The following is a 114,010-nucleotide window of genomic DNA, read 5'->3' on the forward strand; positions in this document are numbered from 1 at the left end:
ACATAACTGAGCAAACAGACAGACAATTCATCTGGCAAAACATAATAACTCGGTTCGGCATCCCCAAAGTCTTTGTATTCGACCATGGTAGGCAATTTGACAACCTACCTCTGCGGCGATACACGGATCAATTCGGAATCAAATTAGCCTACTCTGCAGTCTGTCATCCTCAGAGCAATGGCCAAGCCAAGGCCGCAAACAAGCAGATTCTCAATGCTCTTAGAAAAAGAGTGGAGGATCAAAAGTCCAAGTGGATAGAGGAGCTTCCTGGAACCCTCTGGTCACTTCGGACAACCAAAAAAGAAGCAACGGGCCATACACCCTTCCAACTAGTGTATGGATCCGAGGAAGTACTTCCAGTGGAAATAGGCTCAGAAAGTCTCCGAGTTAATCTCTTCTCAGCCGAGGAAAACGACCAAGTCAGGAAAGAATCCCTTGATTTCCTCGACGAGATCAGAGATTCAGCTCGAGAAAGAATGGTTGCTTACAAGCTCAGAATAAGCAAGTCCTACAACCGAAAAGTCTATCAACGACCTCTTAGAGTTGGGGATTTAGTTTTGAGAAATGTTGCAGCTGTACAAAAAAGCCGCATTCATGGAAAACTCTCAGCATCTTGGGAGGGACCCTACGAAATTTATCAAGAGCTTCAGCCCGGCACCTTCAGACTTAAACAACTGGATGGCACCGAGCTGAAAAACCATTGGAATGCCGATGTGCTCAAAAAATACCATGTATAAATCCTTCGGGACAGTACAATCTATGTAAGTGCACTTATCTTATTAATGAAAGGCCCTCGAGCCAATGTTTATTCAGATTCTGTGCATTTTTCAGTATTTTCGCTTTCTACGGTTTTTTCAAAAAAATCGGGGTTTCATTAGGTGTTGTCCGAGGTATTGCATAGTGATGCCTTGTACCTCGGAAAGCCGTAAAACCTGCCAAAAGGGGACAGGATACAAGCCCGAAACATTGCATAGTGATGCCTTGTGTTTCGGAGAACCTGTTCCTCTAGGCAAAAAGGTCATAGACTCGTTCGAAACATAGCCTAAAAAATAGGAGCTGATAAAGCCCCGGAGTATTTCATAGTGATGTCTTGTACTTCGGACGAATCAGTTCCGGGTGGTGGTTGCAATTCTGAAGTATGGCATAGTGATGCCTTGCACTTCGGATAGACCACTGCCCCGGTACGGTGTTTCGAATAGTTGTTCCCTTGGATGAATTTAAAAAGGTGTCACAAGAGTACCTATGAGTGAAAGCTCTTAAGTGGGAAATCAGTACCTTAAAAACAGATGTAGAAAGGAAAATCATAATCCTAAATCAAGAAAAATTTTCACCGAAATTTTCACAAGACAAGATCCTCAGCTCAGCTGAGGAAAATCATCTGCTAAGTCCAGAATTCAGAAGACTGCATCTTCAAAATTCTGGGGGGCAGGAGAGGATAAGAAAAAGTTGTGCTACTCAAAGTTTCTCAGCTCAGCCGAAGTTTAATACTTATGTCAGTTTTTCACAAGTTGAAAAAATCCGAGTAGAAACAAACAAAGGCAAATGAGAGAAGCAAAGTCAGCACATTATCTCAGTCAAGAGTGAAGTCTCAGCAAAGTTGTCCTCATCAGCTGAAGTTCTATACTTGGAAAAAATTGGAGTAAACATTCAATAAAGCAATAAAGTATTGAGAACAGAAAAAGCAAAGAAAGAGACAGAAGCTGAGAAAAGTGACTTCATTGAGATAAAATTGAGGATTATAATTCTGAGAAAATTCAGTTCAGATCCTAGGCTAATTCAGCAGCCGCCCACAAGCGGATAATACAGCCACCGAGAAATTGTACTTAACTAAAAAAGCAAAATGTACATTAAAAAGGTGCTGAAGCAAAAGAAGAGGCAAAAAGCAGACGCGGAATATTACAATTTAAGCAGATGATGAGCCGCATGATTCTGCAGACGACTGCCCGAGTTCCTATGCTTCAGCCGGAGGAGGATCCTTAGCATTTTCATCCTCATCTTCATCATCTTCCTCCTCGGCCCGAACTCGGGCAAGATAGGCCTTCTCAGCGGGATGCGCTTGGTGCATAAAAGGATGGTTCGGCACAGAATCCCACTCCTCAACCTGATGCCAGTTAATTTCTAGATCAACATGAAAAGCGAGACGCTGAGCTACGTTAAATCCATTGTCGTAGCCCTCCTCGTATTGCTCTTGGGTAAATACCCTTACCTTGAGCAAATCCTGCGCATCCTTGAGATCACGCTCCAGCTGAGCAATCTTGTCATCTTTTTCAGCTGCTTGTTGCTTCAGCACAGTGTTGGCATCTTCAGATGTTTGAAGTTTGGTATTCATCTCACCACACTGGAGAACCAACTGCTGATTGGAAGTTTTGACTTTGTCCAGCTCTTCGGCCGCAGTCTGCTGAGCTAATTTTTCAGCTTCAAGAGCCTCTCTTTCAGTACTGATGGTGCTCTGGATCCGGACTTGGAGATCCGCAACATCCTTAGCACCAAATTCATCAAGTAGAGCTTGGCCCTTCTCAACCCAAGGAAAGATTGTTTGCTCCATCACAGTGCAGAACTCCCTGAACCTTCCAGTCATGGAGATGTTGTGATTTCGCTCAGCTTTAAAATCTTCGGCTTTGGCAAATTTTAGCTCGTACAGATCAGCTCTGGCATTAGCTTCTTCAGATTTGTGCTTGAGCTCGCTAATAATGCCTTCGGCCAGACATTGTTGTGCACAGCCTAGCAGAAAGAAGAAAAGTTGTTAGCCGAGCAAACGCACTTGCATCAAAAGAACTTATGAAATGCATTGTATAAATCAGACAAGTTACCTTCATCAGCAGTCGTTTGTTCTCAGAAACAGGGTCATGGACCCTAGATGCATCTTCAGCAGCCGCAGCAGCAGCATATCTGGACCATCTTTCAACCCTTTCCAGATCAGATACTCTGGATAGGTCTCCGAATAGGCCAGCTGCTTCAGCTCGGCGCTCATTCAAAATTGCTCTGGTAGATTCAGGAACATCTACCAAAGGAGGGGCTTGATACCCCATTTGTTCGGATTGGAAGGTCCTGAATGACCCTCCAACAGATGAAGGTACATCCTGTACCTCCCTGGAAAGATCACCTTCCAAGTCTTTTTCAGCCCAGTTGTCAGGCCTTCCTGACAGCACTTCCAAATCTTCATCAACGGGCAGCTGAACAATAAAAGCATCAGCCTCCCGCTGAATTGCAATATAGAAACCCTCGGCCTCTTGCCGAGGGGATGAAGACTTTGCAGCAGCAGGAGGAGTCCTCTGCTGGACCTCCTCCTCTCTCAGTTGCGGCGGTGGCGAAACCTCTTTCCCAGCACAAGAAACCGGGCAAGGAACCGCAGGCGCATCATCTTCTACCCGAAACTCTCCCGGCTGAAGATATGTCCTTTTTAGCTTCTTCCTCTTCTGACCCATCTCGGCTGAGTCAGGTTCAGATTCAGAGGTGGAGGATTCTCTTTTTTCCTCTTCGCCGGACTGCAGCAGAGAAAAAAGGGGGGCAAGGGCATCAGCATGGCAAAAAAAAAAAAAAAACAACAACAACAACAAGAAGTAAAGCATGCAAAAGGCCTCAGCCGAAGAAGCGTACTTATCAGTTTCTTATAACAATACAGAGAAATTACAAGTACATAAAGACTAATGTATATCAGCCAAAAGGAGAGGTACTAAGCTAAAGTCTCAGCTGAGCAAGTGTACTTATCAGTTTTTGTATCAAAAAGCAAAAATTACAAGTACAAACAAGCATAATCAGATTTCAGCTGAACAAAAGCACTTAGCACATTTTCAAGCATGATATTCACAGAAAATACAAGTGCAGCATAAAAATAAGAAAAGCTCAGAAAAATAAAGACAAGGGACTTACAGAACTCTTCAGAAGTTCCTCGTCTGAAGTAGCAAGTGGACTCGGCTCGCGAGCAGGAGTTGCAGCCAAAGGTCCTGAATTGCTGACTCTCCAAGATTCAGCAACAACCAACGTCTGCTCTTCAGGGCGCAGCTGAAAGAAAGGGTCCCGCTTTCGGTACCACGGCTTCTGGGTCGAATAATCAGCCGGTGAAACAATGTTCAGCTGAGTATTTCTAAGAAATGGAGCTCGATCCGAAGGGGGGTGATTTCCGGAGCACGTCTATTCACCACCCTGGATGCATTAATTCCCAGTAGCTCGTAGTTCAGGCCGCAGTTACCTTCGTGCAGCACTGTTTCAGCCAAAAGGAAAGCAGATCAACACAAGGAAAACAAAGAAAGAAATAATTGTAAAAATAAGAAAAAATGACAAGTACAATTATTCGGCCCCAGCCGAGAGACTTACCATCCTGGTATTTTCGGCTGAGGCCTACAACAACAAGGAACCTCTCCTGGAATATGTAATGATAGCAGGGAAGCCAGACTTGGGGGAGCCCTGTTGATCGGCTAGCTCCCGTCGTCCTTGAATCCCTCTTGAAGAGTTTGATCTGTTCCTGTTCCTCAGCTGTAAATTCCTCGGGGCCGAGGTTGCTCATTTTCGCATCAGGCCATCTCAGATGCCTCGGCACCCCGCAAAAATAAGGGTGATCTTGTTCGGTGGGGGCCCTAACCCAAATCCACTGGCCTCTCCAATCTTTATCAGAGGTGTCATTCGGCCAAGTGGTTAAATACCCCCTATGGGTCTCAATTCGCCACCACCCAGGTCCATGGGCTTCGTTTGACTGCTGGTTCGGCACCAGCCTATGTATCTTCCTAAAGACCTGGAGACTCGGCTCATACCCATAGAACAGACATACCCACAAAAACGTCACTACCCTCCTAATGCTAACAGGAGTCAGTTGACAAAGGGCAATATCATAGGCGTTCAGCAGCTGCACAATAAATGGATGCAGCGGGAATCTAAGTCCGAACTGCATCTCCGAGTATATACCCCAAGATAGAAAGGGGGAGGTTTATGGATTCTGTCCTCGGCTCGGGGCATTTGACACCAATACCCGTCCTCCTCAAGAATCCCATAAAATAATTCAATTTGCTCAGCAAACCTATGAGCAGGATCCTCCTTAATCCACCAGTCATAAGGGGCGGCAGTGGCTATCCCACTGTTTTCGGCTAGGTTTTGCCATTCTCCAATACCCTCCCAAAGCCTCCTAAGGCCATGAGCAGCGCCACTATTCGAACTAGTGGGCTCCTCAAAGTCAAAATGAGGGACTGGCCTCAATGGTATTGCAGCTAAGGGGGTTCTAGGGTCATTGTCCATATTTTCGGATCTCCTTAACAAGGTGTTATATCGGCTCCGACTCAAACCGGGCATTCGCTGCAAAGGACAATCTCGGCGCTGTCCTAAAAGAGTCAAAGGCAGATTTAGGGCCTCATTTTCAGAATTCTCTCTCTCATCGCTCACATTCGACATGACTGAGTAGAAGAGTAGAAGTTCGAGAGGAAAAGAAGAAAGCTTGAAAGGAACTGAAAATCGAAAAAGATTCGTAAAGAATTACCTCAAAAAGCTCGCAATTCGTCAATCTCTAAGGAGTTGCAGCAATAAATGGTCTCGGCGCAGGGTGTTCAGAGAATTTAAGGAAAGAAGTTCAGAGAGAATTTGCAATAAGTGAGTTCGCAGTGGGAATTCAGAGAATGTTCTTGTGTTTAAAGCGTGAAGTAAATGAGAATTTGTGAAGAGGGGCGCATATATACTTCAAAATTTAGAAGATCAAACCGCCCAAAAACCCCACAAATTCCAGATTCAATTCAGTGCTTACACATGTTCCTCAAACCATTAAAACATCAAATTCTTTTAAACTTCCCCAATTATTCTCATCAAAGGCAATCTGTCATCAGTAATTGTCTCATCATTCCAAGTCTAGTCAAGGTCAGCAATCTGTTCTTCAGCTGCGCAAAAATCCGAAGCTAAGCTCAGTCAAGATCAGTCATTTGTCCTTCGGCTGCACCAGAATCCAAACCCAGCCCGTCTTTCATCCGAGCCGGGTCTTGGGGGCAAGTTGTTTGGGTCCAATTTCATTAATCAATTGGGCCTAGTCCAAATAACTCAAATTGCAAGCCCAAAGCAAAGGTCAACATCCTCCCAATCATGCTAAGGTCAGTCAACGGTCCAGTCCATTTGGCAAGCCCAAGTGACTTCCGGCCCAATCCATACTCCACAATGCCAAGGTATAAAAGCCATTCATTTGGTCCATTCTCTCTCATATGCACACAAAGCCTCAAGCATTAATATCTTGCATAGCTTTCTCTCTCTAAAATATACTGACTTTAGCATCGGAGGGGCCTTCCTCGGCTACACCCCCGGGGCTAGTTTACGTGTATTTGCTGTGCAGGTTATCCTCGGCTCCGCAACTAATTGGACCGAGACCGACTTTCCCCTCTAGTTTGGGCCTTCTCAAGGTCCTATTGATTTCGTACCGAAACATATATTATTGCAGATTTGTTAAAAAAAAAAAAAGTATAAGCCAATCACAATATGCCGCCTCATCCAAATAACTGGTTAAATCGGTTAAAACAGGTCACAAATCAACTCTAGAAGACACCCCCATAGTTTGGACTATTCTAAAATAATCCATAGTTGGGATTAATATGAGAAGACATCCAATAGTTAGAATTAATGATATGAATTTTTCCTAATCTTTTATCAAAACCTTAGTTTCAAATAATTTGGTGTCAGCTAACATAAAAGATAAAATATCCTTTTATTTCAAGTAGTACTTAAAAATTTCATATGGTTGAGACTTGAGAGGCATACACATACTCCGTGTTTACCAACCATAACTAAGAGTAAATTTTTAAATACAAATAGCTCGTTGGTAAATTTGACAGTAATGAGGCGGGCAGCAAGGAGTTCTGAAGCAATCTTCCAACACAGCGGCACATTTGAGTGCTCCATTTTCATTCGGCCTTTCAATCACCAAAATTTCTTCCTTAATTATGGTTGGTAACTTAGCATCTACCATCATCTCTTGCTTTCCTTCCCTATGTCCATCTGAGGTCACCATTTCAAGGGTCTTGCTTCCTGCTCGCGAACTTGCTATCGCTGAAGCGAAAACAAATGTATTTATAGTCGATTCATATCATATCATATTATATCATAGCATGTGTTATATTTTTTTAGAACTAAATATCATACCCGATTTCATAAGAAAGAAAAAGAGTTTGCATTTAGTGATATTTTCTGATAGATACTCCCGCGGTGTACCCAATTCGACAGGAAAGAAAAAGAGATCTTTGAAAATAAATATCATATCTGATTTGTTAAGAAAGAAATAGATTTGCATTTAGTGATATTTTCCTATAGATACTCCCGCGATATAAAATTTAAACACAAACAAGTTAAGCCTTTAATATTACTGTATGTTATTGTGTCCGACTAGACTTTTCACGAGGATATATAGTAAAAATTATTTTGATTTTATGTTTTATGAGAGGAGGGATTTTTTAAACAAAACAAACAAAATGAAAGAAATTCGTCACTTTCATGCTTATTTATGGATGATTTGTCATACTAGACGTTAGTTAGAGCTAATTAAGTTCAATTTTACAACTAAAAAAAGTTCTAATAATTTTTGACAAGTTCATATGGCATAAGATAAGTTTAGAGAAGAAAATATCAGGTGAATAGAATGCACTCTAACAATATAACATGTTAGATGTCTAAAGTACTTTTATACGAATAATTTAAATGGATAGAAAAATAGTGTGCAAATATACCTGAAGCAAAGAGGACGAGAATAGCAATTACTATAAATTTCACCATTTTTTTTTGGTAGGTTTTTATTTTGTAGAGGGGAGAACTTTTCCTTATTTGGTGCATTCCATTCATACCAAAGCTTGCCTATTTATAACCTGCTCATCAAGTGTTTAACTAACCTCATCTTATTATTAATAATGAAGAAACGTGATTCAGAAATGTCGACATTATTGAGGATACTAATTACTAAAGATTTGAATGCCCAATTATTGATCCTCCTTGTGCTACACTGCTACTAAATGATCTACTAGTAGATTTCTAGAGTGTTGATTGCCTATTGAGTATTGACACCTTGCCAACAACCCCGTTCAAAAATTATGAATTAGTCACTTACAATTATATATTTTATCATTTTGTGCATTCAGTATTTATAATAGATCACACACGCATTGCGTACATATATTATTAGTAATTACTAATATGAAACATGTAAAGGGAGAATCCGTTTCTAGCTTAGCTCTATATACACATATTTTGCTCACCAGAAAAAAATGTTGTAAAATGGCAGTATTCGGCTATGTGCTGGTAGTGGTGATCAAGTTTAATTTTAAAATTTGTTGCAGTTTGGTTATGTTCAATGTAAATCATTACGAAATTATCTTTGTGATCGCACAAAGCATCTCCAAGAGACCAAGATTGATTAATGTCACATAGGCCATTGCTGCATTGGGCCATTGATATCTGGGCTATGTTTTGCCAAAGCCCGCGCAATATATGAGTTGGGTTGGGTTAAAACTTAGAATGGTCTTGGATAATAAACTGCAACTCTTTGAAAATTAGAGTTATTGATATCAAGTTTGGTCTTGGACCACATAGATTACGCGAAGCATGCTTCACCTTAAAAATTGCCCTTGCACTTTTTTTTTTTTTTTTTTTTAACTAATTAGTGTTGTGTATTTATACACAATCACCATTACTACGTAGTTGGTACGGATTAGATTATCCGCGCAATAGATGTGCTGGTACGGATTTTTTCTCCCAAAGTTTTTAAGGTTTGACTGATCTTAATTTAATATAATAGTATTGTTGTCTTAAAAAAAAAACATTACTACGTATTTATTGTTAATAGAGATTCTTATTCGCTAATTTTTTAAAGATGTATATCTATTGAACCAAACTAGAGTAAGCTCATTACTTATTACTTATATAGTTGATTATTTGTCTTACATTTATATCCCATAAGAAGGAAAAAAAAAAGAAATACATATAATTAATGTTTTAATGTATTAATCACTTTGTCTTAAATTATTTCTCTTCCAACTTTGACCTTGTTTTATCTTTTCAACAAATGAATAAGGACATATAGAGACATGAGGAGTTCTTTTCACAAAACTTGCAAGACAATGGAATTAAACTTGAGATCGTTATCTACTAATCCATATTGAATAAGGTCTTGTTCCTTCTGACTTACTTTTGAGTCAGTTTTGCTCATATTATTATTCAATTTCAGTTTAATTTAGTTCAACTCATTTTAACTCAAAAGAACAGGATCTTTGACTTTGTAAGGAAAACCAGACAATTGATTCATTTTGATTGGAATCTTACAATAACTATTTAAGTAGTGGTGTTAAGTAATCAAACACTTTACCAACTAAATTGGATTGCAATTATAATTAGCATGATGTTAGTTATGTTAGTCAAAATACAAAGTTTCGAATGTGGTTGGCTACACCGTGTCGCTGGAATTACTTATTTACTCGATCGGTCAGAGGTTACTTGGTCATAAGTTATTCGGCCGGTCAAGGATTACTTGATCGGTCAAGGGTTATCCAATCAGTGTTTTGATGTGTGTCAGCTGGCCACACGATATGTTTAGCCACATAGAAAACTCGTTGTAGTAAAAAATATTGGAACTAAAGATGTACTTCATATTCCACAATACGAGTAAGATTAGTACAATTAGGATTAATTTTTGGCATGGAAATGATGGTGAATATTTGGAGTAGTGGATATAGGTGTTAATTCGGATGTTCGGATCGGGTCTGATGACTTCGGGTTGGATCAATTTTTAAAGCTGAATCATACCAAATTATTGTGTTCACGCGAGTCAGGATTAATTTTTGGCATGGAAATGATGGTGAATATTTGGAGTAGTGGATATAAGTGTCAATTCGGATGTTCGGATCGGGTCTGATGACGTCGAGTTGGATCAATTTTTAAAGTTGAATCATACCAAATTACTGTGTTCACGCGAGTTGAAATCAAAATCGAATATTTTTCAGACAGATTTCGAATCGGATCGAATTGAGTCGGGTGTGATTTTGACACCCTACTGATGGATGGTGGAGTGGAGGTAAGAGATTACGTTCACGTGTAGTGAAGTCTTGGGACTTACTTTGCCCCCAAAAATTGAATGCCTCGAGGTTTATGTGATTGATTAATCCTAGTCTCCTAGATGACTATTTTGTATTTGCCACGTGGACTACTATGTGTCGTACACGTGTAGAATATCTACCCCACAAAAATTATTGAGTGAAGAAAGAATATGCGCATTTCAAAAATGCTTCTTTGCCAATTGGCCCAATTGCCCTTTCTATGTTTCCCTTATTCCCTATCAATGTATTCCGGACGCCCATGTCCATGTATTAGGCACCTTATTATCATTATGATTATTTTTTTGAATAAACGAAGAACAAAGTATATTCATATCCTAACCCAAAAAAGGTATATTCATATTCTTTGTTTAGTTTCACCATAAAATTAAATAAATAAAATATATTTATAAATTTTCCTACACAATAAACAACATTGAATATGCTCATATTAAAAAGAAAACAACGTATCTGTTAAATGAAATAGTAGAAAAGATGATGATTTATACAATCTTTAGAGTTGTGAATATAGTGAAAAAATTGAAACATAATCAAGCATTAATAAATAAAATTGATTGTCAAGTAATTTATCACATACTCCTAAATTGATACGATATTGATATGTATAAAATGTCGATTACAACTCTAAGGATTTCATACCTTATTTAAATACAAAGTAACAACAAAGTTATTATTAGCATTACTCAACAAATGTAATTTCTCCACTGTGTCTGAGCAGCAGACTATGTTTCCTTGTTACTTGTTAGTTCATTTCATTCAAGCTCACCTAGATATAGATTATCATTTTATAAATAGTAAATTTTCTTTTTCATTTATTATAATAAGTTAGGTTATATATAGTCTTAAGATCTCGTAAAAAAAAAAAGTTTAAGAGAAAACTTTCCTAGTTTTGTGTATCTTTCTATTTAAAAAAATAAAATAAAATTTTTCATACATAGCTTACATGAAAAAAAAAGAACATATGGACCTCATCACAATCAAGCAGGACAAGCACCATCTTTCTTTCTCCTTCACTACCTCTCTTTCCTTTCCGTACAAAAAAAACCAATTAATATACATTGTCACATTTATCATCTTTCTTGAGCTCTAATATTTTCATCTTGAACTTTAACATGAGCATCCATTAGAAAGGTCTAAGTACTACATAATACTATGTAACTATGTAAAATGAATAACCGTGAATTATATGCATAATACTCTGTTAGACCATTATAAAGCCTCCATTTTTATTTTTCTTGTGTGAATATGTAAATTGAACGACCGTAACTGAATTTAAAAACCTCTCACAAGTCCCCCAATCCAATCTTTACCCAGTCAAGCTTGACCCTTTGAATATGTGTGGTTCATCAAGTGGTTTATTGGTTAACCTCTGAATCAAGACACAAAAATCTTACCATTACTAGTTAATTGGTTGACCAAGTACTTAATGTGTTTGGTAAACTATCCTAATAACGTAGAATATTGAAATAGTTATCATCATGAGGTGGGGCTTATGTGCCTTACTTGTATGATTAAAAATAAGCCTTTGTAAATATCCCATAAGGGTACCAATAAATCATATATGGACCCAAATTTTGGTGTCATTAGTCACGTTGATCATGATATTCATACATTCCTAAGTTGCAATCTTCAACTTTTTAAACAATTTGACCAGAGTCGGCGGTACCTAATCAACTTTGGTAGAACAATATAAGTCATAATAGGTACATTCGCCATGGATGTTACGCATCTTAGTCAGTTAAAATTTAATGTGATTTCATATTTCTATGTGATTAAATCTCGTTTATATTAATTTTTTGTTTGTGACTCGGTCTCTATATACCCAAAATAATGTCAACAATACGTAATAATTTAATTAGTAGTTAGGTACCACATATTAATTCTTAATATCATACTTTTTTTTTATTTTTTATTTTATGATGGACATTATTTTTTGTTTGTAAATGTCAATAATTTTTATATGAATAAAATTTAGAAAGTGATCTATTAATAGAGCAATAATAGTCTATTAAGAAAAACAAGGCGTAGCTAGTAAAAAAATTACATTCGAATATACGAAATATAAAGATTCCAAAAATGATTAACAAAAAGAAACAAAGGAATACATATCCTTATTAGTGTGCATGTTATCACGCTATTGTCAAGGGATGGAGAAATTGCATTGAGAATCGGAAATTTAAAGATTGGATTCGATTTTTTTGGTTAAAAACTTGTGCATGAACGATGAACACATCATACAAATAAGGTTTGACAACTTGCTATCATAATCAAACAAGTAATTTTCGCAGCAGCAATGCACCAAAAGTAACAACTTGGGTTGCAAAAAGGAAAAAGGTTTTGCGCAAGACCACAAAATAAGCAAGAAGTTGAAAAACAAATATCTCATGCTAGTAGCCCACAAAGGCACAAACGTCTTTGTACCATCTCAAGGGCATTTTAGTACACGGCCAAATGTCAAAATTAAATGGCTTTCTAGAAATAACTTAGAGGAAATTTATTTATTACTAGCAACCAAAATAATATGGTATTCCTAAATACATGTAATGTGGAAGTATATTTCAAATTGAAATTTCAATATATAATGGTATTCTAGAAATCACTTAAGAAGAAAATTAGTAGCAAGCTTTAAAAATAGCATTCTTAGATGCGTTTAAGTTGGAAGTGTATATTAAATTGAAAAAATTTGTTGCATGATTTAGAGCAATTTATATTGATTAATTTTATAAGAGAAATCAATAATAGGATTAGTGGTTAATGTCTTAGTGGGATAAGATATTGATAATGTCGCACCATTATATGAACGTGTAATACGTCATACAAAAGACAATTTATAAGTACGGAGTGATAGAATTAAACTAATTTACAAGTAATTGATTATTACATATTGTATAATATTAATATGAAAAATGCTATATATAGCCCTAGCATTAAAAACACACTTGAAAATTGTTTAAATTTAGAAAATCATGACAAAAACACACTAATTACACTGATCAATGCATGTTTTTGTCGTGGATTTCTAATTTTATACAATTTTCAAGAGTGTTTTTAATGCTTATATATAACCCTAAGAGTTATGTATAACATTACCCTATTAATAATGATACAGTGATACTCAATATTAAGTGTCAAATCTTATTTGACTTCTAAAAAATGAAAAAAAAAAAAAAAAAAACTCTGTAGTCTATACTAATTCCTAGGTCATACTTATATGATCTGATTAGGGACGAAAACCATATTAAAGTAATATTGCCAACACATTAACCACAATAAACATAAACGAGTCATGGTACTTATTAAGATAACACATTAATCACATTATTAGTAAAAGATTATCATAATCATCTAATCTTTTTCATTAATCCCTCTGACAAATCTGCAAGATTTTTCTTCTGCTGCCCTCTCACAGTCCTGTCATTATTTTGTCCAATGTTTTTTAATTTTCAATTTTCTCCTCCAAATTTCCTATTTTTGTAAAACCCCTTTATTTTTCTCAAGGGTTTTGGCTTGTCCATTTCTTTCCCATTATAAAGTTTGCTAATTTAATTCACCAAACCCCATATTCCTTCTGAGAAGCCTAAAAATCTTCTCAGCCACCTTATCACCACATCTCTTCTCATTTTCTCTCTCCTCAAAAACAAAATAAAGTTCATTTCTTGAAATCCCAATTTGGGTTTTCATCAATTTTTTCAATTTCTCTGTAATTTTTTGTATCTGGGTGTTTTTATTACCAATTTTTTCCTTCAATTTTCATTTGATTTTGTTGAAGAAAACAAGGGGGAGGGAGAGATATGGAGGCTGTTCTACAAACAAAGGGCCTTCTTTCTCTACCTTCAAACCCCAAATTAAGGGTATTCAAATCACCTCAAAGTAGTTTAATTAGGCAAAGAATTAGCACCCCAATTGCCCTAAAACCTAATCCTCTTCAAGGGTTTTCAATTTCTTCAAATGGGTTTCAAAAATTTCATGGGGTTGTGTCAAATTCAAAAGGGTTTGCCCAGAATTTGAGAAATTCTCCAATTTGTCGGGCTGAGGCGGCAGCTGCTGCTGCTGCGCCTGATGGTGGTAGTGGTGATGAAATTCAAGCACCAAAGTTTTTGGGGATTGAATTAATCACATATAAGAAGATTATACCACTTGGTTTAATGTTCTTTTGTATCCTATTTAATTACACAATTTTGAGGGATACAAAGGATGTGTTAGTTGTAACAGCAAAAGGGTCTAGTGCTGAAATTATTCCATTTCTAAAAACTTGGGTTAATTTGCCAATGGCTGTTGGTTTTATGGTGTTATACACTAAATTGGCCGATGTTTTGCCTAGGAAGACATTGTTTTATACTGTGATTCTTCCCTTCATTGCCTTCTTTGGTGCTTTCGGGTTTATCTTGTATCCTATGAGCAATTATTTCCACCCCACTGCTCTTGCTGATAAGCTTCTGACCGTGCTCGGACCGAGGTTTCTCGGTCCCCTTGCTATTCTGAGGATCTGGAGTTTCTGTTTGTTTTATGTCATGGCTGAGCTATGGGGGAGTGTTGTCATTTCTGTGCTCTTTTGGGGTTTTGCTAATCAGGTGATTATTCCATTGAATTATTAGTATGCCTATTATGTATATTCTAATTCAAATGTTTATGTTCTGCATCTTTGATTCTGGTATTTATTTTATTTTACTCTGTATTTTATTCTATCCTATTTTTGTGCATAAATGAATTTTGAATGGAATTTAGTAGATTTTGAGAATGAGATCTATTTGTTTGGTTGATATTATAATTTGGTGTTCCATCATTTGTTAATAAACAATGAGTTGTTTGGGATATGTATTCTTGATTTATTGTGAAAATCAACAATTTTAAAATTTTCCTCATCTTATGTGTTTGAGTTTTACAATTTAATTACATGCCTTGTTCCACTGTGTGACAACATGGCATATTTTTCTGAGTTATTGGTTGACTAATGTAGCTTAGTGGTGTACTTATCATGCCTGTTCTAGATTAATTTTTTTTTTTTGTAAAAAAAAATTTATTTTAATACTATTTGGTAGTAGATGTTTTAGTGATTGTGACTCATATTGTTGCTTCTGGGTCAAGTCTATTTGTGGATTCTTATGGTGTAAAGTATTGATCAAGTCTTTTGTGTGTGGCATCAAAAGTTACCCCTTATAGAAGTTAATTATTTGAGACCGTAAATCATTTCATACAAGATTTTGCTGTTAACTTTAACTACTCATGTCATGTAGAGGAATATTGTGCCGTAATTTTTTAAACTGTTACTGATAGAATGTGTAGCTGCATTTTTGTACTTGTGTTTGTCTTCATGATGCTAAGTTATGCTTGGTTGAAAAACCATATCTTCTTGAAATATTTTTACTAAAGATTAATCTAGTAGCTCTTTAAAACCAAACATCCTTGCTAAAAGGTAGTAATATTTTCTTATGATGTTGTATGGGATTTGGATTATCCACCTTTCAGATAAAGATTGTAGTATTTTGAGATTAATATGTTTCCTGGGGGAAGAGATCTTGTGAATGAGGGAAATTGACTTCTTTTTTCCATCGCGAGGAAGGCATCTAAACCTCCATTGAGTGTAGCTTATCTGCTCAAGGCTGTGATTGATTGGATGGTAGTTATTTGTAAGATGTGGGGGTTGGACACTTGGACCTGACTATCTATGTTGGGTATAATCCCAATTGGCTTACTATCTTTTCTCTTTCCACCTTTCTTATTTGTAAGTGCTTTAATTTAAGAGAATTGGGGTGTACTGTCTCTTTTAATGGGGGACAGTGCTTTTAATTTTGAAAGAAGGGCAGTTTAGTATCCAGTCATTCTTCATGTTGGTCTAAATCTCAAATTAAATAACTTGGTACTTGCACTCCTTTCAGAATGGGTTAATGTTTGAGAAATCTTTGTCTGTGACCCCAGCCGAAACACAATGCAAGAGAAACTTTGAGTTCAATGCAACATTTCAGATTTTCAAGTATTCTCAACTAGATTATTTATTCTGGTCCAAATAGACACTGCCTACACCCTCTTAGTTAGTGTTCATGGTAGTGTTGACATGTTTTGAACAAGCTGACTTCCTTCAAGCCAAATGGAGCCTTGAGTTTGCTGTTTCTTTTGCTCAAACGTGTGGAGATTTACAGTCTTGTTGTCACTTTTTTTTTTCACTGTGATTAGATCCTTTGAGGATCCACTAGGGTAATCTTTGTTGCTTTGCTATCAATCAAGTATGGGTATGGCTTCCTTTCTTATTTTTTCAAAAATATACCTTCATATTCTTACATGCTTTACTGTCACTTGCAGATCACTACGGTTGATGAAGCTAAGAGATTCTATCCTCTGTTTGGGCTAGGAGCTAATATTGCCCTCATTTTCTCTGGACGAACAGTAAAATATTTCTCCCAACTCAGGCAAAACTTAGGCCCTGGTGTAGATGGTTGGGCTGTCTCTCTTAAGGGAATGATGAGCATTGTGGTACTAATGGGCCTTGCTATCTGTGGTATTTACTGGTGGGTGAATACATTTGTACCACTTCCTACCCGCAGCCAGAAGAAAAAGGTAAGAAAATTGAATGAGTAAGCAGTAAAGCAAATACCTCCCAATATTAAATTAAAACTTGTTTCTGAAACATTATATTCAGTGCTTACCTTTTGTTTGATGCTGGAATGCTGGTTGTTTCACAATTTACAAAATCAGGATGATCACCTCTATATTAATTATTTGGCCTTTCTTTCTTAGCTGATGCACCTAATTTCTGTTCTGGAACTCCCGAGATTAGTTTTGTCAAGGTTTCAACTTGTTCCTCAGATTTTCATGCTGATTATTATCTGTTAAAAAGCTGTAGGATTGCTTTGGGGCTTTTCTATTAGAGCTCCTTCATAATTGTTGCATCTATTTCTCTGTACTTGGGTGTCCCCAAATAAAACTGTCAACATCTACAGAACAAGTGCCTTTTGATATCTTGTTGGCTCAGGAGGATGGAAAGAAATAATTGATTCTAATATAACTTTTATTGTGACATAACTTTACAGGAGAAGGTCAAAATGGGAACAATGGAGAGCTTAAAATTTTTGGTGTCGCAAAAGTACATTAGGGATCTTGCTACCGTTGTCGTTGCTTATGGTATCAGTATTAACCTTGTTGAGGTTACATGGAAGTCAAAGCTTAAAGCTCAGGTGTGGATTCATTTACAGTTGACATCTTTTATGCACTTTTACTTTGTTGTCTGTAGCTGACCTCTCATAACTAAATGATGCAGTTCCCTAGTCCAAACGAATATTCTGCTTTCATGGGTGATTTTTCAACGGCAACCGGGATAATGACCTTTACAATGATGCTTGCCAGTCAGTTCATATTTGACAAGTTTGGTTGGGGAGTTGCAGCTGCCATTACACCTACAGTTCTTCTCATTACCGGAGTTGGCTTCTTCTCATTGATTTTATTTGGTGCTCCACTTGCACCAATGATTGGATCCATTGGGTTGACTCCTCTTCTGGCAGCAGTTTATGTGGGTGCCTTGCAAAATATTTTCAGCAAGAGTGCAAAGTACAGTTTGTTTGATCCTTGCAAGGAAATGGCTTACATTCCATTGGACGAGGACACTAAGGTTTGTTCTGCTGAATTCTCTTAATATTGTCTTTCTCTTTTGGTTCTTCAAATTTCTTTTATCTTGGCGAAATGAGAGTCCAGAGAGATAGTTTCTTGTTCTGTACTCAGTCCAGAAATGAAGGAACAATATTTCATGCCTCTTTGGAAGAGGTGTTACTTGAAGGGGAATGTATAATGGGGTGGGTAAGAAAACAAACTTCCATATCTGGGTAATCAAGCAGAAAGGTAACCCCTACTTAAATTACTTGGAATATTAGAGGGTTGTAAGTTTGTGTTGCTCTTCACCCTTTACTCATCTAGTCATCTCTTCCTTTCTTTCCCTTCATTTCCCCCACCTTTCCATTATGTACTTATTTATTTAAAGTAATATTGAATAATTATTACCTGGACTTGCATATGCATGTTAAACTTGGGTATCATTGATTCAGTGGTTCCGACTTGGTTATTTTATGACAATATCTCCCATATTTCGGTGGACCCATGTTGATGCCTTAAGGATCTGACACACGTCATTGAGGTGAAATAAAGTGTCCTAGTAACAAACCCCCAATCTCCTAAAAGTAGAACAGAGCTCAATTACACTACATGTGAAAGCTGTATTCTTTTAATTCCTCGTCAAGGTCAATACTAGTCAGACAAAATTGATACAAGTTTGATTTAAGGGTAGAGAGGAGAGAGAGGGCGAAATGTAGATCATATTATCTTAATAACACAAAGATTTCCTTTTTATTTCAATAATTTACTTTGGAAAGATACCTTAACATTCTCTTCCCTCTTCTTTAATAACCCAACCTCACAGCGCGTAATATTCATTGAATTTTGAAAGCAAACACCCTTGTAACTTTCCAGCTAACCTTTTAAGATCTAGTATATGGAACATTATTTACTCTACATTGTTTTTTTCATGGTGGTTCTGCGTTATTAACATCATATACAATGCATCTGCAGGTTAAGGGGAAGGCAGCTATTGATGTTGTTTGCAACCCACTTGGAAAGTCAGGAGGTGCTCTAATCCAGCAGTTCATGATCTTGACCTTTGGTTCACTAGCCAACTCAACCCCATATCTTGGAGGAATTCTGTTGCTAATTGTAACCGCATGGTTAGCAGCAGCCAGGTCATTGGACAAACAGTTCACTGAGTTGCGTAAGGAGGAGGACCTCGAAAAAGAGATGGAGAGAGCTGCTGTTAAGATCCCAGTTGTGGCTGAGAACAGCAGCGAAAACGGTTCCCTCAGCAGTGGGTCCGATTTGAATCCAACAGTTGGTGACTTGCCAGGAAGTTCATCTGAGAGGCTCAAGTCCCAGTAAGATTATAGTTATTTATTAGCTCTATAATTTATCAATGCAAAAAACACAAGAAAGAAGAAAGAGTTTGTTTGGTTGTAGAATTTGTAATAGAAAGTGAATATCTGAAAATAATCCTACCAGCTGGAAATGCTGAGATTGCCTCAAGGAGGCGCTCATGTTTGTTGAATTATAGGTAGTTAGATAGATTGGCTGGATTAAGGTGGTTAAAATTGAAGCTCCTAAAATGCTGGCCTTCGCCGCAGTGTAGAAGATTTTGGTGTATTTGATAATTTGATGACTACATCCTATTTTGCCCTTTAAGGATGAATATCTGCTCATGCTTTTATAAATCTGGTCAGTTTTTGTGCACATCATTAGTTCATGATTCATTATTTTTTTTGACATTCATCTTTACATTGAAAGCAGAGCTCAACTTGGGTCAGTTTCTTGTGACATTTGTACATGAATATGTTTGCTTCATTAGAAGATCAAGGTGAAACTAAGTAGTCATAACATTTATAGCAACGGCGACAGAAACAGTCCGTGATGCATAATACTACCATTTGATGGCAACATCATCTTATTTAACGAACAACATTATCCGCTCCTTTTAGTTGAGACTAGTTTTGTTGCTTTCAATCTTTCATCAGGGAACAAGTTTTTTCGAACAAATCTTCTAGGGGGGTATAGAAATATTGAAGAACGATTAATGACAAAAAGTGCGTCTTAACATACATGAAGCGAACATGTTCATGTCATGTACAATCGTCACAAGACGCTGACCCAGTTGAGCTGTTCTAGTAACAGCTACACTACATTGTAGAGGGATCCTTGTTTTCATCAAAACAACACTGGTTTAGCTAGCCTGAGAGTTGACACGCGGTTGGGGCGGCTAAGGCAGATTGGTATCGTGGCTAGATTCTCACTTTCTTAGGTAGATTGGGGTGTTTCATGTTTGTTGTTAGCCGGAGAAGATGGTGTAGGAAGACAAGATTTTTTTTTTAATTTTTTTTTTTAATTTGCCTACGAAACCAACAGTGTAAGAAAAAGGATTTTAACAACTAAACAATGGAGAATTGGAAATTCATTTTCCTAGAAAATGTTTTCTATTAAAACAAATGGAGCCTAAATCTACTCTTTTTTTTTTCAATTCTGTAATTGCTATAGAGTAGTAAAAAATTAAAAATGTACATTGAATAGTTACTTTGATTAGCTAATTCTGAATGTTAATAGCTAGTAAAACTTTTGACAATATAAACAATCTATAGCTTGCACTCATAAATTAGATCCAAGTTTTGATGTTATTTTCAAGATTTTTGGGAACTTTTTCTTGCCTTTGTAATTTTGCAACTTTTTGATCCCTTGGATTTTAATCTGCTTGTCTTCAATTTTTGATACTAGTATATTTAGTTCATCTTGCGGTTTTAATTGTTTCCCCCGCCTCAATTTTTCCAGATGTTTCAATTATTATTGTCTTGTTTGATAGACAATGTTTTGTCAATTTTTATTTTGTTTTCTGACTTTAGTTTTGGACAACTTTATTTTGCTATCTTTGGCTTCTTGTCATTTGATTATGTTTGTTTTAATATACATTTTTATCAACTAGCTTATTTGTAGTTGGGGAGGGAGTTGGATTTTACTATTAATTTAATTTTAATTTGCATTTCCTAGCAATTTGTTGAAGATGAGAAGCCACATAGTGTGAATAACCGCCGTTTGTACCTTATTGTGCTCCGGCTTGCTCTACCTTCCTCGCCATTTCAAAGTCCCTAGTGTAGACATAGACAAGGGGCTTTGAAACGGCGAGAAAGGTAGAGCAAGCCATTCTTGATGCTTTGTGTCCTTAGCTTGGTGGTCTTCACCCACTTCGTCATTGGGGTGGTACCCTATGTCGACAACTTCATTTTCTTTTTATTTTTTGCAATCAACATTTTCCTTTTTCTTATACTTGTGACCTTTGGTTTTTTCCCTAATTAGATAGGAAACTCACTACTTAAATTTGGTTATTTTCTTGTAATAATGAGATCACTAGCAATTGCGTACTTTTCCTCATTTAAAAAAATAAAATTAAAGTGCTAATTTTTGATAAACTTGCTAAAGACCTTAGGGTGTTAACCACACTCTCCATGAGAGAATCTAGAGCATAAGCATGACCTAGGAACTACTATATGATCTTTATGCCTCTTTCCAAATCCCAAGTGAAAAACGAGCTTAATGAATAGTAAATTAGAATGTCATAAAAAAGATATCTAGTCCTTTCTATTGTATTATTAGTATACTAGTCAACTACAATAATACAAAAAAATACAAAATTTCTTTTGTCATACTTTATGTTTCCCTTCCAAAACAAAATAATACAACAAAATATAATAAAAAATGAATTCTATCATCATGAGCTTTGTTTTTAGGCATGATTATGAATTTATGATCCATTAATACCCTGGAGCATCATTAGGTACTAATCTTTGTTAAGTACATTATACTTCGTATTTCTTTTGTTTTTTTTTTTTAATCACAACATTAGCTTATCTCCTTTCTCTCTTAAAATAACGTGCATCCCTTCCACAATCCACATTGCAATTAAAAGAGAATGGAGAAAGCTTTCCATTTAATGAGTGATTAGATTATATTTGTCCAAAATGAAACCATACCATTGTACCTCATTATAGACCCAATAAAATCAAAAAGTCAACTACAATAATAGAATACTTTCACGAGACTTATTATTATTTCTTCACGGGGGATCCAAAGCCTAAATTTGCCAGATTATTAAAGATAGATAACTAGTCCTATCTATTTCCAGATTGATTAAGCATAAGTTACCTTGTAATTTGTCTTTATGTTATGTGAACATGGAAGATACAGTACTCTGTATTTGATCATTTGAGTTTAGGTTGAATTGACTAGTAAGTCCCACTAGCTTACATTGTTACATATATTTAGCTACCTGCTTTTTTTTTTTTCCATATACTATACAATCTTGTCATAGAGCGTTTTGTAAATCAACAAAGTAACTCTTATAATACTGATCGAGTAACCTTGTAACACTTAAGCCCTATAACACTAAAGAAGTAACCCCTGCAATATTGATCGATTAACCATTATAACACTAACGAAGTAACTCCCATAATGACTGGTTACACGATGTGGCCAGCTCCATATAAAAGTTGGTGATTAACCAAATGTCATTGGTGCAGTCAATTAAGGTTTCTCACTTTTGAGTATTGTGACCTTGACATTAGTAGTCTAAATCGTGTAATTTTTAAGCACTTAATTGGGGGTAGGAAATTTGGGATTTCCCTTACCTTTGCTTTCTACTCCCAAATACCTAGGCTCTAATCGGGTCGGGATCAAGTAGTTATTTTGTCAAACATTAACACAACCATAATTTAATGGATATCTCAATCATTTGTCAATTGCTTTATGGGATAATTATTTGTAGTCAAGTTAACTATACCAACAAAAGCCATGGAGTTGCCCATGGACTGTCAATTGATTGAATGAATGACCCCCATTTTATTTAGACCCATTTATGCTCTAATAATTAGGGCCCATTGTACCTAAGATTCAACATCGGTAATTGCACAACATGTACGAAGTTTTGGTCCTTATAACTTGGCCCCTTGGCTCTAAGACACAATAGATTAGGGGACCATAATAATGACCGCAATAACTTACAAGATATGCGATCAAATTTTATCTTCTACCTCCGTTAATGGTTATATGTAACTTTGGAATTTTTTATATCTCACAAATAATACCCCAAAGTTGCAAATAACCATTAACGGAGGAAGTATATATCACCGTTTTAGATAACTATACATAACAAAAATAACTTCCACCGTTAAAAAATTGGAATATTGATTTACATTGGAGTTCACGTGAATCCATAATTAGACAGCATAGAAATGTTGGCGTTATGTCAATCATCCCTAGTCCCCACTAAACGTTTCATTATCAAAGGGTTTGGAATTTTAGAGAAAAAACATCACTCACATTATCTTTTTGTGCAACAACTTTCTAATTTTCCCACACAAAGTGATGGGAAGGAAGAAAGATAAGAATATAATGAGGTAATTTCTTAATAAAGAGCCCAAAAATATGACAAATAACAATGAATGCAATATTCTCCATATCTATTTCTTACTTAGTATTACAAAGAACAAATTAAAAGCTCTAAACTCTATACAAAATAAACCCTTATTTGGATAATGACTTGAAGGCAGGGTAGGCATCTTACATTGTCTTTTCTTTCTTATCCTTGTTGAGCTCTCCTTTATCACCCATCCTCCTCACCTAATTCATTCCATGAATACCCATGTGGATTTTATACAATATGTGTACTTTTTGAGGGGTATAATCGTCTTTTCACTCCTTCGAAACTTGTAACCATTATGTGCTATATAGTAGTCTAGTTATTTCTTTCTTTTATGTTACATATTAGTAACACACACCATATAGTAGAGGCCAAACAATGAATAATAGGGTCACCTTGTTGAAAACCTCTGCAGGCAAGCCACCGCAGTTAGTGGGTGAGCAATGGCTAGATGATGCTTGCATTCTTGACATGGACTACTTTGTCAAGACACTTTCCGGTATAAAGTCTAAGGGGGTACGCCCTGACCTTGTTGGCTCGATCATTGCTCACTACGCGTCTAAGTGGGTTCCTGAACTATCTGAGAGTAGGGATGTCACGATACTTGAGGGGGACGACCCATCAGCCTCCCCTGAGTCCGTGACATCCGCTTGGAGGAAGAAGCGGTTCTTCGTGGAAACACTTGTAGGGATCCTCCCCCCAGAGAATGACACTGTCCCATGTAACTTCCTACTAAGGCTACTAAGGGTGGCTAACATGGTAGGAGTTGAGCTCACCTATAAAGAAGAGCTAGAAAAAAGGGTGTCATGGCAATTAGACCAAGCTACATTGAAGGAAATAATGATACCTTCTTTTAGTCACACTTGTAGTACATTGCTTGATGTGGAGTTAGTCATGAGGTTAGTAGAGAGGTTTGTGGGATTAGATGAAGGTTTTAAGAGTAGCGCGGCCTTAATTAAGGTGGCAAAGCTAATGGACTCGTACTTAGCTGAAGTCGCGATGGACTCAAATTTGAAGTTGGAGGAGTTCATTCAACTTGCTGGTGCTCTCCCTGCCCATGCTAGAGCCATAGATGATGGACTCTATCGCGCTGTTGATACTTATCTCAAGGTAACCTTTCATAGCTCCCGTTTTGTGTTTTTGTGTATTAGTACGGAATACTAGCCTTTGTTTTTGTCCTCTCATTTATGTTTTAATTATCTCATTTCTCCCTTCTTTGTTTACTTCAGTAAAATTTCCTGTCTTATTTACGAGTACATGTTTTTAATATAATGCAATCATTTTTCCATCAACAGATGTTAGCAGTTTCAGGCTGTACATAGTTTCTAATACATATTTCGACCCTTAGCTTTCTAATAAAAGTTTATACTAGTATAATCAATATAATGTCTCATATATGACAACCAGACGCGTACTTAGGCAAGTTATAAGCATGATTTAGTATATGGTTGTCGGTTGATGTATAGATATAGTGGTACGAAAGACAGCAAAATTAATCAGTAATCTTTATGGTGTGTCCTACAAGTGAAAACGCCATGACATAATTTTGTGGGGAGGGAATAGTAGAAGAGCCAAAACTATATTGCCTGTTAGTCTGTTACTACTGAAACAGAATCTTTTCTGATTAAAAAGACTCCAATTTTCGAATACTGTATTACAACTTTGCAAGTAGTGCTGTTTTTGGTCTCTTCTGAATGATATACATATTGTTTCAAAGTTATCAGACATTTTTTGTGGGTGTATAGGCACATTCTAAGGTGACAAAGCAAGAAAGGAAGCTTCTATGCAGATTGATTGATTGTCGAAAACTCTCTCCAGAAGCATGCCTACATGCTTCACAGAACGAAAGATTGCCTGTACGAGCAGTAGTGCAAGTCCTGTTTACAGAACAGAACAAGATTTCCCGGCAGCTGGATTGGAGTGGCCCTTTATCTATGGCTAGAAGCCCAAACTCTAATAGGCACGATGCACCAGGCCGATGCCAGTCAAAACGGGAGGTTTCAGTCCAGCATATGGAGATCAAGAGGTTAAAGGAGGATGTTGTCAGACTTCAGAACCAGATAAACAACCTGCAGAATCAGTTGGAAAAAGTGGTTGAAAAGAAGAAGGGGTTCTTTAGATGGAAGAAATTCATTTTAATTTCTGGTTCGACTAGTGTTACTGATGTCGGAAAGAGAGATTTTGAGGAAGTCGGGTTTGGAAGGCATACCCCTCTTACCAAGGGCAAAGCTTCACACAGATGGAGGAAGTCTCTATCGTGATTAATTCTCATTTCTTTACTCTATAATACGAAGTATGTTTTTTTAATTTACCAAAAGCTTAATAACACTGATTTATAATTTGGTTTTACTCGTTGATCTGTAATACATAAGTCGTTCTTGTGCAGTAGCCTACAAGTCTTCCTGTAGATGTGTAGAAGCAAATGTTAAAAGTTCGGATACATCTATCAAGTACTTAAAATGTATGCCATTAAGAAGCAAAGTCAAGTAATAAGTTCTTCTATGTTATTAACAACAAGCTGTTATTCTATATATCAGTCTGAAAAACAAACTGACAAAGAAATAAGTTCACACACAAATGAATTATCAACCTCAACAAACAAAAAGAATATGGAAATAATTTACATTCCGAAATTTACAACTTAAATTTTGACAGCCTTCTTGATGGATTTGATGGATGATTTGAGGAAGTTGTCACCAGCTGAATGATTCTCATCAATATGATTATAATCTTCATCATCGTCAACAACGAGTGGCTTCTTTCTTATGCAATCCACCCCCTTTCTCATATTTAATATCTTTGACGGAGAAGATGGGAGTTGCCTGAAGAACCTCGCGCTTTCAGTCCTAGCAATCCCTTTATCTTTCCCTCCTCCAAAACTCTTCTTTGCTTCACTCTCAGTCTCAGAAGAAATGGATCTCCTTGCTCCCAAACTCTTCCTTGCTTCACTTCCTTTGCTAGTAATATCGGTCTGATATGAAATGGATCTTCTTGGAGTGCTCATTGCCCTTGGCTTTTTTGCTTCAGCTGAAACAATTTCTTCCTTCTTTTTTACATTCTTTGTTTCATGGCTTCTTGGCTCAACTGAAATGGATCTCCTAGGAGTGCTCATTGATCTCGGCTTACTGGTTTCAACCTCTACACTCTTCTTCTTTTCATCAGAAACTGGAGGTTTCAGGACTTTTATCTCCTTCTGAGGGAATTTTTTCATTGAGCTTTTTGATGATTTCATCAGTATTGCTAGTCTCGGGTTCTTGAGCTACTTTTGGAGGGCTAAAATTCACATTATCTTCGCCTTCTGTATTTTCCAGCAGCAAATGCAACCACTTCTCTACATTGCCTTTCCCTCTCTCCTTCCTCGATTCCTCATCATCATCATCTACTTCTGCTTCTCGAGCAAATGGGAATTTGACACTTAACTCCTCTACATTATGACCTATTTCCTCCTCTTCTATCTCGGGGTCTAATGTAAGTTTTGGTGTCTCTTCTGTTTCTTCTTCTATTCTGTTTTCTTCAATCATCAAAAGGGCTTCTTCTGACAAGTTGTGTTCTTCTTCTAGGAACTTCCTGAGCTCCTTGTGTGAAGGTGTTTTAGACTTGATCCTCGGCAAGTAGATTAGAGTTCGGTCTTCTTTCTCCTCAGCAAAAGCATCATCAATATCTGTCCTTGATCTCTTCCTTGTTTGTTCCCACTCTGGCTTTATTTGTTTCTCAAGTTCATCCCTTTGCTTAAACTTTTTAGCAAGCTGTTTCTCAGCCGAGTTACATATTGCCATTTGCGCTTCAAGTCTTGCCATGAGTGTGTTCGTTGCAGCCTGGTTTAGCCTCACCTGTTCTTTGTAAACCACACTCCTACAAAAATTCATAAATAAAATGAATTAGAATTTAGGATTACAAGCAAAAAAGTTCCGAAAATTCCCAACAAATATGCAACAAACAAAAGAGGGAAAGGCCTTACTGATGCATTGCATTTCTGATCATTTTCTCCAGCATTGTTCTGTAAGAAGATTGAGCCTCGGCCACCCTACGACATTTTTCAGCTCGTCTTCTACGTTTAATCAATGCTAACTCAAGCTCTTGAATTGTCATCTTTTCTTTCTCATTCTTTAGCTTCAATTCAGTCACTTCATCATCCAACCTTTGAATTTCTGCCTTCATCTTATTAGTCTCTTCTCTTCGCTTCAACGAATCTCTTGCCATAACCAAGGCTTGGTAAGGGTTCGTAGCCATGTCAGGCATCTCATTCTCCTTCGACCCAGCATTTTTCAATTTCCTCGAAGGAGCTATCATTAGACATAAACAAGTTACACACAACAGATAAACAAGACCCAAAAAAAAAAAAGTTAGTTGATTTTGCGCCAAGTTTTTACCTATCATAGGAGTAGTAGGCCTATGCTGTCTATTGACCTCTAATGTTCTCAAAGTTGAATCAACAAATTCTTTTCGAGCAAGAACAACAACAGCAGCAGGCGCTAGGCCAAGCTGCTCTTTCGACACCATAAATGGTTGAGGAAAATTATGAGAGTCTACAGTTTGCAAATCATTCAGCTCTTCATTCTCACCTGCTGCAAACATCCATCTAAATGCCCTTTGCCTACCAAAACATATTACCACCATATAATAAGATTATAAACACTATTATCATATCCTAGTCCAAAAATCTGAAATTTAAATCACAGGAAAAAGGAATAAGCTAAAATCTATTCACCTAAAATCCGAATTCGATGCAGCAAAGATGGATAAAAACTGGTCAATAGATATGCCCAACTGCAAATCCCACCAAGGTACTAAAAATTCCAACTGATTGTGCTTCCTCTTGCGAACTTGCCATTGAAGTATCCTTAAATTGCTTGGTACAGTCAATCCTCCTCCTACATTTTTTAGCACAATATATCATACAATATATAGTATTTTTTGTTAATAAAATTGGAATGTACACATAAGTAGAAGATGTGTTCTGTACTTGAACAAGGGAACCAATGATCGATATCCCAAGCGAGTGGGGAGGCGGCATCAGCATGAAGGTAGATGACATTGCCATAAGGATCAACCCGAAACATGGCCGGATCAAAGCCGGCATTTCTAAGAACAATTACCACAAAAAAACAACATAAGCATTAGTTAAATATCTTGAAATTGTGGTTAATTTAGTTGAAGAAAGAGTAAAAGTTATTGGTAGAAGGGTTATTACCCTAGGTGGTTGAGTTGCTTCCATATAATACTAACAAAGATTCTGTAGTTGGCTGTTGGTTTCGCTTGTGGGTCGATTATAGGAAACAAATCATCTAATTCCTCTGCCCTTGATGCCTAAATAAACAGATTATATAGCCTTAATTAATTAAGCATCCAAAAAATCACCAATGTTCAGGAAGAAAAGAGCATACATTTACATCATATAATCATGAACCTCTACATAATTCTCATATTGCGAGTTCAAGTTACACTATTAGCGCGACTATTAAATACGGAAGAGAGTAACTTCTACAATAACCCAGAAAAATTTTAGATGGTCACTAAAATGTACTATTTAGCTAATGCTACACATTATTCGGTCAAATTTTCTAGAAATGCATGACAAAATCACGGCGGTTAATGTTTAATTTAGCTAATATTTCCACCTATAGAAGATGCAGCCCACATCAATTTCCTATTTTTTCAACCCATATTATCAATTAATCAAATCAATTTTGATAAACAAGAAGGAAAGGACAATGCAATTCACCAAAATCATAAAATTCAAAAACAACATACCAAAATTAGAAGCAAAATAAAATAACAATATGAAAAAACAAAGAAACCCATGTTACAAATCCAATCAAATCAATTATGCAATCACAACAAAACACACTAAAATCAAGAAAGAACAAGACAATAAAAAATTGCTAAACAAAATTATTTAATTTTTAGTTTATATTACCTCTTGGGAATGAAGAGTAAAGGGAGTGAAAGTAAGAGGAGGACCATGACAATAAGGACTAATACTTGTATCTTTACAAAGCTTAGCGTACGCTCTTGGGTATCCAAGGCTTTGATCCACTACCATATCTTCCTTACCAAACGCGTACGCCACCGACATTTTTGTCGAATCGAAACGACTCGAATCGAGAGCGGTGGATGAGGAGGAGGAGAAGGATGAGGGAATTAGCTAGAACAGAAAGTAAGACAGAAAGAGTTAGAAGTGAAGTAAAAAGATGCAGAGGAAGTCAAGTATTTTGAGGAGAGAGAGTAAAAGAGTAACGGTCAGATTGATGTTTCAAAAAGTGGTTGTGGGATGTAACGTGAAATTTGATAGATAGCGGTGGGATAGTGTAACGGCTAGATTTTGTGACCCGGCTCAGAGAATTTAATATTGGAATTATTACTCATTATTTTTGTTTTCTTTATATACTTCCTTTTAGTTTTTTTATTGGAATCTTTCTTTTATTTATTTAATTAATTAATGTGGGGTGGGGGGTTACATCAGAAGATTAGTGTGGACAAGCTGGTTGGTACTAGTATTAATTAGGCAGTTGTGTTTTTTGAAAATAATTAAATTAGCGTAAAATTATACAGTTTTTGAGATATTATACTCTACTAGTTTTTGAAAATTTTCATCTTTCCTAATATAAGTTACATAGACAAATAAAAATAATTACTTCCTCTGTTTTTAGCTAATAAATTTTCTCTATTCTCTTATATCATATGGGCTCTCCGCCTCACCTTATTTTATTCTCTATCTTTCTCTATTCTAAAAATTGCCTAGAAGCTCGTGATATCAAAATTGTTAGGAAATAAGGGTGTAATTGTGTTTGATTAATGCGGAACAAGTCAATGAAACACAAGAATTTATGTGTTCTGTCAAATTAGACCTACATCCACGGGTGGGGGATTCGAGAGCTTTTTCACCATAATGGAGAGAGAACGAGAGAATAATGCAAGGAGTCCTAAATCTAATGGCTCAAAAGGTATGATCTAATTGATCAGCTAAAGGGTCCTTTTATAACACAAGAAAACCCTAGTAAAAATCCTAAATTGTTCCCCAAATATACTCAAATAGCCGTCATAAAAAAGATATAGTTTTAGGTTATATCCCATAATTTATCCTAAAAGAATAGCTCGGTAGCCAGCTCAAGCCCGCCGCAAGTCTTCAAAGGGCCGAGCTATAGCTCACTCGCCTAGAGCTATAGCTCGCCTGCTCGTCGTAATTTTCCAGCTTCATCAGGTTTCCGTAAAACGGCCATAACTTTCTCATTCCTTAACGGAATTGGGCATATGACCTACTGTTGGAAAGATCTTGAACCAAGTTATCACCTCCAACATGAATCACCTCATAATCACTTGTAGTTTGAGAGATATATGCATTCAAAATCAGCCCCACTAGATTTTGAGTCACAATTTAACAAATCTCCACCTTGACTTGAAATCGACCAAACAAGGTAACTCCACCTAGAACCAAAAACAAGAAGTAATGCTCATAAGAAAACATAGAACCTCCACCTTAAACAAAATTCCATAAGCCTACTCACATTAGGCTATCAACAAAACGGACATCTTCATAACTTGTGAACCACTGCGTCTCCAAACACAAAATTCCGTACACAAAACCATCACATGGCCTAGATTGAGAGTATAATGTCCCGACGCCAAGCATGCTTATCAAAATTGACCAAACTCTCTTCAATCACTTCTTCATCTCAAAACCAAACTAAAAAACTTAAGGAATTCTAGAAAATAAAATTACATCAAGAATTTCTAAATTGCAATTGTACTTAACAAATCATAAAAGTACCAAAATTGAGATAAGAAATAGCATAACTAGATCAAAAATCTAATGCATAACCAAGAATCTAAAACAACCTTCTAGAAGATTAAGATAAATCCCGATGGTTTTAGAAATATAACGGACCCTCCACATGATCATTGGTTCCGCATATAAAGCTTGGTTTGGACCCAATTTAAAATTTTGGCCATAACTTCCTCGTTATAACTCGGATTTGGGCTTATAATATATCGTTGGAAAGCTCTTTTTCAAGCCCTATCCAACTACACAATTATTGGACCCAGATTATGGACCAAAATAAACTGGTTTGGACGTTTTTCATAAATAGGACACGAAATGAACAAATCTAAGGACACGAATGAATGATTTTAAATTAAAACATTTAAAAGAAAGGGAAATTCACGAGACTCTTCAACATTTCACCGAACTCGATAATCAAAGACATGAAAGATACTCATCACTGGGTTTGGTTTTTCGGGAGACACAATTAGGTGTCTACACTACGTAATTGATTTTACCTTGTTATTTGATCCGTTACCATTAGGCTTTAATTTTCTTATTTTAGTATCCATATAAGAGTTTTTCGGGTGCACATAGAGATTACTTAAGAATTTTCAAATAGAGATAGAACAAAAAATATATACCCTTAGTTGACCTGGAAATCCACAATTTAAAAAAAACCTAGATTAGTGCTACCTCCATTTTAAGTTATTGTTGGAAAAGTTACACACACAATACCCAGGCTAATCACAAGCTCAAGCGCCATGTGATCAATTAATATTTCCACCTATAGAATATGCAGCCCATATCAAATTCCTATTTTTAATTCCAACCTATCATCAATTAATCAAAACAATTTTAATACACAAAGGAAAGGACAATTCAATTCACCAAAATAATATAATGCATAAAAATACCAAAATTAGATGCAAAATTAAATAACAATTTGAAAAAACAAAGAAACCCCATGTTATAAATCTATTCAAATCAATTATGCAATCATGACAAATTTGGGTGAAAGAGAGAATATAATGACTTGATTATTATTCACTAATAGATAATTTATACAAAACCTATAAACATAAGATAGTAAACAATCTTCCTAAAAGACTATCTAACTTTATATCCTAAAGATATATTCACTAAATAATATCCTAATATAAATATCCTAAATATATTATTCTCCTAATTATATATACGAAAAATATATCACACATATATTAATGTGATTCGATCTATGTAGATTTTTACTCATAAAATCAAATCTAATGGTGTATTTGAGCGGCATAAAGCTCGTCTTGTAGGTGATGGAAAGACTTAAGAGGTTGGTGTTCGTTGATTGTGGTGAGACCTTTAGTCCGGTGGTGAAACCAGCTACAATTTGTACTGTTCTTAGTGTATCTATTTAGAAGGCATGACCAATTCATCAATTGGACGTTAAAAATGTTTTTCTTCATGGTGAGCTACAAGAAACTGTTTATATGCATCAACCTTTGGGTAACAGGGATCATGACCATCCAGATTATGTTTTTCTCTTGCGTAAGTCATTATATGGACTTAAGCAAGCCCCCCGAGCCTGGTATAAGCGTTTTGCTGATTATGTCTTAACTCTTGGGTTCACTTATAGCAAGTGTGATAATTCATTATTTATACATTGCAAGGGGTCTAATATGGCTTACATTTTATTATTTGTTGATGATATAATTCTCATTGCCTCTTCTGATGCTCTCCGTTTTTCTATTATGAATCTTTTTAGCTCTGAGTTTGCTATGAAGGATCTTGGCCCTCTGAATTATTTTCTTGGTATTGTTGTGACGCGAAATAAAGGGGGTAATGTTTTTGTCTCAACGCAAGTATGCTGAGGAGATAATTGAGTGTGTAAGGATGTTATCGTGTAAACCATCCTCTACTCCCTTTGATACGAAGTCAAAGGTTAGTGCTACATCTGGTACTAAATTTGATGATCCCACCCTCTATCGGAGTCTTGCAGGGGCCCTTCAGTATCTCACTTTTACCAGGCCGGATATCTCATATGCCGTTCAGTAAGTCTGCTTACATATGCATGATTTGAGAGTGGATCATATGTCTGCTCTGAAAAGGGTTATTCGGTATGTTTAGGGTACATTGGATCACGACCTTCATTTATACCCATCTTCCTTTTCCACTCCGGTCTCATATACAGATGCAGATTAGGGTGGGTGCCCTGACACACGGCGTTCTACCTCTGGTTATTGTGTATTTTTGGGTGACAATTTGGTGTCTTGGTCGTCAAAACGACAACCCACATTATCTCGTTCCAGTGTAGAGGCAGAGTATCGTGGGGTGGCTAATATTGTATCCGAATCTTGTTAGCTTTGAAATATGCTCTTAGAGTTACATTGTCCGATTTAAAAGGCTACTCTTGTTTATTACGACAATGTGAGTGCTATTTATTTATCAGGAAATCCAGTTCAGGATTAGCGGACAAAAGATATTGAGATGGATATCCATTTTGTTAGGGAGAAAGTCGCTCGTGGTCAAGTTCGAGTACTTCATGTGCCTTCGCGACATCAAATAGCTGACATCTTCACTAAAGGCCTTCCCCTAGTGTTATTTGAAGATTTTAGGGATAGTCTCAGTGTCGTAAACCTCCCGCTTCGACTGTGGGGGTATTAAATATATTGTTTATATATTTTATGATGTATATCTTGTAGTCAAAGGCCATCAATTAGTTTCCTTATTGTATGCCTACTGTTACGCCTAATTGGAGGCTCATCGCTTGTATATAGGCTGACTTTGGTTATGTGAATATTGAAAGAAAATATTCCCTCATCTTTCATTTTCTTCTCCTTATTATTAGACTTAAACTTATCTAAACTGAAATGAAATGAACTTTTGTAAGCTTATCCGAAAGTTTTGAAAAATTTGTCAATTACTACTCCTAAAAATTAACAATATTTTTTCTACGGGTGGTAATTAGCAAGACACCTATTTTTGGGGTAATTTAATAATTAACAAATTTTTAAAGGCCCTGTTCACTTCACCTTATTTTTGTTGAACTGAAATTAATTTTACTGAACTGAAATTATTTTTGTTGAACTTAAACTATTTTTACTGAACTGAAATTATTTTTGCTGAACTGAAATTATTTTTACTGAATTTCTTTTATTTTTCTTCTTTAAAGTTACTAATTTTTACTGAACTGGAATTATTTTTACTGAACTGAACTTATTATTACTAAACTGAACTTATTTTTGCTGAACTGAAATTATTTTTACTGAATATTTTTTTTTAAGGTGAAGTGAACAGGGCCTTATTAGTTTTTACTCCGTATTGAATTTATTGGAACTTATTAAACCTGATTGAATTTATTGGACCTAATTGAAACTTATTATTATTATTATTCAAAATTTCAAACCAATAATAATTTAGGCAAAATATTTTGTGTACACTCGGTTTAATTTAAAATAATATTAATGTACATCTATCAGTTTAAGGGTAACCATTATGGAATCTTGTAAACGGGTTCGGTAAAAAAAAAAAAAAAAAACTGTTCAAAACCCACAAAAACAAGTCGGGTCGGGTAAAAAATTGACAGGTCTAGCTTACCTGAACCTAAAGCTTTGGATTAGTAGGATTGAGCATTTCTTAACTCGTGACACAAAATGACCCGGCTCAAGACTCGTGACCGTACCCGACACGAACACAACCCCACTGATTTGATTGACTAGTCTAATTTTAGCCAATAAAAAAAGAGTGTACAAATCTTTTGGCTACATACACCAAGTTTTCCCCTAGTACAAGTAGCTTCTTGAAATTTACAATTGAGACTTGTATGATTTGTGAAATAGAGAGGAATAAGAAAATGAAAATTTTGAGTTTTGCTACCACCAAAAGTTACAAAATATAACTTTTGCTATCACTTAACAGAATCCGTTAGTATTCTGTTAAATAAGGTCCATTATCTCATTAAATAATAATTTAATTTATTAAAAAAAAATCTCAGCCAGTAGCCCGTCAGCCACCCCTCCCCGTACCGGCTGCCGTCGTCCAAATGATCCCCCGGAATCGGTGACCCCACCCCCTCCCCTTTCTAACCTCAAAATTGAAAAGAACAGGGTTAATTCAAAAACTTACATTGATTTTGGGATATACTCAAAATGAAATTCATCACCAATTTCATGATATTTATCAACAAAAAGAAAAATCCTGAGTCCATATTTTCTAAAACTCCGCGAAAAACAAAGCAGCGAGACGGCGGCAGCAGTAGCCTAAAAAAACAGCATCTCCAGCTCAAAACTTTTGACATGGTATTTCCGGCAAGCGGCGGCATCGGAAGATCCGCAGTAGAAGAAGATGATGACAAAAGGAGCGCCAACACCGAAAAATAGGAAAGATAGGGAGGAGAGAGAAAGTGAAAAGCGGGAATCATGGATGAAACCTAGAAATCAAAGGAAGAGTTCAAATCTATGTGTCAGAGAGAAAAGCGTAATAGAAGAGTTGGGGTTTCTTGTGTTGATTCTGGGTTGTACCATCGGTGTTGTAGATGAGAGTAGTATGATGTTGAAACTGCCATTGTTAGAAGCTTCAAGTGTTGAGAGAGAAAAAGGGCAGCCGGCACGGGGAGGGGGGAGGGGGGCTGGCAGTGAGGGTGGCTAAGGAGGGAAGGGTGTCTGGACGGTGGTTGCCTGGTTGGGCCCTACTAACAAAAATAGTAACCAATTCTGTTAAGTAAAGCAAAACATATGTTTTTTTTTTGCTTTTAGGTAGTTGGAAAATAAAATAAAATTTTAGATGGATAGCAAAAGTCAAAGTGGTGTATTTTAGTGGTAGCAAAAGTCAAATTATCCTAAGAAAATTTATGAAAATTGGAAAACTGAGAATCAATTAAAGTGATGAAAATTAGAGTTTTGGACCATGAGGGAGGTTCACAAAAAATCAATGATTCGAGTACTGTTTTGTGTAGTTTCAATGATTTAAATATTTAATAGAGGAGATTGGGGATGCTAATTATATTCATTTTTCTATTTTTTTTTTTTTTTTTTTTTTTTGGGTTGGCAAGATGAAGGCCCATTGAGTCCGAACTCTACATAGTCATAGGTCAACCTGGTCCGAGTTAATGGGCTAGACAATTTGGGAGAATGGGGGGAAGGTGAGGGAATCCCAATCCCTAAATAGTTACTAGTAGGGATTGAATCTCCAAGGTGCTCTCCTTTTCACTAGACCAAGCTTAGCTTGGTATATTCATTTTTCTAAATTGCTATTAGCCTTAAAAACCTCTTTTGTATGTACACATTATCGATTGATTTACGCTTATTATACACTAATAACAATCTTATCATTCATCAAATAAAATAAACATAATGACCAAAAATAAAATAATAATCAATGACATCGTAAACTTGTAATATGCAGTATAAATAATAACATACATTACATAATTTTGAAACATGTAAACAGTATTACATGAAAAATAAAATGAAACTGAAATATAACGGAAATAAATAAAAAGAAAAAAAAGCAGCAATAGAATTATGGTTGTCCAACAACCACTTTTACACCTGGATAAGGAACATATGGATAAAATTCTGCTGTAACCACTTGTGGCTGGTCTATAATAACTGGTGGTGGTAGCTGGTATGTAATAACTGGTGTTGGACTCCTGCAGTTACCACCAAGTATTTCACCAATCAGACAGCCAAAACCACCGGATACGGCCGTGACAAGCATTGGCTGCATTATTACCATGGCTATCAATAACACCACCATACTCTTTGTGACTTGACTCATTTTCTTAATTATTGTTCTTGTTATACGAGAGATTGATCGGATCAGAAGGAGTTAATTAGTAGATGGAATTGGATCAACCATTTATAATATAATGTAATTATAATCAAACATTCAAAGAGACGTGGTTTCCACATCCATTTCGGAATAAAATTAAACAGATGTGCAGTGGTTTCAATTCCTCGATCAAGTCATCTGAATTTACAAGTAATCTGTATGCCAGTGAATAGCATGCTGTACGTGATGGGTTTTAAACTATTAATTACCAATTTAAATTAATCAAACGCGTTTACCCTCGAAGCTAAACAATGGTAGGTCTGGGTCGTGCCTTGGATGAACTTAAGCAGTTACAAGGTCAGAGTTGAAGCGTGCGAATTGAGTACTCCGTACCACAAAATTAATTACACGCACGCGACGTAAGAGAGACTGGTTTGAAAGCATTCAACTTGCATGGCTTCAAAGCTAAACAATAATTTAATAGTGAAGTGTTTTTTACATGGAAATATGGAATTATATCTAAGTTTTTTTTTTTTTCCTTTTTTTAAATATGCATCTTATCGTTGTCAATTAGCCAAATTAGTACTAATAATTTTAAGGAAATTTTGCAAAATAACACCATAAAAGAGCCACGATTTTGATTATAACACCACAAAAAAAAACCAAAAATTTGATTTTACCACCACATAACGGATTCTTGGATGGAATCCGTTAGTGGGGCCTAAAATTCACTTGTCGAGTGTCTATTGGTTTAAAAGAATAAATTAATAAAAAAAAATTATAAAAACTTGGTATTAACAAAATATACAATGAGAGAAATTCAACAAGACCCCACTTGGCTATATTATTCCTTATAAATTAATGAGGATTTACGGTCAAATTTTTTTAACGTTTGACCCAACTATTTGCAATGGAGCAAAAAAAAAAAAGGGATATAGAGAGTAGTCATTAAGTAATTGTTGGTCAAATAAGCTAATTTTTCCCTAATAATTCCAGTCAATAAAAAAGTGTTCCCCTAGTAGCTCCCTGAAACTTACAATTTAGGACTTGTATGATATGTGAAATAGGTAGGAAAAAGTATCAGAAATTTGATGAAAATGGGAAAACTGAGAATTAATTAAAATCAGGAACATTACGAGTATTTGGATAAAGAAAGGGGAAGGAAAAGAAGGGGAGGGAGGAGAAGAGGAGGGGAGGGAAGAATGGTGAGTTTTCCGACCAACCCCAGTTATGTAATATTGTTTTTAGTGTCGAAAGTTGTAAAGGTTTAAATGCTAAAAGCTATGTAGTGGTAAGTTTTAGTTTTTATTTCGTATTTTGTAAACTCTGAATTTATTAATATATTTTGCTATTGTAAAAAAAAAAAGATTTAGTAGAATGGGGATGCAAATTTTATTCCCTTTTCTACACATTATCCATCAATTTATGCTTATTTTATGAAGTTATGCTATTACTACTCAGTAGTACTACGTATCATCATTCACCAAATAAAATTAACATAATGGCTAAAAATAAATATTCCATAATAATCAATGACATTGATAGAGAATATCTGTAGAATACTCTCTTCTTAGGTTTAGGATATATTTTGTATAACAATATCTTTATGATATCTTTACATATCTAGTTAGTTACCTAATATGATTAGGAGTTTTATATTATCTGACATGGTATTAGAGCTTAGGTGAGATCTTGGGATCATATACAAAAATCTCCACCCTGCCAATAGATCAGATAATTAAACCCACCGGTGGGATATCACAATATTATAATGCTTCCGCGAACTCGCAAATATAAATTCTTTTTTTTTTCTTTCTGAAAGTTTTTTTAGAATTTGTATGTGGATCATACTATTCACTCCGTGTTGTACCATAATTCCACAATCTCCCAACATGGCCTTACAGACTTCCGTCTTATCTATTGTGGATTTGCGTGACATTATTAGTTGTTCTCTTAGATTTAATGGTGTTTTCTGATTTGGCCACACAACACTAAAATTAATTTCAAGAGATGGACCAACTAGCTTGTAATATGCTTTATAAATTACTACTCCGTACTATACGTAATTACGTATAACATAATAATATCGGATAAAAAATAAGAAACAAGCTAACAAGAAACATGTAAGCAGTATTACATGAAAAGTGAAATATAAAACTTAACAGAATATAAAGGCAGCAATACAATTATGGTTGTCCAACAACCACTTGACGATCAGCTGGATAAACTGCTGTAGGATAAACTACAGAACCATAGACATCAGGATAATAAGGATAGTAAAGTGATTGTTGTACAATAACTTGTGGTGTCCGATTACAATTTTGACCACCAAATAAACCACCAAACGCACAGCCAATGCCGTTGTCTAGAAAGGCCGTGACAAGCATTGGCTGCATTACCATGGCTATCAACAATAACACCACCATACACTTTGTCACTTGACTCATTTTTTTTTTGTTATATGGGAGATAATTATTATTGATCGGATGAAATTAATTAGTACTTCACTATATAATCGAATTGGATCAACCATTTATAATAATATATCCATTTCATAATCAAATTAAACAGACGTGCAGTGGTTTTGTCGATCAAGTCAATGCACTATGCATGCTTTCAAATTTACAAGTATATCTGTATGCCACTGAATAACATGGTGTACTAAACATTATGTTATTATCTTATATTGGGATCTCATTAGATTCATTACAATGTAAATTTTCTAAATATATACAAGTAGTACGGATTACATTTGTATAATTTAAACAAATATGTGATTGAAGATGTTAATGATTAAATAAGAGCATTAGAGATCACATGTGAAGAACTTTATGAAACGAGAAAGTTTGACACTAGCAGTCCCAACTATGGCTTATCTTCTTTAAAAGGTCCCAACTTTCGATAAACAACTCAGAGCGGTCCTAACTTTAGAGAAATCCTTCTCAAAACAGTCTCAATCAAATTTTTAATTTTTCTAAAGAGTTGGCCAATCTTAGACACGGTCTTCTGTGATTTGACCTGGGGTGCAACCTAACAAACCTTAAGTAGTGAATTGTGATGCCACTGGCGTTCCCTCCATGCCAATTTTGTTGTTTGAATGATTTTTGAATGGATTATGAAATTATACGGATTATTTATATTTTCGAAGTTTTATGAAATTTTGATTTATTTTGGTTTATTTATTTGATTTTGTTTTTAATGTTTATTTCATGATTTGTATGGTTAAGTGTAAGGCCCTATTCACTTCACCTTAAAAAAATAATATTCAGTAAAAATAATTTCAGTCTAGTAAAAACAATTTCAGTTTAGTAAAAATAATTTCAGTTCGGCAAAAATAATTTCTGTTCAGTAAAAATCAGTAACTTTAAAGAAAAATATAACAGAAAATTAGTAAAAATAATTTTAGTTCAGCAAAAATAATTTAAGTTCAGTAAAAATAATTTAAGTTCAGCAAAAATAATTTCAATTCGGTAAAAATAATTTCAGTTCAGCAAAAATAAGGTGAAGTGAATGGTGCCTAAGTGATTTTTTACATGTAATTTAATTTCTAAAACTTTATTATTTCTGATTTGAGGGAGAACTACTAGCTAGTTGCTCCCCACTGATTGGATTTTTTGTGGTTGTTTCATGTGCAAGTGATGTTAGGTTATATGTCGTTGGGCTGGGTTTGAGTGGGCCTTAGGCCACCTTAGGTTGGACTTTTGAATGTTTTGGTTTGGTTTTGGCTTGTTTGAATTGTTTGCATGGTTTCTCTCAACTTAGTTTGACTTGAATTTGTTTTGGGGTTTGCCGATAAAAGTATTCTGCCCTTGGCTTCTTGTAATTTCAAATTTATCTATATTTTGTTTTCTAAGTCAAGTTCTTATTTCTAAAGCCTCAACTATCACTTTTAGAGCCTTCTATGTTTAAATAAATAATTAAATGCAGTGTCTATATATGCTCCAATTATCTCACATAGACTTAATTTAACTTTCGATTTCACTCTTAAGTGACGAAGTGACCTCCGTCACAGCGTAATTCCTCTTACGCCATTAGTTGTACTAGGACCGGGCGTTACACTAGCTAGTTGGTACTATTAATTAGGCACGCAGTTGTGTTTTTTGAAAATAATTGAATTAGCGTAAAATTAAAGAGTTTTTTGAGATCTTATTCACAATTAGTTTTTGAAATTTTCATCTTTCCTAATGTAACATAGACATTAAAAAAAAAAAAACAACTACTTCCTTCGTTTTTTTAATTGATGCATCACTTTATATACCCTGGCCTCCGTATTTTATTACTTGCTCTATTTCTCCGGACAAGAAGTTTTAAGAGGAATTGTAGAAAAAATTATATCATGACGGCCTAGAAGTGGGGTTGGTTGAAAAGTAAAAAAAAATCTAAAAAAGCTAAAGTGACTATAAGCGGGGTGAAGAGAGGATATGAAATATGATATAAGGGGATCACTAGTGGGGAGGAAAATAGTTAAATATTGTTAAAAGTTTCCAAAAAAAGGAAATGGAACAAGTAATAAATTCCGACTGCATAAGGAAAGTGGAGCAAATAATAATATACGAATGGAGTAAAATGAAAGTTCCAAATTAGATGACCGCTTTCCTTTTTAGCTAATAAATTATCTTTATCTCTCTTATATCATATGGGATTACTTTATTTTTTCTCTCTATCTCTCTCTATTCTAAAAATTGCTTAAGAGCTCGTGACATCAAAAGTGATTCATAAGAAAAAAAGGGAAAAAGTATAAGATTAGTAGTAAAAAAAAAAAATAATAAAAAAAAAAAACCTATGGATCGAAATACTCCCTCTGTTTTTTTAATGCCCCATCGAGGTGTGCACGGAGTTTTAGGCAAAAAAAGTAAATAATACTTCCACTACTGCACAAATATTGCAACAAGGATGAAATTACGCATCCCAAAGCACATTTTATTTGTTAAATATCCATAATTATATATGAGTAAAAATTATAAAAAGTTGATATTGTGAAAGTATTTTGCGAGACAAATCTAACAAGACTCCACATGACTATATTTTACTTTACGTATAAATCATAATATGTGGTCATACAAGCGTGATAAATAGTGCAAAAGTCTAGTTGGTGTAATATTACCAGAACGGAGGAAGTATATATATAAGTGGGTATGATTAGTAATAAAAAATTTAGAAAAGTAAGAGAGAGAAATATAAATAGGGGATCATTAGGCATAGTTTGGGAGAGGGAAATATTATAAAATGATGGTGGGGTCTAAAGAAAGAGAAAAAAAATAGTAATATATAATGTGAGTAGGTTTCCAATCAAATTTGATAATGGGACACTTAAAAAAAAACACGGTCGTTTTTGGAAAGTGGTGCACTTAAAAAAATTGGAGGAAGTATTATTGTTGGAAAGGTATTGTACTATTGATAAACACCATTTAGACTGATGGAAAATTCTTCAATTTAATCTTGTTTTTTAATTGAAATATAAAATTGTAGAAATATGTGGAAATGTGGAAAATAATGAAAAATCTAAAATGATTACTAGTTTCAATAAAATTACTCAACAAATCAACTAAGGGTGTGTTCTTTTTATCTTATTAAACAAGAATTTGTCTAAACTGAACTGAATTTAACTTAACTTATCCAATCAAATTATTGAAAAATTTGTCAATTACTACCCTTAGGTTAAAAATTCAATTTTTTTTTTCACAGGTAGCAATTGGCAAGACACCTATTTTTGGCCTAATTTAATAATTGACAAAGACCTCACTCCATATTGAACTTATTGGAACTGATTGAAACTTCTTCTTCTTCTTCTTCTTCTTCTTCTTCTTATTATTATTATTATTATTATTATTATTATTATTATTATTATTATTATTATTATTATTATTATTATTATTATTATTATTATATTATTATTATTATTATTATTATTATTATTATTATTATTATTATTATTTTCAAACCAATAATTTAGGCAAAATCTTTTGTGTACACCCAATTTACAATAAAATTTTGCGGCGGGTTAAATGAGTTCAGGTTAAAAAATTGTTCAAAACCTACAAAAAACCGGTCGGGTCAGGTAAAAACTGATCGAACCTGAAACTTTGGGTTAGGGTTGAGCATATCTTGACCTGTGACCCGAAACTTTGGGTTAGGGTTGATTATATCTTGACCCATGACCCGACCCAAAATGACTCGTGACCTGACACAAACTCGACCTGACCGATTCGATTTACAAGTCTAATTTCAGCCAAAAAAGGAGTTTATTTACAGATCTTTTGGGTACATACACCAAGTTTTCTCCCAGTATAAGTAGCTCCTTTTAGAGATGGAAATGAATCGAATTCGGATCGGGTGGAGCTTCACCCGCATCCATCCGTTATTCCAATCGCTCCATCCACATCTATCCATCACCCACATCACAGATCATAATATATATCCGTCGTCCATCATCCGCGGATGAAACCGGTGGAGCGAAAGACTAATGGATGTGTATTTAAAGTGAAAAAAAAATCCACATAAACTCTAATTTTTGGTTATTTATACAATTATTTTTTTATTTTATTAATAAAAAAGGAAACTATAACAACATATTGTTTGAAAAAATTAATTTGCAAGAAAAAAAAAGAAGTAATTTTCTTGCGCATTTTATATTTTATTATTAAATTTCTTAGATAAAAAATTTAATATATTAGTATTATCCACATCCGATTCGATCTATCACCCGCAGCTTTTCATCTATTTTTACAGGTGTTCGTCCATTTATTTAAAGCGGGTGAAACGGATTAACGGATATCCATTTAATATTACAATGTGCCATCCCTGGCTCCTTGAAAAACTTACAATTGAGACTTGTATAGTTGTATGACTTGTGAAATAGAAATTAAAGAAATAAAAAATAGATGAAAATTGGAAAACTGAGAATTAATTAAAGTTAGGAAAATTAGAGTTTTGGACAATGAAGTAGCTAGGTCTATAAGGAATCAAATCAATCAATAAGACGAATACTCTTTTTTTTTTTTTAATCTAGTTTTAATAATTTGATGGAGGAGATTGGGGATGCTAATTTTATTTCGTTTTCTAACTTGTACTGTTATTGGCCTTAAAACCTCTTTTGTATGTACTAATTATTGATCGATTCACACTTATTTTATGCTAAACAATAATCTTATCATCATTCATGAAATAAAATTAACATAGTGACCAAAAAAATAAACAATAATCAATGACATTGTAAACTTGTAATTTGCTTTACAATTTATAACATACATAATGTTGAATGAAAATAAGAAACAAGAAGTTGTTTCAGAGGGTGTGTGAACTCAAGAGTTGGTCGAAAAATAAGAAACAAGAAACACGTAAACACTAAACAGCTAGTATTACATGTATGAAAAATAAAATGAAAATATCAAATATAAATTTAACAGTAAAAAAAAATAATTATGGTCGTCCACCTGGATAAAGTGCAGGATCATAATATCCAGGACCATATGGATCTACTACTACTGGGGCTACTGCTGGTTGTTGATTTATAATTATTACTGGTGGTGGTGAATAATCCCTCTGCTGGCAAGCTCGACCACCAAATATATCATTAAACGCGCAGCTAATACCATCGGCTAAGCCGCCGGCGAAGGCCGTGACAAGCATTGGCTGCATTATTACCATGGCTATCAATACCACCACCATACACTTTGTGACTTTGACTCATTTTCTTATTGTTGTTGTTATATGGGAGATTGATGGAGTTTGATTGGATGAAGTTAATTAGTGGTTCGAATTGGATCAACCATTTATAATAAAGCCAGATAGTGTAGAATATATAATTTAGTTATATATAATCAAACAGACGTGGTTTCCACATCCATTTCATCATAATTAAATTAGACAGACGTGCAGTGGCTTTTCCTCCATCATAATAATGCATGCTTTGAAATTTAATTTACAAGTATATCTGTATGCCAATGAATAATTAACATGCTGTACATGATTGGTTTTAAACTTTTAATAACTAATTAAATTAATCAAGTTTAATTTAACACGTTTACTCTTGAAGCTAAGCAAAGGTAGGCCTGAGTCAAGCCTTGGATGAACTTAAGCAGTTACAAGATCAGAATTGAAGCGTGCGAATTGAACACCACAAATACAGGTAAGAAACTGGTTTGAAAGCATTGATATGTATGTATGTATGTATGTATGTATGTATGTATGTATGTATGTATGTATGTATGTATGTATGTATGTATGTATGTGCTCGATCTTGCGACTGAGAGGTCTTAATTGTGTGATACATATGTGCCTCGAGCTAAAGGCCAGGTTAATGTTATATTGATATGTATGAGCTATTGTAACAACTTTTTCATAAAAGTTTACTACTCTTTAATTGCTTCTGTGCTTCATATATATGTGATATAGTCACAAGAAGAGTACTTGAATTCAATGTAATTGAAAGATCATGATAGTTAATGGAATTAAACTTGTGCTGTGCCTGCCATTATTCTATGCAAAAGACACATTTTGCAAGATTTGCTTTTGATAATGCTGCTGGTTTATAGTGAGCATGTTGGTTATGAGATTTGTGACTATCAAATACGGGTTAGGGCTACACCCGCAAATTAAGAAAGAGAGTCCACTTCACAAGATTAAAGGGGTTCCATTCCAAAACCATATGGCAATAGGAGGAATAGCTCCTTAACCTTATTAAGTGTTTAACTTTAACTTTCTCTTCTTTTCTCAATGTGAGACACTTACATGTGTTGTTTGGGAAGCTTATACTTCAACAATGACATAAAGGAATGGCTGAATGTATTTGTTGGTTTAGTATTCAAGAGGTCATCTTGATATTAAGTTATCCAAGTTACTCGGTTAATTATCTTGTTGACTTGAATTCTACTCTCACTAATTAAGTATTTATCACTACTCTTTGTTAGTAACGGGTTGTTTACCCGGGTAAACAATTTTTTTTGACTTTTTTAAAAACAAAGTTTTTTTCCCTACAAGACTTGGTGTGAGGAACAAAGTCAACCATTTACTGAATGATGTGTCATTGTGTCCGAACTCCAAAATCAGACCAAAAAATAATTGCGGTACGAGTAGTTGTTACGCCATCATCTTTCTTTCAGCTTTCTTCAACTTCACTCCCTCACTCCATGCGCTTCTCCAACATTCTTTCCTCCAACCTACTCACTAAAACTATATACTTCACACTTTATACTCATTTACCTTCAATTACAACATTATAAGTGAATCCAACAGTTCTTGAGCCCTTGATTTTCAGATTCATAAAGATTGTTTAAGGTCAGTTTTACTCTAAATTTATGCTCAAATTTACTGTATTTAGTATCATTTGTGATTTTAGATCATTGCTTAATTTGTCGAATTAGATACTTTGATAGCTATAAATCAAGATCTTAGATTCTGGGTGTTTGACCAAACCCTTGAAATTAGTACTTTTGCTGCAACTGATAATTAGGGAGACTTTGATATCATGTGAATTTGTGGATTTGAGCAACTGGGTTGTGCAAGATTAGTGGTTAATTGCATTTTCTGAAGTGGGTTTATATCTATTTTGGTTAATTTGTATGAATTGAGTAGTTGATCATGAGGGTTTTGCCAATTTGGACTCTACATGTATTGTTGTTAGTGGTTTTGTTGATTGGGTTTACGAGTTGCAAATTCGATTTGGATTTCGTGGATGCCGAATCTGAGGTGGAAGATGATGATGTTAGAAGAGCCCCCCAATATGATCGGTTAGATGAAGTGAAAAAGGCATGTTCTAAAGTCATAGCATCTGCTACTGAACTGAGAATTGATGACAATGTAATTAGTAAAATTAAGAAAGAGATTTTCTTTGATAATGGAGATTGGGAACAAGAAGGAAATAGTGCACCTTTGTTGCCATTTGATGATAGACCACCGAGAATGTCATCTAGTTATGATTATGATGTATACAACTCTTCTCGTTTGATGCCGCCATATAAGCTTGTATCTTTTAAATTGACTGATGTTAGCGCCCTTAGCGGTGCTCATCGGTCTAAAAAGACCGTAGTTGTCAATGGCTATCTTTATTTGGTGATTACCTCCAGTCTTCCTTTGGCCACTATGAGTGAACAAGTGCTAAAAGGCCCAGAATTTTCCATGTGGAGCCAACATTCTCAGCTTCTTATTAGTCTCCAAGGAGTATATGCTGAATCGAGAAAAAATGGTGGGGAGAGAATGCTGTGTTTGTTGGGTAGCACCATGCTGCCTTCCCGTCAGCCTGATTCTAGTGATTCAGGCTCAAGTGATAATCAGCCATCTCTATTGCAGGATGAGCAAATCCTAATCGTTCTTAACTTTCCAAAGAAAGCTAGTCTAAAGCACAGGGCCATTCAAGGTGAGATGCGGAGTTTGAACTCGAAATCAAGCCCAAAGTACTTTGATAAAGTTAAAATCACATCTCAGATGCAAGCTAATACTCGTGACTATGAATTTAGCTCTGATGAGATTATAGCAAAGGCATGTAATCCATATCCGTACTCAGATACTTCCATAAGTAGCGGCATAGAGCCGTACAAGGGTGCTGACTTTTGTTCAACATTTACAAGAAATTCCATTGATGGGGCTTTTGTAGTTGTGCCTCATTGGCAATGCAATGGCACTGAGGATTTTTGTAGCAAGTTTGGTCCTTTTGCTTCAGATAAACAGATAAACAGTACAGATGGAGGCTTCAAGGATGTGAGAATTCTTGTGCACAACATTATCTGTGCAACTAGAAAAACACGGGATAATGGTCTCATGGCAAGGGTTTCTGCAGTATTTAGAGCCTTTGATGCTCCCAACATTCTGTTCATCGAAAATCAAAGAAGTGGATTGGGAAATATGACGCTTGTTGCTGAGGGGATCTGGAATTCTTCCACTGGACAACTTTGCATGATTGGTTGCCTTGGAGTTGTGGGTGTAGAAGGTGATTACTGCGGTTCTCGAATTTGTTTGTACATACCTCGGTCATTCTCCATTAAACAAAGAAGCATTCTTCTTGGTAGCATATCAAGTATCGAGAAGAGCAATCCCCCTTACTTCCCTTTGTCACTTGAAATGCTTTATCAGAGCTTGGATTACATTTCCGACAGTTACAAATATGCACAGCCATTTTATCACTATTCAAAAATTGATGCTGCAGGAGCTATACTGGAGAAATACGAGCCTTTCAATTTTGGAACTGTCATCAAGAAATCATTGCTGACATTTCCTAAACTCCAGGACTCGGAGGATTATTCTGAAAGTCTCAGACTTCTTGCAGAAGACCTTACACTTCATGTATCAGCTGTCCCTGATCCTATACCTGTTTCTCAGCCTTCAAGAACTGAGATTGAGATGGAGGTGCTTTCTCTTGGTCCCATGTTTGGGCGTAACTGGTTCTCAAATGACTCCACGGCTAGCCTTGAAACTCCTTACCACACAAAGGCTGCATACACTGAGAGGCAGTTGCTTTTGAATGTTTCCACTCAGTTAAAGCTCAGGGGAGGACCTTATAGGAACTTTTCTATGCTGTTTCTGGAGGGAATTTATGATCAACATGTCGGGAGAATGTATTTAATTGGTTGCAGAGATGTCAGGGCCTCATGGAAGGTGTTATATGAGAGCACGGACCTTGAAGGCGGCCTCGATTGTTTGATTGAAGTAGTTATTTCATATCCGCCCACTACAGCTCAATGGCTAGTTACTCCAACAGCTAGCGTTTCCATATCCAGTAAAAGGACAGAGGACGACCCTTTCTACTTTCAGCCAGTCAAGCTTCTCTCTCTTCCTATAATGTACAGAAAGCAGAGAGTAGATATTCTTTCTCGGAGTGGCTTTGAGGGGATTCTCAAGATTTTGACCCTCTCTATTGCCATTGGTTGCATACTGAGCCAACTTATTTATACAAGAGATTCTGCAAGTTCTCTTCCTTACATGTCTCTTGTCATGCTAGGAAGTCAAGTCATTGGATACGCTCTTCCTCTTGTTATTGGTGTACAAGCTCTTTCACGGAACAACAATTTGGAGGATTCTGAAGCTTCTTATGATCTTGAGAGGAGTGAGTGGATCAAGGTAATAGACTATGTTGTGAAGCTTCTTGTGCTGGTGTGTCTTCTACTTACTGTTAGGCTCTGCCAAAAAGTGTGGATTTCTCGTGTCAAGTTACTCTCACAGAATTCTACTGAGACACACCGGATTCCAACTGAAAAACGAGTTCTTGTTATTACTTTGGTCATACACATTGTTGGGTATATAATTGCTTTAATTTCCCATTCCTTGAAGACTGGCCAAACGCCTACTTGGAAAGAGCAATATGTGGACACAACAGGAATCCCTCACACATTGAAGCCTTGGGAAACTCTTTTTCAGGAGTACATAGGTTTGCTTCAAGATCTCTTCCTTCTTCCGCAGTTGATTGGAAACATTTTATGGCAGATAAACTGTAAGCCTCTTCGGAAATCATATTACGTGGGTATCACTGTTGTCAGACTTCTTCCTCACGTGTATGATTTTATTAGAGGTCCAGTATCTAATCCATTTTTCTCAGAGGAATATGAGTTTGTGAACCGAAATTTTGATTTTTACTCTGAGTTTGGGGACATTGCTATACCTGTTTTGGCAATAGGCCTTGCAGTAATAGTGTATATACAGCAACGGTGGAACCAGGAGAAGATCAGAAACACTCTGGCTCTGGGGAAGCATATACTTCCTTCTGGATCAAGAAAGTATGAGAGGCTGCCTACTCAGCCAGTTGAAGCTGAGCTCGTTTCTGGTACCAATAAAAGGAATGCTCAAGAGAGTGAAGAGTGATGTATGTATTATATCAGACAACTCTTAGCTCCCTCATTAACTGAGTTAATTTTGTACTTTCTCCCTTATCTGATACAGTGATTAGTTTTCAATACAAACAATATACACGGATTAAAGTTCTCATTTAGTCTTGTTGTTTTCGGGTTTAGCATAGATTAAGATCGTTAGAATGCTCTGTTTGGAAAATCTTTCTTGTTCAAACTCTTAATTAGGCCTCATTTCTATATTATGTCGTCAAAAAATAATTGGCCATTTTCTAAAATTTAACAAGTTAAACTTTGAATATTTTTCAAGCAATATCTTAAAAGGCTTAAACACCTCCAGTGTTGAGTTACAATTTACAAGTCTTGTAATGAACAGGCAGTGAAACACCCATAAAATGCTGCCAATATTACATGATCAAAATGTTAATATATGATCTTGAAATCATGAATCAAACACTAGCCGGTCGATTCGGAACAACATAATCAACAATAACAAGAGAATCAATAGAATCCCTTACCTTATCTTTCTCATTACCAATATCAGAATTCGTCTCCAAAGAATCCAATTCATGAATCCCACCAAAAACCCCAATTGAGCAAATCTCAAACCCTTTAGCTCTCTCCGGCGAAAAATTCTCACCAACAGTCAATTGTTCAATTCCGCTAAAACTCCCCTTCAATCCGCTAATCACTTGAATAACTTCCCCCTTTTTCCCCTCTTCAACATCTTCTTTAAGCTTAATCAACTGAACTCTAATGGCGGATCCAGGTTTAACCCCAATCGGACCATCGAGATTCTCGGCGACCCAATCGACGGCCATAAGGTCATCACAAATGGGCAAAACGCAGGTTCGAACAGCGGATAGATGATCGGGGTGAGAGGAGTAGTCGGCAAGGTCTTGTTTGGTGCGGTAACGAGAGTGGAGTAAGTGGGTGAAGGAGAGGGAGGAAGAGCGGTTCCGGTGGAGTTTGCCGGCGGAGAGGTGGAGGACCATGGGGAGAGTGGTGAGAGAGTTGAGAGCGGTGAGCATGGTGGAGAGTTGGGTGGTGTTTGCGGTGGGTTTGATGTTGAAGAGGACGATGTGTTCGATGGTGGTGGACATTGTGGCGCGGGTGTAGGAGAGAGAATGGCGGCGGAGGAGAGGGCGGCGCGTGGTGAAGTGGGTGGTGGGTGAGGTGAATTGTGGGGGAGTGGTTGCGCACTGCATTTCGGGTTTTCGATTAGTCAGTGAGTGAGTGAGTGTGACTGCCTGACTGGGAGTTCAGAGCTCTATGGAGTTTTGGATTTATTTTTTTTTTTCCTCCCAAAAAATTGCACATAAAAATGTTAATTCGAATGTTCAGATTGGGTTCAATGAGGTGGGGTCGGGTCCAATTTTAAAATTGAGTCATGTTAAATGTCCACGCGAGTCAAAATTTGAATTCAATATTTTTCGGATTGAATCGAGTCGGATGTGGTTTTAACACTTCTATGCACGAGTAGACTGAGGCGATCAAAATTCGGGCCGGGCCTTAACATAATTCCTCGTGCCCAAACCCGCAAAAAAAGTAGCGGAATTGTCGGACCAAAGCTGGCTTTTTTCGGGTCGAGTTTGGATTTTAAATTAAAAATGCATTTTTAGGCTTGTCTAAACCCGCCCCATATTCAGGCCGGATCGGGTCAGACTAGTAGACCGGGCCAATGTTGATCACCTCTAGAGTAGAGGTATCAAAAACTTAATCAATCTGATTTAAAATCCATCTAAACAAAAACTCAATTCAGGTTTTAACTTGTATCTTATATACAGTAACTAAGAATAACACACCTGAATTTACACCTATAATTACGATGTGGTCAAATTGCCAGTGCAGTGACATGTTGATCTACAATTTACTCAATGAATCAATGATTACTTTTAAAAAAGTAAAAAATTACGAGGTACTCATTGGTTTAAGAACTTAAGATTAAGACTTCAGATAAAGGATTTGTATTGTTGTGTAGTATTCACAAATAATCATAAAAACGTTAAGGCACATTTAATAGACGGTCATTATTGAATTAAGCAGCACTAGACCTCTAGTAGTAGTCAGCCAATATTGGTGGCAGTGGCCGGTGGCTATCATAGCATCATAGGCTCTTAGCTGTTTTGAGTATTACCGTGTTGTTAGCTTGTTGTAGAAATGTTTTTGTTGAGGTAATAACTGAATTCACATTGTAATTTTTTCTTCTTCTAGAACTTTGACTTGCAAAGTGGCAACCTACCATATTTTCTATAACTAGTTGTTGGCGCGCAAATGCGCGTGCCCCCAACACTACGATATGTAATTTGGTTAATGTTAATCGTGTGTGATTATCTTGAATATTCGATATTCGATTTTTTCGGATTGGTTATCCATAATTTTCGGATCAGATACAGATCGGTTTTCGGGTTTTCAAATAGTTTTGCTCAACCATAATTTAGGGGATTAATCGATGCAATTGTATATGAATTGAGCAATAAAAATGTTTTTGATACATGTTTATTACAATCTAATTTATAAGTTTATGATAATTATAAGTTCTATTCACTTAATCGTTATCTTCAAGATTGTTTTTTAATTAACATAAGTAAGTTGTTATTGTATTCAGGGTCGTTTCTGAGATTTCAGAGGCCCATTGGCGACATAATATATTGGGGCCCCAAATTTAATTCTTAGGTTTTGTAATATAGGAAACAATTCTTTTTATTATATGGACAAATAATTTGATTATAGCTTCTTTGAAAAAATTTAACAAAATATCAACTTGCATACAATGTAAAATTAATAAATATATTGTACGATAGCATATAACATTAGTAAACAAATACTACTCCGTACTAATATATAACTTTTTTAAAAATACCTATAAAGGACAATAACAATAACTCTATGTAGTCACTGTAGATACAAATGTCTCATCTACCAAAACAAACAATACTATGATCAATTCTCTCCAACAAATGAAATTGTTCACTGATTTACTCATAATCTATTACACCATTTTTACTATTATAATATAAATTTGGGATGCAACTATATTACGTAAAAACTGAAAAATGGAAAATGATTATGGTTCATTAAGGATGATTAAGTTATTTTATAATATGAATTGAATTACATATTGAATTATGGATTAAGATTTCTTTCAATTGGATAAAAGTTCAAATAGCTAGCTAGATAGTATGATGTTATCTTTTTTTCTTTTTTTTAATAGATGTATCTAATTTCAATGGGCTTTTTTGTAGATTGGGATTTTAATTAAATAATGGAGGGAAAGCATGAACTTCATATCTTTTATAAGATATTGAAAACAAAATATATTAACAAAAATCCTATTATAAGATACTTCATCAAAAACCTGTCAAAAAAAAAATGTTGAAGAAAAATAATTTGAAAAAAGCATTTTATGGGGCTCGAACCCCGATTCCCTCCAAGTATTATCAAATATAACAAACCACCTAGCCACACGCACTACTGTAGAACACATGCTTCCACATTTTTATAATCACTACGTAAGTGGCCTAAAGTACTAACAAGAATGGGGCCTTCTGTCCGTGGGCCTGGGCGGCCGCCCCGGCTGCCCTAGGTCAGATACAAACCTGATTGTATTATTTTACGAAAGAGGTTTTAGGGTTCTGAGTAGTAGATTAAGTTGAATTTAAATCTCGTTATTTAATTAAACATGTATCTCTAAAAGTAATCACTCATCTTCTACAAAAGTGTCTTATTAGTTTCGAACAGTAGAGTAAAATGAAAATGAGTGGAAAAAAAAGAATAATTTAAAAAAGGCGATAAGAAGCAAGTAATAGGGGAACAAGTCCCACCTTTACATTTCTTTATTGTCCTAAAGTGTCCGTCTCTCTTTTCCCTTTTCATTTCCCCTACCTTGTCTTAATTGTTCTTTTTCTATGGATTTGAAAGTTATTGGTCGACTTGCTCTTCTCTCACTCATTCCTTCCTTTATTGGCCCAAACTCTTTCTCCCACTCTCTTTCTTTCCTAATCTTTCTTGTCCTTGTTCTATCCTCTAAGAGGCTGTGAAAAGTATTAAGTTGTACTTGCTCCCTCTCCCCTTAGCCCCACTCCCCCCTACCCTTTTATCTCACCCGACTTCTCTTTATCTCCCTCACTCTTTCAGCCTCCCCCTCTCTCTCTCTTTATCAATTAAGCTATCTCTTACTCGGTCCCTCTCGTTCATTATCACTCTATCTCTTTCTCTCTTTATCGCATTATTTTTCTCTCTTCTAAACCCCCCCCCCCTCTCTCTCTCTCTCTCTCTCTCTCTCTCTCTCTCAATTCTTTTCCAACTCTTCGTTCTCTCTCTTTCTCGCAATTTTGTACACCTAAATTTGTAGGTGCATTATTATGGGTTGTTCGGGTAAGATTTTTCAAATTGTATGATTGTTCAATGTATGTGACTTGGATTCATTTAAATGGAAGAACTATCTCGGGTGCAATTGTATATGCAATAAGTTTGTGCTGGTCAATTAAGTTTGTGCTGGTCAATTGCATATACAATTGCATACAGGTTAAAGGAATCCCCCTCCTTTCTTTATTTCCCTAAACACTCTATTTTTCTCCATCCCCATCTCTTTATTCCTTTTCTCCTTCTTACTCCTTTTAATAGCTTCGTAACCTACAAGTCTCTCTCTCTCTCTCTCTCTCTCTCTCTCTCTCTCTCGCTAACATGCTTAACCGAGTTAATGAACCGATGCTCCAGTCCTTACCTTAAATTGCATACATGGCCTACAAGTTTTTCCTATTCATGGGGTTTTCTGATGCTCCTTACTCTTACCCTAAATCTTCATTTTGTAATTCTGCATTTTTTCAACATCTATTGTCATTCTCTTACAGAGTTTTGTACCAATTTGTCTTCTTAACTCTGTACTTCCATCATCTATCTCCTTCTTTTCCCCTTATCCCTCTTTCTAGATGTCTTCTTCCCACTACTACCTCTTTGCTAACTCATTCTATCACTCTCCTTCTATGGTTCCATTTACTTCACATATAGATGAAAGACGTATCTTTGTTGTGAAACAAATATTATATTAATTACAACTCGAGATTATGAAATCGATTGGTACAATATTCCACGTTAGAAGAAACCTAAAGTTACTATCCTGATAAATAACGTGGTGGTAAATGTTGACTGTCAAATTGAATATGGTGTAATATTTGTAAAATTTCCCTTAAAGACAAGTGGTGTAATAATTTAAAAGAAGTATTTCATAATAATAAATATAATTTCAGCAATTTATAATCTTCAAAATTCCCAAAAAAAAAAAAAAAGTACTGTAATAAATACACGAAACACTTAACAGAACAATATTGTTGACAGGCTCTAGTCATATCACCTAATCAAAAGTAATTCCTAAGTCCTCTAACTAAAATAGATAGGGAAGTAGGGTCGAATCCACCGAGAAACAATGTTCTTTTACTCCTAATTAATTATTATAATCTAAATTATAGAGTAGCCAATTTGTAATGTGTGAATTATACTAATAATTAAACTAAGCAAATTAAACGAGGGAATAATCAATAATAAAAGATCTAGGGTATAGGTTCACCAATAAATAATACTCCAGGGTAAAAATAACAATCAATCATTAATGCATAAATTAACCAGATTATAAAGGGCTTTCACTACGTATTATAATCACAGAATTAATCTACCGATATTAAATCGCATCTCTCGAATCTTGACTTAACCATTTATAGATTAACATGTCTATTGAAACTAAGCCTAAACATCAATTCTCATCTCTCGAATCTCGAATCAATATTGCAAAACTCATACAATTAAACCAGGCCTAATCTAATTGCATAGTATTAAATCAATCAATAGAAAATTAATCAATCATCAATAATCAACAATAATATATTACCCTTTCGTATTATTCATGGATCCCCACAACCCTAAAAATAAATCTAGTCACACATAATTAAATCTAAACTAAACAAGACAATTAAAGGAAACATAATCAAAAGTAATAATTAAAATAAGAAGAATAATAGTATTAAAATAAACTAATGAATCTTAATATGTATGAAAAGAAAACTAAACTAACTTAAAAAGGGAAGGAAACTAATACTACCCCTCGTAACTAGTCTACCACTCCTCCTCTTATAAAGAAAAGGAATCCTATTAAAAGTCCACTAAGAAAAGTAAACCTAGCTTCACTAAAACTAATAATAAACCTGCCAAAATAAATCTAGTAATCAAAGTCCTTAAGCAGCCCAACAATCACGTGCATTCCCACGATGATGATACCAAGATTACAAGATATATTGCTATGATTTTGACAGCCCAGAATGAACCTCACCCAATTAGGCCCGGCAACAATATAAGATATTATTTGGGCTTCTTTCTTTGACTTGAGCTCTTTTAACCCTTCATTTGTTTGATCGGTTGGTCCATATTCCATACACTAGCTTTTAAATCTTAGACTTCTTTACAAGTCGAGCCCTTAATCACCTAATCAAAATTAATTAGCTCGACCTTGGGCTTTAAATATACGGTCATAAAATACGATCCGACTTTAATGTTTTCGTAGTGGCTCAATAAGCTAGGGAAATTAGCATAATTCTACAAATTCCTGTAAAATAATACCAACTCTACAAAAACACTAGAAAACGTATATTAGTAATAAAAATAGCTCGGTAGAGCTCAAATAAGCACAAATATGACCTTGGGATGGGGAATAAAAATATATATAAAATTGACTCATCAATTGTCAAGCATCCTATAGACCTCAGAAACTCAGCTGATTTTTGCATTTGTTCCAGCTCTAATAAGCAAGATAAAATATGTTTTTTTGCCAACTCAAAGCCTTTGCCTTGGGGTTCCTTCAAGCACATAAGAAGGTGGTAGTAATGCTGCAACACACAATGAAAAATGAAGTCTCATTACACTATAGGTTTGATTATTTAATGCAACCATCAAATTGAACAAAAATTTGAGGCAAAATCTTATTATATGCCAAAAAATTCTTAACCAAAAGCTTTACCTTCCCTGAAAATTGCAATTTAGTCACTATGTTAGTGAATTTGTATTGGGTATTACACTTAAAATAAATTTTACACATGCATTAGCACACAGCAACATAAATAGAGGCATGGATTCCGAAGAATATTGCAGAGCTTGATGTATCCGTAAATAAAAAGACATGAAAGATCAAAGGTCATCAATAAGAACGATTGTCCTCTCAATATATGCAGAGAAGGCAAATAACGGAAAACATCCAGGGCCATTGTATTATACTGTATACAAGCTTAAGTGGCAGAGCAAAAAACAAATCCAAAATAGCACAACACTCAAGTCTCTCTTGTCACATTTCTCCTGATGGTCTGATGTAAGATTGGCAATTAGGGGAATTTATAAATGTAGCAAGAGTATATAAGTTAAGACCTTACGAAATCGTAAACGGCACAACAGAGCTCGGCAAAAACCCTCCTCTAAATTTGGATTAGTCTGCAATGGTTCTTGATCTGCATTCCAAGAACCTAAGCATGTCAGCAGTAAACCAAACTACTTATAACGACATTAAACAATTGACATAGGTTGCAGTAAGAGCAGCAAGCATCATGCATAGCTTTTGCCTGAAGACGTTTACAAAGAATAAGCAAGTGAACCTTTTAGCCATTCCGTATTACCAAATTTAAATTATTACTTCAGATGAAATAAAGAATCTAATTTACATTGAGAACCTTTCACAATTAACAGTCACATTCACAGACAAATTGCTTAAACATAAACCAAGTCTATTAAGAATCCAAACAAATCTTAGAAAAAAAATTCAATTAACTAAACAGTTGCACAGCTAAATCTGAAAAAGACATGCAACTTGGAACAAAGGCAGTTAAGCCACAATATGCCTAAACTAAAACCAAAATTTGCACGCATTTGATAGAAAAATAAGCATTAAAATACAAAACCCAAAGCAAATTTAAGGAGTAAGAGATAACCAAGAGAAATCCTTGCTTCTCAGGAGTCCGGTAATATCAACATTGACTGTGGTTTGGACCTAAAGAGGGCAACAACAAAAAATCAATTCAATCCACCATAACAAATTTAAAACAAAAATCTATTTACAACCTGCAAAATTACAAGATACAGAGGATTATGCATTTATATCGGTGGTAGAGTATGGAAAAAGATGACAGTTCAACACTTGACTGTAACTGTGAGGGGGTGAGGCCCGTGAGGATGAGAGTGAGTGTGAGGTTAAATGCAGTTTTTTTTTTTTTTTTTTTTTTTTTTTTTGCACTTTTCAAACAGGAGGTGACAAGAGTAGCCACATGCAAGTTGTGACTCTTAATAGCATATGACTAAATATTCAGACAATAACAAAGAGTTGTAGATAATTAACACTTGTTTTGGACCAATAATATGATGCATTAAAATTAAAAAGCTAATACTTGGACATAGACAAATCTGTACACAGACATCCCTCCCAAATACATACAAACCAACCTAAAAACGATGTATTAAAACACTTTGATACATGTACCTGAGCAGAAATACCCTACCCAAAAAGGGAGGAAGGGTGGGGGGGAAGGGGAGGAAAAGCATACAATAATTCAAAAAGCCCCAACTTTGGCAAGGTATGAGTGAGAAGAAGACAAAGGATGAATGGGAACAATTGCCAATGCAATCAGCACCAGAAAAAACCCCACGAATCCAACAATTTAATAGTCAATTCAGGATAAGCAAATCACTCACTTGCTCTTCAATTTGCCCCAAAAGGTGGATAATCATCTCAAAATCTCCCATTTCTCAAAACGCTACCCAAATTAGCTCATATCTATATAAAGCATATAACATATGACACAAAACATCATAAAATTCACAAAATGAGAGCACCAAATCATGCAAATCAAAGATAAAAAAACTTTCCAAAAAAACAACCATCAGAACTATAATTAAGGGAGACTAATACTAACACTTTCCTTACCACCAGTAAAACTCTGAGCAGCAGAACGACCACCATCAAACTCACTTCCTGAAACGCTGGTAACCATATTCCAATTTAGATCAGCAAAATTCCGAACACCTCTGACACGACAGCAACTCATGGAATTCTGACTTTGTCATCGTCGTTCTAGCAAAACCATCAATTAATAATCAGACACAACCCTTCATTAAAATAAAAATAAAAAACCCCAATACTTATGGATTGTTCGGGTAAGATTCACTATCGATGAATTCATAGATTTCCTAGATTATTGTTGGATTCACTGTCGATGAATTAAAAAAAAAAACCTCGCCGATGAATTCATAGATTTCCTAGATTATTGTTGGATTTTTCAAAGAATTTGGGAATAAATAAGAGACTACATAAGGAATTTGGTACTTTTTTCAGTCATGTAATTTTTTTTTTGGTAAAGTTAGCTTCTCCTAATTAAGAAAATGGAAGAAAAGAGGAGATTAAGCAAACCATGAATTCCATTTTTTAAAGAGTAATGAACTGATGATGCAAGGCGATAAAAGGGTTAGCCTAAAGTTGATTGAAAGTTGTTTTAAAAAAAAAAAACTGATTGAAAGCGAAGAAAACCTAGATATTTAATAATTAAGAAACGCTATAAAAAGAGGAGAAATTTGGCAAGTGTACCTATAATTGTTGGATAGGAGATTGGCGATGTCGTATTTCATCCAATTCTTCTAATTGTTAAGACACCGCCCTTGGATTTCACCGCTGCTACTCCGTTTTTGCGATGTAAGCTATGCCCAAGAATTGTAAAATGGAGGGAGGAGAGAGAAAGAAAATGGAGCAGGAAATGAACGGAGAGGAAATGATCAAAGGAGAGAGTAAGCAGCACCGCCATAAATGAATGATGGAGCAGAAAATGGGGAAAAAACACCGACTAAAGAGGAAATAACAAAAGGGTTGGGGGCAGTAGAGTAATAGCTGTTAGAGCAGTCTTCATAATAGGTTTTGTGAATGATGGGAAATTAGTCCCACATTGGTAGAATAGAAGTTGGTTATATAGGTTAGTCTATATAGCTAAATGTTGATGGAAGTTCCATATTGGTAGAATAGAAGAAGTTAGCTTGTTCAATTCTATTTAACCTGTTGTTGGAAAAGCTCCCACATTGGTTGAATAGAGGATATTAGCTTACTCTATTCTATTTAACTTGATGTTGGGAAAAAATTCCCACATTGGTTAAATAGAAAAGTTTAGCTTGAAACTAGTCTATAAGTTACTCTATTCTATTTAATTTGATGTTGGGATAAAGCTCCTTCATTGGTTAAATGGAAATTTTAACTTGAAGCTAGTTTAATATTTGGAGCATAACAAAATTTTAACGTGTGTAATGGTTTATGACCATGGGCCCGATCGGGTGGGCTTTGCCCGGTCGGACGCGAACATATACTCTGGAAAATAATATTTGCTCGCCTGATAGAGCTAAGTTAGCCCGGTCGGGCGCGAGAGCAAACTTATTTTCTGAAGTATAGATGGCCCGACCGGGCAGGCTTTGCCTGATCGGGCGTGAGCCTAGTTAAAAGATTTGTCCGTTTATTTGCCCGATCGGGCGAGTGTAAGCGGTAAGTTTCCTACGGTTAAATTGATTAGGATAATAGTGACTATTCATTAAAAGTCATATCATCTTAATTAATTATTTTTTGGAAATAGTGACTCTTGGATTAGAAAGGCTGTTCATTATATATTTTAATGGCTCCAAAGTTTTTAACTTACTTTTCACTTTTTATCTTCTTCTTTTTCTATTCTAATAGTTCTCAAAAGTGTTCTTTGGGAGTACATTGCTTTAATTGATTTCGAACTTAGGGAAAATTTTGGAAGCATATTAACCGGTAACTCATAGCAATCATAGTGGGGGTTAAAATTGCTTTAAGGACAGTGTAAACACGTCCCTAATTTTTCATCCCCATAATTATTTTCTAACAATAGCACCAAGATTCACTATTCATAAGTACAGTAGAGTGCATGTTGATGGAAGTTTTAATCTTTATATGAGTTATAGATCTGAGCAGCTGACCATTTGTAAATTGTGTTGACAAATATACCATATCTTTCATAACCTGAGTTAACCATTTGTAAATTGTCTTAACAAACATTGAATGATTAAACCCAATGAGTATAAATAAGTACTTATATGAATCTATTAAATATATATTAAACCAAACATTTTTCTCCTTAAAGAAAATGAATATGATAAGAAGTTTGAAAAAGAAAGACTATGGATAATTAAGCATACATTGATTGATGTGTGATTCTGTTATAAATCAAATTGACCTGACCTGACCTGAACGGATTATAATCCGAAACCCCTTGTTCTGCCTTTTTGGGACCCTATTTCTCCAATTTCTCATCTTTAGAGATATGAACTAAAAGGCCCAAACAAGTAAGACCCTTAAACTCATAGCCCAAACAAACAACTTTTGCAACTTTAATTTACTTCACCATCCCAAATCAATAATCTACAATCCCATATCCAAAACCAACAAAAATAAAGATAACAAAATCCATCCATTCATTCATCCACTCATCAAACTAACAAACCGAAAAAGAAAAAAAAATTAAAAAACAAAAAATACAATGAACACCACTAAATTCCTCCATACCCAACTCTTAAAATCACCATTAACACCCCTTATTCAATTCTCACAACCAAGATCACTCCCAATAGTTCATCTCCCTCCTATTCGCAGCGCGAGCAATGGCCAAAGCAACAACGAACAACCATCAGTTCCTCCATTAACACCGCCGGAAACGGTGGAGATAAAGTTTCGTAGAGGATCAAGAAAGCGGCGACGACAACAAGAGCTTCAAGAATCCGGTGAAGTACCAATGATGAAGGCAGTGGCAGATAAGAAAAAATGGGAAGAAATGAGTTTGTCTGAAAAGGCAATAGAGTTGTATATGGGTGAAAAAGGTTTTCTCTTTTGGGTTAATAAATTTGCTTATGCTTCTATTTTTATTATTATTGGAGGTTGGATTTTGTTTAGGTTTGTTGGTCCTTCTTTGAATCTTTATCAGTTGGATACTCCTCCTCTTTCTCCTGAAGCTGTGCTCAAGGGTTAATTAGAGGTTAATACAAGGATTAATTATGGGTTATAATGATAATTATGCCTATTAATTTTGTTTTTATGTATGTGCTGTTCATCGGTTTTTTAAGGTCAAGAGGCAATAAAATTGAGAGATTATACTTTTACTTCGGATTTTTTCGACATTTTAAGTTTATAATGGACTAACGGTGAAAAAAAATGTTAACACTACATAATTTAATTTATATGGACTCGAGAATCTATTCTATGATTCACTTTTAAGGTCTCACTTTAATTAATTCAAAATTTAGCTCTTAATATCGAATTTGCACAAAGCATAAGTAAAATGATCATCTTTTTGGATACTTTAATGTACTAATTTACTCTCGTGTTTGACCCAATTTGAATTTAAATTCGAGCAAACAAGCCTCAACAAAATTATGTTTGATAATTTATTTTATAGTGTATCAATTAATATACTCTCTACACTTTAGCTTTGTTCAGTATATTGTTTGATTTAACTATGACTCTATAAAAAGGAAGGAAATATAAGCAATTTCTAGATCCTAATTAGCATCCTCTGGGGTGGGGTTTGCGTACACACAAACAACATATAAGAACTTTGAATAATTACTCAAATTTACATAAGAATTTAGTTTTGAAGAGTCAATATAAACCACAAACATTCTAATGCAGGACGAGCATTATATTCACCCTTGAGGACCTTGACCCTTATAATTTTATAAAGCAACAGGTTTATTTTTTAAAAACATAGGCCAACATCAGCTTAAATCTCTTTCATATAGGGTTTCAACATAGCAAAACCATAAGCACACCACTGACCACCTAAACTTACAATTGTTGGTATCTCGGACAAATTCCTTAATATTGTTACATGTTGCTTGGAAAAATAATGTCCTATGTCAAACTCAAATGAACCTTAGCTAAAAACTTTTTTTTTTTTAATTTCAAATACATAAAAGAAAAATAAAAGAATAAGCTTATGCGTGACTAATTTTAGTTCATTATATTAACAAGTTTTATTATATCTAAAAACCAAAAACTAAAATTGACAGTAATACCAAACAAGCCTTCAAGTTCCGATCTTCATATATATATATATATATATTGGGCCTAAATGTATGTCAATTTCTTCATTGATTATCAATTGTTAGTCAAATGACACTTTTTGTATTGATGTGCACCATGAGCACTATTAAAGCGAACGAACGGTCTATTTGCATTGTAAAGTGTTTTCTAGCCAACAAAAATAAATTAGATAAAATTAGGAAGCTGTTTCTGGAAACTGTTACAAAGTAATTACAATGAACTTAGAAAAAAAAAAAAAAAGATAGTCGTTTTCTTCATGAATGATAATGGGAGCCGAGGTATCAAATCACAAACAAAGAAAATCGTTCCGTTCTTACGTTATAACACTTGAAGATGATATCTAGCACCAAAATCACTGAAAGATAACATTAGAAAAAGTTCACAATTCATCATCACTCCACAAAAACACACATCACAAATATGGGTGTGACAATTTTTTCTACGCATGCAATTGAATATTACAACAACCTATAGTAAATCCACTATGTAGAGTAACGGTCCATCAACATTCTTATTAATCTTATAGATATTTCCAACAACGTTAAATTTTATTTTTCCCAAGATTCCATTTTTAATAATGCTTGATAAAATTGGGCAACTAGGAAATGGTCGTCGACCTAAACGTTCTTATGTACTATTATAATTTACTTTTAAATATATGAAATTTAAGGTGATTTGGAATCTAGGATGATATATTAGGTGCCAAATACGGTATAAAATGAAGAAAATTCTCTTAGGTAAACTAATCGAATGTTTGAAGATTATTTATTGTGAGATTGGAAGATGTGAACTCTTTTGTCATCTTATTTATGCTTAGTTCAACAGTTCAATCCACTAGGCTACTATGCTAATTGGATATAGGCCCATTTACAAAATAATTTGTAATATTTTCCTCATCCTACTTTACATTTTTAATTACTTTATTTATAAATTTTTTTTTTTTTTTTTTTTTTTTTTTTTTTTTTTTTTTTAACTCCTTATTCGTTTGGTCACATTTTCATATCTGAAAAAACCATATAAAAGTACATACCTCTAATAATTACGCAAATCAATCTATCTATCTAACTACATTTTTTTAAATATAGAATCCATCTAATTAACTACATCAAACTACTCTTAATTACTCCCTTCCTTTTGTACTCTTTCTTTGAGCCAAAAGATCCGTATCAAGCTCATCATTGACAAATAAAATAAAACATGAGTCAAGAGGAAATACTACCTCCATTTCTTATTATTGCAATAATAGATTTTTTTTTCAAAGTGCAACGATAGAATGTTTATATAACAAATAATATCCATTTATTGCAAATAATGAGAAAGATATCTAGTATCAAAAATGGGTGACGCTCTTTTCTTATAGAACATATCATTTTGTACGTTGACACTAAGACCAAAGTCACACCTTTGACTACTTGACTACTTTGCCAATTTGTTAGTGTATGTAACTATGTATAGAGGGGAATTATGAAAAAAAAATACAATTTGATAAATAACATATGTTTATCAAATGATATAGGTCCTATAATTGACCAATTTACAAAAATGTCATCTTGACTAGGTAAAATTGATGATTTGCTTACAATTTTGCCAAATGGAATAAAATAGGGCTTTTTCAGGATCAATATTAAAATTGTTGGCCAACATCTCGTAACTAGGTTTATATGTAAGCACATAACTTGATCTTAATACTTTATTTTTATAAAATAATACATCTACCTTTGACAACAAGAAGACCGCATAGCGCAGTGGATTAGCGCGTTTGACTTCGGATCAAAAGGTCGTGGGTTCGACTCCCACTGTGGTCGATTGTTTGTTTTCATGATAATTTTTTAAAAAAAAACTATTTTATGTCGGCCACATTATTTGCTACTATAAGATAAAGATTTAAGCTACCCTACGTAGTACGTACCTCCTTCGATTATAAATAAATAACACTCGCCAATTTTATAATTAAATAGTACTCCACTAGTTTTTGGTATACTTTAAACGAAGATAATGCAACGACATATAAAATGGATTATGGATGATGCTAATTGATATAGTTGATCCATGATGATACACTAACCTTTCTATTTATACAAGTATATGTTACATAACTCGATCTTACTATAACAACAAATTAGAACTAGTAGACATATTACTGAGTATTTTACCAAGAAGATGATAAAATATACAATAAAATTTATTACTCAACCTTGTTTGTATGATCACCAGAAGGTCCAGTAACACTAACAAGAATGTCACTGAAACGACGTTGATCGGTGTGCTTGTTTGATGATGACGACGAAGACGATGATGATGCATCTAACAAAGGCCTGACGAGAAGAGGAAGTGAAACACCAATAGTAGCAATGAGGCAAGATGCAGCTATAACCGGCTCTTGTGCCACTAATCCTCTCAACTTCTCCATTATTCTTCCTCCCATTTGCTTATGTAGCATTATAATAATATGTTATTATAATTTATCTATTTTGAAAAATTATGTTATTAAATTTTATATGTACAATTTGTGGTAACTTTTAAGTTGTTTGGAATATATATAGCTAAATAAGGTGCTTTTAATTTGATACACTATATAATTCGTTGAGTTTGATATAGACATATGATGGTAGTAGAACCCTCTAGCTTTAATATAGTCCTATAAGATGGTAGAAGCTTCATGCAACTCCACTTAAAAAATATTTTTAAAAAATAATAAATTAAAAAGTGCATGTGAAAACTTATTTGACGAGAACACAAGTATCTTCACTATTTATTGACGAGCAAGGAGTTTTATCAAATAGACAAATACGAAGTACTTCCTCCTTTTTTTTTTTCTTATTTGCATCACTTTTTTTTTAAGGATGTTTTTTTTTTAAAATGCATCATTTTTATATTTGGTAACTTTGTATTATATTTTATCATTTCTCTCTCTTACTTTAAACCCCACTCAAATTATTTTATTATTTCTCTCTCTTTCATAGTCCCCACTTTAAATAATAAAAATATATATTCTCTCTCACATACTTTCTTTTTCATGGTTCCCATCTTATTTTTACTACAATAAATTATTCACCCACTCACAATATTATATTATTCTCCTAAAACTTTGTGCATTATCAAGTGATCAAATAAAAAAAAAAACGGAGGGAGTAGTACTCCACAATAATAATGAGTAAGACTAAGAGCGAAAAAACAATTAAAACTTTAACATAATTGTTTATCTTAATTTTCTCGAAAACTAAATAATTTACATAATTATTGAAAAAAAAATTTGATAATTAAATATTTGTACTTGCAAATAAAGTGCGTTGGTGTAACTAGTACAGAAATTGAAATTCAGCCTTCATTTTAATGGAGGACTAAATTCTTAGTCATGTAGTCTACAACTCTTACACGAGGAGACATTAATATTAAATTATACTGTAACAAAAGTGATCGATCCGATGTAACTAAACAATCACAAGCTAGGAGATGAGATAACTAATCAAGGGTGCATTTGATATAATTAGATGCATCGCTCCTTCACAATTATCATCAAACACCATCATTTAAAAATAAGAATGACATTGAAATTTCAATTCCATGACAATAACAACGGAAAAAGTTTAGGAGAACTTTTTGAAATCTCGATGATGCATGGGATGACATCATTGAAGGAGAAAAAAAAATTAATAGGGAATGATTGATATCATAATTCGAATTGTTTATTTTCAAATTTTATGAAGAACACTCAACTTTGTGACTATATAGGTAGTGAAGGAAGAAAGAGATTTTGGATTCAAACCACTTAAATAGGTCAATTGATTTGTCAGTCAAAGGTAGGTTTTCGAACCTAGCGAGGCAGCGGAGCTGTTAATTTTTTAAGGTGGCCGTTGTCGTTATCAAAATACTAGTCACAACTGACATTAATGAATGAAGATATATGACATACATTGATCGAAGTAGAACATTAGAAACACACTACGCTACATAATTTGAATGAGGTATTTTATAATTTTGTACTGAACTTGAATGCTGAAACATGTTATACGATGTATGTTATATATTACACATATAATAATATGAGTACAGAGTATATAGCTTCTTATACATACATACATGTATATGTGGAGATCTAGTTAGTTATAAAGAACCGCCAATATGGAAGATGTAATAAACATATTTGAATGTACTTGGCTTCAAACGTGTTAAAGTTGACCAAACACATGCATGCAAAGGGCTAGACTTGGAATGATTCACTCAAACAACAACGTATCAATTTTGGTCAAAAGTCAATAAAATCTTCTCCTCTTAAAAAAAATAAATAAATAAGTCAATAAAATGCTGTATGTCTCCCATCTAGAAGGAAATGTGTGCTAACGAAACGTGCCCAATTAAGAAGCGGATTGACGGTGGACTATTTTTCTTTTGTGGGGAATATTTCTAAAATTAGTAAAACGTCAAAGCTGAAAATTTTAATTATACAAAAGCTACTACGTTATTAAATTAGTTTTGGTCCAATGTACAATTCTGCATTAAATTTCATGTTGTACCAACAGAATATGTACCAACGGTGATACGGTCAGTGTGTAATTTACCGACTTTTTTAGATAACTTATCGACTGTTTCAAAACATCATTTTTTTTTTTTGGTATTTAGATAATTTAAAGTGAAGGAAGTGTTTTATAACTTTTATTATACTTCCATTCAAAAAAAAAAAAAAGTGTTTTATTATACTATAAATATTATTTTCAAAGTATCATATTTTATTTATTTATTTTTGTTAACTAATATATTAGATAGTAAGAAAAAAATAATCTAAAAATATTATTAGTCAAGATCAAACGGTAAGCAAATGTAAAACCCAAAATGTTACAATTATTCTTTCTCAAAAAAAAAATGTTACAATTATTGAAGAAATATAATTATACCCATCCAAAAAATAGTACTACGGAAGTGGCTATGACGCTATATATGTCACTATGTGTGGGGCAATTGGCCGTAGGAAATATATTACGAATATATTAATCATTTAATCGTTTCTTGTGTTTAAAAATGATTCTTCACTAGATTACTAATGTGTTATTCAATCATAATATCATATAGGCTATTGATATAGGCTGAGTAATGTATGATATATAAGTTAACAAGTAAAAATGATAGCTTCCTAACTTATTTCTTTTTAACTTTCCATACTTTCTCCAATTTTTAGAATTGAGAATTCTTTTTTAAAGTACAACCTATCATAATCAATGCACCCATAAACATAATGTACATTATCCTCTTAGCTTGCTTAATGTTCTTTTACAAAACGTGCATGTATGCATATTTCTGCTGAAAGAGAAGTGGATAAGGAGGAATAATAATAATAATCATAATATAATAATAATAAATTTTCAAAGTAAGATATGAATGAATTGTGCATGTAGTGCATTAGAAGGTATGACCAAAATAATATAATCAACATACAAGTACAAAGAATACTACTTATATTATCTCATTATCTAACTAGCCTGGTAAGTGAAAAGTGATGTGTCACTCTGTATTATTACAAAACTCATCAATTGCAAGATAACTTGCATTTCTTTGATACCGGACTTGTTTGAGACCATACTATGCTTTAAGCCAACAAACTTGTGTAGGAGCCCTTCTATCAACAAAATTGAAAGGTTGGTGTATGCAATGGCGGACCCATGAATTTCCGACTGGTGAGTCACAATCGATAACCAAATATGTAAAAAAAAAAAAATTGATAACATGACAAGCTTAGCTCTCTAATAATTGACAAGATTAAAATCTGTACAAGCATTAGGGTGTATTGACAATTTGACAGACATAATTGACTATATCATTAGGGTGGGTCGACTATATCATAAGCAATCGTCCGAATCGCCAATCAAATCAGCACATATGCAAAACCCCATATAAATCTACCAAAGCCAATGGTGTATTGACAATTTGACAGACATAATTGACATCAATAAACACCCTAAATAAACACTGACTACAATTCACATGGTCAAAAAGGTTCAAATTTCATCAAAAACCCAACAACATTAACAAAAGGTTCAAATTTCATCAAAAACCCAACAACATTAACAAAAGGTTCAAAGTTTACCAAACAAACAACAACAAAATCAACCAAAGAAAATATAATTTTTTTTTTTTTTAAAAAAAACTTAGAAATTTTTTTTAGGCCCTGGTGAGTCATTTGACTCACCATGCACAAGGCCAAGTCTGCCAATAGGTGCATGTACGTTATCTCTTTCAAAACACCTTGAAAGTAAAAAAAAAAAAAAAAAAAACATCAAGTTCGTTGTTGTATTGATCAATTTCAAACCTAGGCCAAACTCAAAACAATTGGAATGTATGTAGACTTTCATATGAATGCTAATTCTGCCAAATTAAAGCAACACATTACCGACTTCTTGTCTATTTTCCCTTGCCGGCGTTTAATGAAGCATAGGGTATTAGGTTGGTTGGAGATAAATATAGAGGAAGGATAGAAGACGACTTTCTCAATTGATGTTCTAAAATGAACGGTCTATATTAAATTTTGTACTCTCTTCGTCTCGCATTTATTGCAATACTTTTTATTTTCGGCCGTTTCATATTAGTTGCAACATTACTATATTTGGAAGGACCCCATCATTATTTTATAATTTCTCTCCCCCACTAACCCCACTTTCACCAATATTTTATTATTTCTCTTTCTTACCAACTCCACCCACACTACTTTTTTTTTATTATTATTTTTATCTCTTATTAACAATACTTTATATTATACGTCTAGTCTATAATTTTCTTAAACTATGAGCTAAGCATACTGTTGCAACTAATGCGAAACGCAGTGAGTACTATATAGTTTCTAATTTCTTTGTTATTGAGAGCAATTTGCATGTAGATGAGTTGTTTTTCAAAATAGCTATTTTAATAGTGGGAAAACATGCGACGAATGGCAAATTTGTAGTACGCTGTCCACATAGAATATTTGTTATTAAAAGATTGCTCCACTGTAATTTTTTTAGGCAAAACTTTAAAAATTTCGACCTTAAATTCTCATTAATTATTAAAATTTAAAATACTTATGTGTAAGTTAATTAAATCCATTTCAATGTATATAAATATTACATTAATTATACTTTATAGGGCTAGAAACACACCTACTCTAGAGACCGTAAAAAGTCAAATGAAAATGTCATTTAGAATTGGAGGGATTAATTAACTAAAAGCATTAACACGACTTGCTATATATATGTCAATCCGTAGTACTTTGTATGCAATAGTGTTGACTATCATTAAATATATACCCACAAAATATATTAAGGTGGAGAATGAGTAGACTAAAAAAAAAAAAAAAAAATCCAAAATAGGTTCATCTAGAAGATTAGGCAATATAATTGGACGTAAATCATGATATCACTATTCATACTAGTCACAAGAAACCCCAAAGAGGTGGCAATGTGGCATCTCAACACAAAAGTTTAATATAATTTCTAAAAATAATAGAAGCTACTTCAATTAATTGGTCAATTAATTACTTGACAATATTAATGTAGAAAATCTAGATGAACTATAAGATTGGACCAGTTGTGACAAGAATGAATATAATCTTGGGGTCCTCATTTCACATGTATATAGTGACTTTGGATATGGGATAAAAGTAGGTTGGGGTGACGGAATAAGTACATTTTTACCTACCTACATATAAATATATAAAATACTGTATAAAAGATAAAAATATAAAGTTATAATAAAAGTGTATTTTTAATTGTTTCAAAAAAAAAAAAAAAAAAAAAAGGTGTATGTTTAATATATTAAAGTTTTTTTTTTTTTTGAAGGAATAATAAAAGTATTTAATACGGAGTAATTGAATAAACGACAGTTGGTTACTTGGTTGTTTGTGGACTATTTCAATTTTCAATTGCTGTCTCTTGTGCATTTTTTGACCTTATGAAGAAACATATTTAAAGGTCATCCCTTTTGTTGCCTTTGTCAAAAAGTGTCCTACAACGTACTCCGATCCTTTTCTAATCTTTAATTATTACTTTGGAGGTTATTAAGTGTGCTAATTTATTTTTTGGGGGCGTAATTAGCATATTTTGTAACGATAAGTACTTCCTCCATTTTTAAACGATTCAGAATATGTTTTCATACGTAAGTAAGGTCTTACATAATTAGCACTAACGGCAGGATTTTGATAGTAAGGGGGATTGGATACTACATTGATCGCTAGTTAATAGTGAGGGTGGAAATGCTTAGTTATTAGGTGAATTTGACTCAATTTATTTAACATTATGTAACAAATACAAAGACTCAAATTACACTTTTTCTTTTTCCTTTTTTGAAAATTTGAAAATAGACTCGAACTACACTTGAAATTAAACTAGCTAGATTAGTGCCCGTGCGATGCACAGTAGTATTAATCTTTTTCCCATAATGAATTTTGATATAATATAAAAATTGAAGCAACTCGTGTGGAATAAACAAATGCAATGCATATAGAAAAATAAAATAATAAGGCAAAATTTATTAAAACTACAATTGAGAAAGAAATTTTTTTTTTATTGTTGATTAGTTTAGTTAAAAATATATAAAAGTAGTATACATTATATTACATTAATAATGCATATTATTCCCAATAAAACTATACAATCTAATGACTATATGACTAAAGACTTATTTATAAATGCCTTTTAATAAATATCAAAACATTAATCAAACAACAAACTAAAATCTATAGTAAAACTATTGGCACAACATACATGTAAATATATAAATTACAAATTAAATAATATATCATCTTTATATCCAATAAAATAATTTCAATGGAAATAAATACTACTTAGATCATTAAAGGCAATAACAATCAATAATTAGGCAACACTAACCTATATTATTAGTAGTACATTTTCTGTTTATGGATTGATGCTCTACATGGTATCGTTGCTCTTTGTTATTATATAAAAATGTGTTTGAAAGCTATCCAATAATTCTAGTTTGATCATTGTTTGTTTATTGCTTTAAAATTTTATTTGTCGATGATAGCTATTTATCCAAAAAAAAAAAAAAAAAACACAAGAATGTCACTTGTCACTATGTCTGACGTGTTTTTTAAAATGCAGCTTATTTATGAATATCGAATGTGATAAAATTATTATCTCAATAAAGTGTTTCAACAAAAGATAATAACTTTTTTGTATTTACTAAGATATTAACTTTTTTTAATAATGTAATATCAAAAAAATTGATTGATATTTTACATTTTTGAATTAGACATATAATATAGTTGTTGAGCACAACATTTATTCAATGGACATATCTAATACTCCATTAGTCTAATAAAAAAAATAAAAGGAATTTGAAAAAAAATAAATTAAAGTGATGTTTTAAAGTAATTTCATTAATATCATACTTTTTTTTTTTTTGAAGAAATTAATATCAATTACTTCGATATGAATCAATTTTATCATTACTTTTTCGGTAAAACTCAATAATACTCGTTTAAAAGATAATTAAAAAAGAGTTGGAAAACTATTTTAGGTAAATGTGCATGGAAAATTTTAGAACACAATAAAAGGAATACGTATTATATAGAGATAATATATAAGTTTGGAATAATATTATTATAGTTTTATTATAAAAATATTCCAAAAGTAAAATTTTTTTGCTAAAAGGGGATGGGGAGTTTTGGGAGGAAAAAACAGCACTAGGATGTGACACATGTATACTCCCGGTGTCTGTTTTAGTATTAAGTTATTGATTAGGGTAATGCTATATGCAACCCTTAAGCATTTAATATACTTCATTTTTAATATTAAGTTGGGAATTTTGTCGATAATTTACGAGTAAATCGGTTTAATAAATATTTATTTATTGTCTATTCTTTCCACTTTTAGCTTCTTATAGGCTGCATATATCTTTCTCCATTAATTATTACTTTTTTTGAATTAAAATTAGTTTAACAGAATCCAATCCAATCTAATCAAAAGATTAATGTAATTGAGTATGCTTGACATTTTATAATGTTTAAAATTTATAAGAACCTGAGTATGACTATATTGGATTTTACTTAAAATAAACCAATCAAATGATTTATCACTTGCATATGACCTAACAAATCATCACGATGTGAGTCTCGTTATTGCTTCTATCCACAATGGTTTCAATAGTTCAACGTGGTCACAAACCCTGGCCTAAGCTGTCATAACACCGTACCCCTTAAGTAAGCAAGAGTAATATGTAGACCATTTGTTATGGATTATTTAAGTAAGCAAGAGTAATATGTAGACCATTTGTATACTTGATAGAGGAATAAGGACCATGACAATCACTGAACTATTCTAACCGTCTCTAAATAAAGTTTTATTTTGACTTTTTCTTTTTTTTTTTTTTTTTTTTTTTTTTTTTTTTTTGCTTATTTTTGTACTTATATTGAGTATTGACCGATTTTATTTATAAAATATATGTAAATATTTTTATGAAGATATTTTCTCAAACTGAATCCTGCATAATCAATACAATTTTAGACAAAGTAAGCTTAAATTACTACGTTGGACAAAATAAGTAGTATATGCTTTCAGATGATTTAAAATGAAACTAACGTTGGACAAAATAAGTAAAATATGCTTTCAGATGATTTAAAATGAAACTAACGTTGGACAAAATAAGTCGAACCAAATAGAGCCTAAGCCAATGTTTAGATTTCAATTTAGATAATATTAAACGTAATTTTCATCTTTTAAGTGCTAATCATTCAAGCACGATATTTATTGTTAAAATGTGAATAGTAACAAATTTCACCTTTTTAAATTAAAAAGATACGATTAAATCTAAAAGATGAAAATGTTGAGTGCCGACCGCTTTAGTGCTCCTCGAAATATGTGTGATAATGCGCGTACTTTAATAGCTCTCCAATTAGGAATGAAAAAAAATTACAAATAATTAAAAAAAAAAAAAAAAAAAAGTAAAAAGTCCTCTTTGTCTCTAGAAGGTCTAGCTTAGAAGGTCAGTTGGTGCTTCATAATTTGTTTGCTAATGACAATTAGTACTTTCATTTAACAAACAATTAACTTTACTACTATTGCATAAATAGCCAATTTGGAAAATTTTTAGTCGTATTATTACACTCAACCTACAAGTCGAAATTAGATATTTTTATACGAAGTATTTTATAATGGCTTATAAAAGTCATCTTTCCTTTTTTTACTAGTACTGCATAGGGGAGAGCATGGGACAGGTACCCGTACCGATAACGTTATTGGTTCGGGTACCCGATAACCAATAAGGACAAAACCAATAACTGAAACCGATTCGATAAGGAACGGGTGCCCGTAAATTCGGATACCCGAAAATACGGGTACTCGAATAAAATAACCGAACCGAACCAATAAGCTTTTTTTTTTTCCCTTTAAAATACGGGAAGCACGAAGAGAGAAGATGGTCACTGGTGATGATTTGCTGGCGGTGGAGGTGGTGGTTCATGGAGTTTTTCGGCGAAAGATGGTCGTCGCGGGCGGAGAAGCAGGAGTTGCAGGTGGTGAAGTAGAGACGGAGGCGTTCTGAGGTGATGTCAATGTTGGGTAAGTCGCGAGCTTCGTGGATTGTGAGGTCGAGATCTCCGTAGAGGTACACCATTTTTTTTTCTTCTGCCATTATTGAGAGCTTGGAGATAGCCACAGTGCCCACAGAAGAAGGGAGGGGGAGGAGGAGGAGAGAGAAAGTGGGATGGAGGTGAGTGAGAAATCAGAAATGAGGAAAAAACGAGAATTAGGTTTTTTTTTTTAAACAAAACACGGGACTTTCATTTAACATTTTAAATTTTCAGGTATTTCGGGTACCCGAAACTGTCTTAACGGGTACCCGATGCCCGTCCCGTTAAATTCTTATCGGTTCGGTTACCCGTCCCGAATTCTTTAAATGGTTCGAGTACCCAATTATTCAGAACGGTTACGGTTCGAGATTTCGGGTTTTCGATTTTTTGGATATTTTTGCTCAGCCCTAGTACTGCTAGTGTAAAGTTCGGCTAATTTTACTCAAATTGATGTTTATTCGACACAAATATTACTTATTTCCATGAAAGAGATATTAATAAAGTCACTCCGATTCATTTACAGCAATTCAACAATAAGAATTACTTACATTTGTGGGAACAAAACCTAAAACAAAGTATAATTTCAATTAAATTATACAATAATCAATACTAATCAAAGTATTGCAAACCAAGCACCAAAGAATCAAAGAAATACAGAAATTACAAGTAAAACCTCTAATGTGAAAGATACTAAACTTGCCTTAATTCCAAGCCTTTGCAGATGAACATGAACATGAGAATAATGATGACCACTTGAGTCTTAAACCTTGATACTCTGTCTTAGGCGTGTATACACTTTCCTAAAGAGGTTAATTTCCCCCACAACGGTGCTTGGGTTTAATCCAGAAATCCTCTTTGAAATACAAAAGACAGCAATTCGTTCTTTGCACTAAGAATCGAAATATAGATGACTAATTCACAAATTTGGCTGAATTTCAAGTGTTTTTCAATGAAAAGTTTGCAAGATTTTTCAGAGAAAAATATGGAGAATGCTTGGGGAAAAGAAGAGAAAAACTGATCATCCTTTTTTCAACCTCCTTCTTTTCTTTTACAATAAAAAGAACGAAAGAAAACTGCAACCGTCGAAGGACCGCGGGCGCAGACAGAGTGAATTACGATTCACTCAAAGTTTCTGGAGATGGCTGGCCGCGGGCTTCAAGAGGGCGCGGCCCACCCACCGCGGGCGCGGCACCCCAAGCTGCGGGCGCGACCCTTGTTCTCCACATACACTCTAAATATCTAACATATTCGACACAAATATTACTTATTTTCATGAACGAGATATTAATAAAGTCACTCCGATTCATACAAACATAAATTACAAATTTTTAAGTGTGTTACCTACGGATAAATGTTTTTCTTGTGATCAATTCTTATAAGTTTCAAAATTACTTAAAGAAGTAAGCAAGAGATTCACAATCATTAATAACATTTATTGTAGAATCATAATTCATGTTCATTCATCGTATTACAAAGGTTGATGATAATCTTTCTTATTAAGATTGTATCTTTTTTAATTTGACTTACTTTAACTGAACTTATTATTTGACAAAAGGGGGGGGGGGGAGGGGAGATGATGAAGAATATAGTTTAATGAGACACATTTGCTTCTTAAGAGAGAAAGACATTAAAAACGTGATTCACATTACATTCTAATTATTTAGATCCGTATTATATTGTAGATATTTTTAATCTTATTTCATTCATTAATTAAAAAGATTACTTCGTATTATTATTAATACAAATAATTTGTCTGCACTCATTAAATAATTAAATCTTAATAGACAAAAAAGCATGAGCGCAAATGTGCAATGACCGGATTAAAAAATAGCAACCCATTAAGTATTTTATTCATACAAACAAAACACACTTTATTTAATTATTATTAAAATAATTAATTGAATGCAACTTGTCTAAATTATAGCAGATCATACGAATATTATACCAGGGTATAGCCTTGTAGATTACTACAATCCGTACAATAAAACAATCACAAAAGATTATCCAAACAAAAAAAATTATTTATTACGTGCATCCAAGTTAATATTTTTTTTTTTAGAAATTGATTGATTTGCAAACAATTTGGTAATTTTAAATTTTTTAATGACTAAAAAAAAATTAACATATTCAAATAAGTAATAAAAAGTCCATCGATAAATCTACATTCATAAAATACGTCTGTATACAATATAAAGCGAGCTTAAGAATAATTAAACGAAATCAAAATAAACGAAACTAAATAATTAGACATGTTACCCTAAAACAAAAAAACGTTGCCAAATGAGAATACTTTAAAAAAAATTCACAAAAAAAAAAAAAAAAAAAAAAAAAAAAAAAAAAAAAAGATTTAGAACCTCCCTGGAAAATGGGAAAACTCTTAAAATAAAAAAAAACGACTTTCAACCCTTGAAAAATCTCAAGGCCGCCCTTCCTCAACTACTTCATTGATTCCAATAGTAAGAAATTCCTTTATTAAAGGATCTTCATTCCTATATAAAGTCATCACCTCTTTCGTCATCCTCTCATTCATTTCATTCATTTTACAAATCTTTTCATACACTTTAGCTTTTAATATATTTTCAATTTTCATACTTTAACATAAACGGTCCACATTATATTCCATATATATACATAACCTAAGCTTTTTTTTTATTTAGCAACCCAAACAGTCTTACTACAAGTTTCATTTTTTTTCTTTGACAATCATAACAATTTTTTGATTCATTCATACTTATCATCGAACGCAATTTGGGTTGTGTTTTTGATTTGATAACGACGAAGAAAAAGAGGTGTAACAAGTTTTATTCTTGGCTATAATTTGGTGTTATTAAGGAAGTATGGATGGGGCGGATATGGCTAAGTTTGGTGGGAGTTTACGACGAAATGGTTCGGTGTGGAGGAGCCAAATGTCGGACGCAGTGTTTTCGCAATCGACGAGGGAGGAGGATGATGAAGAGGCTCTAAAATGGGCTGCTCTTGAGAAACTTCCTACGTATGATCGTCTAAGGAAAGGTATATTGACGGCGTCTCATGGTGTTGGTAATGAGATTGATATTCAAGCTCTTGGGTTTAATGACAAAAAGAGTCTTGTTCAAAGGTTGATTAATGTTACTGAGGAAGATAATGAGAAGTTCTTGTTAAAACTCAAGAACAGAATTGAAAGGTACTTTTTTTTTATTACATGATACTCGTTATGTTTTATTTATACAATTATTGGTTATTCGTATTGACAGATAACAGTAGTTTTAGGTGTACTTGAGAATAACTGAATATGTCACATTTTCTGAATGATCCAAAATAATTAACTCTGCTGATATTAATTTCAGGGTTGGGATTGATATACCAACAATTGAAGTGAGATATCAGAATCTAAATATTGAAGCAGAAGTATATGTTGGAAGTAGAGCTTTACCATCATTTGTTAATTTTTTGACAAATATTGTTGAGAGTGCTTTGAACTACTTGCATCTACTTCCCAACCGAAAGAAGCATTTAACTATTCTTCATGATATCAGTGGTATTGTCAAGCCAAACAGGTAAATAATTTTACTGAATTAAGAAATTCAAAATATGATTATAATTTTATATGAACAAAGTTTGTTTATTTATTTTTTCATGTTAATAATTAATGTGTGTTTATATTAAATAATTTTAGGATGACATTACTTTTGGGTCCACCAAGTTCTGGGAAAACATCTCTGCTTCTAGCTTTGGCAGGGAAGCTTGACAAAGAGCTTAAGGTACATAATCTTTTTTCATGTACAATGAGTTAATTTACTTGTTTAAGTCTGTAAGAGGAACATTAACACATTCACACGCGTAAATAACTATATTATAGCCTTTGAAACTTGATCACGATTCTAGGATTTTAAAAATTTGTACCACTCTAATATGTACAAGTCACGTATGGACATATTTATGAGGAGACGGGATGATTTAGTTAAAACAAATTCCTTTATTCAAAAAAAAAAAAAAGTTAAAACAAATTCCTAATTTTTCCAGGCCCATCATTATCAAAGAAAGTCAAAATACATGTTCCGTGTTTTTTTCACAATTCTTTTTCATCAATTGGACCTTGTTACTCTTTAAGGAAAACTGAGTCAATTTTATTGATTGTTTTGGTGTATAGCTTAGTATAACTTTGACTATATATAATATTTATAAGGAATATAATCTTAATATGAATTTAAACATAAACAGGTTTCTGGGAGAGTAACATACAATGGACATGACATGAATGAGTTTGTACCACAAAGAACAGCTGCTTACATTAGCCAACATGATGTGCATATTGGTGAAATGACTGTGAGAGAAACCTTTGCTTATGCTGCTAGATTCCAGGGTGTTGGATATCGATATGGTTCGTTCTTTTCCATTAATCTGTGCAATTGTTTCCTATACAATAATGTTTATCGAGTACTCGATTGATAACTAATTGTTCCATATATTGAATATATTGCAGAAATGTTAGCTGAGTTATCTAGAAGGGAGAAAGAAGCTAACATTAAGCCTGATCGCGACATTGATCTTTTCATGAAGGTATATTTAAAACATCGAAAGCAGGGGACTCTGTTTGGACTCTGTTTTTTTATTTTTTTTATTTTTATAATGACAATTTTGACTAATTAATTAAAGATACAGAATAACTAAATGTTTAATGTTACACAAGTTATTGACTTGTAAGATTAGTTGAATTAGAAAAACAGAGGAAAAGACAGGGGACTCTGTTTTTAATGAAAATTTTCTTCCAGAAAAATTGCAATGTACTAATCTTAACAAATTTGTAATGTTATAGGCCTCAGCAGTTGAAGGCGAAGAGGAAAATGTCGTTACCGATTATATCCTAAAGATTTTAGGATTAGAGAATTGCGCTGATACCATGGTAGGAGATGAGATGATAAGAGGTATTTCTGGTGGACAAAGGAAGAGAGTTACAACTGGTAAGAGCATAATCTTAATTTTAGGAAGTTAGTACTAAAATTAACACTCACTTTTTTTTATACTAAGTAAATTTTGTTCTACTTAATATAGGTGAAATGTTAGTTGGTCCAGCTAAGGCATTGTTTATGGATGAAATATCAACTGGTTTAGACAGTTCTACTACATACCAAATTGTGAACTCAATCCGTCAATCAGTCCATATTCTCAATGGAACCGCGGTCATATCTCTTCTACAACCAGCACCTGAAACATACAACCTTTTCGATGATATCATCCTTCTTTCGGATGGTCTCATTGTGTACCAAGGTCCTAGAGAACATGTACTCGAGTTCTTTGAGTCCATGGGGTTCAAGTGTCCGGACAGAAAAGGTGTTGCCGATTTCTTGCAGGAAGTAAGTAACCAACATAAAGCCTTTCCTAGAAAATTTTTAATGTATGGACTTCTTTTTTCTAATGAGATGATTTTGTGCATAATATAACAGGTGACTTCTAAGAAAGATCAGCAACAATACTGGATAAGAAGGAATGAGCCTTACCGTTTTGTTCCATCAAAGGAATTCGCCGAGGCATTCCAATCTTTCCATGTTGGACGGAAGATTGCTCAAGAGCTAAGTGTCCCCTTTGATAAGACTAAAAACCACCCGGCTGCTCTAACAACACACAAGTACGGTGTTGCACCAATGGAATACATCAAAGCAAACATGTCTAGAGAGTACTTATTGATGAAGAGGAACTCCTTTGTCTACATCTTCAAGATTTGTCAGGTTTGCCTTCATTTATACACTACTTTGAATGACATTAGTTAGGAATTATTTAATATATATGATTACTAAAATTTCATTGTTGTGCAACAGCTTACTATAATGGCTATCATTGCAATGACCTTGTTCTTCCGTACCAAGATGCATAGGAAAACCGTCACAGATGGTGGCATCTACACCGGTGCACTATTTTTCTCGGTGGTGATGATTATGTTTAATGGTATGGCAGAGATGTCCATGACAATAGCAAAACTTCCGGTGTTCTACAAGCAACGAGACCTCCTCTTCTTCCCCGGGTGGGCTTATGCCCTTCCTGGTTGGATCCTTAAGATCCCTATAACCATCTTTGAATGCGCGGTTTTTACCTTCATCACATACTATGTCATTGGATTTGACCCTAGTGTTGCAAGGTACTAACTCCTAATTAAGCTCTTCACATTTTTTTTTATTCCTGCCTTTTATAACTTATCATGTTTATTTGATGAAAAATAAATTTCTCTTGCAGGTTGTTCAAGCATTACCTCATATTAATCCTCGTAAATCAGATGGCTTCTGCTCTATTTAGAGCCATTGGATCAATAGGGAGAAATATGATTGTCGCGAATACATTTGGAGCGTTTTGTTTGCTAGCACTTTTTGCCTTAGGAGGATTCGTTCTCTCACGAAGTATGACTCTTCACAAAATCCTAGTCTTATAATTAAGCTCAATAAACTAGTTAATACACACCCTTGATGCTTATGTTTATTTTTCGATTGCAACAGACGATGTCAAGCCATGGTGGATATGGGGTTACTGGTCTTCACCTATGATGTATGCTCAGAATGCTATACTTGTCAACGAGTTCCTTGGAAGTAAATGGAATAAAGTACGATCTCTTTACATTTATGCTTCATGTTGGTTGTGACATTCATTTATGCATACAACTTGTTTATAACATTTTTTTTTTTATTTTTTTTTATCCTGTAATTCACAGATTCCTGCAGGGAAAACTGTAACACTTGGTGTCGAGGTCCTAACAGGACGAGGCTTTTTTCCATATGCGTACTGGTATTGGATCGGTGCAGCAGCATTAGTCGGATTTGTCCTTGTTTTCAATGTCCTCACCATTTTTGCTCTCACTTTTCTCAACCGTAAGATCCTCTAAAACTCGCTTATTATTACTTTGTTTGCTGAATTTTGTAATCATTTATCCTTTGATTACCAAGGAATTATGCTAAATTGTTGTTGTGTATTCAGCATTTGGAAAAGCTCAAGCAGTTCCGGACGATGAAGATGAAAAGAAGAACAATAGAAGTGGTGGTGCTTTGGAGATGACTTCCGGAAGGGCCTCTCAAGGTGATGATCAAGCCGATTTTTCTTAAACTTAAGCATGTGTGATGGTATTTACAAACTAAATGTATTAATCAATTGTTTATCCAACATGTAGAAAATGGAAATGAAATCGTTGTTGAAGCACCAGTGAAAAGGGGAATGGTCCTTCCCTTCGAACAACATTCCATTACATTTGATGAAATTCGATATTCAGTTGACATGCCTCAGGTAAAAATACATCTCATCAACAAGCTACTCCCATTCTGTTATTTAGTGATTTAGTATGACCGACTTTATTAACCAGTATAATGCATCAAAATATGCAGGAAATGAAAGAACAAGGTGTGGTTGAAGATAAATTGGAACTTCTAAAAGGAGTTAGTGGAGCTTTCAGGCCTGGTGTTCTGACGGCTCTCATGGGAGTTAGTGGTGCTGGAAAGACCACTCTTATGGATGTTCTTGCCGGTAGGAAGACTGGAGGATACATCGATGGAGATATTAAGATTTCAGGTTACCCGAAGAAGCAAGAAACTTTTGCTAGAATTTCAGGATACTGTGAGCAAAATGATATCCACTCTCCCCATGTCACTATCCATGAATCTTTGCTGTACTCAGCTTGGCTTCGTTTGTCACCTGATGTGGATGTTAAAAAAAGAGAGGTAGGTGTACTTATTGTTTGTTACTTGAATATCTTAAGGTTTATATGCAGTGTCGAATCTAGGATGCAGGATGTTTAATTTCTATGCTACGAATTTCTTGTCTAACGAAACAAGTTTTGATTCCTTTATGTAGATGTTTGTGGAAGAGGTGATGGAGTTGGTTGAGTTAACCACATTAAGGGGGGCACTTATTGGGCTACCGGGTGTGAGTGGTCTCTCAACAGAACAACGAAAGAGACTTACAATTGCAGTTGAGCTAGTTGCAAACCCCTCTATCATCTTCATGGATGAGCCAACTTCAGGGCTTGATGCTAGAGCTGCTGCTATTGTGATGAGGACTGTCAGAAACACAGTCGATACAGGAAGAACTGTGGTTTGTACCATTCATCAACCTAGCATTGATATCTTTGAGGCTTTTGATGAGGTAAATAATTTGTCAAATGAGGCCAGTCTGTACTGTTATCTTTCTAAGAACTTCTAGGCCGAATGCTAATGATATTGGTGAATACATTAATGCAGCTATTCTTGATGAGAAGAGGAGGTGAAGAAATATATGTTGGACCCTTGGGACATCATTCTTCTGAACTAATCAAGTACTTTGAGGTAAATATTCTATATAACAATCACTCTATCAGGTCTTCATTTCATAATCCTGTATAATTGTATTCATGTAATATGCATTTGAATTCTTCAGAGTATCCAAGGAGTACCGAAAATCACAGATGGTTACAATCCTGCGACATGGATGTTGGAGGTCTCAACTCCAGCACAAGAGGTAGCACTTGGATTAGATTTTACAGAACATTACAGGAATTCAGACCTATACAGGAGAAACAAAGCAGTGATTCAAGAGTTGGGAACGCCTCGACCTGGTTCACAGGACCTCTATTTCCCTACTATATACTCCCAATCATTCTTCTCACAGGTTATGGCTTGTTTGTGGAAACAACGCCTGTCCTACTGGCGTAATACTCCTTACACTGCTGTCAGATTTGTCTTTACCGTGGCTATTGCTCTGACATTCGGAACTATCTTCTGGCAACTTGGAGGCAAAACGTAAGTTTAATTTGTTCAAACTATAATATTACTTAGCAATCCTTGGAGTTGATGAAATTTATCGTACTAATTGATTGTTATTTTTGGTATTTTTCCAGGAGTAAACAACAATATCTAATCAATGCCATGGGTTCGATGTATGCTTCTACCCTGTTTCTTGGAGTGCAAAATGCATCATCTGTCCAACCTGTAGTGTCTATTGAAAGAAGTGTCTTTTATAGAGAAAAGGCAGCAGGAATGTACTCAGCTTTGCCTTATGCTTTCGCTCAGGTACTTACAGTCTCACCTTCGCCTCACCTGCTTGTTACTAAAACTTGTCATCCCATGTTATTAGTTAGTATTCTAATGCAACTATTGAATTTCAGGCGTTGGTTGAGATACCATACGTCTTTATGCAAGCAGCAACATATGGTATCATAGTGTATGCTATGATCGGGTTTGATTGGACCGCTGCCAAGTTTTTCTGGTACTTGTTCTTCATGTTCTTCACTCTCCTATACTTCACATTCTACGGCATGATGGCTGTGGCAATCACACCAAACCATCACGTTGCTGCTATCGTTGCTGCTGCTTTCTACGGAATATGGAACCTGTTCTCTGGATTCATTGTCCCCAAACCAGTAAGTTCTTCCAAACAAATTCTCATACATTAATGCTAAGAATGTTACTGTAATATAATTATCATAAATTCATAATCGAACTGTCATGCATAGCTATAACAATATAGCACGAAAAAAAATCTTACTATTTGCGTCTTATTGTTTATAACTTTGTTATGTGCACTTCAACTATGCCAGTTTTATGATACAAGATATAGGAATATTAGTATATATAATGCTAAATTGTTGGCTACTAAACCTTTTTTTTTTTTTTGGTTGTCTAACAGAGAATTCCTGTATGGTGGAGATGGTACTACTACCTTTGCCCATTGTCTTGGACATTGTATGGATTAGTAGCATCACAATTTGGAGACGTAACGGATAGAGTCACAGATAGCATCTTTGATCCGCCTACAGTGCAAAGATATATCGAAGGCTACTTTGATTTCAAGCATGACTTCCTAGGGGGTGTCGCGGGGATTGTCATTGCCTTCACCATCCTCTTTGCAACCATCTTTGCTTTCGCCGTCAAGAACTTCAACTTCCAAAAGCGATGATATAACCATTTTGAAACATACTTGAATTGCCATTTAAGGCATAACTCTACAAGTATACATAAATTTTTGTTATTTTTGTTAATTTTGTTATTTTACTTAATTTTGTACTATAACAGATTCTTTTCTTTTAGATTTTATGAGATAAACGATCGTATATATGTAACATGTATAATAGTATATAGCCAAGCATTACAATAAGAATAAAGATCTTAGTTCAAATTTGAGTATCAATGTTATTGCAATTTTAGCTAAACTTGATATTTTGTCCTTGTAATGAATACTTCTACAAATTTTTCATTCTAATTTACCTGGAATCACCCTTATAATTTGCAAGTGTTTTCATAATAACCCTTGCATATAATAATGGGCTATTGCACATTGGTTTACGTTGAATTACCCTTAATTAAAAAATTTCCGTTACACGATTTATTAAGAAACGACGAAATGCTAATCAAATTAACTTTTATCTAATCAAATTACTTGATATAGTTTTAATACATTCTCTAGCACATAAACATTATATTTTTTAGTCCACATTCTCTCAAAAAAGATGCTTTCTGTAGAGATTTAGTTTTCGCGTTGTTAGCTCAAATTAGATTGTCAACTTGACCACTATTAAATCCGACAAAGAAAATGCTTCTAAATTTCCTACAATTTATTCGTTGATCCTCACTGAAATATCAAATACCTTCTTGATAGGCATGAGCCGCATGATATATTGATATGCATCTAAAGATTTTGAGTTTATCGATCAACTAAGGATAAACACAATGCAAATTTCTTCATCCAACAGTATGTATCCCATCTCTATAATCAACTAAGAATTGATTGAAGGTCAAATTATTTATGATATCAACATAAAATAAAGTACATAAGTTATTATAAACAATTATGCTGTTCTTTTAGAGTTCTGTCTTCATAATAGATCAATTATTACTTTATGTGGCTTAGGAAAAAAAAAAATCGCCGTTGCCGGGGATCGAACCCGGGTCACCCGCGTGACAGGCGGGAATACTTACCACTATACTACAACGACCTTGTTGACCATAATTAATTTTGATAATTATTTAACATTAAAACGTTACACTAAACAAAGAAATAATGTCCACACAAATTATGTGATGTATAGAAAGACGTAAAAGGTTTTATATATACTGCGACATAATATAATCAATTAAATACATATGTAATTTATAGCGAGCAGATTTCCCATCACTCTCCTAATTATGGACAAAAGGTCCCAATTTATATTTTTTATGAAGTATAATTGGCAAAATTAATCAATTGCCTTGCACTACACGAGTCATTATTTCGAATAATTTGCATAATGATGATAATAAAAATATGAAATCATATTGGGTTGTTAAGTTTGAGGAATGTCATTCTCAATCATAGAGTTATTATAGTATATGAAGGAGTTGTACATTATTTATTTGGATGACTATTTTTATACAATCAACTAGTGTGTGACTCGAGCTTTACCCCAGGTGATACTTTGAATAATTTCATTTTTATATTAGACGCTTTAAAAGACTTAATAAATTTTTTTAACGTGGGTAAATTAGAATACAATGACAACAATAATTTATTCTACATTCTAATACTTGTATTTGTTTATATATAAAATTGGATTAATAGAGCATGAATCAATTCTAGTCAAGATGGTAATACATATGGTTTCCATTAAATGAGGTTTGGGGTTCAAATCTCTTCCCATACATTTTTAATTAAGATGATGATGTGACATGAACCTAAAAGTTGTTGAATGATGATGTGGCGCTATAATGGTGTAAAAAAGGATGCACGCGGCACATTCACAAATTTCCAACTGCTGACATCATCCTCTTTTCAAATTGTACATATGTCAAGTTGTTGTAGAAAATTTTACCGCCTAAATCAATTGCTGACATCATATTCTTATCCTTATTTTTACTTTTTTTTAAAAAGATTATTATATTATATTATTTTTAAGATAATTATTATATTATATTATACTCCATATTTTATATAGTATTATGGATTTATGAGTGACTATTTGGCTTCCAAATATAATTACTCTCGGTTAATTAAAGTGTACTCTGTATTGTATAATTTGCTTAAATTTTTACTCTTCTTCAAAATTATTTAGTTTTAAATAGCATTGCAATTAATAATTATATATATGGCTAATCTAGTAAAAGAATAATAATAGCACTTAAGGATAAATATGTGGAGTAGGGTTCCCACTAGGGTTTCTCCTTGGGAGGGTTTTTCGATTCCCTCTAGGGTTTCTCCCTTGGGAGGGTTTTTCTAGCCTCCATTGCTACATTTTTTCTGCTTTTTTGAAGGTTTTCCTTCACTATTCTCCTTTTCTCTCTTTCTCTTTCATTTCTTTTCTTCTGGTATCAATTATAAATTTTTGTAGGGGCCTCCACCGGTGTTTTTACCGGTGGTAAGCCCCAAAAAACTTTTTAATTGCTTTCAATAAATGGATCCCATCTTTATGATGGTGTTTATTCTATTAGGCTTAATTTATTTGTTTGTTCGTATGCCGAAGATTAAATATTTTGTTGGATATTTAGAGTGTTGATGGTTGCGCGCTCGCGACCATGAAGAGCGCCCGCGCAGAGAGCGCGCCTAAACCACGCACCTCTCTTGAAATCAACAAATTGGAAGGGTGTGGTTGGCGCGCCCACGCGTCCTGGTGGAGCGCCCACGCTGCTGGTCGCGCCTAAACCGCGGCCCTCACTGCCTTCTTGTGGAATCTCGCAAATTTTGGGAGATGCGCCCGCGCTGAAATGTGGCGCGCCCGCGCCTCCTGGGTTGCTCCCGCGCCTCCCTGTTTTGCGGTTTTTCCTGACGGTTGAGTCTTTATTAAAAGACAATTTTTCGTAAAAGAAAAGCACAGAAGTTAATTCTTCATCTCTCCAAAAGTAATTTCTCCACATTTTCTCTCAAATTTCTTGCAAACTTTTGTGAGAAAACTCTTTCAATTAATCTGATTTTGGTGAATTTGTCATCTTTATTTCGATTCTTAGTGCAAAGAACGAAATTGCTGTCAATTGTATCTCAAAGAGGATTTCCGGTTTAACCCAAGCACCGTGTGGGGGAAATAAACCTCTTTAGGAAAGTGTATACACGCATTTGACAGTGTATCAAGGTACTAGTCTTACGGGACATCGGTTTTCTCATGTTCATGTTTGGAATTAACGGCTTGGAGGAAAGGCAAGTTTTATCATCTTCATACTAGTGTAATCTTTGTAATTTTTCAGTAATTTCTTAGATATATTTAATACTTGATTGTGATACATTGAATTGTATTTGACATTTACAATTATATTGTAATCATATTTTAGGATTTGTTCCCACACATTGTTTTAAGTGTTTTCTTGATTGAAATCGCTGTAAATCCTAACAATCTAAAGAGATTTATTCTTAGAATTTATCAAGTATGTCTAGTGTGAAGGAATTAACAACAAATTTTATCAAACTCAAGAAGTTTGATGGTGTTGAATTTAGAAGGTAGAAGAAGAAAATGTATTTTCTTCTTACATCTCTAAATGTTGCCTAAGTGATAAGTACTCTAAGGCCGGATGAACATGACAATGAGACCTTGGAATCCGTTCGGGAAAGATCAAAATGGGACAACGATGATTTTATATGTCGTATTCACATTTTGAATGGGATGGAGGATGATCTTTTTGACGTTTACCAAAATGTTGAGTCGGCTAAGGAGCTTTAGGAGTCCTTAGAGAGCAAATACATGGCGGAAGACGCTTCAAGTAAGAACTTTTTAGTTAGAAATTTTAATAACTTTAAATTTGTTGATGGTCGGTCCATAATGGACCAATTTCATGAATTGCAACATATCTATGGTAGCTTGGAACAACATGGAATAGCCATGAATGAATTGTTTGTTGTCTCAAGCATTATTGATAAGTTACCCCCTAGTTGGAAAAATGTTAAGCATGATTTAAAGCATAAGAAAGAGGACATGACATTGTCCGGTTTGGCCACCCATCTTCACATTGAAGAAGGGATTCGTGCCATGGAAGGAGCTAAGGATGGAAATCCTAGCACATCTACCGTGAACATGGTAGATGAAGGGAGAGCTAGTGCATCTACTAGTGGAAAGAGGAAGAATAATAGTTCTTCCAAAGGAAAGTCCAAAAAGCAAGAAAACAATAACAAATTTGCTTGTTGGGAATGCAGTAAAGTTAGTCACCGCAAGAAGGACTGCTAACGAAAGCAAGGACCCACCCACTAAAGGTAATCTTATTCATGAGGTTGAATTTAATTCCAGTTTGGATTTAAATGCAACGGATTCTAACATTTTTATGGTGCAGGATGATGACTCATGGTGGATTGATTCGGGGGCTTCAAGGCATGTGTGCAAGAGTAAACACTGGTTCAAAACCTTTCAAAAGGTTGTTGATGGAGAAGACCTCTACATGGGGAACAACTCTACCATCAAGGTTCTTGGAAGAGGACAAGTTGAGCTTGTGTTTAGTTCAGGGACTGCAATTATTCTTAGGAATGTTTTGTATGCTCCAAAAATCAGTAGGAATCTTGTATCCGGGCCTACCCTGAATAGTCTTGGCTATAAGCTTGTATTTGAAGCTAATAGATGCATTATTACTAGGGGTGTAACATTTGTTGGTCGTTGTTATTTGGATAATGGTTTGTTTAAACTCTCTTTGAGAGACAAGTATGTATTTGATGATGATATGTGTTTGAATGTTGTTGACAATGTTAATCAAGTTGATTTGAATTTGTTTGATTTATGGCATTCAAGGTTAGGACATGTGAATTATAATAAAATGTTTTTCATGTCAAAACAAAAATTGATTCCTTCTTGTGATATTTCTCCTAATAAATGTTCTACTTGCATGTTGAACAAGATCACTAGAACTCCTTTTAAGAGAGTTGAGAGAAGTTCTAATATTTTAGAACTAATCCATAGTGACTTGTGTGATTTTTATAATACTCTTTCTTTGGGGAACAAAAGATACATGATTACATTTATAGATGATTATTCTAGGTTTTGTTATGTGTATCTTTTACATTCCAAAGATGAAGCTTTAACAAAGTTTGATTTATATAAAAGAGAAGTAGAACTGCAAGTAGAATCATTAATTAAGAGAATTAGAACTGATAAGGGAGGTGAGTATTATGATTCGACTTATTTCCAATCTTTGGGTATAATTCACGAGACTACAGCGGGTAATGCACCACAATCAAATGGTGTAGCTGAAAGGAAAAACAGAACTCTTGAAGAAATGGTTAATTCCATGTTATCTTACTCTGGTTTGAGTGAAGGGTTCTGGGGTGAAGCAATGTTGATAACTTGTCACATTCTTAACCGGGTTCCTACTAAGGGAAAAGAATCTAGTCCTTATGAACTTTAGTACAAAAGAAAGCCAAACTTGAAGTATCTCAAGGTTTGGAGTTGTAGGGCAATCGTAAGAGTGCCTGGCAACAAGAAAAGAAAGCTCGGTGAAAGGGGCTTGGATTGCATATTTATAGGTTATGCTGAGCATAGCAAAACCTATAGGTTCTATGTAATAGAACAATATGACTATATATCGATTCATTCGGTTATTGAGTCAAGAGATGCAATTTTTGATGAAAATCGGTTTTCATCAATGAGTAGACCGAAAGATCTACAAATCAGTGCCAATGATAGGGAGATAGTAGAGTTGAATGATCAACTTGAAACTCATGAAAGTACATTCGATAATGAGAATGTTGAAACTCGTCAAGTGAGGAGAAGTACTAGTGAAAGGAAAATTAGGAATCCTCTAGATGACTTCATAATATATTTAGTTGAAGGGTCTAGGGATGTCCTTAGTTCCACTACTCCATATTGTTTCAATGTGGATAGTGACCCAAAGACTTATAGCGAGGCCATATCTTCCCAAGTTAGTGCATTTTGGAAGGAAGCTATAAATGATGAGATGGATTCCATCATGGGAAATAATACTTGGGTCATAGAGGATTTACCTCCTGGTTGCAAACCTCTTGGTTGCAAGTGGATTTTTCACTAGGAAAAGGAGACCGGATGGCTCCATAGTGAAATTTAAAGCCAGATTGGTTATCCAAGGCTTTAGGCAAAAGCATGGTGTTGATTATTTCGATACCTATGCACCGGTTGCAAGAATTACCTCGATAATGTTATTAATTGCAATGGCTTCGGTATATAATCCAGTGATTCATCAAATGAATGTCAAAACGGCATTCCTTTATGGAGATCTAGAGGAAGAAGTGTACATGAAACAACCCGAAGGGTTTGTTTTGGAAGGACAGGAAGATAAGGTGTGCAAATTGATTAAGTCATTGTATGGACTTAAACAAGCACCAAAACAGTGGCATCGAAAATTTGATGACACGATTTTGTCCTTTGGATTCAAAGTGAATCAAGCTGATAAGTTTGTATATAGCAAATTTGATGACAAAGGTCATGGTGTCATCACTTGTCTATATGTTGATGATATGCTTATCTTTGGCACAAGTCTACAACAAGTAGAATTGACCAAGGAATTCTTATCCTCATCTTTTCAGATGAAGGATTTGGGGGAGGCGGATGTCATTTTAGGCATCAAGATTATTAGGGACAATGGAAGACTTATCTTAATTCAATCTCATTATATTGAGAAAATGATCAAACGGTTTAATATGTTTGACAAGTGTCCCCGTGAACACCCCCATGGAACCTAATGTTAAATTGGTTAAGAATTCAGGGAAAACGGTTTCTCAATTGGAATATTCAAGGATAATTGGATCCTTGATGTATGCCATGACTAGTACAAGACCAGATATGGCATTGGCTGTAGGGAAACTTAGTAGATTTACTAGTAACCCGGGTGTACAGCATTGGTTTGCAATAAGAAGGGTCTTGAGGTACCTTAAGGGTACGTTAGATTATGGTCTAACTTATAGTGGATTTCCTTCAGTTTTAGAAGGATATTCTGATGCAAGTTGGATCACTTACAAAGAGGATGACTCTTCTGTTAGTGGTTGGGTACTCATGTTTGGGGGAGGTGCCATTTCATGGTCTTCCAAGAAACAAACTTGCATTGCGGATTCCACTATGGCAGCGGAGTTTATAGCTCTTGCTTCAGCTAGTAAGGAAGCTGAGTGGTTGAGGAATCTCATGATAAAATTGCCTTTATTGCCAAAGCCAATGCCACCGGTGCAATCCATTGTGATTCCAATTCGGCGTTGATAAAGGCTTATAGTCAAGTGTACAATGGTAAGTCTCGACATATTTCACTAAGGCATAGCCTAGTGAAAGAGCTTTTCAATGATGGGGTCATAAGTCTTGACTATGTTCCAACAAAATTAAATTTGGCGGATTGTTTTACAAAGGCTATGCCAAAGCATTCCATCATATTTGCCATGAATGGAATGGGTTTATGTCCAAAAACACGAATTTGTGAAACCCAATCTAACGCTTGAAGAAACATCAAGTCTTAGATTAAATGTGGTTGAATTGCATTTTTGTTGTTTGATAGCAATGTATGATGACCCATATTGCTATGTTACTTGTGATGTGTAAGGTAGCGTCTATTTAAAGTTCTCAAAGATTTAGAGTTGAGAAGCTCTAAATGAAAGTGTCTTATCATAAGGGCGCCATAACGTATATGAGAGCCTACCTATCTAAGTTCGAATTTTAGTCGCTTCAAGAAGTCTAGATGGACATATAGACTTTGATGAACTTATGAAAGATACGGACATGGCTGTATAAAAGTATCAAGTGATGATAAATTCGATTTGTCTTGTGTGTACTTCACCTTCGAATGGTTGGATATATACGTGTGATTCAATCCATATGGAAATCATGGGATATGATCATCGTTAAGTGTGTTGTACTAGGTGTCAATTCAATCCGTAGGGACATTGGCATTGATGCATGAGATGTGGCTTAATTGTTAGAAGTGGAGAATGTTTTAAAGGAACACTCTAAACGGGGGAGGATTGTTGGATATTTAGAGTGTTGATGGTTGCGCGCTCGCAACCATGAAGAGAGCCCGCGCAAGGTAGGCGCGGTCGCGCAGAGAGCGCCTCTAAACCGTGCACCTCTCTGAAAATAAGCAAATTGGAAGGGTGTGGTTGGCGCGCCCGCGCGCGCTGGTGGCGCGCTCGCGCGTCCTGGTGGAGCGTCTGCACTGCTGGTCGCGCCTAAACCGCGCCCCTCACTGCCTTCTTGTGGAATCTCACAGATTTTGGGAGATGCGCCCGAGCTGAAATGTGGCGCGCTCGTGCTTTCAGGTGGCGCGCCCGCGCCTCCCTGTTTTGCGGTTTTTCCTGACGGTTGAGTCTTTATTAAAAGACAATTTTTCGTGAAAGAAAAGCACAGAAGTTAATTCTTCATCTCTCCAAAAGTAATTTATCCACATTTTCTCTCAAATTTCTTGCAAACTTTTGTGAGAAAACTCTTTCAATTAATCCAATTTTGGTGAATTTGTCATCTTTATTTTGATTCTTAGTGCAAAGATCGAAATTGCTGTCAATTGTATCTCAAAGAGGATTTCCGGTTTAACCCAAGCACCGTGTGGGGGAAATAAACCTCTTTAGGAAAGTGTTTACACGCCTTTGACAGTGTATCAAGGTACTAGTCTTACGGGACATCGGTTTTCTCATGTTCATGTTTGGAATTAACGACTTGGAGGAAAGGCAAGTTTGATCATCTTCACACTAGTGTAATCTTTGTAATTTTCCAGTAATTTCTTAGATATATTTAATACTTGATTGTGATACATTGAATTGAATTTGACATTTACAATTATATTGTAATCATATTTTAGGATTTGTTCCCACACATTGTTTTAAGTGTTTTCTTGATTGAAATCGCTGTAAATCCTAACAGATTTAGGGTTTCATGATCTCCGAAAGTATCTAAAAGGCCATATGAGTTTTTTCACCCAAACAACTATTCATCCGTGGATCTCAAGTCGAATTAGTGCTAACTCGCAGATTTTATTACTTCAAATGAAGTTTTTTTATTAAGGCGATCGTTAATCGAATCTGCGATGTAACTAGTTTTAAGGTGATTTGTACTTGTATTGGAATTTTAGATTTCTTAGGAATTATTTGTAAGTGTCGTTTGACTATCTTTCATTAACAAACCCCTTTTTCTTCTTATAAAAAAAAAGTAAAAGAATAAAAACAATGATCCTCTATAATATACAAATAATAATAAGTAAAATATACATATATAAAATATATTTATTTTAAAGAAATTTTGTGTACGTCGTGCAGGCTAATCGAGTAAAAGAATAAAAACAATGATCCTCTCTATAATATACAGATAATAATAAGTAAAATAGAAAGTTAGTGTTTCTTTAACAAGATAAAATCAAAGTAAATACAGGATGAAATTCATAGGCTGGCACATAACGATTAGTGGAAAGAAATTTATGAAATGGAGTACACAATGGAGAAACAATTATAAGACCAATGTGTAAATGAACTTTACCTTAACAAATTACTCTCAAATAAGCTTAGTCAAAACCTATTTGTTAAGTAATTATACAAATAAAACTTAAACAAAATAGTTGAGCTCGATAAGTAAACGAATCAGGTTTAATTGAACATTTACGACTCGTCGCCGTCCTTAAACGACTCATTTATTTATATTGTTAGTAGCATTTAGTTTTATCAAAGCTGCTTTATTAACTAATTTAAACTCTGAACCTCTAGGGTTGAGGTAAAAATTTTACCAAGTAAACCAAACATTATTAGTACATTACTTTACTATGGAAATTTTAAATTATACATCAGCAAGTATGGGCCTAGCTTAACAAAACCTTAATTTCTTCAATCTAATGGGCCCTTCTATCTGGGCTGGACCAAAATACACTTTAAATAGAATACTGCATCGAATTTGCAATTCTGACACAAAAGTAAAAGTAAAAAAAAAAAAAAAAAAACAAAAAAAAAAAAACAAAAAAAAAAAAAACGCCGTTGCCGGGGATCGAACCCGGGTCACCCGCGTGACAGGCGGGAATACTTACCACTATACTACAACGACTTTGTTGCTGTGGAACTAAATTCAACAATTAAACTATATAATTTTGTGAGGTCTTATTAACAGCATTTGAAGAGTAGTCTCTTCACAAATTGCAGGTCTCTCGATCTAATTTTATTAATTTTTATTGTAGGATTATCAATTTAGGTAAATAGTAATTATTGAGATACTTTGTTCCTTTTGAATTTTTTATTTGGGTATGTATCATTTGTCTTGTTTGACAATTGGTTGTTGGCTGTATATAAATTTTAAGGGTTTTTCAAATTCTAATTGTTCCACTATATATAATGAGTTGGTAACATGCACTTAAATTATGTTCCTAATAGTAATGAGGACTTCCTGGTTAGTTGACCTCGAGGATCAACTTATTAAAGAGTTTGTCTAATCTCATATTTTGGTGACACATTACATGTTAGTGGCAGACTAGCTAAAAATAAACCTGTAATGGTTGTGATTACTTGTGAATTTGTTATGTATGCCACATCCTTGTGATAGAGGATTCGTTTAAATTTCATGGAGCTTGATTAAGGAATATCCCTTGTTAAATTGGGGTAAATGGTTTGATTTTGGTTTCCTCTCATTAACTTTGGCTTGAGTTATCAGCTGTGGCCAAGCTATCCTAGTTATTGTCTCCCTTAGGTGTGGTCATGCTCATAAATCCATACTAGGTTACCCACTTACCCCATATGCGCAACAAGCATAAAACGAACATTGCTAAGTAAAGGTTTAACCATTCATTTCCATCTCTAAAGTTCCAATCTTAACATTAGTTGGATGTATAATTGTGTTTAGTAACTTTGTTTCGAGCATAATTAAATGCAGATTATTGATAACAAAATAATTGATTATAAGGTCATAAATTATGATGATTAAGAAAAAAAAGATGTTTAATCAGTAACATCTTTGAGTCTTTGAGCCTAAATTGGAGATATAAGCGAAAACAATCAGCTATCAACAGGGCTTAATAGTGTATGTTATAGTATTCTGTTTTTTTTGTGTTTATTGTCAGTACTAATATCCTCTGATTTCTAAGCATATTATGTACTCTTGTGATACTATGATACATAGAATTATTGTCACCTTTGTTTCTCGACTGCAATCACTTTCTTTTGTACGATTGGATAGTATTGATACCCACCTTAGGGAAATTTGTGTGAACCAGGTTATATTTTGAGTTAAACCATACTGTCAGTAATATTCTTGTACCTTATGATAATGTATTGTATTATACATTGCATCACCATTTCTTTCTGTCTTGTAGAATTGTCGTCTTTTGTTCACTATTCAGACAACGTTGAATTATTGTCTCGTGTCAACAATTTGGCAATGGAAAATGTAGCATTCCTTCCTTTCCTAAGGATATATGTTAATCGAACTTACATGCATCATCTGACTGTCAAAATGTCAATAAAGCTCCTAGTGAAATAAGTATAATTTACAGCAACTTAGTCTTTTTGCTCTTTGTACTAAAAGTTGTAATAGTAAGCTGATAGTTACATGAAATTAATCATGGTTGTTTTCTGTTGTAAGTGCGATAATTTAAGTTCATTGTCGGTTACAGTAATGACCAATAACGTAGGAAAGTTAGTGTATCTTTGATCTTCTTTTTGTTGGTTGTTGGTATCAAGGCAACAGCAGAAATAAACAAAAAGAGAGATTAAAACTACTGTGCATAAATCCTCATCCTTTCACATAGGAACTATGAAAGATTCCTGTCACAGACTATAGAGATTAAATAAAGACTTGATTGTTATCGTCATTGCTAGTTTTGAGACAACGCCGGTTAACAGGCTTGTCGTGTGTAACTTAATTATATCATATGACTTGAAAACGAGGAATCATACTACCCTGAATTGGCTGAAATAGCATAGTTTCTTGATTTTTGAAGTGATCTTGTTATTTTACTCTGTATATGACTGAAGTAAGAAAAACCAACAGTGATACTGAACATACCCTTACGCTTGTTTATGAATTCAAGAAGAGCTTGATAGCATCTTAGACTAAGTAACATTGTCGTCGTGGCATGGGATTCTGTGGACCACAGTGAATCTTATTTTGATTCTTATTACAGTAGAAGCTGTGCAAACATGCACAAAATCAAGTGCAATGAATTATTGCTTAGGGAATTTTAATTTTACTGCTGTTTTTTATGCTTTCTTTTCGATTTTTTTACCTTTTGAAAGTGCTTAGATGTCTTGTTGATTGTGAAAGTAGTGGCCGAAAGGATGTTCTATGATTGTTTAGTTATAACTGAAGCAACGAGAAGTACAATAAAATTAAGTCAGTTCAAGTTGGTTCTTGTTACATTAACAATTAGTCTGCTGCATGATTTTATAATCTGCTGCTATCTGACTGTGTGTCAATTGAGTTAGGGCATAATTTACACGAGGCGTATTGAACTGCAGACCGGGAGGTGTTCTGACCGTCCTCCCTGAGGGAAAACAGAATAATTTCTCAGCTATATAGTATAAAGTATGATACACTGGTGGATCGTGTTGACTAGTGGCGTACTAGCAGTACACCAACCTTTTGTACCACCGGGAAAAGGGTGCGATCATACTAGCATTAATGTACCAGATCCCATCGGTGTTTAACATTAATTTCTCATAGTTACATACTTGCACCACCTTGTACAACTGTACAAGACTTGTAACAATAATTAGTCTGTTTAAGTTGGTGTTAAAACCTACTGCTTATTTGTCGATTCAACGGGACAATGATCGAGGTTATGAAGAAGAGAAGAGAAGAGTGTATATTATGATTACATATAAGAAAGTTTAAAATGTAGTACAATTATTGTTAAGGTGGTGTCTTGAGAGAAAATTTTACATGTAGTTCATGCAATGTATGCGTTTTATAAATAGTCTGAGAAGAATTTAGCAAAACATCCATTTTTTCTCTCCATTTTTTTTTCTTTGTGCATATATACCTAACATTATTTGATTTAATAATTATAAGGATTGTATAAATTACATCTAATGACATGGCGATCACATAATTAAATCCCGCTAGAGGCTTTGGGCATGGGGATATCCTTACTCTTTCCTCCGACTATCGAGGAATCTTATATCTTGCTAAAATTTGGATAGGGGAATTAGGAAGGAGTCAAGTTCAATTGAGTCATTCATCTTACCTATCTTAAAACATAGATATCTGTGTCAAATCACACCTTACTACCACTTTCTCAATTTACTAGCTTATGCCATTTGGGCCATTATTCTCCAACACACTATTTTTTTCTTACTCAACTTTCTAATTATTGTGATAACTTATTTATTGTTATGCTTCCTAATTTATCCTATGAGTAGCTATTTAAACTCGGTGATTCTCTAGGATAATTAAAATGGAGTCACATACACTACATGACTATCATAAAAGGTCATTGAAAACTAATTTGTGTTATACCTCGATCAAGCATAGCTTGGACTAGGAACAACTAATTTTGGACGAAGGGATAATCAAGTAATTTTAAACTCCGATCCGGTATCTTCTCACTATGGATATTTTCTAAATTATTCTATTAGTCATAGATACACATAAAAAATCTGAGGAACTATTAATTGATAGGATTGTTTTGGATTATTGTGTCTAAGTGTATTCTCCAGGATATTCTGGATAATATTAAAATTATACATACAAATATGCAATAACATCGTGAAGATATATAAAAACCTTGAATAATACACCAACCACTAACAAAAAATTGTCTATATAACAATGATGTCTAGAATCAATTCATAACAACACAGTAAAACCAAAGTTTTCATGTCCCCGCATATAAATTAGATGTTGAGATTATTTGATTCCAGGAACAAATGACGTACTATACTATACACTTACGTATGGGCCATGACATTAAAAATGCCTGACAATATATTATAAAACCTTGATTATCAGTAACAAATTAAAATGTCTGTACTGTATGATGTATCAACCTATACCAAGACGTCTCAATTGTTTGTTTTTCTCATAACCGAGCACGAGTTAAGTGTCGGGTGACTGTCCATACGATCATACATGTTGATATGTGTTCAAGTGTCACATTCGATTATATATAACATGCATGGAAGCGTTTGTCATAGTCAAGCAGACTAGCGGCATTTTGATTGCAGGGAAGGGCTAATCGCGTGCACACTTATGTTTATAAATTATAAATTGTGGATACACGTGAATTGAGGTCCTAGGATAATATAAATAATTTCACGAGTAAAGGACGATTCGACTTGTATTTGGACTGATGTATCTTTTATACATAAATTTTCACCAAAAAATATATTTTCATAGTATTTCTGCAATTTTTAGTGTTACAAGTTTATAATTGACATTGAGAAATGACAGGATGTTTCCCTAAACAAAGCCAGCTATGAATTGACTAAAAAACTTGAAAATAAACAAACAATTTAACGTGAAAAACTGCCGCTTATTCATGGGAAGTTTGGCTTTTGGAATTTGGAAGATGCATTTTATTGATCTCTGTATTTTTAAGAACTGCACATGGTTTCAGTCATTTTAGACACAATTATTTGCCTTTTACAAGACCAATAATGTTTTTCTAAGATTGATTTTGCCTTTGGAAGTGACAATAATGTTGGTGTTTGTTCTGAAATTTGATGGTGAGTATGGTACATGAATGTTACACGGAAATGAACACAGATTAAATACATGTATAGAGAAGGTATCAAGATGGTGATTATTTTATACTAGAAAGCTTTTGGTTGAGTTGGTCCTATAACATTGTAGTAAGAGCCAACATGACAAGAAGATCATGAGTTCGAATCTCATCACCCCTTCTTTCAAGTGAAATATGTCGCGCTGGGTATGAGGAGGTCATGTTGCATCCACATTTCATGAGTAAAGGGCTCTTATGTGAGGGAGTGTGATATATAGTGTGTATAAACCGATCATGTGCTTCAACCATTAACTTAAACTTTTAGTTGAGTTGGTCCTTTGATAGTATTAATGTTTGACTCGGATATTGTATTAGATGTGTCGCACGTCTTCTAAAAGTAATTGTTGTACGGTCTAGGTGATTCATTCATCTTCATGTTGTGAGATAGTTGTTGACTTTGAGGTGATGAGGTCACAAATGCGAATCACACCATCTCAACTAAGCATGCTTGGTATGAGTATGGGTATAACACATTCACAAAAGAAGCAAATTACACAACAACAGTAGAACTTAGAAGCAATTGAAAATTTACTTCGTCTTACTATACAATACGTGTTCGTACCAAAGCCCAAATTTAAATTGAAAGCCCGATAACTTTTGTCAAGAATAAACCTATCACTCTCGTATAATATGATGTGTTTGTCTTTTCTCTGTTTTTTTAAGGGGGCTACTGTTGTTATACAAAAAATAAAATAAAATAAAATAAAATAAAATAAAAAGACCTCCAAAAATGTTTGAGACTGTTTTCATGTAGCTGCACTCAATTAGGTGAAATTTTGTTATGAGATATGGTGATAATAGGATGAGTGTGTATGTGTTTACGTAATTGCATTTTGGATTATCTTAATTGTACCAATTCATTGTAAATCAGAGCATATGTATATGCTCTTTGGAAAAAATTAGGTAAGGAAATATTGGAATATTAAGTGACTTTTCTCATGAGAAAAACAATAGGTACATCAATATAACTTTAAATTATAATATAAAAGTCGTCATACTTAAAATATTACATTTGTCTATTATTTTTTTTTTTAATTAATTTGAAGCACATAATTGCATGACCTTTTAGAGTACAATGACTTCATTAAAGTGACTCAAAATCAGGCAAAGTCTCATCTGTTTTTGTATTTAAGTAGCCAAAATTGACATATTATATCTTCTTGTCTTAGAATTTTTTTTCACTGTTACTTATGATCCTTTTCAAATCAATGTCAAAGCAAATTCAAGACAAATTGTTTTTCTATGTCTTGAAAGTGCCATTTATTCCTGACCAAATCAATATCATTTTGATTTTTGTTTATTTAGAATTATGTTTTTCTGTTTGATTTACACTGAAGATCCCTATTTGTTTGGATAGTAGTGGTCTTTTAGGTGACATCTTAATCCAGAAAATCCTATGTTCTTAGCAGTTGTAATTAAGTCAGTAGATCACTACAGAAAACATGTGATAAGAGCACTAAATTAGGAGATTTTTTTTTGGCTACAAGCAGTAATTAATTTTTTTATATATAGAGAGAGACAGAGGGTTCGAGACTCATATAAAGCAAATGATATAAACAAGATTTGATATCAGATTTGGGGGTTTTTATTTGGGTGTAGTACGTTAGTACCACGACCTTTCAATACTTTAATCAATGATTTTAATTGTCAACCATAAAGAAATCAAATCGATCAAAGATTATATTCATAGTTGTTAAATTAGTTGACACTTGTTTTTATTTGGCCGAAAGTTATAAGATGGTTAAGATCTCAATTTTATTTCTAGGTGATACCATAACTTACTAGGGGAGTAAGGAGTCAAAATATTGGAATAAAACTTAAACTTGAAAATTTTCGTCTATAATAATTTCCCCTCTTTGTAGCAAAAATGAAAAAGGAAAAAAAAAAAAATGTAAATATTCTGATTTGTGACTCGCAACCAATAATAATGTGACATACAACATATTTCTTTAGGGAATCCTTGAATCTAATGAATATATTCTTTCACAATTGTAGACCATACACACCAAGGTAGTTTTGATGAATTGAAATTTCAATTCTTACATGGCTTATGTCATGTATATCAAAGCCTACTCTTTCAAAAGGATCTTTTGTCCATTTTCTGAATTTGGATCCGTTTGAGTTGTTTTATTTCAAATCTATCCTAAAAATTCTATTCTACATTTTAGTGTAATTTTGTATCCTCATCCCACCTCTCCTAACATGCTCATGTACCTAGCAAATGAGGGGGAGAATATGAGATACTACTTTTATTTTACTTCTTTTTATTTCAAGTTGAATGTAATAATTTGACTTTTAAACTATTCATATATTTTATTATAATATAATTGTACAAGGAGTAACTAGCATATAAAACAACTAACAAATATTAGATTTATCTAGCGTATATTTTAAATAGTGCAAAAGATCCATATGGCACCATTGTACCACTAGTAAAACGGATACGGATTAGAAATTGTCCAATTAAAAGTGATTTATCACCTTTATTTCTATTCCTAGTTTCCTACCTACCATTTACAGACTTTCCCTCTTTAACTATTGAATCTTTCACACATTACTATTTATTATACGGAGTATTAATTAAAAATTAAACTTTTCCCTCTATTAAGACGTTCTACAATAATTAAGATGCGTGTGAAGAGAGCCATATGGGAAAATATTATACACGGAAATTGATATTAGGTCTTGAATGCCGATTCTCAAAATTTTAATCAACTAAGATAGTTAATCATTCACAAAGTAAAAGTAGTTTCAAGTACTTCATAACTAGCATAGCACCCGTGCGATGCACGACTTACAAATCTTAATACTTATATTCATTTCACAAAATTTTAAGATAAAACGATTTAATGAGTAATAATGAATTTACTTACATAGATGTCTTAATCATGCATTTTTAACCTCTTAAAATAATAATATACTACTTTAAGACCCTGTTTGGTGGTAGCAATTGAGGTAGTGGTTAGCGTTTTGACTAGTCAAAACACTACTAGAAAAAATAAAAGAGTGTTTGGGAAGATAGCGATTCTAGTAGCGGTTAGCGATAAAGGTAGCGTTTAGCGATAGAGGTAGCGTTTAAGTAGCTTTTTTCAAACGTTAAAAATAGTAACATTTAGAAGTAGCGGGTAGCGTTTAGCAAATTTTTATTACTTTTTAACCAATATTTATATGTATTTTGATATATTTTAGTATTGCAACCGATACTTTTACCAAATACTCATACTATCAACCGTTACTTTTCCAGCTAAACTCTACCCACTACTAATTAACAGGTACTCGCTACCTTAACCGCTACCCGCTACTCGACCACTAAAAGCTACCCGCTACCACTACTTTTGCCAAACAGGACCTAAAACAACTTTTTTATTCTTAAATTAAATGTTAAGTTTTAAAATATAATGCAACTCAATAAACTAATAATCAATAACTACATTAAGTTATATATTTTTTTTCTCTCATTTCTATTTGAGTCAATGGCCACCTCATTTTAAAAATGATTAAACTCTATCCACTAATTCAATAAAGCGCTTTTTCTGTGTGGCCGGCTGACATACATCAAAACATAAGTAACCCTGATCACCAAGTAACCCAGACTGACTGAGTGACCCTTGACCGATCGAGTAATCCTTAACCAAGTAACCCCTGACCGATCGAGTAACCCCCGACCAAGTAATCTCGGCCACAAGGTGTGGCAAGCCACATATGAAACTTTGTGAATTCAATATATGTTTAGAAAAATTTACTGTTATAATAACAACATGATCATTATATATATAATATTGTATTTCGTATTTCTATCACAAATAATGTCATATCTTTTTTCTCTATGTACTCTAAAAACACTTGAAATTTAACATGAAACTTCTAAATTAAAAATAGGATTTTTGATATTCCCATATAGCATGAATAAAGTCACATCTTTTTATAAACATTTGTTATATTTATTATAGGAAAAATTGTTAAAAATAATACAAACTTTGAGCGGTCCGCCAAAAACAAGTCAATCTTTTGATTATTTCTAAATAATACAAATTTTGGGGAGTATTCGCTTTAAACAAGTTATGACCTGTTAGTAACCTAAAAACAGGTTATGTGGAACGCATGTCATCATCTTACTCGTTTAACCATTTAATTTGTTTTTTTTTAAAGATTATTATTATTATTTTATTTTTTAAAAAAAAGCTCCACCCATCTTCTCCACCAACCACCAGCACCACCGACGCAGCCTTCCTCCCAGCCCCCCTGGCATCGGCAGCGCAAAGATCCCCCTCCCCCGGCGCCGGCGCCGATCCCCTCCCCCGCGCGTCATCCCCTTCCTTCTTCCCCGGCAACCAACGAACCCCTTTCCCCAAACCCTCCCTCCCCCACAAAACCACCAAAAACCCATCTCCCACCCTCGAAATACCCTAATCGAACCTCCCCAGCCACCTAGGGGTTCGGTGAGAGTTTTACGAAAGTGGGGGATGGGTTTTTGGTGGTTTTGCGGGGGAGGGAGGGTTTTGGGGAAGGGTGTTAGTTGGTTTTCGGGGAAGAGGGAAGGGGGTACAGCGACGCGCGGGGGAGGGGGTCGATGTCGACACCAGGGAGGGGGATCTGGGAACGACCGGCGTCTGAGGACTAGGAGGGTTTTGGGGGGCGCCAGTGGTGGATGGCTGGTGGCTGGTGGAGGAGATGGTTTTTTTTTTAAATATTTTATTTTTGAAGAAATTTTTTAAAAATATTGTAATTGTTAATTAACCATAATTAAAGTATTAAGAGTTAATTACATTGTTAAACAAATTTATTAAAAAGAAAAAAAATAATTTAACCGCTCATTCAGGTTACAAGTAAAATAACTTGTTTAAAGCGGATACTCTCCAAAATTTGTATTATTCAGAAAAAATCAAAAGTTTGACTTATTTTTGACAGACCGCTCAAAGTTTGTATTATTTTTGACAATTTTTTCTTTATTATATATATATAAACATTATTTCTCATATTTTTCTTTCACTCGTGGAGGATAAAAATATGAGATTATCTTGCCCCATCACCTACTACCTTATATTACATGATGAATCAACCTCATCACCACACACATATTGCAGCTTCCACATATCCAAAAATTTACCCGTCTAAAAATCTGCAAAGGCACTGATGTTAATGCTTAGTATAATTTTATTTTAAAAAAAATTGTAACCTCTAGCTGTAAATGACCTTAGAAGGATGCTTAGGCTTGCCCTTAATTATTTGATTAACTGTCTTATTATTATTATTATTATTATTATTATTATTATTATTATTATATGTAATCATTTGATATTTTTATTGCACATATATAATACTGAAAAAAAATATACACATATAAAAAATAAAAAATAAATAAAAAAAATCATATTATTCTTATATTTCACCGTGACGACATATACAAAACCTACAACGCGTTTTCTATCCAACTGGCACACCCTGTGGCCGCTTGTAAAAAAAAAAAATAGGGTAACCCCTATGACATCAATAAATTAACCCCTATTATACTAACAAATTAGAGTAGCCCCTTATTATACTTATTGAGTTACTCTTAAATAACCCGTACAACACTGATAAAGTAACCATTATAACACTTACTAATAAGTAAGCCCTATATCATTAATTGAGTAACCTCTATAACACTAACCGAGTAACCTTATGGTGGCTGGCCACACACATATAATTCCTCTGTCCAATAACTAACATAATCAAATTTTGCATATATGTCGATGCAAAACCTAATTTTTATATAATTAAATATCAATAAAAATTATAATTTTTTTAATCATGAAACCTTATATTAATCTCTATTTAACAACTTATTTCATAATAATATATGAATTTATTGCATTTATTAATTAAAAAAATAAACAAACTACAGTCAAAGTTAATATTATAAATAGTGGAAAAAGTCTTACATGTCAGTTATAATGGGGCGAATGGAGTAAAAGTTAGTGCCAAACTCTTTATTAAAAATTGAGAATTATAGTTTATCTTATAGGGTGGTACACGTAATAGATAAATAAATTTATGTTTATCATGCAAATTTATATTAGATAATAAATAAATTCATTCTTATGCATACTCAACAGTCAACACTCATAATAGATACGTAGTACAAAGTATAATAGTATCCCCATATTCACTCAATGAAGTAATGAGCTTACAAACAATACCCGCATACCAGTTCAGTACAACAAACAATACCCACATCTAATATATACTTGTATATATCAACTTTTTTTACAATATCATCAACTTTTTTTTTTTTTTTTTTTTTACAATTTGTAGATATTATGCATGAGTGTGTTGTGACTTTAGTTGTCAAATAAATGGTTTGATTATAGGTGTAGCAAAAGTTTTAAACTTGTTATAGAGATTTCGGGTTTAGGAGTTTTATAACAAAATATTATAGCAAAAATTGAATTTATATATATATATATATATGTATATGTGTATATATATATATATATATATATATATATATATATGTATATATATGTATATATATGTATATATGTATGTATATATATGTATATATATATATATATATTTTGAAGAATATTTTAAATTATATATAGTATTATAATTTTTTTAAATATTGAATTATATATGGTATATATAGTTTTTTTAAAAAAATTTATGTATGATATACCTAAAATCATATAGTAGAAAATTAGTAAAGTCATTATATTGATTCACAATTTACATTTCTTTTTTTTTAGGAAACACAATTTACATATTTACCTATTTATAATTCACAAGGTCAAAGTTTTAAAATTTTGACCACGTCTAATTGTTTATATATAGGCTAGAAAGCACATTATTATCAAGTTTAATCTTATTAGATTTGTATCGTTATAACTTTTCAATATATCAACTTTGTGTAATTTAAATTAATGCAGAATTATATTAAATAAATAAATGGTCAAAATAGTGCATTGGAGGCCGCATAAAAGTAACAATACACTTAACAAAGTGGAGGCGTAGTACTCCGTATTATATTTTTTGAATAAGATAATTTATACAGATTAGTATATTTGAGTGATAATCTACATTTAATATATAATTAATCAAATATATCTTTTGCTAATCCGTAATATAATCTTGACTTAAATGTTCTTGTGTAAATTAAAATAATGTATAAGATTTTATTGATAATATATATATATATATATATATATATATATATATATATATATATATATATATATATATATATATATATATATATATATATATATATATAGGATGTATGCGTCAATAACAATGTTTGTGGATGGAGGAGGGTGAGATCCATCAAGAAACTTGAAAAGGCTATATCCCACAAGCGTAGTACAAAGTTGAAGTTTACAAGATAAATTAATTAGTTGAATTGAGTTTGATAATATTAGTGAGGGTTGTCAACAATGAGAGCACGATTAGGTCCAACATCATTAGGAATGATGTTAGCAGCCATATCATAGGAATAATGTGGGGAAGGAACAACCTGCTCTAATACCATGAAAGGGTTAAGATTGATGGTATTATTCACAAAGAATTACATCCATTTGTATTACAAGTCTAAAGCATATACAACAGCTATACGTGTGCTAATAAGGAAAGCAAATATATACTATACAAAATAAGAGAATATACTCCCTTTGAATTAAGCAATCTAAAGTCAAATGATATGGACTAAAAATATGCTGAATATCCGTGAATAATATTGATTGAGAAACAATATTAAGCAAGTCAAGGATATTATCTTGGAGTATCCTTAATAATAGTATCTTTGACAATTACTCATACATTCTACCCAAAAAAAAAAAAAAAAAAAAAACCTTAAAAAAAAAACTAAAACATGGACATGTGTTAGCTTTGGAGCTAGTGTACCCTGTTTTAGTATAGTACTAGTTTTGTGCCTGGGCGATGCCCGAGTTGTTAATAAAATTTTACGATAAACTTTTTTGTTTGAATGTTAAATACGGTCCTATAATCCTTTTTTATAATTAGAATATTTAAACATACGATATCATATTGTTTATTTATATAATAAATTACTTTTTGTAGTTTTATTTGTAAATAAATATCCATGTTATTATTGATTTTGAATTATTTTTATTGAACTTAAATTATTTTTACTGAAATGAAAGCATTTTTAGCAAACTAAAATTATTTTTACTGATTAGAACTTATTTTTACATATTTTTTAGAATAAATTAAATATATTACATATGAATCTTATTTTAAAGAACTTTTTAAAACGAATTTAATGAAAAAATATAATCTAGTTATAGGATATATATTAAAAGCTATGATAAAATTTGTATATATGAAATATTAGAATTATATCGATAATAAAACTTTATACAATATTTTTATCTTAAAAAATCTATCAAAAATTAGCTTACTTAGCATCATATGTGTCACACTAATACCTATTTGTTGCTTGTGTGGCGCGACACTTGGCGAAAAAATGTCAAGTGTCGTTGTCTCGTGGTCTGGCTGCGAGACCGGCTTTATTTATTAGTGATATATGATATAGATAGATAGATTCATTGTATATATTAAAAACTTTGATTTTGGTCATAAGAGAGGGATTATTCTAATTTTAATGTATTTGGCTTTTACATAAATTTAATTATTTAACCAAATCTATTAGATCCTATGGATCATGAAAAATGATCCAAATACGATGCCTTTTACATAAATTTAATTATTTAATCAAATCTATTGGATCCTATGGATTATGAAAAATGATCCAAATACGATGCCTTTAAAGTTTAGACAAATTATACTCGTCCTATCATATGCTGTTCACATGTACTTGTTTCTAGTTGTTCACATGTACTTCTTGTTTATACGAGTATATTAGTGTGTATTGTACGTAGTATTTTGCAATAAAGTTTAAACTCTACAAACCAATTGACATATTGACAAAATGATTAATATTAAAAAATTATGAAATACAAAAATTGGGGGAACAAAATTAATTGGTGAATGAATGAGCCGCAGCCGCATGAGACAAAGGAACTTGGCAATTCTAGGTTTAATGGTCCTACAATTGTTTTTATTGTTTTGTAATAGATTTTCAGGATTTTTTTAAACTAGTAATTAAAACGATTTATTTAGATACTAAATTTATGTAGTTTAAGGTGCACACTAGAGTGATCATTGTGAAACGAAGGAGTAGTTTAAGAAAATACATGCAGAATCATGGATCGATGTATATACACTATAATTGGATCGGATTATATAATTATTGGAACAACCACAAGGTTTTCAAACATTCACAGCATACCCCATTTTCAGCTTTACAATGCAATAATATAATCTATGACAACAAATGAGATGACAAAGTTTCTGAGCGAATTCAACTTTTTAAATGTTGTGATGCATAATTCCTTGTGATCTTATCTTAAGAATAATTATGTATGCGGCTCGGATATTTATTATTCCAATTCTTCGTCTCTATTTGTTCTTTCTACATGAAAAATACAAACCAAAATCAAAATGGTAAAAGGAAGAATATATAGAGATGAATAAATTTTATGGCTGGAAGAACGACATTATTAATTATCAAATAACCAACTCAATCTAAAGCTGAAGATAATATTTCAGGATTGGTTTTATACTCTATCACGACCTCTCACATAATCTAAAAAACCATTTCAGTTTATAAAGTTGGATGCATTATCCGTCCTCTCTAGTATCTAGCGTTAAATATTTAACTTTAACAATGAGAGATGGATGAGATAAGCTAATGGTTGAAGCATGTGTGTTGAGATCATATACAAGTATCGTAGTACACACATGATTTCATCATTATTGTTTCTGGATAATAGTGGATGATATATGTGGGTTGAAGAATGGCAAAATTGACCATATGGCCAATAATCACCTGGGCTGGTGATAGATAGATAGACAGATGTGATTTTGTGAAACATTGTTTTCCCAAAATTGCTCGGCTTGAGGATCAAAAGTGTGTAATACTAAGCCACTTATATAGGGGTGACACTCCTATCATATTTCGTTTTCAGATCGCCTGGATTCTTGGCGATAATATTTCAACAAATCAAAAAGCTTATCCAATATATAATTTCATGTAGTATTTACCACAACTCGACTAGCCGATAAAAAAGCATAAATTACAAGTTTATGACTTTATATTTTAGATGGGCCAAATTGAAAGTTCAAAATTCCATGAATTATGTCTTTAATTCAATTCAAATTTCATAAGCTCCTAAGCAAATATTACTTCCACTATTATTCTTGTTTGCTTACCGTTTATTTTGACATTATTGACATACACCCCTTTACTACCGTACACATTTTTATATGACGTACGCGTTATTAGGAAAATTTAACTGGTTAGATTCAAATGATTGATGTACTACTTTGGAGATATCATTATTATAGTATTTACTAATAGATAATAAGATAAGTAAGATATTAATTCAACATCGCACATTGACAAATTGAATGTTAGACTAATTAAAGTTTATAAATATGAGAGAGTATGTATGATGTGATCTTTTACTTTAACCAAAACAACATATCGATATCACAATTAATAAACTAAAAAAACACAGCGAAATTGTCTAATTCTAAATACTGATTAAATTGATAGATATTATATTTATGATAGTATTTGTTGTAGATTAGGATATATATTGTGTATATCTTGTATTCTTATTGTACTAGGTTTCCTAACATATATATCGATCAATGATACACACTCCAATTATTTAAGGAGTTTTCCCGAAATCTAACATGGTATCAAAGCTTTAGGTTTTCATACATTTCATGCAAGTAAATTGAGACAATATGGTAGCCAATAGAGATACTGGTATTCATTATTATTATTCAAACATGTATTAATCATCTCTAATATTTGGTTAAATATCATTAAATATTTACATTAATTATGTGCTCTTAGTATTAACAAAAATAAACTAGTCAATGTTGAAGAAAAGTCATGGGCAATGCCCATGTGGTTTGAAGACATCCCTCGTTAGGGCACATAAAAGATTAGTCCGTACTCTTATTATATTGTTCTATGCATTGCATAAGTGCATAGCAACAGCATATACATACTCTATGTAACTAGCCTTATTGATCCAATGATTTAAAATAATCTATTACTATATTTTGGTTCTATTATATGCAAATTACTTCATATTCTTAATTTGATAGCATTCTTTACCTTCCTTTCGTATCTCCATTATTCAACCATAAAAATACTCCGATGTTCATCAGTTCTTTAGGTTATATTAATAGAGATGGTCAAAAGCATCATTTTCGAGATCAGATTTTGAAAGATACATAGAGTCGCAAATTCTTTACCACTTGAATCAACTAAGCTTCACATACAATTAGACATACATCTACTTATATATTAATAAATAAATAAATAAATAAGTTCGTCTTTTTTCCTTCTCCATGCAACAAAGTTTCCACTATCTAACTGTACTTCCAAACTTAATACATACAATCAAATATTGAGAAAGCTAAAACATGAATGGTTGCAAATTTGCAATTGGATGGGGATTGCCATTATTTTGTAAAGATAGTGATGTAAATTAGTTTTAGCACTAAAAAAGTATCCATCTTTTTCAAGATAATATATAATTTTTGGGATTATCACCAAATTAAAACTTTTTACGGGGTGCCATAATCCCTAAACATTGTTTCATAATCTTGATTATTGTCTTATTCCTTGGCTTGGGGATCTTCCTTGACAATTTGGGCCTGGAATATTGTCGGATTTTTTTTGTCATTGAGCTAAATATTCAAATATGTATTTTCCTTGTCTTATCTTTTTCTTTTCTGAAATTATATTTCACAAGAAAATTAATGGCACTTGCATGGTTTCCTGTTTGCGTTAATTTGTAAGGTTTGGTATATATGTAGCATTCCATCTTCCTTTAACTTCACTAATTACCATTTGGAAGTGTGCTTTGAAATGCCAACTTTTCCTTCTTTATAAGTATAATTCGGAGTATGAGATATTAGTTTGGTTTCTAGCAATGTGAAAACTAAATATGGATGGAGATGATAATATTTTGTGAATATAAAAAGTAGAGGAATATAAGATACTTGTACATTGAAAATTACTCTCCATTGATTTATGTTTAATTATTTTAACTAAATTGTACAAATTTGCAAATCCATGAGATCGTGTCTCAATACCTTAATTTCAAGATCAAACGGTCTTGAAACAAGAAAAAAAGACCTCGTGATGAAAAACTAATAAATAGTAGTAATGGTAACAACCCAGTATGATTCCTGACACTATTTATCATTGACTCAAACCAAGTGGAAAAATTCCATAAGTTTATTTAAATGCAAAATGACTAATCTAAACAATAATTAACATCATTGATTAACCAAATGCAGTGAGAATTGTCTTATCCGAATCAACATTAATGTCTTTTGGCTTATCACTTGCAATTAGTCCCATAATTGAAGGATTATTGTTATTATTAATTCGGATTAATGAGAGGGCCTTGTTGAAATGTTCGCCCTTGATGCCCAAATACTCACTCCAAGTAACCGGCCTATATAGAGGGGGGTGGGTGGCATCAATGAGATTTGGGAGGGGATGGATCCGGACCCCAGAAGCGGGCCCATAGAGATAAGCAACCGATAAACGATGTTGGATCCGGTTAACCATGGCCCGATGGTACACACTCGGGTACTGCCCGTTTGATAAAATGTGCAAAAGGTCACCTAAATTTATAACAAGCCCACCTGAAATGGGTGGGACCGTGACCCACCCGGTCCGTTCTCTGAACACTTGGAGCCCCGACGTTCTATTTTGGTGTAGGATTGTGAGGAGGGTTGAATCCGTATGAGCTGCCAAACCCATGGCCCGATTTGGGTCCGGACAAATCGGGTATGAATTTAGTTGCATGGCTCCATTAGCTCCTTCAAGTAGATCGGCCCAATTCACAATATCTTGGTTGGATATGCCCAATGAACCAAGAATAAGTTGCATAAGCTTCTTAGCTAGTTGATTCATTTCTGTTTGGTACTCCTCAATAATGTCACTGATAGGATAAGATAGAAAGTTAGAAAACCATTAGACATATATCTTGTCCTAAATATGGCATCAAATCTAGCATAAAAAGGTGAATTATTTCTTTTTAGTGGACCATACTAATAACTTTTGTCTCACGACATGCCATTACATACCACAAAAAAGAATTTGATCTTTTTAGTGATTGGTTATTATGGCTATTTTAGTTATAATAAGCTTTAAATTATATGTAGATGATGTAGAAATTGCAACAAATTCTAGTAGGAATTTTCACTGATTTTTTTAGTGTATGTAGATGCCTAAGCTACTTGCCTAGTTATCCACTTTTTTTTTATTGCATGTGTTTGCATGGAAAAAGAGTACCTACATACCAGAATTTCTTGTAATCATTGGGCCAAAGTTGACGAGCATGGTCAAGAGGGGATCCCAAAATGGTGAACCCCTCGGACCACATCCTCTTGGGGAAAAACGATGAAATGCGGGCCGGGCCATAACCCGTAACACCATCAGATGCACGAGCCGCTTTGAGCTTTTGGTGGACCGGTAATGAAAAAAGGCTTTTACCGGCGGCCTCAATGTCATCCAACAAACTCTTTTGTATTCCATGGTTAGTAACTTGAAACACTCCCCATGATTTGCATGCAAGCCCAATAAGTTGTTGGGCTTTTGGATCATTGAGATTGATAACAGGTACAGTGTCTGACCCAAAAATACCTGACTCAACTGAGCACGAATCTCCAAATGATGACCATGCAAACGAATCAGGCAACTCTTTTAAAGACTGAAAGTCTAGGTCATGATTTTTCCTCGGGTGATGGATTAGACGAGGTTGCTCTTTAACAACGAGGGATGGCCTAGAGGGCATTGTGATCGATACACGAAGGAGGAGAAGAAGAAAAAGAGAGTAGAAAATGGTAGGAATCTAGGAAGAGTAAGAGGTACGTAGTTGATGGAACATTGGAAGGTAGAGTAATTGTAGGAGTAGAAAAAGTGGCAGAAAAGAGGTACTAAATAGTGGTACTTTGTTAAGAAGAACAGAAATCATAGGAATATGACTATGAAGAGAGTATGAATAAAATTGGAGTATATATAGAGAAAAATAAGGAGAACAAGAAGAGGGGGGTGAAACCAAAGTTGTAGTGGGTGTTTTTTGGCGGTAAGGTGTTAGTAAAATAGGACAAGTGAAAGGGAGAGGGGCATCAACAAAGAGACAATGCAAAAAACAAAATAAGGACCATCTTGTCATTTTCACACAAATATATTTTAGTCTACTCAATAAAAAATGAATGCAAGTGTAAAAGGGAAAAGGTTTGCCTCCAATAATTTAGAAAACATTAGTAAAATAAATATTAAAAGATATTTTTTGAACTGTTGTATAGAAATTTTAGATTTTTTTTTTTGATAAAAATAAAAATAAAAAGAGATTGTAGCCTTGAACCTAGCTTGTTTATGCTATGTAGACTTGGCAAACAGGTCATTTAGGTCGGGTATGGATCGGGTTAAATTCGGGTCAATAAATGTTCATGTCGGGTTTGGGTCGGGTCGGGTCATTTCGGGTTTTGGGTCAATAGATTATCGGGGCGGGTCAGGTATCGGGTCAATTCTTCAGGTCGGCTTTGGGTCGGGTCGAGTTCGGGTCGGGTCAAGTTCGGGTCGGGTCAATTCAGTTCGAGTTAGTTTTCGAGTCCATATATCGGGTAAAGTTTGGGTTGGGTCAAGATCGGGTCGGGTCGACTTTGGGTCGGGTCATTTCGGGTCGATACTTTGAGTCAAGCAATTAAGCTTAAATTAGTAGATTTGTAATTTTTATACGGATTAATTATTAGTTTTTTTTATAGGAAGTATAGTTGTTTGTGTTAATATCATTGTTATTGTTGTCATCATTATTACAAGAATATTGTAACATTAATTATTATTATTATTATAAAGACAAAGTCATACAACCTACAAAAAATTAGTGGGAAGCCGTGATACAATCTGTGTTTGGGGGTTTTTTATGTGTCCTACGGGAGAGTTACAATTTCCTAGTATGCTCCTTCCTTTTCCTGTACCTGCACAAATAACGGAATACTCCGGTTGGGGCTGGGGTGTTCCGCCTCCGAAGATTAAGTTAGTCTCTTTCTTAATGAGGAAATAAGACAATAAATGCTTCTCGATTTGAGAGCGTTTGCAAGGGGATTTGTGTTTTGTTGGTTGGCGGAAAATGATTCGATCCCCATTAATGAGGTCTGCCCTTACTATTTATAGTAGGGGAGAGCTGTACCTCAATTTAGGGTACAATGACACGTGTCGCAAAGGGATTGGGCCTTTGCTGACTGTTGCAAGCTTGATACGTGGCAAGCCTTTATAGGGCCACGTGTCTTAGGGTATTTTTACCCTAAACATCTGCCCCTCACAGGTGTGACGTGGCATGT

General features: G+C 34.0%; 9 protein-coding genes, 2 long non-coding RNA genes and 3 other non-coding genes across 14 annotated transcripts; 6 read left to right on the forward strand and 8 right to left on the reverse strand.

The window, feature by feature from the left end:
* Nucleotides 1–6,648: 6,648 nt before the first annotated feature.
* Nucleotides 6,649–7,969, reverse strand: LOC110698898. The gene is made up of 2 exons (XR_002506828.1): nucleotides 7,683–7,969; nucleotides 6,649–7,008 (listed from the first exon to the last, which is right to left on the reverse strand). It is a non-coding gene; the product is annotated as an uncharacterized LOC110698898 (long non-coding RNA).
* Nucleotides 7,970–13,846: 5,877 nt separating this feature from the next.
* LOC110698713 (plastidic ATP/ADP-transporter-like) lies at nucleotides 13,847–19,313 on the forward strand. Its single transcript, XM_021876222.1, has 5 exons — nucleotides 13,847–14,626; nucleotides 16,353–16,607; nucleotides 17,081–17,224; nucleotides 17,308–17,655; nucleotides 18,606–19,313. The coding sequence occupies exons 1-5, from the start codon at nucleotides 13,847–13,849 to the stop codon at nucleotides 18,963–18,965; spliced, it is 1,887 nt and encodes a 628-aa protein (XP_021731914.1). The 3' UTR covers nucleotides 18,966–19,313.
* A 3,782-nt stretch (nucleotides 19,314–23,095) lies between these two features.
* Nucleotides 23,096–25,428, forward strand: LOC110698715 (root phototropism protein 3-like). The gene is made up of 2 exons (XM_021876224.1): nucleotides 23,096–24,150; nucleotides 24,786–25,428. The coding sequence occupies exons 1-2, from the start codon at nucleotides 23,419–23,421 to the stop codon at nucleotides 25,299–25,301; spliced, it is 1,248 nt and encodes a 415-aa protein (XP_021731916.1). The 5' UTR covers nucleotides 23,096–23,418; the 3' UTR covers nucleotides 25,302–25,428.
* A 94-nt stretch (nucleotides 25,429–25,522) lies between these two features.
* Nucleotides 25,523–26,175, reverse strand: LOC110698716. Its single transcript, XM_021876225.1, has one exon. The coding sequence runs from the start codon at nucleotides 26,150–26,152 to the stop codon at nucleotides 25,682–25,684; it is 471 nt and encodes a 156-aa protein (XP_021731917.1). The 5' UTR covers nucleotides 26,153–26,175; the 3' UTR covers nucleotides 25,523–25,681.
* LOC110698714 lies at nucleotides 25,523–29,871 on the reverse strand. Its single transcript, XM_021876223.1, has 7 exons — nucleotides 28,958–29,871; nucleotides 28,232–28,347; nucleotides 28,004–28,122; nucleotides 27,749–27,911; nucleotides 27,411–27,634; nucleotides 26,999–27,323; nucleotides 25,523–26,892 (listed from the first exon to the last, which is right to left on the reverse strand). The coding sequence occupies exons 1-7, from the start codon at nucleotides 29,114–29,116 to the stop codon at nucleotides 26,199–26,201; spliced, it is 1,800 nt and encodes a 599-aa protein (XP_021731915.1). The 5' UTR covers nucleotides 29,117–29,871; the 3' UTR covers nucleotides 25,523–26,198.
* A 15,694-nt stretch (nucleotides 29,872–45,565) lies between these two features.
* LOC110698717 lies at nucleotides 45,566–49,608 on the forward strand. The gene has a single exon (XM_021876226.1). It carries the CDS (start codon nucleotides 46,142–46,144, stop codon nucleotides 49,349–49,351), a length of 3,210 nt encoding a protein of 1,069 aa, XP_021731918.1. The 5' UTR covers nucleotides 45,566–46,141; the 3' UTR covers nucleotides 49,352–49,608.
* Nucleotides 49,609–49,648: 40 nt separating this feature from the next.
* Nucleotides 49,649–50,821, reverse strand: LOC110698718 (stress-response A/B barrel domain-containing protein UP3-like). The gene has a single exon (XM_021876227.1). The coding sequence runs from the start codon at nucleotides 50,541–50,543 to the stop codon at nucleotides 49,785–49,787; it is 759 nt and encodes a 252-aa protein (XP_021731919.1). The 5' UTR covers nucleotides 50,544–50,821; the 3' UTR covers nucleotides 49,649–49,784.
* Nucleotides 50,822–55,243: 4,422 nt separating this feature from the next.
* Nucleotides 55,244–59,327, reverse strand: LOC110698720. Its single transcript, XR_002506782.1, has 5 exons — nucleotides 58,946–59,327; nucleotides 58,289–58,435; nucleotides 57,300–57,358; nucleotides 56,342–56,822; nucleotides 55,244–56,210 (listed from the first exon to the last, which is right to left on the reverse strand). It is a non-coding gene; the product is annotated as an uncharacterized LOC110698720 (long non-coding RNA).
* Nucleotides 59,328–60,618: 1,291 nt separating this feature from the next.
* LOC110698719 lies at nucleotides 60,619–61,509 on the forward strand. Its single transcript, XM_021876228.1, has one exon. The coding sequence runs from the start codon at nucleotides 60,894–60,896 to the stop codon at nucleotides 61,377–61,379; it is 486 nt and encodes a 161-aa protein (XP_021731920.1). The 5' UTR covers nucleotides 60,619–60,893; the 3' UTR covers nucleotides 61,380–61,509.
* A 2,674-nt stretch (nucleotides 61,510–64,183) lies between these two features.
* TRNAR-UCG lies at nucleotides 64,184–64,257 on the forward strand. The gene has a single exon. It is a non-coding gene; the product is annotated as a tRNA-Arg (tRNA).
* Nucleotides 64,258–76,324: 12,067 nt separating this feature from the next.
* Nucleotides 76,325–84,118, forward strand: LOC110698721 (pleiotropic drug resistance protein 1-like). Its single transcript, XM_021876229.1, has 21 exons — nucleotides 76,325–77,169; nucleotides 77,333–77,542; nucleotides 77,662–77,746; nucleotides 78,207–78,366; nucleotides 78,469–78,545; nucleotides 78,802–78,946; nucleotides 79,038–79,339; nucleotides 79,430–79,711; nucleotides 79,802–80,118; nucleotides 80,214–80,374; nucleotides 80,471–80,574; nucleotides 80,683–80,839; nucleotides 80,946–81,044; nucleotides 81,136–81,248; nucleotides 81,347–81,679; nucleotides 81,813–82,103; nucleotides 82,199–82,282; nucleotides 82,374–82,735; nucleotides 82,834–83,005; nucleotides 83,101–83,355; nucleotides 83,622–84,118. Exons 1-21 carry the CDS (start codon nucleotides 76,844–76,846, stop codon nucleotides 83,889–83,891), a joined length of 4,305 nt encoding a protein of 1,434 aa, XP_021731921.1. The 5' UTR covers nucleotides 76,325–76,843; the 3' UTR covers nucleotides 83,892–84,118.
* A 737-nt stretch (nucleotides 84,119–84,855) lies between these two features.
* On the reverse strand, nucleotides 84,856–84,927 carry TRNAD-GUC. The gene has a single exon. It is a non-coding gene; the product is annotated as a tRNA-Asp (tRNA).
* An 8,904-nt stretch (nucleotides 84,928–93,831) lies between these two features.
* Nucleotides 93,832–93,903, reverse strand: TRNAD-GUC. Its single transcript has one exon. It is a non-coding gene; the product is annotated as a tRNA-Asp (tRNA).
* A 16,764-nt stretch (nucleotides 93,904–110,667) lies between these two features.
* Nucleotides 110,668–113,503, reverse strand: LOC110698722 (gibberellin 3-beta-dioxygenase 1-like). The gene is made up of 2 exons (XM_021876230.1): nucleotides 111,968–113,503; nucleotides 110,668–111,606 (listed from the first exon to the last, which is right to left on the reverse strand). Exons 1-2 carry the CDS (start codon nucleotides 112,459–112,461, stop codon nucleotides 110,940–110,942), a joined length of 1,161 nt encoding a protein of 386 aa, XP_021731922.1. The 5' UTR covers nucleotides 112,462–113,503; the 3' UTR covers nucleotides 110,668–110,939.
* Nucleotides 113,504–114,010: the final 507 nt, after the last annotated feature.

The sequence above is a fragment of the Chenopodium quinoa genome, unplaced genomic scaffold (assembly GCF_001683475.1).
Source record: "Chenopodium quinoa cultivar QQ74 unplaced genomic scaffold, ASM168347v1, whole genome shotgun sequence".
Classification (NCBI taxonomy): domain Eukaryota; kingdom Viridiplantae; phylum Streptophyta; class Magnoliopsida; order Caryophyllales; family Amaranthaceae; genus Chenopodium; species Chenopodium quinoa.

What these genes read in the sequence shown, in the direction of transcription:
- LOC110698719 (XM_021876228.1), top strand. Translation starts at nt 60,894, where the DNA reads ATGAACACCACTAAATTCCTCCATACCCAACTCTTAAAATCACCATTA.
- LOC110698722 (XM_021876230.1), bottom strand. Translation starts at nt 112,461, where the DNA reads ATGCCCTCTAGGCCATCCCTCGTTGTTAAAGAGCAACCTCGTCTAATC. An exon ending in AATGATTACAAGAAATTCTG is followed by an intron (nt 111,607 to 111,967) that starts GTATGTAGGTAC and finishes TTATCCTATCAG; the next exon opens with TGACATTATTGAGGAGTACC.
- LOC110698721 (XM_021876229.1), top strand. Translation starts at nt 76,844, where the DNA reads ATGGATGGGGCGGATATGGCTAAGTTTGGTGGGAGTTTACGACGAAAT. An exon ending in AGGATTCGTTCTCTCACGAA is followed by an intron (nt 80,375 to 80,470) that starts GTATGACTCTTC and finishes CGATTGCAACAG; the next exon opens with ACGATGTCAAGCCATGGTGG. An exon ending in TGGCAACTTGGAGGCAAAAC is followed by an intron (nt 82,736 to 82,833) that starts GTAAGTTTAATT and finishes GTATTTTTCCAG; the next exon opens with GAGTAAACAACAATATCTAA.
- LOC110698718 (XM_021876227.1), bottom strand. Translation starts at nt 50,543, where the DNA reads ATGCAGTGCGCAACCACTCCCCCACAATTCACCTCACCCACCACCCAC.
- LOC110698716 (XM_021876225.1), bottom strand. Translation starts at nt 26,152, where the DNA reads ATGAGCACTCCTAGGAGATCCATTTCAGTTGAGCCAAGAAGCCATGAA.
- LOC110698713 (XM_021876222.1), top strand. Translation starts at nt 13,847, where the DNA reads ATGGAGGCTGTTCTACAAACAAAGGGCCTTCTTTCTCTACCTTCAAAC. An exon ending in TTTGGGGTTTTGCTAATCAG is followed by an intron (nt 14,627 to 16,352) that starts GTGATTATTCCA and finishes TGTCACTTGCAG; the next exon opens with ATCACTACGGTTGATGAAGC. An exon ending in CATTGGACGAGGACACTAAG is followed by an intron (nt 17,656 to 18,605) that starts GTTTGTTCTGCT and finishes ATGCATCTGCAG; the next exon opens with GTTAAGGGGAAGGCAGCTAT.
- LOC110698715 (XM_021876224.1), top strand. Translation starts at nt 23,419, where the DNA reads ATGAATAATAGGGTCACCTTGTTGAAAACCTCTGCAGGCAAGCCACCG. An exon ending in CTGTTGATACTTATCTCAAG is followed by an intron (nt 24,151 to 24,785) that starts GTAACCTTTCAT and finishes GTGGGTGTATAG; the next exon opens with GCACATTCTAAGGTGACAAA.
- LOC110698714 (XM_021876223.1), bottom strand. Translation starts at nt 29,116, where the DNA reads ATGTCGGTGGCGTACGCGTTTGGTAAGGAAGATATGGTAGTGGATCAA. An exon ending in TTACTCTTCATTCCCAAGAG is followed by an intron (nt 28,348 to 28,957) that starts GTAATATAAACT and finishes CTGTTTATTTAG; the next exon opens with GCATCAAGGGCAGAGGAATT. An exon ending in TCATTGGTTCCCTTGTTCAA is followed by an intron (nt 27,912 to 28,003) that starts GTACAGAACACA and finishes TAAAAAATGTAG; the next exon opens with GAGGAGGATTGACTGTACCA.
- LOC110698717 (XM_021876226.1), top strand. Translation starts at nt 46,142, where the DNA reads ATGAGGGTTTTGCCAATTTGGACTCTACATGTATTGTTGTTAGTGGTT.